The 144,179-nt window shown below is 40.1% G+C and overlaps 1 protein-coding gene across 3 annotated transcripts; it reads left to right on the top strand.

Moving 5' to 3' along the window:
• Positions 1–24,595: 24,595 nt before the first annotated feature.
• LOC124775085 (sorting nexin-6-like) lies at positions 24,596–101,056 on the top strand. Of its 3 annotated transcripts, XM_047249891.1 has the most exons (12): positions 24,597–24,778; positions 24,862–24,909; positions 25,223–25,267; positions 29,516–29,620; positions 32,054–32,164; positions 32,247–32,368; positions 49,314–49,645; positions 63,279–63,394; positions 67,950–68,132; positions 87,641–87,704; positions 98,922–99,007; positions 99,084–101,056. In XM_047249891.1, the coding sequence occupies exons 1-12, from the start codon at positions 24,773–24,775 to the stop codon at positions 99,132–99,134; spliced, it is 1,269 nt and encodes a 422-aa protein (XP_047105847.1). In that variant the 5' UTR covers positions 24,597–24,772; the 3' UTR covers positions 99,135–101,056. The 3 variants fall into 3 exon arrangements, with proteins under 3 accessions (XP_047105849.1, XP_047105847.1, XP_047105848.1); XM_047249893.1 differs by lacking the exon at positions 25,223–25,267 and having other exon boundaries at positions 24,596–24,778; XM_047249892.1 differs by lacking the exons at positions 24,597–24,778; positions 25,223–25,267 and having other exon boundaries at positions 24,853–24,909.
• The last annotated feature ends 43,123 nt before the right edge of the window (positions 101,057–144,179 follow it).

A 144,179-nucleotide genomic window follows, 5' to 3' on the forward strand; every position in this document is an offset into this window, starting at 1 on the left:
TGCTACACTTATATAATTGTATTGTATTTGGAACATTCGCCGACTAGTCTGCGTACAGCAATCGCTTCTGGATATCTGATGATGGATAAATGCCGAAACGGGTCAGCGAGCAATAGTCGTTCCTTGCGTGATGTTTGACTTTTAGTATTGTGACACAATCAGCCTGAATGCAGAACTATTGTTTTAATTTCAAGTTTGTCGTCGGATAAAAAATGACAAAAGAAATATTTTTCGGGTGATGTAATAACGAATTACCAGTTTTTAGATATTTCCTTTACTTGTATTGTGAAACCTTGCTTCTTGCCAAATTTCATGATTCTAATCCAACGAGAGATGCCCTATAGGTTTTGTTGAGTGAGTTTGCGACTATCAAAATATGTGACATAAATGGCCCTATCTTTAGGCTGCATTGACTTAGAAGCTTGTATTTATTACACCTCCAAGGGCCTATAGCCCTTTGTATAAATTTCAACTTGGTTCTTCTTCCCGTTCCTGAGAAAAAACGCTCTTAACAGACTGACGAATGGGCAGAGAGCCAGAAAAGAAATGACAAAGAAAATTATTTTTAATGTGATGTAATTACAAATTTAAAGTTTTTGGATTTTTCCCTTTGTCGTACTCAGTGCCAAATTTCATGATTCTAGGCGAACGGGAAGCACCCTATATGTTTTAGTGAGTGAGTTTGCGAGTATCAAAATATGTAACCTAAATGGCCATATCTTTTGACTTCGCTGACTTAGAAGCTTCAATTTCTTACTTCGGCAAGGGGCCGTCGGCCTTTGTAACTGTCATAAATTTCAACTTGATGCGTCAACCCGTTCCTGAGAAAAAGGATTTTCAACAGTGGACAGTCAGACAGGCGGACAGGGTTCCGTTTTTTACCGCCTGAGGTGTGGAATCGCTGCTCCACCTCATGCTTTGAAACATACAGGGTGGCGCACGAAATGTGTTACCAATTGTTTCTTTCACAATTTACGGAGCACATTAGATATCCCGCAGGGATCTCTACAGCAGTACGAGCAGAGCTTGGAAAAACAAATGAGTTACCAAATGACGTGTAATTCACGATACTGCCGCTAGGAGACTAGTAAGCAGCAATGGCTGACAATGGAAGACTGACGACACAGCAACGATCGGCAATTGTGCTACTTTTTCATGAAACGAAAAGCCTTGTTGTGACTCAGAGGCGTTTTCGACAACAGTTTAACACGCGATGGGTTCCTTGCAAGAAGACCATCCTCAGGTTGTACGATAAATCTGTACAGGAAGGGACAGTATTGGAAGCGAAGCGACCGACCTCGGCCTAAGCCTGTTTGTTCGCCGGAGAATATTGAAGCGGTACGAGTTGCTGTACAGAGCATTCCCAGGAAATCGTGTAGAAAGGCAGCAGTGTAACCGTGAATATCCAGACGCTCCATTCAATGCATTCTTAAAAGTGACCTCTATATGTAACAAAACAAGATGACCTGTGCGCAGAAACTCACTGAAGAATGCAAGCAGCAGAGACTACTGTTTGCTCAGTGGGCGGAGGCGCATTTTCATTTAGACAATGTGGTTAACAAACAAAATGTACGCTTTTGGGCCACTGAAAACCCACAAGTGCTTCATTAATGACAACATTATGCTCCGAGGATTACAGCATGGGCAGCAATTTCCAGTCATGGACTTATTGGACCCTTTTTCTTTGAAGAAACTGTAAACAGCGAGCGTTATTTGAGCATGCTTCGCAATAGCTTCATTCCACAGCTTCTTGCTACTGCCTTGCCCTTCATCACGCAGTGGTTCATGCAAGATGGAGCAAGGCCACATACTGTGAACACTGTGTTGGAGTTTTTACACGAGCATTTTGACATGCGGATCATTTCACTCAGGTTTCCAGGTCGCTTCAGTGATGGACAAAATTGGCCCCCCAATAGTCCAGACCTCAATCCATGTGACTTTTTTCTTTGGCAGTACCTGTTGTTGTTGTTGTTGTTGTTGTTGTTGCGGTCTTCAGTCCTGAGACTGGTTTGATGCAGCCCTCCATGCTACTCTATCCTGTGCAAGCTTCTTCATCTACCAGTACCTACTGCAACCTACATCCTTCTGAATTTCTTTAGTGTATTGATCTCTTGGTCTCCCTCTACGATTTTTACCCTCCACGCTGCCCTCCAATGCTAAATTTGTGATCCCTTGATGCCTCAAAACATGTCCTACCAACCGATCCCTTCTTCTAGTCAAGTTGTGCCACAAACTTCTCTTCTCCCCAATCCTATTCAATACCTCCTCATTAGTTATGTGATCTACCCACTTTATCTTCAGCATTCTTCTGTAGCACCACATTTCGAAAGCTTCTATTCTCTTCTTGTCCAAACTGGTTATCGTCCATGTTTCACTTCCATACATGGCTACACTCCATACAAATACTTTCATAAACGACTTCCTGACACTTAAATCTATACTCGATGTTAACAAATTTCTCTTCTTCAGAAACGATTTCCTTGCCATTGCCAGTCTACATTTTATATCCTCTCTACTTCGACCATCATCAGTTATTTTACTCCCTAAATAGCAAAACTCCTTTACTACTTTAAGTGTCTCATTTCCTAATCTAATCCCCTCAACATCACCCGATTTAATTTGACTACATTCCATTATCCTCGTTTTGCTTTTGTTGATGTTCATCTTATATCGTCCTTTCAAGACACTGTCCATTCCGTTCAACTGCTCTTCCAAGTCCTTTGCTGTCTCTGACAGAATTACAATGTCATCGGCGAACCTCAAAGTTTTTTTTTCTTCTCCATGGATTTTAATACCTACTCCGAATTTTTCTTTTGTTTCTTTTACTGCTTGCTCAATATATAGATTGAATAACATCGGGGGGAAGCTACAACCCTGTCTCACTCCTTTCCCAACCACTGCTTCCCTTTCATGCCCCTCGACTCTTATAACTGCCATCTGGTTTCTGTACAAATTGTAAATAGCCTTTCGCTCCCTGTATTTTACCCCTGCCACCTTCAGAATTTAAAATAGAGTATTCCAGTTAACGTTGTCAAAAGCTTTCTCTAAATCTACAAATGCTAGAAACGTAGGTTTGCCTTTTCTTAATCTTTCTTCTAAGATAAGTCGTAAGGTTAGTATTGCCTCATGTGTTCCAACATTTCTACAGAATCCAAACTGATCTTCCCCGAGGTCCGCTTCTACCAGTTTTTCCATTCGTTTGTAAAGAATTCGCGTTAGTATTTTGCAGCTGCGACTTATTAAACTGATAGTTCGGTAATTTTCACATCTGTCAACACCTGCTTTCTTTGGGATTGGAATTATTATATTCTTCTTGAAGTCTGTGGGTATTTCGCCTGTCTCATACATCTTGCTCACCAGATAGTATAGTTTTGTCATGACTGACTCTCCCAAGGCCATCAGTAGTTCTAATGGAATGTTGTCTACTCCCGGGGCCTTGTTTCGACTCAGGTCTTTCAGTGCTCTGTCAAACTCTTCACGCAGTATCTGATCTCCCATTTCATCTTCATCTACATCCTCTTCCATTTCCATAATATTGTCCTCAAGGACATCGCCCTTGTATAAACCCTCTATATACTCCTTCCACCTTTCTGCCTTCCCTTCTTTGCTTAGAACTGGGTTGCCATCTGAGCTCTTGATATTCATACAAGTGGTTCTCTTCTCTCCAAAGGTCTCTTTAATTTTCCTGTAGGCAGTATCTATCTTACCCCTAGTGAGACAAGCCTCTACATCCTTACATTTGTCCTCTAGCCATCCCTGCTTAGGCATTTTGCACTTCCTGTCGACCTCATTTTTGAGACGTTTGTATTCCTTTTTGCCTGCTTCATTTACTGCATTTTTATATTTTCTCCTTTCATCAATTAAATTCAATATTTCTTCTGTTACCCAAGGATTTCTATTAGCCCTCGTCTTTTTACCTACTTGATCCTCTGCTGCCTTCACTACTTCATCCCTCAGAGCTACCCATTCTTCTTCTGCTGTATTTCTGTCCCCCATTTCTGTCAATTGTTCCCTTACGCTCTCCCTGTAACTCTGTACAACCTCTGGTTCTTTCAGTTTATCCAGGTCCCATCTCCTTAAATTCCCGCCTTTTTGCAGTTTCTTCAGTTTCAATCTGCAGTTCATAACCAATAGATTGTGGTCAGAATCCACATCTGCCCCTGGAAATGTCTTACAATTTAAAACCTGGTTCCTAAATCTCTGTCTTACCATTATGTAATCTATCTGATACCATTTAGTATCTCCAGGATTCTTCCAGGTATACAACCTTCTTTCATGATTCTTGAACCAAGTGTTAGCTATGATTAAGTTATGCTCTGTGCAAAATTCTACAAGGCGGCTTCCTCTTTCATTTCTTCCCGCCAATCCATATTCACCTACTATGTTTCCTTCTCTCCCTTTTCCTACTGACGAATCCCAGTCACCCATGACTATTAAATTTTCCTCTCCCTTCACTACCTGAATAATTTCTTTTATCTCGTCATACATTTCATCAATTTCTTCATCATCTGCAGAGCTAGTTGGCATATAAACTTGTACTACTGTAGTAGGCATGGGCTTTGTGTCTATCTTGGCCACAATAATGCGTTCACTATGCTGTTTGTAGTAGCTAACCCGCACTCCTATATTTTTATTCATTATTAAACCTTCTCCTGCATTACCCCTATTTGATTTTGTATTTATAACCCTGTAATCACCTGACCAAAAGTCTTGTTCCTCCTGCCATCGAACTTCACTAATTCCCACTATATCTAACTTGAACCTATCCATTTCCCTTTTCAAATTTTCTAACCTACCTGCACGATTAAGGGATCTGACATTCCATGCTCCGATTCGTAGAATGCCAGTTTTCTTTCTCCTGATAACGACGTCCTCTTGAGTAGTCCCCGCCCGGAGATCCGAATGGGGGACTATTTTACCTCCGGAATATTTTACCCAAGAGGACGCCATCATCATTTAATCACACAGTAAAGCTGCATGTCCTCAGGAAAAATTAGGGCTGTAGTTTCCCCTTGCTTTCAGCCGTTCGCAGTACCAGCACAGCAAGGCCGTTTTGGTTAATGTTACAAGGCCAGATCAGTCCATAATCCAGACTGGCAGCACCTAAAGGAAAAAATTTTCCCGAAACGGCCCCGTGATTTAATGGAGCTCAGTGAAATTACGGAAGACATGTGACGTAGGGTGATCACTAACTTCAGTGTTCGTTTGAAGGAAGTTAGGAAACGAAATGGTGGACATTTTTAGCATGTGCTGAGTTAGAACAAATCTCTATGGCCAGGTCTTCATTGTAGTATATGTTCCTTTCAGATTGTATTGACAATAAAGTTTATATTCAAAAACAAAATGGTAACACATTTCATGCATCACCCTGTACTTGAGTATTCCTTGGTATGCTGTCCAGGAAGTGGTCGAAAAGTTGCTGTTCAACCCTGTCCCACTTTCCATCGGTGGCCCATCTGAGGTCATCCAGGACTCAGGGAGGGTTGCTAAATCTCGGATTGGAAGTTTCAGTTGCTCCCATGCATATGCTGAATCTGGTTCACTTCAAGAGATATCACAGGCCATTTCTTCTGGAGGAAGGTGTCCATGAGATGAGTGACGTCACTCGTGTATTATTGTCTTGAAAGACGAACCCATATTGATTCTGGGGCTAGACAACAGGTTACAGTATCCTGTACTGATGCTTAACAGCCTTTAAATTCCACATGGTAGCAACTGAAGTGTTTTTCTTGTTGGGTTAGGGTTTTATGCGGCTGCTGGCTCGCTTCTTGTAGTTGAAGCTGAGCCATAACACTTTATCAGCTCTATCAACCGATGTAATACTTGACATATTTACCTTTGTTTTTGTATGAATCCGGTTTCCGTGGTTGATTTCCTGCTAATCAGTGCCTCTGAAATCCCGTATGTAGCCGAGGAAAGGCTTGACTTCTTCACGTTCTGCAGATGTTATTGGAGCAAAGGAAGATAACTTCCACTCATATCACGAAAAAGCACATCCGCTACTTTCCGTGAATTGGTGTGCAGATCATTAGAGTGACTCGTGAATTAGAGTAAAACACAAGTTTTCATACGACATACGCCTCGAAGGCTCAACATGACAGCCAAGATTGCAATATATTTTATGGTCAGAAAGCTATCCTGTCTTTTGTTTTCATTCTTGGAGAATGTGGTTGCTCCTTGACGGTCAAGCCATCTCCAAACCGCGACGCCAAAACGTAAAAGGCCCCACCCACAGTAGGTGAAGCCGTTTACTTGTCGTCATATCTTCCCGTTTTCTCGTATTCCACACCTCCCGTATAATGCTGCACATACGAAAACAAACACACGCGCACAGTGTATGTTCCGCAACCTACTCCCCACTTAACATTGTTCTGTCACGATCATCTTTCATTGTACCACACAAGGAGTGTGAAATATCGTTTGCCTAAAAGGCATGTTACACTTCACAGTGAGGGGCATCTGACATCAGTGCATTGTACCAGCCCAAAACTCGACTGACAAATTTTCCTGCTAAACCCGATGGACCAAACACCGCCACTCTCTTCAACAGTGATTATCAGGCATCATACGGATCCTGCACTCGTCGATGAAGAAAACCTGATACCACTTATCCAGTTCCCTTGCTCAACTTCTTGATGCACCAAGATTCTGAGGAATTGGTACTGTTGTTCGTAATGGATGCCTAGAAGTAAAAATGGTAGTTTGGAGACCGGTGCATACTGTCTGGATCACGACAGCATTTCCAGTACCCTCAGACAGGCAATCCACAGTTCTGTTGCTATCTCCTTAGGCTATTTCTACGAGCAATAATTTGAAGACAGCGATAATCAGATGGTATTGCTGAATGTGGATGAGCACTTACAATTAGAGACATTTTGATGTTACTGTGAATCAACGGTGTAAAAGTCGAACAACGTCGCTGCGACGTGTACCAGTTCGGCGGGAAATCTCCATGATTGCACAGATCTTACTCTTTTTTAAAATTTTAATACATTTTTGACACTTTGTGTATTATTTTAGTTCTTCATGGAACATACACAGAATTCATCCCAGACACTTCGTAAGCTAACGGAAACTCAGGAGTCACAAATCAGAACACTTTTCGATATTGTTTCAAATCGTTCCGCCGGCCGAAGTGGCCGCGCGGTTCTGGCGCTGCAGTCTGGAACCGCGAGACCGCTACGGTCGCAGGTTCGAATCCTGCCTCGGGCATGGATGTGTGTGATGTCCTTAGGTTAGTTAGGTTTAAGTAGTTCTAAGTTCTAGGGGACTAATGACCTCAGCAGTTGAGTCCCATAGTGCTCAGAGCCATTTGAACCAATCAAATCGTTCAAATGGCTCTGAGCACTACGGGACTTAACTTCTGAGGTCATAAATCCCCTAGAACTTAGAACTACTTAAACCTAACTAACCTAAGGACATCACCCACACCCATTCCCGAGGCAGGATTCGAATCTGCGACTGTAGCGGTCGCGCGATTCCAGACTGTAGCGCCTAGAACCGCTCGGCCACCCCGGTCGTCGATATTGTTTCCAAAGTGCTCTATTGCCGAATTTAAGACAACATTTTACATCGTTTACCAATGATGGACAAACCTTCCGCAGAAGCAGCGAGAAAGTTTTGCAGACTTGAAGGAGAAGTAAATAGTTGAAGACACACATTCACATGCGTGGCTTCTCACTACGTTTCATCAGAGTAAACCACAAGAAGCGAAACTATTTTGATTGTGAATCCTGTTTTATTTTCTTCTTGCGCCATCAGTCGCCTGACTGATTTGATATAGCCCACCACGGATTGCTTCTTGTTCCAATCTTTAAACCTCACCAGGAACACCTTGAGCGAGAGATCACAAGTTCAATTTTTAGTAAGTATCAGTTTAAAGTGGTACATTAACAATTACGACGGGAAAATATTAGATGCTAATGACACACCAAGTGCATCAGGAGGGTGACAGAAAATGAGTGCCCGGAAGGTGCAGAGATCAAACTTCTATGGGATGTGCGTATTACACTTCAGAAAATGGCCATCAAACCATTAACTTGCACCATGAACACCAAATGAAAAATGGCGCACCACAGTGATCACAGAGATTTTGCACCACCAAGACTGAAGGTGAACTCCTTGGGAGTTACAAACAATGCAGGACCTTCAGCTAGGCATCCACTCTTAAAGAATGCGCATAGAATTAATTTAGTGTAACGGGGTGATGGGAACTGATGGAACATGATGGCGTGCAGCCGAATGCGAAACAGTCTGTCGTGGAGCATATCTTGAAACTGGCTATCCTTGAAGGCTTAGCTGCAGATAGTTTGATAACATATTTTCTAGGTACGAAAAAGCAAACATCCAAAGGCTGAGTTTGTCCAGTGGTTGCAGGAGGTATGAATTGCAATGTCGCACACTTTTCAGGAGGGATAGTTTGCTCTAAAGAATTAAGATTTTTATTCGCAGACCAGGAATTAATCAAAAACAAGCTATTTCGACCAGCTGTTGGCCAAAATTGTAGTTCTCTAACGCCTGGTTTCCCACTTTTGCTTGCTGAGACAGATATTCCCTACTGCCTTGCAAGATCACACATACAAGAAAGAATCACAGGGGCAGAGCACCTCCAACTTCTCGTGGCACAATAAAAGCTTTCCAGCCAATTTACCATTAACTATCGGCATAATTGTATACGAATGTGTTAAGGCATTGACGTTAGTTTATCTTGAAGCAACTCGCTTGGTACCTCTAATTTCCAGGGTTCCTTTCATATGCATTTCCTCTTCAAATACCGATTGGTCGGAGTTGAAAACAGTTTCCTTACTGAACGATGGGATGATTTTTTATTATCTCATTTACAAATTTTCAGACCGACTTCGCAGCTGGCTGTGCATTGCTTTGTTTGAAATTCCTTTATCTTACGTCTTCCAATTCTGTAGCATTGCTTCCCTTGAAATCTAATTTGATGTGCATAACGTTAGAGGTCACTATCATACGCGTCCTGTAAATTGCATCACGCATCCTCAAAACGTGCAAACTCTAATTTTTGTAGCAATTGCGACTTGTCCTTCCTTGAATATCCGTAGTTTCTCTTGTACACTGCTCGATCATATTGCCGGGGACTTATTCGAAATTTGTTCATAATTGTTTTCTTTTACTATGCCGCCGATGATCTTCCGCGTACGTAAATACGTTGAGAGGCACCCACACGCCTTGCTCATACTGTGGCATCAAGCAGTCAGGCCTGCAAGATGAGTGGTCCGCCAAGCGAGTGGATTCATTCTCACTTATCGAGTAACATGAACTCTAGTACTCACACTTAAGTTACAAGTTATCCTCCTATATGATTAATACGCAACGGAAACATGCATCTGACTATCAGTAATTTACAGAACTCTGACTGTACACTACGCACTGGCAATACCACATTTTCTTTTTGTCTTTTATTTAACGGCTTTTGTCAACACGTGGCCACCGCACTGAATATGAATGGCGCACACACTATAAATTCGGGACATTATGACAACATACACTTCGAAGAAAAAGTCCACCAATATTTTTCTTTTCACTATCTTATTTATTCCGATAAATTCTCTAACCTAAACACACAAATTCTACAACCTATAACAATAACACATGAGAAATTCCGCCCAGTGGGCATGGCTTTACAATGGTGAATCTCTATATTACGGTCTCGTAATTACTTTTAACGCTACAGTGCACTTTCTTGATAGGATGGTGGATCTTTTATTATTTCTCACACATCGACTCTCCCAATCATCATCACGAAACTTCCTTCCAGATCGAGCGATACAGAAGGAAACAAGCATGACCCACTAATCTTTTGCAACTACCTTGCTACTCTCCCATGCAAACCACACATACCCAAATTACATGACATACACCACACTACAATAGGAAATACTACACAGAGAATGGTCACAACATTATCACTTTCAGCTTTCCCACTTCAATTAATATTTATCCCAGTTTCACACGACACTGCCCCACTTCGTAATTCTACTCTCCTACTATGAACTCTGGAGGTATATGCACGTCTTCCTGTGCAATGCAAGCCAAGTGGCGTTGCTGGATAGACGGCCGACTCACCTTGCTTCTCTCTCAGAGTTTGAATCTAGCGTCACACGGAATTATATCACGCAAGGTAATATTAAGAACGTATTCATCACACACGCGAGTCCTCAACTGATACCATGGACGAGTACTTCTCTTTATCCTTTGTCTCATACACAGATTGAGACTCACACAGTACTCACCACGTTGAAGTACTCGTCTCTAATTTCAAGCCCTGCACACGCCATTTCTTAAATATTTCAACTTATGGTACACACGCTATTTCTTAAATATTTCGACTTATTGTACACACGCTAGTAATTCAGCTTAACTTAAGCACACGGAAGTATTTCAACTTATTGCTACACGTGGTTTCATTGTGACCATTGGTCACTTCCGAAGATTACTACAATCCCATTAATATTACCTGCCTGACATTTAATTCTCCCCACAAAAGTTCCTGAAATAGAGAAATTAATATTTCAAACTACTCTTAAATGTTCCACATGCATACCATGTCTCCACTCTTTCGTCATTACGGAGCACAACTAAAACAGGTCTTAACAGCACAAGATCCAGCGGCAGAGTGCTGAAACATGGCCGTTCTCTAGGTCCTCTCCCATCTCTGTCGAGGTTGGGGAAGCACCTTGCTATCATATTGGTCAGCCACATTTCAGGCGCTCAAAGCTCTGGTAAATTTCATCTCTTTGGTCCCACCAAAGGTGGCCAAAGGATCGACTCAAAGATGATCATATATTCACATTCACTATCTGCGGTTAGCAGACGACCATACATTCATTCATTTCACAGATCTCACCAAACTGGATGTAGGGATTTACTTTGTGGGAGTGCACATGTGATCAATTAAATAAATAAATTGTCATTCTTTCCCACGCTGGTATCCGGCTTCGCTGTATTAATTGAAATTGAGTTATTTTACAAAAAAAATGTGTTGTTCTGACAAAAATAATGAAGTATGTTGTACCTATTTTCAATGTCGGGCGGTACTGTACCCTTTCAAGGTTTAGTATTCAGTCCTTGGACAACGGTTGCCCTCCACTGCGCTTAGCTGGAGACAGGATTTGTGGCTCCCTGCCCGACAAGGATGACGACCTACATGGCTGGAAACCTGCTTCAGTATCACTTACACTTGTTAAGCACGTATCGCCATCATTGTACTCCTTATACACATTGCCCGCACAGTCGAACGTATACGACACTACACATTCCACTGATTTACCTTGTAGAAACGCTAATATTTCATCTGCCACTTCTTTCTCACTGCGAAATTCTTTGGTTTCATTTCTGACGAAATTTCAATGCAATGTTTGCTCTGTTTATCGTTAGCAGTGCTATGCTTTGTGTCAACACCACGAGCAGTGTACCACTGTTGCGAATTACTCGTCGACTAAGCAGTTCTACTACGCTCCGTAACCTCATACTGGATACCTCCAATACCGCCCCTGTTGCCATTAGCAGCCAATATTCTAGTTGCATGGAAGAAATATGTGGGGCATCGAATGCTGTAAACATCGCTGGCCTCTTGCACCCTCTCACTCAGGCGTTTCGTTGTTAGAGTGGCGCTTACACCGAACATCCTCAATGATTTGCGAGATGTATTCCAGCCTCCGTCTTCCTCTACAGTTTTCACCCTCTATAGCTCCCTTAAGTACCATGGAAGTTAATCTCTGATGTCTTAACAGAGGTTCTCTCTTCCTGTCCCTTCTTCTAGTTACTGTTTTCCACAATAGTGTGGCTGTGGCGACTCTGAAGCATTTTGTTTACATTGGTGATGTCACATGGCCCATGTCTTTGATCTCTCTATGACTTCTTAAACCATGCCTCATTATGTACGACGTCAAACTGATAACGTCCAAAGCCACGCCCCTTTTTCGATGACATCATCATGATGGTGGATGGCGGGAAATTTGAAAACAGGTGAGAAATTTAAATAATTATCAGTGACGGTGGGCACTAAATTTAAAAAATTAAATATAGTAGTGGGTTGAATTTAAAAAGTTAGGGATGGATGGGTAGCGATAAATTAAAAAGAAAAAAAAAGATGGCTGTAAACTGTAAACCTATATATCACAGAAGGCAGTAGGCTGCAAATTTAAAAAGCTGCAAGGCAGCTAAACATTTTTATAGCTTATGGCAGTGCAGTATTATTTTGCATTATATTTAATTATGCACCAGAAGCTTTTTTGGATGCCATATTGAGAAAAATACAGAATCTTCTTCACCTCGGTTGTGTAAACTGGACTATTAGGCATGTGCACACACACTCACACACACACACACACACACACACACACACACACACACACACACACACGCACACACACACACACATAGAATACAATCTTAGCAACAGATGTCAGATGTACTGCACTTGAAGAAAAAGTTAATAACCTAGCATGGCATCATTAGAATATAAAAAGCATGTACTTTGGATGGGTTTACGTGGTAAAAATATATAAACTCATAATCATTTACATTTTTCTTTCACTGCAGCAACGCGACGTCAATCAAATGCATTCATATCTCGCGGGATGTGAGGTGTGCATCTGTCATGACTGCCGTTTAAAAGACATCATGCACTCGCCTTGTACATTCTTCCACATATAACTCGAGTGCTGTAAATTTTTCTCGAGAGCTTGTGTCTGCAAATCGATGTCGTATCTTTTCGAAATTCAGACAATATCGTCTGCATTTGCTCCTTATAATGCGTATAGACTTAGCTAGGAGACAAGACGATTTTCTATCTTTCAGAGTAAATTTCCCTCGTTAACACGTACGAGAGCTACGAATAACAGCCTTAAATACGGAAAAATACAAAGCACATGAGAACAACATCATATACAGGTTCGTGCAATTTCTCTGGGGGACTGTTGGGACAAACTGTTAAATCCTCAGCAATGGAGCGCTGATATGTTTACTTGCAGAAGCAACAATTAATAATTTTTCTCTCAGATTAAATGTATTTTCGGGTTCAGCAGGAAAGTTTGTGAGTCAAGGCAAAATTCTCTCTGAATGACGTTTTCAGTCCTGTGATAATGCATTGGCTTTTGATTAAATATAGACATTTCGTGTGCGCTTTGACTGAAAGAACGTCTCATGTACCTACCGTAGAGATTTTAGAAATATGATAGAGCTTTTGAGGAAAAGATGAGCGGCAGAAGTACAGGTCTGAGTCGCTGGGTCTTGGTACCTCCATTTTGTTCGAGATACTTCGAGAGAACAGCAACAGCCAAGAGAGTTATACTGAATTTTCAAAACTGACTGAAAGCTCTCTCACAATTTCATGCTCCAGGGGAGTCCACCATACACGACTGATGGCGATAGCTATTTATTGCTTGAAAATGTGTGTCCTGCTATGTGTCACCACAAGCATATAACACAATTTGTGATATTTATTTCCTCTCATTATTTGGGCTGGGTGATATATTTACTTTTGTTGATGCACAGTTTCTCCCATCTCCAATATTTATTTTTTTAATTGTCCACCATATTAAGTCCATAACACTGATGTGCTTCATCCCTGCAAATCTCGTCAACAGCTCATCTGTTATGGGCAGTCTGTTTCTGGTTCTATTACCCTCTTTAATGTTCTTGTATCAAACACTAGCCCAACAGTTCCAACTTGTTTCTGAATGACAACCAGTGGGTTATTATAAAAAGTATTAGATATTTCATTTACATCCCAATCTAGTGTCCTATTAATTTCATGCCTTACCATATTCTTTAATGCTACTGGTATCTTGTATGGTCTCACATAGAATAGATCATGAGGCTTATCTTTAGTGTACAAGCGAATTGTTCCTGATTTCTACGAAAATATCTCCTTATGACTGGTAAGCAACTGAATTATGTCTACTTTCTTCTTTGTATTCCGTCTTAATTATTTATAAATATTAGCTACTATATCTTCCACTGATATCATTTCCATATATGTAGGGCTCATATGTATCTCTGTTTGATGTACCACAGTTACTATTATGAGTACTACATTTGTGCGGCTAGTTGCTGTGGATGTGATTGGTAATGATAGTAGCTGCTAATCGTTGCCATGTGGAAAAGTAATAGATCCTATACAAAAGTCTAAAATAATTTTGAAATCTAATAGCCAGTCCTTTCCCAGAAGGATAGGTATCTTTAAATCAGATACAAGGAACACCAGGTAACTAAACTTACATGTACCAATAGAAAAATTAAGTAATATTTCTGTCTGTACCGATTTACTGTTTTTTTCTCTGTAATTCTCATCAACTTCACTCTCATGGCTGGCAGTGTCAGTAATACATGGATAAAATTATAGGTAATTATAAAATTCTGGTTCGCATCCACATCTACATGGATACTCTGCAAATCACATTTAAGTGCCTGGCAGAGGGTTCATCGAACCACCTTCCGAATTATCTATTGTTCCAATCTCGTACAGTGCATGGAAAGAGTGAACACCTATATCTTTCTGTATGAGCTCTGATTTCCCTTATTTTAGCATGATGATCGTTTCTCCCTAGTTAGGTAGGTGTCAACAAGATATTTTCGCGTTTGGAGGAGAAAGTTGGTGATTGGAATTTTGTGGGAAGCAACGAAAAACACCATTGTTTTAATGATGTCCACCCCAAATCCTGTATCATTTCAGTGAAACTCTTTCCCCTATTTCGCGATAATACAAAACGTGCTGCACTTCTTTGAACTTTTTCGCTGTACTCCGTTAATCCTATCTGGTAAAGATCCCACACCGCACAGCAGTATTCTAAAGGAGGACGGACAAGCGTAGTGTAGGCAGTCTCCTCAGTAGATGTTATTTTCTAAGATTCCTGTCAATAAAACGCAGTGTTTGGTTAGCCTTCCCCACAACATTTTCTGTGTGTTCCTTCCAATTTAAGTTGTTCGTAATTGTGATTCCTATGTATTTAGTTGAATTTACGGCCTTTAGATTTGACTGATTTATCGTGTAACCGAAGTTTAACAGATTCCTTTTAGCACTCATGTGGATGACTTCACATTTTTCGTCATTTAGGGTCAACTGACAATTTTGGCGCCATTCAGATATATTTTATAAATCGTTTTGCAATTTGTTTTGATCTTCTGATGACTTTATTAGTCGACAATTGACAGCGTCATCTGCATACAACCTAAGAGGACTGCTCAGATTGTCTCCCAAATCGTTTATGTAGATAAGGAACAGCACAGGGCTTGGGGAACGCCAGAAATCACTTCTGTTTTACTCGATGACTTTCTGTCAGTTACTACTAACTGTGACCTCTCTGTCAGGAAATCACAAATCCAGTCACATAACTGAGACGAGATTCCATAAGCACGAAATAAGCTTATGTGGTACAGTATCAAAAGCCTTCCAGAAATCCAGAAATACGGAATCCGTCAGAAATCCCTTGTCAATAGCACTCAACACTTCATGCGAGTAAAGAGCTAGTTGTGTTTCACAAGAATGAAGTTTTCTAAATCCATGTTGACTGTGTGTCAATAGACCGTTTTCTTCGCGGTAATTCATAATGTTCGAACACAATATATGTTCCAGAATCCTGCTACAAATCGACGTTAATGATATGGGTCTATAATTTAGTGGATTACTCCCACTACCTTCCTTGAATATTGGTGTGACCTGTGGAACTTTCCAGTCTTTGGGTACGGATCTTTCGTCGAGCGAACGGTTGTATACGATTGTATGATTGTTAAGTATGGAGGTATTGCATCAGCATACTCTGAAAGGAACCTAACTGGTATACAATCTGGGCCAGAAGACTTTCTTTTATTCAGTGATTTAAGTTGCTTCACTACTCTGAGGATATTTACTTCTACGTTACTGATTTTGGCAGCTGTTCTCGATTAGTATTCTGGAATATTTGCTTTGTCTTCTTTTGTGAAGTTTCACTGCCTAAATCCATAATTATATCTACTGGTACCTCACCTATTGTGCCATGTAGCTTTGGTCAGATGTAATTTTTAGTTATACATTGATTCTCGTCAAATAAATCAATCATCATGTTGCCTTTATCATTTTATCAGTTTTCCCTCTGTGTGTTATTATGAAATTCTCGAGTCTACTGACCTCTGTCTGGAGTAGGTCGATTTCCACCTCTAAATCTATTTTTATATTGGTTTCTCTTTGTCCTGTAAATTGACCATTAGTTTGCATTTCTCTGCTGTCCCAAATTCTGTTTGTATGATTGTTGTTCCAATGATCTGACTGGCTTTCCATTGTATCTAACTGATACAAATACCCCAAAAAGCTGTCAACTTTTCCCCAGTCTTTCCCTAATAGCTTATCTCGCACTCTATATGATGGGTGGCTGATAATAACCTCCAATAAGTGTTCCTCATGAATCAAGATACTTGCCATTATTCACTTGCATTTAACAGGATCTCTGTGTCACATCAATTCATTTTTATTATACGGTTCCGACCCCAATAATTCCAAGTGAAGTTCCTTTTCTGCTACCTCACTCCAGTATTTAGCTCTGAATTCTCTTTTGAAACCATTAAAAGACCCAAAATCATCTACCCTCAGATACCCCACTGTGCCACATTTCCTGATAATTGGCTGACCACGAATCTAATTTTGGTCTGGTCCAACTAAGTATTGGGTAAAAATGGAAATGCCGTGTGGCTAGGGCCTCCTGTTGGGTAGACCATTCGCCCGGTGCAAGTCTTTCGAGTTGACTCACTTTGGCGACTTGCGTGTCGATGGGATGAAATGATGATGATAAGTACAACACAACATCCAGTCCCTAAGTGGAGAAAATCTCCAACCCACTGGGAATCGAACCCAGGCCTTTAGGTATGACATTCCATTTCGCTGACCACTCAGCTATCAGGGGCGGACAAGTACTGGGTACCATACCTTGAAATCCCCTGAGGAACAACACAGGATGTATATCTTTACCTGGTGTAAATTAAGAACATTTATGGTTGATTCCTTTATGAACAGCTGACACAAAATCATCACACACACTACTGTGTTATTTGCCCTGAACTAAATCCTCATCACTACTCTTTCTTTCTGGTTGCAGGCATTATTGAGTGGATGTATCATCACTAATGGGCAAGAAATATCGGAGTCTGTTGTTATTGTTACAAATTGTCGACCTAATATCTGCTGGTCTGAATACAATATCTGAATACGGTACATCTTCTGTGTTTGGGGTATTATTCGGCTGTGGATGTAATGTAGTTCCTTTGTGCTCAATATGGCGTTCTACCATTTGTAAATGAATGTCAGTTTCTTTAATTAAGAACAATATTGTTTTTATATCTCTATTTTTCAATTTTTGCACTTTCGTTTTAGTCTGTAGTAACCCTGTTTCCACTGTTTGCAGCCGTTTACCACATTACACAGGCTGTAAGACACACTTTTTTCTTAGAAAAAGTGCCTAAAAATTCAGGTGCGTCTAATACTCGATATCAATGTCAAAATATCCAGTGTTCGATTTCAAATTAAAAACTGCCATATATTCGATGTCATGGGAAACCTGTCTCTATTTGGCAACATTGTAATCAGTTAGCAGCACCAGTGGCCTGATACGATGAACATGAATTGTGGGGATTCACTAGCTCACTAACACTGTCTCTCTCCGGCCTGTCATTACGAACTCAGAACACTGTATAGCCTATGATGCATCATGGCAGTCTATAGTGTCAGTGAACTTGAGTTGAAAGTGATTCGTGTTACCAGTAATAGTATAATATTTTTGTTAGTAACTAGTTTTGTAATGGAAAAAATAAAAGGAATTCACATGATGCAGGCTATAAATTGAAAGTAACAGCATATGCATAAGAACATGAAAACAGAGCAACTGAGCAGCATTTCGACCCTCCACCAACAGAAAAAAACTTTCGCGATTTCAGACTAGTAAAGAACTGAAAAAAAATGAGGAAGGCTAAATGTGCAAATGGAGGACTGATGTAAAATGCCCAAAACTAGAAGATGACGATGTTCGGGGATTTTTAAGGTCGGTTTGGTTTTATAAACAAAGAATATTTGTTAATTTGGCTTTGCAATGTAATAATAAAAATAGTAAAAATGTTACTTTTTTAAAAGTGCATAAAAATGAAGGTAAGTCTTATAGTCGGTAGCATCTTACAGTCTGTAAAATATTGTAATTATCATGTCTTTGGTTGTCTTAATGGAATGTTATGTGTTACAACTGACCCTCTACCTTGTTGTCTAATAATTCCAACTCTATATCTATTTCTTCTATGTGTTTGAACCCTAGGTTGAGCCTAGAAGATGACGATTTCAGTTTATCTGTTCTTGCACTGACCAGTGATGTAAGAATATTGATATTTAATTCCATCCATTGTAATCTGCTATCCATTTGGTTTAACCTTTAATGTAAGTGGGTAAAATTGTTATTCATCTGAGGTGTCATTGTTTTTGTAATCTGATGAAAACGCGATTCCACTGTGAAAATCGCGATTCCATCTGTGAAAACTTGACCTGTAGTATGTTGACCTATTGCATGAATCTATGTAACAATGCTTCGGCTGTTTGGTGATCTCTTATGAAAGCCTTGGTTGTTAAATATGTCCTAACTATTTAGTATATCGTCACTAAGTTATTACTATACTGTCATATTAAACAGGTATGGCCTTGACTTTAAAATAACTTTTGAGATTGGAGGTCATCTATTAGACCCTGATTGCTATTTATGCTCCAAATTTGTTCAGTAAAAAATATTTGTCATTATACAGACAAACATTTCTTGTTTCTGACTCACCAGATAATTATAGCTGGAAAGGTAGATGTTGATGTACACTCATAAAAGACGTGTTGCGCTGCTGCGAGTTCTCAATATGGAAGGCTGGGATGCATGCCCACTACCACTATTGTGTGCTCATTATGCTGCGTGCTGAAGCGGATGACTGATGTACCCATATTCAGCGACTCTCCGTACAGTGCCCTTAAATTGGCACGCTGGAGATATACTGAAGTATGGCTTGGCTCGTGTTTAGCAATCCGTAGATGCAAACCGGCCTCAACATGTGATATTGTTGACGAATAATCTCGTTACCAGTTGTTTATATAAATGGCAACACGCCATTGATTCTTGTTATTATGGTTAAATTGTCCTTAATAATAAAAATTATAGTTTTTACAAGCAAATATTGATATTCTGCTGTATAAAAGAATAAAACACATTTAATTGCAACTTTAATGTGATACTTACTGTTTATTGTGTCGTGATTATACACATTGTATCACCTTATTGAACACCACTTTTATCACTGCAGCTGTAATTGAACTTTGCAGATTAGTATCACATATTTACACCCAGGTTTTTTGTGAATTTTCCACATACTTGTCAGTGAATATTGTTTGACTGGTTATTTCTACGTCTTTATTTCTGTGAAACGTCGTACATGTGTTTGCATTTCTTTTTTTCGCATTAGATTTTGTCTCTGTTAATGTCCATAGGCTCACAAATCGCCATATATGAGGGTTCTCCCCTTCTTGATGCGATCTTGTAACTCGTTTTGGCGGACCCTGCCTTTCACCAGACTCTGAGCCCCTTCCTGCTCTGATGTCACAAGCAGCCATCTGGCGCCCCCAAGAACATCTCCAACATAAATCACCACAACAATCGAAATAGAACGTAATATACTTTTACCTATAACTATTCTCGCAATATCAATGAAGCAGTATGGATGCGTATCACCAACTCCCAATGACCATCATGTGTGTTTGCACCCTTACAGTGATCAACAACGGATGATGACGTCATCCACCAAAACTTTGTTCCTGAAAGACCTTGATGGTGCCACTTGAAAAGCATTATGGAATTTTTTGGCGTGCTGTGACATGATGTAATGTGACATGACTGCTAGTGTGTATTGGCCTGAATCTGTCCTTCTGACAATAGTTTCTTCTTCGGTTTCTTCGCATTATTCTTGGAGCCATTGCTCCTTAGTTCCCTAAACTGCCTATTTATTTAATTCCTAAGGGACTTAAACTGCTTAATTCCTGTCTTTTCATCAGCTTTTTTGTACCATACTTTCTTCTTTCATCGATCAATTTAAGTATTTCTTCTGTTACCCAATGACTTCTCAGTTATATTTCTTGTACCCATATTTGTCTGTCCAACTCCTGTGAATGTCCATTAGATGTGCCCATTCCTCTTCATCTGAAGCACCTATCGTAGTATTCACTATCACAGTTTGTATAGTCCCAGAAAACTTCAGCTGAACATCGTCACTATACAGAGCTTTAGTATCCCATTTATTTCCACCTTAATTCTTCTAATTTTCTTTAATTTCAGCATGCTTTTCATCATTACTAAATTGTGATCTGAGGCTATATATGCTCAACATATTCCTTACAATCCATTAGCTGATTTTGAAATCTCTGTCTTATTGTCTCTCTGATGTACTCTCATGTCCACCTCCTCCTGTAATTGTTGAGTAGTGTATTCGCTATTACCAGCTGAAGTTTATTGTAAAACTCAACTAATTTTCTTCTCTCTCATTCAATACTACTGAGCACATATTCTCCTGTAGCACCATCTTCAGTTCCTTTCCCTATCACACCATTCCAATTCTTTATGACTATTAGATTATCACCTCCACTTAAACACTGAGTTGCCTGTCCAATGTGCTCTTATATTATGTTTTTGGCCTATGTTAGAATCTTAGTTCATAGAAAGTGGCGAGAGAAATAAAATGGTTGTTGATAATGATGTGAAAGACCAGTTTGTGAAATTTTCAGGTGACGCTTATGTCGCTAATCACTAGTTGTTCAGTGATAGCATGATAATGTGTACACTGTCGAGTTTTGGTGAAGACAAAGCTCACATATTCATGCTTACATCGGATTATGAAATATTACCTGTAATACCAATTCTACATGATTCACCAACCTCGGCTGGACAGACAGCATCACGTTTACATTAATACATCATATATAAAATGAATGCAACATTATGGTTTGAACTACCATACTAAAATAGGTACTGTAAAACAAAAATAATAAGGCAGTCAATACTACAACATATTACTACTACTATTACTAAGTCAACATTGTTCACTGGCAACAGCCAGACAGATTGCGTCACATCTTAGCAATTACATACTAAACTAAGATAACAGACAAGAATCATTACATAACACTGATGTTATAAACAATGGTTATAAACAACAATTTTTGGCTCTTAAATGTTTCCATTTTGTGCCTTCCCATGTGATATTATCACATCGACCAGTCTACAGTTTCACTTGCAGAGAAAAATTCATTTACAGAATGTAGGAGCTGTTGCTTGAGCACATGCATCAGTCTATCTCTGAACATCCTCAGTGGCAAGTTCGAACACCTGGTGGTAGGTGGTTGAACATCTTCAGGGCTGCTGTTGGAAAACTGTGCAGTGTCTTAGTTAGATTACCGCCTGGAATATCAATGTTGTCTTTATTTCTTGTGTTGTAGTTGTGTATCTGTTGTCTCTTGCACAAATATAATTGATTTTCTTTTATATAGATAAGAGAGCTGAAAACAAGCTGACTAAACATTATCATTATTGCCAACCGCTTGGAAATGGGTCTATAGTGATCAAATTTCTTGCTGGAAGATATTATTCTTACGGCCTTCTTTTGTAGGAGCAATATGTTTTTACTTCCAGTAGAGTGACACCACAGAAGCTATCCATATGTGACTGTGCCTTTGGAACAGTGCAAAATATATTGTGATTAAGTACTGATCTGTTATCATGCATTTGAGCTTCCTCGGGAGGTAAATTACTCTTCTTCTAAGAAGTCACATTAAATTACTCTTGATAGCTAAGAACGCACATGTGCAATGTGTTCAGTCGTCAGCTTATTGTTAATTGTGATTGCCAGGCATCTGACGTCATCAACATTTACTTAGGGTCCACAGTCACCAAGGATGCATAATGTTTTCTGGTTTTATCTTGTTTTAATTTTTTTTGTTCCCTTTGAACCAATTTTTGGCTGCTTCAAACAAAATATCAGCATCCTTTAGCGTCTCTGCGGAATTTTTATCTTTAGTTATTAATGTTGTATCATCAGCAAAGAGCAGGCTATCACCATCACAACTTAAATCAATGACAAATATTAAAAAGAGTCGAGGACCAAGTGCTTTTTTCACAAGATATTGCTTCCTAGAAACAAACACTCTGCCATCTGTCGCTTAGGTAAGATGACAGAGCCTCAAAAAGACACCCATAAGTTTTTAATCTTTCCAATAGTTTTTTCTAAGAAATGCAGTCGAATGAATTGGTTAGAATACAAAGAATTAAGGCCATGGAGTTCTCTTCTTCAAATGCTTCCATCTTCTCTGTTATTATATCAAGCATGCAGAAAATGTATATATCCCTCTTCTAAACCCATAATGGTTATCCAGGAAGAGGTTGTGGTGTTCAGAATAAGATAATAGTTGATTCTTCATTGAAATTTCAATCACAATTTCTAGTACAGGTATTATAGAAGGTGGTCTGTAGCTGGATGGAATGTTAAGATCACCTTTTTTATACACTGGCATTGTCTTTGCCAGTTTTAAGAAGTCTGGAAAAGTACCAACCTGAAGGCATTGGTTAATGGCAGGAGTTAAATATTCAGCACTATCAGGTACAGTATCCTTCAGAACTGCACATTATCTGCGCTAACAGAGTGTTTAAAACCTATCACACCTGGAAGCACTTTCTTCCACCTGGTCAAGGTTCAACTATTGCTAATGCTCATATTGTTTATAACACCAGTTTCTAAATACGGTTCTTCAGCTACAGTATACCCAACAACATCAATAAAATATTGGTTAGAATCATCAGGGCAATAGGTCTTTTTCTGTGTTCATACACCAGTTCCCAGACCGCTTTGCCTGGATTCGGGGATTCAGAAATGAAGCTAATATCATATGCCTTTTTGGCTGCTTCTACTCCTTTGCCGTAGATTCTTTTAGCCTACAGGTAATAACAATGAAACATATCTTTGGCTCTGTCATCTTTTGCTGCTTTAACTCAGTCATTTAGCATCAAAACAACATACTTTATGTTTTCCAGCTTTTGACAGTGCTATTCCTTGTCTCTGACTATTTTTCTTCTATTTTTTAGTTTATATAAGGGATTCTCTATGGTTACTGATGAGAAACAGCTGCTAAAATTTATTCTGAGAAGCTGGAAAATACATTTAAAAGCATCACTTGGTCCCAGTCCTACAACTTCAGGTTGCCAATCAATCCTGGCGATCACATTTTTGAAGATGTTTATTCCTTCCACCGTTATGTTTTTTTTACTAAAGGCATAGTCACAATACCACATACTCGCTTGGCTATTTAGATAGACACTTACTTTGTAGTCTTAGGCGTTTAGGTTGCAGACGATGTACAAAGGCAAGTGTCTCCTCTTATTGGTTCATGAGTAGACACATCCAATCAATAGCTACTCATAAGTACTTTGATGTTTTCTTTTTACTGATACCTTCTCCAAAATGGATGCTGAAGTCACCACACAACATAATTTTTTAATTAATACGCATTACACAGCACAAACTGCTGCCAATCTTGATGAGAAAATTATCGAATTCTCCACGAGGTGTATTATATGCAGTTGTGACAACAATATTTACATCACATAGTTGTAATGCAGGCAATTCTAAATCCAGGTCAACACAAAACTTTTTAGGTCAGCTTCCGAGACACTAGGACTATTTGTATAGACAGATACCCCTATGTATGTAGTTGTTTAACGATTCCCTCCACTTATCATTTCAGGATATTCCATATGTCTATAATAATCCTCTTCCTGCTACGCTAGACAGTACTCACTGATTCACAAAACATCTGGTTTGACTAGGTCCACAAAGATGGTTAAATTATGCAGTTTTGTTCTGATACACTGGATATTTACACTTGCTACAAAAACAGGCACATTCCCATCTGACATAAATATTAAACTGGAGAGCGGTACTTGCTCCTGAATAAAAAACGCTTTGTAACTACATATTTAAGGCTCACAGAAGGATCCATAATTCATACTTTAGGTAATGATCAACACCTAGTTTAAAAGTGCCATTATATCTCGTCGTCGTTTTCTCAACTATAAAATAGTAGCAAACTGAGGGTTAATAAGGTGTATCCAACAGATTTTTGATAATTTAGTTATATGTCGCGAAAGGGCTGTAGTACGTGCTACCGAGAATGTGATTTTAGAGAGCATTACGGCTAAAATATGAGAATAGCGACATTGTGAAACTCGAAGCGATTCCGGCAGTTTTTTGTTGTTGCAATTATCTGTCGAAACCTAAAAATTTACGTAGCAGTATCTTCCCACAGAGGAGGTAATTCTACAGTGTATCTTCTGCGACGCTTGTATTAGATTATCGCTACAATTTTCACACTAAATTACAAGTTTGGACTAAAGTGTACTTTTAATGTGGAAAAACAATTACATTATGTGAAGTCTTGTCGCGTACGACTTTCTGAATGTATTTAAAAACTTATCAACGACGTAGTTGGTCTCACGTCTTTCTTTTACGCTGTTGTTTATTGGCAACTATGTTGGCATTACATTTCGATGCTCAATTGTCATCTGAGGTGGAAGGCGTACAACTGTCATGTGAAGTTTCTGCGAGTTGTGGAGGTTGCTTTTCGTAAATTGTGTGTGTAGTTCACGTACCGTAGTATTAGGAGAGCGTTTCTGTGGTGAAGATCATTCTCTTCTGTACCGTTTTCGTCTGACTGATAAACATGATGGTAAACTTCTTTTAAAAAATTGAGAGCCGGTGCTCCTGAAGTTTCAGCAGATTCATTAAGACTGTATTTTGTTTATGTTTCAGGAAGGGTTGGAAGATAACGCAGATTTAATTAACGACGATAATAGGAAGGTGAGGAACTGTAAAAGTGGAAGATAACCTTTCATCTCCTCACCAACGCGATCAGTTTTTTTTCTTTTTTTTGTGAACCCTATTTTCTAAATTCAGAACGTGATATTATTAGTATGTTGTTTCTGTAATATAAACATTAACGTGCAAGGTTGGGTGAGGACGGTATGTAGACTCGTCGATAACAATGTGTTTATAAGTTTTACTTAAAACGTTTTACATCGCATCCGTTTTTAAGTTGCACCAGTAGTTTTTAGTGTACTTCTTCATTGCATCCTGGTTGTCTGTGACTACTAGTGTTTACTCTGTGTTCCAGGACGGTTTAGACGATAGAGACATTTTAAGTGGTGATAATAGAAAGGTGAGGGAGCATCTTTACTCATTAAAATAGTGTTGTGTAGTGCATGTTTTTGTTGAAATGCTGCCTTTTACAGTTGCATGCCCAGTTTTGGCAGTATTAGCTTATTCAATTTATAGCTTGTGTTATGACATCTTAATTTCTATAGGGCACTTCTATATAGAATATACAAAAAATGTTTTTGCAACTGCTTCTTTGTGTAAATCTTTCTTTCCACGTCCTTACACATGTTTTAGTGTCAGAGTTATTTGGCTGCTTCCTTTTTCCCCCATTCTTGCTATAACTGTATAGGCCTACAGTAAATATGTGAACCCCCAGTCCCTTTCATATTAACTATTTTAGAACTTAGATATTGTAAATTAACACTGGTGATTAGATAGAGCCTGCTTCTCAAAAGTTCTTACATTCATTTCCTGTATTTTTGTCAAGAGTGGCATTGATTGTACAGATTTTTTGGTATAAATTCTCACAGTTCGTCCTTTGGAGCTTCATATGGTTCTAGCATGCAATACTTTGAAAATGGGTGGTGATTAATATTCTATAGTTCTATGTTTGGATGTGTATGAATAGGTTGTTGACACCTAGGAGTCTTTCCCCTAGAACCCCTAGCTGATGTTTCATCTACTTTCTGTAGGCTTGCATTAAATTATAATCCTTAGACCAGATTATTTTATTGTTCAATATTAGTCCTAAATGCCTCTTCATTTATTCAGTTGTAGAAAAGCAGTTATTTTGATCTTCCTCTACTCAGTTGGTGTTTTTATTTGTTACTTAATACTAAGTGTTTAAGTAACCACTGATTTCAGAGAACCCCCACTTTTCTACGTATTTCGTAAACTGAAATCTTCTGCAGTGTAAATGCTAGCGTTAACTGAAATTTTTAGCCCTGCGTCAGGAGGGTTTGTTTTAGAGTATCTGATGGTTACAAATTCTGTCAAATGCCTGTTGGCAACGAGTTAGCCTCTTGCCCCCAGGACATTAAATTCCATGTCTGTATGGAAATGTTTAACTGTAGTATTGTACATTTTACAGTGGTTATGAATGTGAACCATTGTAGTGCATGGCAAAGGCTTTAAGCCTTTGTGCACACTGTAATTATTCTCATTGTCTTTACAGACTTTATAGGAGGAATAAGTAGAAGATTCCTCATGTGAAGCTGATTCTTGAAAATTTTTGGGATAGTTTGCACCTGTCTTAATTTCTTCCAGTTCAGTTTCTTCAGCGTCTGTTATACTATCCCCTAGCTCAAACGTATGGCCATTTGTGCTGCTCTTCTTTGTATGTATTTAATAACCCCTGTTAGTTTTACTTGGTGCAAGTTCGACATACTTGAGCAAAATTGTACAATAGGTTGCACTAGTATTTTGTAAGTGATCTCCTTTGTATGCTCACTGCATTTTCCCAGTCCCAATGAACCGGCATGTGTTATCTGCTTCACATTTGACTGACTGCATGTGTTCATTATATTTCATAAGCCTTCAAATGTTTAGGCTGTACCTGGGTATTAGTTGCAGTCATAAGAGACTGTGGTTCGTTGTTTGTTTGTTTTTAAACTAAGTTGACAGTTTTTCTGCACTTTGAAATCTTAATAAGATCTGACTGAATATTTGTGCAGATTTTTTTATATGATTTAATTCTATGTAGTTGTATCATCTGCAGTGTCAGATTGTTGATATTGTCTGCCAAGTCATAAACATAAAAAAATGAACAATTATGTTCCAGATTTCCCTGGGCACAATGAAACTTACTCCTACAACTTTCGGGGTTCCTCCATCTGAGCTAACAGTTGTCCCTGCAAAAAAATCTCAACCCAGTCGGATGAGTTTTACCATATTCCAACGAAATCCTGAATGATATTTCACCACACTATACCACATCTGGTGAAGGAAAAGAAACTGACCCGGCTGTTCTGCAGCATTATTGACACATTCTGCTGAAGACTACTACAGTCTATAGCCATGTGACCCCTCTGCCCAGAGTCATGACACATTTCTCCTATGTTACTTTGTTTTTAAAATTCCTTAAAAGCCCCTTTGGAAACAATTTTCATTCATGGACAATAGTGCACATTCCTCTTCCAATGTTATTTCTAATGCTGTATAGTTGTTTGAATCCGTACAATTGAAGACACTGAAATAATTGCATGAAATTTTCTGTTAGTTCTTCTACAGCTGCTGGGACTGCCTCTTCAAGCACAATCTTTAATCTGCATGAAAATTTTGTTGTGCATGCTAAGTTTATTTCAGTTATAAGAAATTTTGTGACCGTATTGTAATCCCATAACTAGAAAATTAAAGAATTCCATAATAGTATAACATCTGAAATCTGAAGTACAAGGTGTGTTTTTTAAGTAAGTACCATTTTGAAAGTAAAAAAAGACATGCTAAGATCTCAATAATACATAATTTCCGTCAATATTGAGGAGGCACTTGTCATAGCGTTGTACCAGTTTTTTTGAATACCCTCCTCATAGAAGTCTGCCGCTTGACTTGTTAACCACTGCATCACCACTGTTTTGACTTTGTCATCATCTTGAAGACTCTTACCGTCCAGGTATTTCTTAAAGTGCAGCAGCTTACTGTAAAAAATTGCACAATCTGCGCCATTCAATTCAGAACAAAAAACGTGGAAAGTTGAGCAAGGGCATTATTTTGCTGCAAGACAATGCCTGTCCGCATGTGGCGAATCAGACTAAAGATCTCATCACATCTTTTCGATGGGAAACTCTAGATCATCCTCCGTACAGCCCCAGTCTTGTGGTCAGTGACTACCATCTGTTCCTGCACTTGACGAAACACCTGGGCGGTCAGCGTCTTCCAGACGATGACGAAGTCAAAACAGTGGTGATGCAGTGGTTAACAAGTCAGGCGGCAGACTTCTATGAGGAGGGTATTCAAAAACTGGTACGTTATGACAAGTGCCTTAATATTGACGGAAATTATGTAGAAATGTAGATTAAGGTACAAGCTTCCATGTAAAAATAAAATTGAGATATCTTAGCACGTCTTTTTTTAAATTTCAAAACTTTATTTATTTAAAAAACACTCCTCGTATTTTAGGTGAGCTTTGCCATGTACAATTGTCAATTATGAACCAAAAAAAAGAAAAAGGGAAAATTAATAGAAGTAGTTGGTTTTGGGAAGTTGGGAAACAGTATTCTACAAAGATAAGACTGGCCGAGTTTGAAATCAATAACCTATCTTGCTAAAATACACCCTTAAGAAATTTATAAAAATCTGAGTTCATAAAAACTGATTTGAGTGTGGGAAAAGCCAAGAAATTGTAGACTTTGAAATTTTTGGTGTGTCAGATGTTTTATTTTCAATTTGCATAGAATGAATGCATCATAAAGTGCAGACAGTGTATACTATTTGTTTATTTCATAACTTTTCAGTTAAAGCAATGATGTGATGACAATTTACTTTTTCGTACATCACTGAAGTGTCATTCAGCAGCACTGTTTAATGGAAGTAATTGTTTTGAATAACATATTTGCATTTTTCTTTAAGGTGATTTGAAAGTTATTTCAAAGAATTTACACTTGGGGTGTACTGTTTTGGTATGGCATGTAGGATATATAAGTGCTAAAGTTAGTGAAGAAATTCCTCAGTTCAGTACTATAGTCAAGTGTTCAGAGACAGATATACAGTAGACATGTTGGAATTGTAGGTTGCTGTAATCATAAGAGACGAAGATACTTGGACATGATAGACTAGCATGGAGAACTCCACCTGAACCAATTTTCAGACTGATAACAACTGTTTGTCTGGACTTTAATAATTAATGTTGATTGGCAGTGATTTAATGAGGCCAGTCTATGTAATTTATGATATTAATATAATAGTGGGAAACATTCCACGTGGGAAAAATATATCTAAAAACAAAGATGATGTGACTTACCGAAAGAAAGTGCTGGCATGTTGATAGACACACAAACAAACACACACACAAAATTCAAGCTTTCGCAACCAACGGTTGCTTCATCAGGAAAAAGGGAAGGAGAGGGAAAGACGAAAGGATGTGGGTTTGTCCATGCTGTTAACTCATTGTTGCTGATGTTTCATTTGAGGACATGTTAAAATGCTTCATAATAAAAAGATGCAGAACATAAGAGGCAAACTGCCTTTGAGTTTATCCTCAATCAGCATGGTAATATTAAATTATGCCAAGTCTGCATGCAAATTGTAACATGTTTTTGTGTGTTATATCCTGTTTGTAGGAAAGCTTGATGTAGCTCACTCTTTGTTTCAGCCTGGAAGATCGGAGACAGTGGATTTAACGGATCATTCATTACTTGTTGATATATCTGATGCTTTGAGTGAAAAAGATAAAGTTAAATTCACAGTTCACACTAAGGTAAATGCTATTAGTATTATTAGATTAGTGAATGCTTTGGTGAATGAGTGTCACACAGTAAAAAGGTTCTGGGTTTTTGCAAACTCCTTACCTTTTTATTCTTCTTCTTCCTCCTCCTCCTCCTCCTCCTCCTCCTTGTCCTCCTCCAATTTTTTTTAGTGTTTCTAAAAGTGTCCCAGGTTGCTGCACTACTCAGTGGGAGTACATATTTTAGGATGGAGCAGTTCTTTGGTGTCTTTGTAATAAAACTAAATTTCGTGGCATTTCTTGGTATGTAGATTCTAGATCCCTGTGTGGTATAAGAATTCTACGAGTGGCTTCTTCGTTTAACATAATAGGCTTAGTAAAGCCACAGTCCTGGAATTGTGTTGAGATTGAGTCGTTCATTCTGCAGTACAGTATGCATCATTTTTTAAATTTGGATTAAAACTGTGTGCTGTCTCAGGACTCACTCCTTTGCAAGCAGTGTTCCGAGTGAGTCGTCATGGAACAGCTCATGGTCCACTTCCATAGCGTCAGTCGTACTCGGGTTATGGCTAAGCCATATCTTCATAATGTCTTCTCTTCCAGGTTTCCTAGTACAGCATATGCCAGAGTTTGGCATTGGGATGTAGGAGAGGGGTACTGGCAAAACTGAAGCTGTGAGCTTGATTAGCTATCATACTAGGATAGCTTAGTTGATAAAGTTGCTTGCTAAATCTTAGTTTCTGAGTTTGATATCCATTCAGGCACAGCTACTTAGAACACAGAACTCACTCTCCCTCGTTGGGTGAAAGAGACTTTCATTTATCACTATAGTCTGATGAAAATTACTTTTTAGTTCATGCCTTGCATGTTGGAGCTGGTTTCCTCCAACTGGAACATTGTCACAGCTGAACTGTTTGCTGTTGCCAAATTGCCACAACAGATGATCAATTCACTTCGAATTCCTTATTGTGCTTTCCTTTTGGATGTTTTTGGGTCCTGGTTCTTGTCCTAACATTTCATTGGACATGACCCCCTCCCTCCCACACACACACACACACACACACACACACACACACACACAACAAAGGTAATGAAATACATACATTTCATATACAGCACTAGCTCAACACTATTGGATCCTCCTGCACAAGATGCGATTTTACATCGCATCCTATCAGCACAGAGTTCGCCCTTCAGTTGATAAGATTCATATGACATTGCATGATGCCTAACTATTGTTAAGGGAGCAAATTGTTCCAACTGGTTCTATAGAGGAATAAATATAACACTGTATCAAAAAGTGGTGGTGTTGCATAGAAATTAAGATACAGTCCTGAAGTATGGAAGGTTGTGGGTTCAAATCTTATCAGGTGGTATAATGCTTTTATTTTTTAATCTTGATCAGAATGACTGTTGGATTTTTATTCAATTAATTGATTTAAATGTAGAATTTTATTTTTTGTCGTGGTATTGACATCATTTGCTCATATTTTTTCATGTCATTTGTTTTTTGTTTGGAATCTGGCAGTGTTGCCTAGATTACCTGTAACATTGTCAACCCGGTTTACAATGTGTCTGCTCGTGTAGCCTGTGTGAGGATAGTTTCAGGCAGACAATGAAAGTGAAAAGGTACAGCTTGTTGCTAGTTTTGAAACTAAAATTTTTCTGCCTTCAGTTTGCTCACAGAGGTCAGCTTTATTCACCCTGAACAAAACCAGTGTGGTTAACGGTTCTCCCACAGGTTGTTGATTGCAGTTTTCTCAGGTACATTTCCACATAAAGAGGTTGTGGTTAAGGTAGAAAATGAGTGTAAATTCTGGGCTACGAAACTTGTCAGCTGCAGTTGAGTCATTGGTCATTTGAAATCGGCTGTGGGCAGAGCCTCTCACATCCTGTCATTCCTGATGTCAGTTGCTCTCAGCATCTCTGCTTTACATCTAACAGAACTTCAGCACTAGTGAAGTGACACGCTGTGTTTGCATGTTGTCTTTAACAGATTGGCAGCCGATGTGGCAACGCAGTAGTGTCAAGTGACAGATGTCAAGAAACAAGTAATTTCAGTTGGGCTTCAGTTGATATTTGTCTGTTGATTATACTTAATGGAGTTTAACATATAATAGGCTAAAAAAATCCTCATTTTAGAAGAAGCAATGGACAAAAACAGTTGGCTGTGTTGCTGGTAGTGCTAGACATCTGTGCCCAAGGGTGTACTGGGTTCTTCTGTAACATTAAGGTAAAACTGGGTTGACAACTAAGCTAGAATGTTGCATTTCCTGTCAACGTGTTTACCCACTGCTTACTGGTTCCTCTACATTGCTCATTACGTATTCCTCTCATAACTTTGCATTAGTGTAGTAATTATGGTTAATATTTTGGTATGTAAATTCTTCTGAGACTGAAGATAATTTTAATTTGATAAACTTGCCAGTGTGTTTCCATTGGGACATACAGTTATTTTGTTTTCAGACAACTCTACCAGAATTTCGTAAATCAGAGTTCTATGTTGTTAGACAGCATGAAGAATTTATATGGTTACATGACAGATTTGAAGAAAATGAAGATTATGCAGGCTACATTGTAAGTTAAATGCTTAAAATGCTTATTGTTTGAATTTGAATTCAATTTTTATTTTATTAAAAATACTAATTTTCCAAAATAGATTCCTCCAGCTCCACCTCGACCAGATTTTGATGCATCCAGAGAAAAGTTACAGAAACTTGGTGAAGGAGAGGGTACTATGACGAAAGAAGAGTTCACAAAAATGAAACAAGAGTTGGAGGCGTAAGTTTGTTTCGGAATTTTCACTCAGTGTTTACTGGATTTCTTTATGGCTGTTGTCTTACAAGAAAGAAATGATTACATACTTGTATAAATCGTCCCTGATAACACACACACACACACACACACACACACACACACACACTGAATACACATGGTGCACCCAAATCTCATTTTTCTAAACATATTATGCAATATAGCTTCTGATTGATTGTGTAAACACTTAAAATTTGTTCCAGTAATTTGATTCTAACTGTCGAGGTTTTCTATTTGGTAATAGATCTTCCCTCCCACAAAAATGTTTCACTATTTTTGAAAAATGCTTAGTTTGTGGCAGGTTTCTGCTTGCATTTGTAACTGCAATAATGTAGGCAAAGTGATTATATGTGGAGCCAAGGACAAGATTACTGGTATATGATTGAAAAAGAAGTTCTCACTTCCTTTATTTAACTGAAAAGTAGCACATTTTATTTTCATGAAATGGAAGCAGATACAAAAACATTACTATGACCATTGCATTAGAAAATGTAACTGATTGGCAGCAACCCTGTATTCTGCATTGTTGACTACTTGAATTGCTATACCCATCTGTCTGGTAGCAGCAAAGGGCCTCGTTCACTTACAATGGTGTCTCAAAACATTCATTAATTCTGTGCCCAGGAATGTGAATATCTTTGCTTAATAAGAAGTTTTCTAAACATTCAAAGTCTCCAAAACATTGCAGCTCAATACTAATTTTCCAGCACGAGCCATGTAGCTCTTTTCTCCCCAACATATTTAATTTGTAGTAGATGGGCTAGTAACAGTTTTGAACTCATTAATGTGAGGGATAAGATTTTTGAACATACCTTGTTCTCCTGAGGCTGCTGACATCCATAGGCAAACTGTACTCTCTTTATGAGAAATCTGCAAAAGTACTGGTAACAACATTTCATTTTACAAACTAAATTGAAAGTTTGTGTATTGGCAAGATTTCTGTAAAACAACTGATGCATGGAAAATAGATATTTTATCAGATTAATAAAATAATTACAGCCCAACACACAAACATGGCAGTGGAAAATGATACCTGAAATTCAGTTTCCTGGAAGATGTCACATGTAAATGTGATGACAGTAATTTATGTTAATACCCTTTTTTTTCCACTTGTGTTCTTCAGCCATGCCTTCACTTTAAATTGCATTTCACTTTTTGATTAATTTTTCTCCATCTTGTCTTGATATTCAGTCATACCTCATTTGTTCTGTTATAAACTGCAATTTCAACCTAAGTAAGGGCAATTGCTGACGGTCCGCCACATTTTAATGTCCTGTCCGGATTTTAACACACTGCGTCTAGATCTTAACCTGCCATGTACTTTCGATGCCATTTTAGCGGATGACCCACGAGCAGCTGCTCGTGTTCTTCGTTTTATCAATTTGACAAACCTCTCTAAGGACATTTGATGATGCTGTTTTTTAATCCTATGCCTGTCAGTCTGTCTTTTATCGTGTTTTCCCTTTTAGTTGTTGTTTTAAACTTGTGCCTCGCGGTGCATTCTTAACGTAGTCAGTGCGCTAATGACCATTGAAGTTGTGCGCCCTAAAACCACAAACAAAAAAAAAAAAACCCCTAAGTAAATATTCTTACAATAACCACTTCTTATTAACATCTGTGTAAGCTTTTTCTTCTTACATAAAATTTTGTTTATTTCTTTAAAATGGCCGGCCGGGGTGGCTGAGTGGTTCTAGGCACTACAGTCTGGAACTGCGCGGCCACTACGGTTGCAGGTTCGAATCCTGCCTCGGGCATGGATGTGTTTGATGTCCTTAGGTTAGTTAGGTTTAAGTAGTGCTTAGTTCTAGGGGACTGACTACCTTAGAAGTTAAGTCCCATAGTGCTCAGAGCCATTTGAACCATCTTTAAAATGATGCTATAACAGGCCGGTATCAGACTTAACTAATTCAGGTCTCTAGAGATGTGAACTAGGTAAAGGTTTCTCATGGATGATATTCATGAACAATGAAATTGACAGTAATGTGTAATACTTACTATACATATCTAAATATTTTGAATCTCTTTTTCCTTTAATGGCCTTCAGTTGCATCCATACATGTAGTCCAAACATAGTGTCTTAAAAAGTTAAAACTTCTTGGTAAATAATACGGAAAACCAGACAGACATCATGGGCACCTAAAACAAAATGATGCTGTCAGAATTCAAACAGGTAAGAGTGTGTGTGTGTGTGTGTGTGTGTGTGTGTGTGTGTGTGTGTGTGTGTGTGTGGTGCACATTCCTTTAGTAAATTTTTAAATGCCAAAACTCACCATGAAGAAGAAGATTAACACACGAGGACGTGCTCGGTGCACACAATTATCTCTGTAATCAGCCAGTCAGTTTCCCAACTATATTATGGACAGCTGAAGATATGATAAATATTCTAAAGCTGCCCCCCCCCCCCCCCCCCCAACACAATATGGTGATGGTACCAGTTGGAAGCAATGAAGGTGGTGTCAGTGTCAGCGGTGGCTGAATTTCCACCTGGCAATGGTCTTCGTCTTCGCGAAATGTGTCTTGTTACCTTTGTGAGTAAAGTTGCATTTCAGAATGTCTTAAGTTTGTTTTATTTATCATATTTTCTGACAAGAAATACAGAATTTGTGATCAGTTACGTAGAACAATAAAGAAGTGTCAAAAATAAGAATATGCTACAATGAAATTTGTTACATAATTTTTTGTCTCAATGTTTTTACAAGGATGCATCACCAATTTGACATAAAATTTTAAGAAAAGAGAGGAAAAACATTTAAAATATATCAGCCCTAGCAGTCAACCCCATGTTAGTTTGGTCTGTAATTCTGATAGTAGGTTGTTTTATGGAAGTATAGTTTTTAAATTTGTTCACTGGTTATTTCTCACTCTATATCATTGCAGCTGCCTAAACCCCAGGCACAAAGTATTGGTCAGCAGAATGACAAACATAGCCCTCCCATTCGCAGATGTTCAAGGGGAGAAGAGAGGATGGGGGGCACTCTGCCGAACGTGTTTTGGATTAGAGTGCCCATGTTTTTATACGCAACAGAATTTTAAGTAAGGAGTACAAAATATGTAAACCTAGTGCACAAGACTGTTCAGTATTGTTTTAACAAGAGTCTTGTATTGCTATTATGCAGCCATATATATGCCTCAAAAACAAAAGGACTTGATCCAAGCAACTGAACTATTAAGAAATGAATGTAATGATTTTCAGTCAGCAGGGCAATCATGTGAATGACATTCAGCAACATGAGTGTTCAGATGTACTTAACTTTAACAATGCCAGCTTTAAAACCTAAAGAAAAACTCTAAACAGTTTGTTAATAATTAAGTAGTGCTATGTTACTGCTTTAATGACACTCTCATTCATTTGCACTGCATTTTTGAATCGCAACGTAAAAAAAATATTCAAAGCAGTAAGATCTCGGGCACCAGCTGCAGTTCAGAAGCCATGTGCTTCGATGCAGTCACAAAACATGTTACCAAAGTCAAGAAACAGTATTTCACGAACACCATTCGGACTCCACTATAGTTTTTCGCTTGAGCATTAAACAGCTGCAGTGGGACAAAGCAGGTGAAAAACCAGTGCACATACAAATTTAAAAGCTGTACTTCCAGGTCATAACTGTGTAGCTTTCAGAATTACAGTCCTGTGTGCGATATTTTGCTGGAGTTCATACCTTGAAAGTGTGCTGCTTTTTCTCGTTGTTGAGGTCAAGTTGGTAATATTTCCTTGTTACTCCTGCATATTGTGACCTGCATTAATGACTACTCAGTTTTGTAATTCGGTTGTCTGTTCATTCACCTTTATGGTGCATTTTTACATCTTTATTCCCTACAGTTTTGTTGTTCTTTTTCACATGAAAATTTGTTCAGAGTAGTTGCATGTCTACTTTCTTTGTTAAACAGTAGAAAAAAATTTGCCCTAGCTGTGTTAAGAAGCAGTACTTCATAATTTATTTTATTGGCCAGTTGTGAATGTCATTCCAAAAGGATATTGCATTTTATAGCCTGATCATATAAATAGAAAAGTGTAGTAAGAAATAAATCATGATAGTTCCGTGTATATAGTGAATTTCTTTATATAGTGGAGATGCTGAGTCACAGCAAGGCATGACAAGACTATTGGAAAGTTTCCGGCCAACAAGGCCTTCATCAAAATTAAACATAAGCACACGCACACACTCGTGCAAATGCAACTCGCACACACCTGACCAGTCTCTGGCAGCTGAAGCCAGACTATGAGCAGCTTGGCATTATGGGAGAGGCAATCTGGTTGGGGTAAGGAGGAGGCTGGGGTGATGAAGGGGAGGTATAGCAGGGGTGGGTGGAGACTGTTAAGTGCTGCTGGGAGTTTGCAGGGACGCGGTGGAGTGTGGGGCAGCTAGGTGCAGTGTGGAGAGGTTACAGTGGGTGGGGTATGAGTGGGGGTAGTGGAAATGGAAAGAAGTAAAAAGACAGATAGGTGTGTTGTTGGAATAAAGTGCAGTGTAGTGCTGGAATGGGAACAGGGAAGGGGCAAGATGGATGACAATGAATAATGAAGGTTGAGGCCAGACTGCACAGTACTCCAAAAGGAGCGGAGAATCAGAGAGTACAAGACCCTGGACCAGTTGACTTACCAGGAGGCTAAATGTAATTTTGAATGATTACACCCCATTTGGCTGACGTCCACGTATGCTGCAGCTACATCACCATTGCCATCCCAAGTGCCAGTGGTTCCTCATGCCACGAACAGTGGGCCCTCAGGGTCAGCAGAATACATCTGCCCCCTTGGTGGTAGGGGGCAAATCTTCCTCTGTTACTCCCAAAGCACATACCTCGGTAGCAAGGCCCTCTACTCCCTGCCAGAGAAGCAACAGCCTCCTCCGGCTCCTCTCATGTGGAAGGGATCCCTTGGGGCCCTCTCTCCAAAGGTCTCCACTAATGCCATGGCATACACTCGCCAGTGGCTCAAGGAGCCAAAAGCTGCTGGACGAAGAGCTTCATGGTCTTCCTCCATGCCTGAAGCTATTTCAGAGAAGTCTTTCCAGCAAGCCCCTAACGAGAAGCGTGAGGGGAAGCAAAAAAAAGAAGTCTGCTGAGAAAAAGGACCCTCGGGTGGCCCCAATAGCACCACTCACTACAAACTCTGCATCTGAGGATGTGGTGGAGATCTTACCGTCCCCTGCGGACCTGGATCTCACTGATGCCTCGTCCACTGCAGGAATGGCTACAAATACTCATTCAGTGGCAGCAGGTGACCCTGCCTCCTTGCGTGCTTAATGCCTTCCCGACCTCAACATAACGTCATCCTCCAGCGGAATTGTGGCGTTTTTTTTTTTTCCACCACCTGGCTGAGCTACAGCAACTCTTTAAGTGGACCCCTGCTCTCCACAGGTATAGGGGATATCACAAGAACCATAGTGACTATAATAGTGTGTCAGGTGGAGTTTCTCTGTCCTGAACTCGGTATGCAGCGAACCTGTGCCTCTTCAAACCCCTCTTGAAGCTATGGCTGTCAGGATAAGGACAATGCAAGAAATAACTGTCTGCAACGCATATCTTCCTCCAGATGGTGCAGTACCCCTGAACGTATTGGCTGCACTGATCCATCAACTCCCTAAACCTTTCCTTCTTCGGGGAGATTCTAACACTCGTAACCCCTTGTGGGGTGGCATCGTTCTTACTGGCTGAGACAGAGATGTAAAAAATTTGCTGTCACAGCTCAACCTCTGCCTCTTAAATACAGGTGCCACCACACATTTCAGTGTGGCATATGGCACATATTTGGCTATTCATCTCTTGGTTTGCAGGCCTGGACTTTTCCCAATTGTCAACTGGAGAGCACATGACGACCTGTGTGGTAGTGACCACTTCCCCATCTTCCTGTCACTGCCCCGGTGTCAGGCCCACAGTCGGTTGTCCATATGGGCTTGAAACAAGGCAGACTGGGAAACTTTCATCTCTGTGGTCTCCGTTGACTCTCCCCCAAGCATAACATTGATGTGATGGTTGAGTAGGTGACTAAAACAATCGTTACTGCGGCAGAAAACAATCCCTCGCTCTTTTGTGTACCCCTGGCGAAAGGCGGTCTCGTGGTGGCCGCCGAAAGTTGCTGAGGCAATTAAGGAGCACCAGCGAGCTCTTCAGTGGCATAAGCAGCACCCTTCCTTGGCCCCCATATCTTTAAATGGCTCCGTGCCTGCATTTGCCAGTTTATCAGAAGATGTAAAAAGGAGTTTTGGGAGTGGTACGTGTCAACCATTGGGTACCATACATCACCGTCCCGAGTCTGGGTAATGAGTTTTTGGATACTAGACCCCAACTGGTGTTTCTGGTATTAACATAAGTGACGTGTTATGTACCGATACAAACAAGATTACCGAGCACTTGGCTGAGCACTATGCTCGTGCCTTGTCGGAGAATTACCCCCAGCCTTTTGCACTCTCAAGGCGGATGGAAGGGAAAGTCCTGTTGTTCACTACACGCCATAGTGAATCCTACAATGCCCCATTTACAGAGTGGGAGCTCCTCAGTGCCCTTGCACATTGTCCCAACACAGCTCCTGGGCCATCTCGGATCCACAGTCAGATGATTAAACATCTCTTGTCTGACTACAAGTGACATCTCCTCATGATCTTCAACCGGATCTGGTGCGATGGCATCTTTCCACCGCATTGGCGAGAGTGCACCATCATACCAGTGCTCAAATCCGGCAAAAATTTGCTTGATGTTGATAGCTATCGGTCCATCAGCCTCACCAACATTCTTTGTAAGCCGCTGTGTTGGTGGTCTGTGTTGGTGGTTGGGTTGGGTCCTGGAGACATGTGTCCTACTGGCTCCATGTGTCTGGGTGGTTTCTGCCTGGGTTGCTCTACCACTGATAATCGTGTATCCCTCAAGTCTGCCATCCGAAGAGCCTTTTCCAGATGCCAACACTTTTGCCATCTTTTTTATTTACAAAAAGCCTATGACACCATCTGGTGACACCATATCCTTGCCACATCATACGAGTGGGGTCTCAGAGACCCACTCCAGATTTTTATCCAGAATTTCCTGTCTCTTCGTATTTTGTGTCAAAGTTGGTGCCTCCCATAGTCCTCCCCCCCCCCCCCCCCCCCTGCTACCCCCCCCCATATCCAGGAGAATGGGGTCCTGCAGGGCTCTGCTGGTGTTTTATTGAGCGTCTCTCTATTTTTAGTGGCCTTTAATGGTCTAGCAATAGCTGTAGGGCCGTCTATCTCACCCTCTCTGTATGCATATGACTTCTGCATTTCATACTGCTCCACCAGTACTGGTGTTGCTGAGCGCCACCTACAGGGAGCTGTCTACAGGGCGCAGTCATGCTGCAAAGTCGTGTGTCATGCACTTCTGTTGGCATTGTACCATTCGTCCAGAACCAGAACTTTACCTTACGTATGATCCCTTCACTGTAGTGGCGACATATCGATTCTTACAACTTGTGTTAGACGCCCAATTAACTTGGCTTCCTCACCTTCGTCAATGTAAATGGAAGTGCTGGCAGCACCTCAGTGCCCTGTGATGCCTGAGCAACACCAACTGATGTGCAGATAGCTGTACGCTGCTGCAGCTCTACGAAGCCCTTGTTCAATCTCACCTTGACTACGGGAGTCGGGTTTATGGTTCGGCTGCACCCTCAGTGTAGTGTTTACTTGACCCAGTGCACCAATGTGGCGTTTGATTAGCAGCGGGAGCTTTTAGGTCTTGTCCAGTGACCAGTGTCTTGGTGGAGGCTGGAATCCCTCCATTGCAGGTCAGGCATGTGCAGCTGTTCGCCAGTTACAGTGCACACTTTCATAGTTCTCCTGCGCAACCGAATTACACTCGCCTTTTCCCACCCATGGTGTTTCATTTCCTGCATTGGCGTCCCAGGTCAGGGCTTAAAATTGCCGTTTGCGTCCGCTCCCATCTATCTGAACTGGAGTCCTTGCCTTTACCAACCTTATTCGAGGTCCATTCGCATACACCTCCATGGTAAACACCTAGGCTGTGGCTTTGCCTGGACCTTTCACATAGGCCAAAGAACTCAGTTCACCCTGTGGCTCTCCATTGTCACTTCCTCTTGATTTTTAACATGTACCATGAACTGGTTTACACCGATGGCATGATGGCTGATGGTCATGTCAGCTTCGTGTATGTCCATGGAGGGCGTATTGAACAGCATTTCTTGCCCAGTGGCTGCAGTGTTTTCACTACAGAGATGGTGGCTATATCTCATGCTCTTGAGCACAGCCATTCATGCCCTGGGCAGTCAGTTTCTTCTGTGTGCTGACTCTTGAGCAGCCTACAAGCTATCGACCGGTGCTATCCTCGTCAGGCTTTGGTAGCGACCGTCCAGGAGTCCATCTTTGCCCGGGGAATGGCCCGGTCATTCAGTGGTGTTTGTGTGGACCCCAGGACACGTTGGAATCCCAGGCAATGAACTTGCTGACAGGCTGGCCAAACATGCTACATGGAAACCGCTTATGGAGATCGGCATTCCAATAACTGCCCTGCGTTCGTTTTTAACCCGCCAGGTTTCTTGGCTTTGAGAGATGGAATGGCATAGTCAGTACGCACAACAGACTGTGTGCCATTAAGGAGAAGATGAGTGTGTGGCAGTCGTCCATCCGGGCCTCTCACAGGGGTTCTGTGTTTCTCTGCCAGCTCCGCATTGGCCACACTTGGGCAGCCCACGGCTGCCTCCTGCATTGTGAAGACCCGCCTCAGTGTCGGTGTGGTGCCCGTTTGACAGTGGCCCATATTCTGGTGCACTGTCCCACTTTGACTGCCCTATGATGATATCTTCGGTTACCGGACTCGTTGCTCCTAATTTTATCTGACAGTGCCTTATCGGCTGATTTAGTTTTACATTTTGTTAATGAGGGTGGGTTTTCTTATTTGATCTAAGTTTTAGGACATGTCCTTTGTCCCTCTCTCTCTTCCACCCTAGTGCTTTCAGGATGGAGGTTTTAATGTGTTGCAGAGTGGCTGGCTTCTCCTTTTTTATTCTCATGGTCAGCCAGCCATGGTAATCTGTTTTGTTGTTTTAATCTCTTCTACCTGTTTTTTTGCGTTTCTGTGGTTTTCTTGTCCCCTTTTGTCCATTTAAGTGTTCGTTGCCCTTCCGTCGTTCTTGTCATTTTTTCCTTTCTCTCTGTTTTGTGTTCTCCGTCACGCTTGTTTTATTCTCACCCTTGTGGCATTGTTTTATTCGGAACAAGGGACTGATGACCTAGCAGTTAGGTCCCTTCCCCCCCTCTCTTAAACCAACAAACCAACCAACCAACCTAGCCACCTGTGGCTGTCACATCTGTAGTGATGTGCAGTCCCTCTTGAAATACACAGAGGGTCTCACTGAGGCCTTAGAGGTCTATAAAAACCCTTCTAACCTTGTACAAAAACAGAAATCCCATGAGTTCTCTCCAATTACCCACCACCTTCCAAAGTCCCACTGTCTGGCCACAGACGAGTGTTCTCTTTGGGACTCAGTTCCACACAGAACAGTGCCAACTTGGATATTATTGTAGTTAATTTTACAAGGGGTGTACAAGCATACTTGATGGTGGAGCTCTAGCAGATCATGAACCACTAACTTAAAAATTCTGCTGTGAATAATTGCTATTTATTCTTTTGTTCCCAGAATGAGATTTTCACTCTGTAGCGGAGTGTGCGCTGATATGAAACTTCCTGGCAGATTAAAACTGTGTGCCCGACCGAGACTCGAACTTGTTGTTTTATTTATTCATTGTCAGATTAACAGGTGTTACCTGGAACTTTAAATACAACACACATCCTGAGAAGAGAGCTGTTAGAACAGTTTTTGGTAGTTTTCTGAAAAAAAAAACAAACTAAAAACTGAGTTATGGTCCACCTCTTGCCCATTAATGAATTGAATTTCAACACAAATTTTGTGCTAAGCAGGTTAGCTGTTCTGTAAATCAATTGTCTGAGAAAAAGCACTGGTGTTCTATTGTAGCTCAATTTTTAATATTGTGATTGTCATTCCACATTACACTGTCACACTTTCTGTGATTCATTTTATCCAACCTTTGCTTACTCGAGGCCAGAGCTGTATTTCTGGCACCTTTTAAGTTCTTGAAGCCAAACCTGACTTCGTATAGTAGCTATCTGATTTTTATTTGGTAAATTGTATGTTATTCTAATCGGTAATTTTAAACTAATAGTAAAGTAATCGTTAAGTTGAAGTGCTTTAATCTTCTTTAGTAGTGTGACTGATATTGTGAAGCAACACTGAAGATAACTCTGCAAGTTAATTTATGTTAAGCACCAAGTAAAACCTGTCTTGTATTTCTTAAAGTTCTTTTGGTAAATTGAATATTGAATGAATTAAAAATATTCTGTATGCATGCCCAAAAAATGATAGAATAAAAAATGTCTCACTCAGAACTGGAGCTGTTTTGTAGGAGAAATAGTACATGCCAAATGCCCACAGTTATCATTAGTGTGAGGGCTGTATTCCACTGAGAGAGCCAGGACATGCCTTTCCAGTTCAGGCTGTGGCCCATTCGTTAAGGTCTCCACAGCCGCAGTGGGCATGATGTTGATTGTCATAAACTTCCAATATTAAGTTCATGAGGGCATTATGATATTGTCTTTGAGGGAGAGGGGAAGGGGAGGAGGAAGAGGAAGAGGAAGAGGACGAGGACGAGGAACTGTACCGACTGCAGGCAGATATAAATCATAGCTCACATTGGTACTTATAGTCTGCAATTTGGTGTAGTTATTCTAGGGTCTTTCTGGAGTTGGAAATAAGTGGTGCATGCCCCTTTCATATTGTTGCACAGTTGTCAGTTTGCATAATTGTGATACTGTAATCTTAAACAGAATGGCTTTTGCCAGTTTTATGAGCGATTTGGATGCAGATATCTCAAACTGTGCGGTAGGGTGTGGACTTGAGTTATGTAGTAAATTTGGTGTGCTGCACACAACAGCAGTGGCTGCTTGTGTGGAAATGTGTATCTCGAATGCATGTAGTGATTTTACAGGCTAGATTTGCCATATGTCCCTATCTAAGAGACCTATTGCTGAAATGAATTTCAGGTGAAATATGGTAGTAGGAATATTAAAATGCTAGTAACTAACAGTTGAATGTTTGTGTTAAAGTCCCACAATTGACATTTCCTAAGAAAGCAACCACCTCCACATAATTCTATGAACAAAGTTGATTCAAACCTGAAGCAGACTGTAGAATTTTTAATTAACATAATGTATAGGGTGGTTATTATTCAACTTCCACTACTTGAGCCAATGTAGACAGAAAACCATTTACTGTATGAATACCCAACTTTATAGGAATGACGTTAAGACTGTGAGCTGCAGGATTTGTGTTAGTGTGATGACTTGATTTTAGACGTCAATACTGTTACGGTGGCAGTGGGTTGAAACAAAAGCATGTGAGAGTGTATTACAGCTGGAGACAGTCATCATGGGTCTGGACAAAGTGAGCAGGGCTTTACTTGTGAAGCTGTTTCGTCAAAGTAGCGATAGTGCTGCTGCTTTTCATATTGATGCATGAAAGGAATACGGAGATGTCCTCTTTCTGCACTGTGAGTGAAGAACATGAATTGGAAATTCAAGTTAACTGGTAATTTAATAATTGCTCCTTGGAGAGGCTGATGGCCAATTGCACTGCAGTTTTTGGAGTTACTGTGGACACAGCTGATAGTGGTGGATACAATGTGGGATCTCCAAGCAGTGCTTGAGCTGTGCCACAACAGCTGAATACTCCATCGTCCATCATTGGGAAAGTGCTGCAAAAAATTTTGTAATGGTATCCATACAAACTTCACATTACTCACAAACTTTTTCAACATGACACGGACTTTAGACTTTGCTTTGAAGTTTCATGTAAGGGTGGAAAGGTGATGACATGTGACATTGGAACATTTTGTGTAGGGGTGAAGAACGTTTTATGCTCACTGGGGCAGTGAAAACTCAAAATTGTCACATCTGGGGATAGTCTCACCATCATCAAACTTTAATGAAGACATCACTGTGTGGTGTGGCTTCACGGCACAGTTCATGATGAGTCTATTTTATTGAGGAACTCGAGGCCAGGGACCAAACACATGCAGTGGGAATAGCACATGTTACTGTGATTTGCTTTGCCAACATGTGATCCCTGCTCTGTGAGAGAGAAATGCTTTGGGTGAGGCTATTTTGATGCACAGTGGAACTACACCCCACAATGCTAGTGAGGTCACTAGGTTCCTCTGTAACTCATTTGGAGAAAGTCGCATTAATCGCCAATCATTTCAAACTGCATGGCCACAAAGATCGCCAGTTATGAACCCATGTGATCTGTGCTGTGGGGTTATCAGAAGGACAGGGTTTATCAACGGGACACTAACATGTGTTGGGGGTTGAAGGTGAGCATAGAGAGGGGGGTAGCAAACATTCCTCTTGATGTTTCAGGCAGCAGTAGAGCAATCTGTAGTATGGTTCCACGGTGTTGCAGATGCAGATTGTCACATTGAGCAACATTTGTAACCTGGAGCATAAACGTAGTCAACAGTTAACAAATGTCACCCTCTCAGGTGAAAATTAAAATGTTTCTTTCAGTGATATGTTGTCACGAAGTTTCGTTGTCTCACAATCCCTCGTTCAAGGGGCCCCTCTCGTGTAAGGGAAGTTAAATTATAACCACTTTGTTCATCAAAGTGAATAAATAAATATCTTTCCTGATTGATATTGGTTGCAGGTTTCAGAGTATCTTAGACAACCTTATTTCATTAGTGTAGATATACAACAATTAAATTGTGTTAGTAAGGTGTAACTAGTTTAGTGTGTATTGGCAAAAGTATTGTGCGTTACTGACAGTGGAGGATGGAGGGAAATAATAATGAATGCAGTATCATATTGTCACTCCTGACAACAAAACGAGCTCTTTTTGACAGTCATCAAGGAGGTACTAGTAGCCCCAGTCACAAAATCTGAAATGTGTTTTCAGAAAATTGAACATTTGTATTTAATGAAAGTGAGACACTCCATGATTCTGTGTAAATTAAGAATTGTTCATATCCAATAAAACTATGAGACGTGAACTGTTAAAAAGATCATCACTTTTCTAGGGAGTAAAAAAATGAAAAGTGAGGTCCAACTTTATTTTAGTAGAACCATTTAAATCTACATCTACATCCATACTCCGCAAGCCACCTGACGGTGTGTGGCGGAGGGTACCTCGAGTACCTCTATTGGTTCTCCCTTCTATACAGTCTCGTATTATTTGTGGAAAGAAAGATTGTCGGTATGCCTCTGATTTTATCCTCGTGGTCTCTTCACAAGTTATGTGTGGGAGGGAGCAATATACTGCTTGACTCCTCGGTGAAGGTATGTTCTTGAAACTTCAAAAGCCCGTGCCGAGCTACTGAGCATCTCTCTTGCAGAGCCTTCCACTGGAGTTTATCTATCATCTCCGTAACACTTTCGCAATTACTAAATGATCCTGTAACGAAGTGTGCTGCTCTCTCTCTCTCTCTCTCTCTCTCTCTCTCTCTCTCTCTCTCTCTCTCTCTCTCTCTCTCTCTCTCTCTCTCTCTCTCTCTCTCTCCCCCCCCCCCTCCCCCCATCCCCCCCCCCTCCCCCTCCTATCAACCCTATCTGGTACGGATCCCATGCCGGTGAGTAGTATTCAAGCAGTGGGTAAACAAGTGTACTGTAACCTACTTCCTTTGTTTTCAGACTGCATTTCCTTTGGATTCTTCCAATGCATCTGCTTTACTGATGATAAATTTTGTATGGTCATTCCATTTTAAATCTCATACTGCTCAATGAGAGTATAAAGTTGATGAGTGGATCAAAACCTCCCATCCTTTCCCTGTTGGAGCAGAATGGTGTTGCAGTAAAGGAGACAAAGGTAGAACATTACATTCTACATTTAAAACTGTATTCGTATATGAAAATTATACTGAAGACAGTTACCAAGATTGGTGCTCAGCAAGGCAAACTGGAAACTGTTTAGACAGATGGTTGTATTTAAATGACACATCATCAACAAATGAATGGAACATCTCACCAGCATGATCCACTATGGTGTCAATGCATTTTTCACCATTGTAGATACAGTATTTCTGTAACCCTGATGCAGTCACATGTGTTTCCAATACGTTAAGTCATGCGGGGTGTTCCTAACACCCCAAACAGAAGTGGCTGTAATGATATACTTGTGCAGCATATCATTAATATAAATATATTTGTTGAATAAATGGCTCTTCAGAAAGTTAAATTATCGTATTTGAGTGACCATTTTTAGATTAATAAAGTATCAGATTACTGCATTTCAAACACAAATATTATCCATTTTCTGAAGAGTTTTTGGGAAATTATTGATTTCTGATTTGTTAGTTCTGCACTACAGATTTGCGATTACACATATCGCTAAACATTTATTCTCTCAACTCACACAAAAGTTACATGAATTTAGTCACTGTCACTGGCTACAACACTTTTCACAGACATTCTTTATGTGGTTTAGACACCTAGCTTTCAGACATTGGGTACAGTGTGATTTGACTTTAAAGTCATTACTCCAAGGACAAACTGCACAGTGCCTGGGCTTAGATATCCTTTGTTCACAAGGTGCTACATTCTTGTTGTTTTTGATTTCTGCCATTTTTGCAGTTTCTCTCTAACTTGTTTAGACAAGGAGTGAGTGGCTGCTCTCTTGCACAGTATCTGGTTTACTAATACTTTTCCCACTTCATGTAAAAACATTATTCAGAAAATCCTCTCATTGTTGTTACAGGCATCTATGATGAAGGCATTAATGATAACAATGTCAATCATCCAGAAAAACAGGGTAAGTGGCCACTGCTTGGTTTTCCTTGAGGCTGAATAAGTATCACACATTTCATCAATTATGTCTACACCTGATTTTTGTCTTATTGTACATTGTTAAAATTTCTGGTTACTTCTCATCTGCAGTGTTAGTGACATCATCATGATGCAAAGATGAGAGGGGTGTCATTATTTTCCTTCCTTTGGCACGTAGGAAACTGTGGTACCATATGAATCCAAAAAGGATGCTTTTTAAATCTCAACCTCTCGTCCAAACTAACTCTGGTAGTAGCTCTCTCTTATTGTTTCCAAGAATTCATGCTACTGTCTTTCTTCTTCAGCTAGAGGGATGGAACAAAACCAGCTGTCAAGTGTCACATTTCTCCCTGCCCCTTAGACGGCCATTGGTATCTCCTTAGGTGAGTTTGACAATGAAAATGGACCCGCAGGTTGTTTCCCAGTAGAGATTTCAAACCCCAAAGTATACCATGTTCTTGCATCGCACAAGATGATGATCTTCAATCTGTATTTTGCTGACTTGCGTGGTATGTACTGATGGAAAGAGAACTTACCTCTAAATGCAAGCAGTTGTTCATCCACTGACGTTTTTCAGACACAGTATTATTGTCACAGTTATACAGAAATAATTGGAACATTTCTGTAACTGCAGTTAGGCAGTCAAACCCTTTGCTGTGGCCTGTCTCGAATGTCATTGAATCTGAAACAGCTTGACAAGAAGTGAAAATGCCACAAACTCTTTGTTGCACGAAATATTTCTATTCAAAAGCCATTACCATCCCATAAGTCTTCCAGATTTTGGTGTCCTGCTTGGTAATACGCTGCCAATATCAATAGACCAAGAAGAGACTTGATTTTCTTGTCTTCAGTTGTATCTGACATAAGTGTTTCTTGTGAAATTTAATGCAGTGTGCTGTATGTAAATGTTGGTGCATGCTGTAATTGGTCTAATGGTTATGTTATTCATAAGTAGTGAGAGAGAGGTCCATAGAAGTTTTTGCAGCTTTTGTGGCAGCTTTCACACCAGGGTGGTCAATCACAAGACCTAAATACCAAGTTCTGATGTTGCGAGTAGGACAGTTTTTCATCCATTTCATAACCCTTTTCATTCCAACAAAGACATCATTTGTGCTTTATCTGCTGTTCTTATTTGTGGTTTGAGGTTGTTCTCATCCTCAGTTTCCTTGTGGCTGTGGTGAGAGAGAACTTCACAGTAGTTTCTTGTTTTACTTTGTAAGGATCCACTTCTGTATTAACCACAGTGACAACAGACAAGCAACTGCGGAGGAATAAAATGTTGCTTTCTCAGTGCACAATGTCATAGTCATGTGGGGTGTTAACACCCCAGGGCTTATTGTTGCATATTTTATTTTAAGTCTGGCTTCTATTGTTGATTCTATTTTTACCCATAGCTTGCATGTAACTTTCTACATAGATACCAAAGAACTTGAAGGTACACTCCTATCCATTATGTGGTATACCTTCGATAAGAATGACTGAGGTGTTGTGAACACTCCATGTGACCACTAAAGGATTAATTTACATACATACTGCTGAACCCTAAGTATTTCGTTTCTTTCTTAGGTTAGATTTGTATGTACTCTACAATTTCATAGGATTGTTTGTCATTCTCAGTCTTCTAAAGAAAATAGCAGGACAGCTATTATTGTTTCACAATTATTTTTATAATTTTGATACATTAATAGGCTAATAAATCACTTTGCATGCAAAATGCTGTCTTCCTTTGTAAAGACAGTGTAAAAACAATTTGTCTATCCTCCAAATAGAACTTGGAAACTGTAAACATACTGTCAATTAAAACAATTTTCCTTTTGTAATTGTATTTAAAAATTCAATGTAATGCCACACTTAATAGGTACACAATAAAAAGAAATGTTGTCACACTTATTTTGGTGTGCTCGTTATTTGTGATAGTTTCTCATGTCTAGCATCTGTAAAATCTTGTTATATAGATGAACATCACTTGTTTTCTACCATTTCATGCAATGTCTGTACTTGAGATAGCTATGTCAATAGGATGTATATTCAGAGATCTGTTAAACTTTTAAGCTTGAACGTGTGTTACTGACACTGTTAATGTGTTTTCATCTACCATTAACTTTTTTCTCTACAGAGAATATCTGGCAACTTTCAAGAAGACTGTAGCAATGCACGAAGTATTTTTGTGTAGACTCGCCAATCATCCAGTCTTTCGTAATGACCACAATTTCCGCGTGTTTCTGGAATATGATCAAGATTTGTGTGTAAGAGGGAAGAACAAAATGGAAGTGCTTGGTGGATTTATGAAATCTTTTTCAAAGACAACAGATGAGTTGTTACTTACTGCAACTGGGGTAAAGGACGCAAGTGAATTCTTTGAGCAAGAGAAAAACTTTCTGATAGATTACTACACCCATCTAAAAGATGCCACAGCAAAAGCTGATAGGATGACAAAACGTCACAAAGGTTTGTATATAGTAAAACTATTTGCCATGTTTTTACACAACCTTGTTTTACTACTTTTTGCTTCTAATTTAAGAAAATAGTGCCAGAATGTACACAATAGACTGACTGCTTGAAGTGTATGGTTCATTTTGTTTCCACTAACAAAGACAACCATCAACAAATTAACTAATTATGTGAAGTACTTGTCGGGTTAGGGTTCATATTTTTGTGTTAAAAGCTGGTTTGACTTTCCTCGCTTCATATGAATTGCTATGTAAAATTTGACTACTATTGTGTCCCGGTAGTTCCTTTAAAAAGGAAAGCTATATTTTGTGTAGCTTCTATACTTGTAACTGTCTGGTGTGTTGCCCTGGGTTCTGAGGCTGTGTAGTTCCATATACTCTTCACACTTTCTTTGCTTTCAAGGCAATATGTTGAACTGTCACTTGTAAATAATCTAAAAATAACTTACCTATCCTCAAGAAATAAGAATTGTTTCACCCATAATGGTCTTTCAAAAACTTTTCAACAGTGTCACATCCAGTGAGTGGTCTAGACACTTAATGACATGGGAATCTGAGTATTGTCCATAGTCAGGTAACATGGAGAAAGCGAACTGAATATTTTAAATGAGATATGGAATTGATCAAGAAACGTAGAAGAAATAGGGAAGATTTTAACAACTGCAATTTAACGTTTGTCTGAGCAAAATTGAATAAGTGACCTGAATGAAAGTACACTTACTGATTGTCCAAAAATCCCCTGTAGGGAGGTATGTGGATAAGTGTGAATGCAAGCAGAGCCAGAGTGAATACTAAAAGTATATGCCCTGGGCCTGACCTGCAGATGTTCTCCTGGATGATATCTAAACTGAACACACTTCTTGATATCGCTGCCTTGCCTTTATACTGTGGGGTAGGCCACATTCTCTTCCACAGTGGTGCTTCCAGCAACTGCCCTGTGAGACCTTGTGTGTGACCATATATGGTCACTGCCAACACACTGCCACCACTCATGGGTTCTCCACATGAGTGCATGTGACTCCTTGTGGGTCCATGCAACATTTCCTGCTAACACCCAAACCAATACCCTTCTTGTGAAGTCTAGTTTGTACTTTACAGAAAACTTGTTTGTTCTGTTGCCTTTCAGGCATTGCATTTTTAAAGATTTGACAGTAGTATATAACACATGAATATTTATTCCTTATAACCATCACAAAAATAATGGTTGTTGGTAGTGTTCCAGGCATATCTCCTGCGTAATAATATTAAACTGCAGATTGAATCAGACGGAATGCGTTTCAGCTGCATGGGTCTATTTAACAGTGATTCCCAATGTGAGGGTGTTCAGTCCTTGCGGTAATAAAAATTATTTAGGTTCAGTGGTCACTCTACATTATTAGAAAAAAGCTACTACCACTATTTTAGTTGACCAATACTTAATCATCAGCCGTTTGACATAAATTGGTGGGTAAAGACCTCATCTAAACTTTTCAGTGAATTGCTGTTTTCAGTGATGAACATCCATGCTACTTTTGCATGTTTTGTGACATGATTTATCCACCTAACATTAGGTTGGTGACTCTCACACATTTTGGAATCCAGCAAAGAACTTAATGTGACCATATGTCATCGATCTCCATGGCTACATGTATCGCCCTCTTACATTTTATTTTTGTTAGTCATAATTATGCTTTTCAATCTAGTCTGTTCCCTGTCTGCTTTCTGTCCTAGTGATTCTCAATGTGCATCTTTCTATTAGTCGTTGATCAAACCTAAATTTTATAATGGGTATCACATTTAAAGTCAATGTCTCACTGGTCTGTTGAAACTGGTAACACACGCTGTCATTAGTTTCAATTTGACGTACAGAAAGCTTCATTTGAAACCTCTGTTTAGTTCATTAAGAGCACATTGTTATTTTTACCCCTTTGTTTTGCTGTCCATTGAGTGCTGGTCATCACTTGTCATCCGTTATAAAGTTCTGACATCAATTATCATGATTTGGGTGGCCAACAAGCAAGTCTTGGGTTTTAAGAAAAATGCATACCTTAACAATTCTGAGCACTTGTTCATCTTTGCTCTTGTGGAACACATCTCTTCTATCTAACAAATAGTCATAGCTCTTACGGTCTGCATTTTGGAGCCCATGTTTACTGGACTTTTTGCTTAGAATGACCATTCCTGTTATTCTTGAACATTGCCCTTCCCTCCCGAGACACCCTGTATACTCTGATCACAATTTAATAATGATGAAGAGTAGGCTGAAAAGAATAGCTGGGAAGGATCAATGTGGATAGAAGTGGGATACTGAAGTATTGAGAAATGACGTTTGTTTGAAATCCTCTGACTCGTATACAAAAGTACCTGGCTATAACAACATTAAAAATGTCATAAATGAGTATCATTGCAATAGAGATTCCTATTTTCAGTCTTTTGTGATGGCAAATGGAAAAAAACAAATACATTTAGCCTTGTTTTATATTATATATAAAAAAATAGTCACTTTGCAGCTTACATGAATACAGTATAACAGCAGTATGTTGAGTACTCACTTAGCAGTGGGGTAATCAGTCATTTTACTTGGCTATCTATTTTGCCAATACAAACTTTCTAAATTATGTTTTGTGTTCATTATTTCATTTGCAATTTCACTGCTCCCTTCCCTAGCTTCGTAGAACATGTTCACAATTCTAATGGCTTCTGAAGCATCACTCAAAGTAGGGATAGGCACTTTTTCTTTCTTTTTTCTTTCCTCCTCCTCCTCCTCCTCCTCCTCCTCCTCCTCCTCTTCATCTTCATCTTCCTCGCTCACATCATGGTCACTGTGGGCCTGATTCTTCACTTCATTTGCTATTTCATCTTCAGTTTACACTTTGGTTGTAATGAGGTCATCTGTTGTTGCATACATTTCATAGTCACACTGATCGATAATCACAGTTAATTTCTGGCAGTGATGCAGATAGCAGCAGATAATCAGTCTCATTGAACATGTCTTAAGTTTCAGCAGCATTTATTCCTTAAGTTGTGATTTGTGCGTAACAAAAACAATTCTTGACACTTTGAGAATAATTCTGCTTTTTCTCACTGGGTTGTATTATTTTCAATAGTATGAGCTTACAGTAGTGGCATTTCAGGCTCCTAATTATTCCTTATTCCATGGGCTGCAATAAACTTGTTGTATTTACAGGAAGAAAACAAGCTTAATATTCTTCATACAAGAGAATGTAGGATGTGATGGACAGATCTCAGCATGAACCAGTGTCTTCTGACTCCAAAGCTCAGCTCCTGATACCATTGTCTTATATCAGTTTCAAAGAGTTTGAACATCATCCAGGACATTTTATTAGCATTGTAGTGCACTGGAAGATTTTTACATGCTTAAAACACCTAGAATTTTTTAATTTGCCAATAATGAGCAATTTTTTCTTCTCAGTTCCGTCTGTGTTAGGACAAACCAGAACTGTTGTTCGTTCTGTATATAACTTCCCTCCATGTCTCACCCTTGAATTTATGAGTTCTGTTAGGTGTCAATTTAAAGAAAATGCCAGTCTCATTGGAATTAAAGATGTCAAAATTGTGTATCCTTCACGAATTGTAGGCCACTTTGTAATGAGTCATTGTTGCATTGTTTCAGTATTCAGTGTTAGCTTCACTGAAAACTTTGCCACAAGTAATGCAATGATGTTGCTTGAATCTGTCAGTCCAGCTAGTGCTGCATACAAATTGCTCATTTTTTATTTTCTTGGCAAATTCTTCTGCTTTCACCATAAGGAGAGGTCTGCTAATAAGTGCATTAATGCTTCTGTTGCTTCAGCCACTTACGTCATACGTGTCACTCCATGCAGCTTTTTGTAACTGCTTAATTTTAGATTCAGTTTTTTCAAATGAAGTAAGTTTTAACCTTGTTCTCCAAATTGTTTGGACTGTGGCATTTACAAGGCCAAATCCATGAGACACGTCAACCTTTTTAGCTCCATTCTCGATTCCATGAATCACTTCCAATTTTTCTTCCACCATTAAAACTTTTCTTTCACTGTCCTTGTGGTTCTAGAGCATGTGCACTTCATAACAGATTGTTATGGAAACAGACATCATGTGTACTGTTTGACGAGTTCTGTGATTTCTACCACTACTGTAGTATGAATGTGATACGGCAACAGTGAGAGGAGAATTCCATGCTACACCTGCTGTTGACAGAAGGGCATAGAGAAGAAAATGCCAAGGTACCATAGTATAACAGATTTCTTTCTACAGCACACTGATTCTTGGAAAATCTTGTGCCAACCAAGGCTGAAAATGTTACATCCATTTGTCATATTAAGGGAGAATGAGAAGTGTGTTTCTTCAGAGTAACATGGCCATACTACAGAAATCTTGACATTAAAGCTGACCTGTCATAGTAGTTGATGTCATTATAAGAAAATTAAACTATATATTGTGATAGTTAATACCACAGAAAGCAGTTCAGTTGATGACGAATACACACCTGTGAAAAGGCAAGCACAGAAGTCGGACAGACAAATATAGGTGCAAGCAAGGTAAAAGCAAAGAAACCTTTGGTAATGGAAAAAATGATTCAGTTGATAGATGAACAAAGGATACGAAAATTTTCAGGAAAGGACAGGAATACATCTGTTTAAATTCCTTAGGAATGAAAGAAATAGTAAGTGGTGGCAAATGAAAGCAAAATGGCTGCAAATGAGATGTGGAGAAAATGGAAAAGAAATAATCAGTAGGACGAATTAAGCGTATTGAAAAGTTGAAAACAACTTTCATTGAAATTAAAAGCTAAGGTGTCAACATTAAGAATGCAAGAGGAATTCCACAGTTACATGTGGAGGATGTAGCAGATGAGGAAAGACTACATTGAAGCCTCTACAAGGGGAGCAATGGTCTGCTGTAATAGAAGAAATGGGAGATAACATGGAAGACATGGGTGTTATCCAGTATTAGTCGGTGAACAGGGCTTGAGAAGACTTGTCATCAAATAAGGTATAAGGAATAGATAGATAATATTCCTTTAGAAGTTCTTAAATCATTGGGGGAAATGACAAAGGAAATAATATTAAAGTTGATATGTAGGCTCTGAGTTCGGAGGTGTACTATCAGACTGTAGGAAAAATATCATCCAAACAATACTGAAGACAGCAAGAGCAGATAGTGTGAACACTACCATAAATCCAGCTCAACAATTTGTGCATCGAAATTGGTAGGTAGAGTAATTGAAGAATTGAAAAGACAATAGAGAATCTGTTAGGTGGGTATCAGTTTGGCACTCAAAGGCACCAGAGAGGCAGTTCTCGTGTGCTTGATAAAGGAAGCAAGTCTTGGAAAAACGGACACATCTGTAGGATTTGTCAACTTAGAGAAAGTGTTTGACAACATAAAATTGTGCAAGATATTCCAAATTCTCTGGAAAATAGTTGTAACCTGCAGGGAAAGATCGATACTCCAGTGTATGTACAAGAGTGAGCAATGAGAGTGGAGACAAGGAACTAAGTGCTCAGCTTAAAAAAGTGTGTAGGACAGAAATGCAGTCTTTTGACCCTACTGTTCAATGTATGCACCCAAGAAGCAATGACTGAAATAAATGAAAGGTTCAAGAGTGGGATTAAAATTCAGGATGAAGGAATATTTATATTTACTGGGGGGGGGGGGGGATTGCAGAATCTGTTGAATGTATTGAACTTTCTAATGAGCACACACTAGGGATTGAAAATAAACTGAAGACAGACGAAGCTAATAAGGAGTAGCAGAGACAAGACAAGTGACAAGTTAGCATAAAAACTGACAACCACGCAGTTGATGAAATGAAGGAAATTTGCTACCTGGGAAACAAAATAACAAGAGATGGAGTAAGGAGGACACTGAAAGCTATCTAGCGTAGGCAAAAAAGGAATTGTTGACAACAGAAATCTGCTAACATCAAACACTAGCTGTCTTTGAGGAAGAAATTTCCAAAATGTGTGTTTAAAGCACATAATTATACGGAAGTTAATTGACTGTGGGAAAATTGGAAAAGAAGAAAATTGGAGCATTTGAGATTCAATGCTGCTGTAGGATGTGGAAAATTGGATGAACTGATCAGAAATGAAGAGTTTCTGTGCACAACTGGCAAGGAAAGGAACATCAGGAGAACACTGAAAAAAGGGATTCATGTCTAAGTACATCAGGGAATAGCCTCTGTTCTACTGCAGGGTGCTATAGAGGGTAAAAATTGTAGGGGAAAACAGGGATAGGAATATAACAAATAATTGCAAGTGCTACTCAGATATAGTTTTGTACAGAAGAGGGAGTTGTCATAGGCTTCATCAAGCCAGTCGAAAGATTATCCACTCAAACAAAATGAATTTCCCATTTGAGGGTAGTGGTCCCAGGAAGGCTGGGGACCATCTGCTTAAAAGATCTCGTGGTCCTTGTATATTAGTATATCATCTGCATTCTATATTGGTGCAGCTTTACCCAACTAATGTAAAATAGAGTATTGAGAGAAATAGGATGAATATAATTCACTTTGGCTATTCATTCAATTGTCTCAATTTGAAATAGTAGTATTGATTTTACAACAACAAACCTGCATAACTGGTTACTCCTGTATAGAAATTGCCAAATGTTTGTCTTACCCTCGATGAGCTGAAAAACTCTAAAAACTGAGTAACCTAGTTCGTTGTAAGAAATTTGTTCCAGTTAATAACAAAGAAACTGAAACTGGGCTGAAGGATATGGCTTAACTCATTCTGAAATGGCCACCATCCATTGACATTAGAAGAAGGAAGTGCAGCTGTAACCCAGAGTATATAGTACATACATATTGCACTAGCTGTCAAATTTATTGGAAATTCCAAGTAGGACCACATCTCAGAACCATCACATCTCTTGAGAGAACTGTAGTTAAAGTGGACCTGTTGCTGTTGTTGTTGTTGTTGTGGTCTTCAGTCGTGAGACTGGTTTGATGCAGCTCTCCATGCTACCCTATCCTGTGCAAGTTTCATCATCTCCCAGTACCTACTGCAACCTACATCCTTCTGGATCTGCTTAGTGTATTCATCTCTTGGTCTCCCTCTAAGATTTTTACCCTCCACGCTGCCCTCCAATGCTAAATTGGTGATCCCTTGATGCCTCAGAAAATGTCCTACCAACCGGTCCCTTCTTCTCTTCAAGTTGTGCCACAAACTCCTCTTCTCCCCAATTCTATTGAAAAATACCTCCTCATTAGTTATGTGATCTACCCATCTAATCTTCAGCATTCGTCTGGAGCACCACATTTCGAAAGCTTCTCTTCTCTTCCTGTCCAAACTATTTATTGTCCATGTTTCACTTCCATACATGGCTACACTCCAAACAAATACTTTCAGAAACGACTTCCTGACACATCTATACTTGATGTAAACAAATTTCTTTTCTTCAGAAACGCTTTCCTTGCCATTGCCAGTCCACAGTTTATATCTTCTCTACTTCGACCATCATCAGTTATTTTGCTCCCTAAATAGCAAAACTCCTTTACTACTTCAAGCATCTCATTTCCTAATCTAATTCCCTCAGCATCACCCTACTTAATTAGACTACATTCCATTATCCTCGTTTTGCTTTTGTTGTTGATCATCTTATATCCTCCTTTCAAGACACTGTCCATTCCGTTCAACTGCTCTTCCAAGTCCTTTGCTGTTTCTGACAGAATTACAATGTCATCGGCGAACCTCAAAGTTTTTATTTCTTCTCCATGGATTTTAATACCTACTCAGAGTTTTTCTTTTGTTTCCTTTACTGCTTGCTCAATATACAGATTGAATAACATTGGGGAGAGGCTACAACCCTGTCTCACTCTCGTCACAACCACTGCTTTCCTTTCATGCCCCTCAACTCTCATAACTGCCATCTGGTTTCTGTACAAATTGTAAATAGCCTTTCGCTCCCTGTATTTTACCCCTGCCACCTTTAGAATTTGAAAGAGAGTATTCCAGTCAACATTGTCAAAAGCTTTCACTAAGTCTACAAATGCTAGAAATGTAGGTTTGCCTTTCCTTAATCTTTCTTCTAAGGTAAGTCGTATGGTCAGTATTGCCTCACGTGTGCCAGTATTTCTACGGAATCCAAACTGATCTTCCCCGAGGTCGGCTTCTATCAGTTTTTCCATTCGTCTGTAAAGAATTCGTGTTAGTATTCTGCAGCTGTGACTTATTAAACTGATAGTTTGGTAATTTTCACATCTGTCAACACCTGCTTTCTTTGGGATTGGAATTATTATATTCTTCCTTAAGTCTGAGGGTACTTCGCCTGTCTCATACATCTTGCTCACCAGATGGTAGAGTTTTGTCAGGACTTGCTCTCCCCAGGCCGTCGGTAGTTCTAATGGAATGTTGTCTACTCCCGGGGCCTTTTTTTCGGCTCAGGTCTTTCAGTGCTCTGTCACTCTCTTCACGCAGTATCGTATCTCTCATTTCATCTTCATGTACATTCTCTTCCATTTCTATAATATTATCCTCAAGTACATCGCCCTTGTATAGACCCTCTATATTACTCCTTCCACCTTCCTGCTTTCCCCTCTTTGGTTAGGACTGGGTTTCCATCTGAGCTCTTAATATTCATACAAGTGGTTCTCTTTTCTCCAAAGGTCTCTTTAATTTTCCTGTAGGCAGTATCTATCTTACCCCTAGTGAGATAAGCCTCTACATTCTTACATTTGTCCTCTAGTCATCCCAGCTTAGCCATTTTGCACTTCCTGTCGATACCATTTTTGAGACGTTTGTATCCCTTTTTGCCTGCTTCATTTACTGTGTTTTTATATTTTCTCCTTTCATCAATTAAATTCAATATTTCTTCTGTTACCCAAGGATTTCTACTAGCCCTCATCTTTTTACCTTCTTGATCCTCTGCTGCTTCACTACTTCATCCCACAGAGCTACCCATTCTTCTTCGACTGTACTTCTTTCCCCCACTGCTGTCAATTGTTCCCTTATGCTGTCCCTGAAACTCTGCACAACCTCTGGTTTAGTCAGTTTATCCAGGTCCTATCTCCTTAAATTCCCACCTTTTTGCAGTTTCTTCAATTTTAATCTGCAGTTCATAACCAATAGATTGTGGTCAGAGTCCACATTTGCCCCTGGAAATGTCTTACAATTTAAAACCTGGTTCCTAAATCTCTGTCTTACCATTATATAATCTATCTGATACCTTTTAGTATCTCCAGGATTCTTCCATGTATACAACCTTCTTTTATGATTCTTGAACCAAGTGTTAGCTATGATTAAGTTATGCTCTGTGCAAAATTCTACCAGGCAGCTTCCTCTTTCATTTCTTAGCCCCAATCCATATTCACCTACTATGTTTCCTTCTCTCCCTTTTACTACTGTCGAATTCCAGTCACCCATGACTATTAAATTTTCGTCTCCCTTCACTACCTGAATAATTTCTTTTATCTCATCATACATTTCTTCAATTTAATCATCATCTGCAGAGCTAGTTGGCAATAAACTTGTACTACTGTAGTAGGTGTGGGCTGCGTGTCTATTTTGGCCACAATAATGCGTTCACTATGCTGTTTGTAGTAGCTTACCCTCACTCCTATTTTCCTATTCATTATTAAACCTACTCCTGCATTACCCCTATTTGATTTTGTGTTTATAACCCTGTAGTCACCTGACCAGAAGTCTTGTTCCTCCTGCCACCGAACTGCACTAATTCCCACTATATCTAACTTCAACCTATCCATTTCCATTTTTAAATTTTCTAACCTACCTGCCCGATTAAGGGATTTGACATTCCACGCTTCGATTCGTAGAACGCCAGTTTTCTTTCTCCTGATAACGTGCTCTTGAGTAGTCCCCACCCGGAGATCCGAATGGGGGACTATTTTACCTCCGGAATATTTTACCCAAGAGGACGCCATCATCGTTTAACCATACAGTAAAGCTGCATGCCCTCGGGAAAAATTACGGCTGTAGTTTCCCCTTGCTTTCAGCTGTTCGCAGTACAAGCACAGCAAGACCGTTTTGGTTATTGTTACAAGGCCAGGTCAGTCAATCATCCAGACTGTTGCCCCTGCAACTACTGAAAAGGCTGCTGCCACTCTTCAGGAACCACACGTTTGTCTGGCCTCTCAACAGATATCCCTCCGTTGTGGTTGCACCTACGGTACGACCATCTGTATCACTGAGGCACGCAAGCCTCCCCACCAGCGGCAAGGTCCATGGTTCATGGGGGGAAGTGGACCTAGTACATCTGGAAGCTCACTTCAACTTCCTTCAACTACAAGGTTACAAACTTAGATCATTTCTAACTTGTCTTGGGCAGGAAAATTGACAGTCCACATGCTGAAGTGAATTCATACGAAATGTTTATAAAACTGATTGAGTTAATATCTTTGAAAATGGTGCACAAGTTTTTCAAAGACACCAGCAGATGTTTGAAAATGGAGTATTTAAGGAACATAAAAGTAAAGCAAGTAAAGAATTCCTTAATACTTCAGCTACTTAGAGAAGACAGGTGGAGAAATTTGCTCTAAATGAAATGAGTTGATATGTGGAAGGTGCTAAAGAGCATCAGTTATGATTACACTACTATTCAGTCCAATGCCAACAAAATTGCTCACCAACTGCCACTTGACAGGAAGTAACTCCACTGTATCTTGAGAATGAGGATCAATTGCACGGTGCTCAGTTTTTATTGGTTTAACTCCAGAAAACCATTCACATGATGAAAAATTAGTAGGATACATACAAGCATTTAATGAGGTAAAGGCGAGGTAAGTGGTAGACTTTTTCTTTGTTGAAAGAACCATCCCAACATTCTGACACTTTCTTGAATGACAAGACACAGTGTGGTGTTGGGTAGCACGACTTACGCGAGTTCTTCTCTGAAGACTGTATCAGGTTGAAGGGGAATAATGTTAACCAGCTCTATGTTCTTGAAATAAACCACGTACTCTTAGAAGCTTATCAGTTCAACAAAGATACATTTTCAACTCTCATCCCAAAGTAACAATAATTCTGTACAAACTCCAGCAAGCCAACTGGTTCCAAGATAAATGTCAGAATCGACTAAACACTCGTACAATTACATACGTTCTGCATCATGCAGAGCCAAGACATAAAGTTAGTGTGTCTATACAATACAAGCTTCATCTGTCTTTGTAACAATCCTCATGACACCACAAACCTCGGAACACTATACAAACACTCTTTGACTTTTTGATATAATTTCAAAGTCACTGCTAGTAACCACTTCTCAGGGCTGCTTGTCTGATGCAGCTCCTCGCTTCTTGTAACAGCTGTCCCTCCTGCACACAGATGCGTGTGGCACAGTAAAAAGGCTCTCTCACCCTTGTAATTAAAATATTGGGCGTTCGAGACGGTGTAGAGCCAAGTGTTTCTAGAATTTATCCCAAAATTCTCGAAGCACTACATATCCTTCCTCTTAGCTCAAACGTGCAATTTTTTTACACACATTCATCATATACATTAATACTACATAAGATGATAATTCTTCATCTTTTAACAGTACTGTGCATATTTTACCACAATTACAAACTGTGAACCTTTCAATCCATGTAGCAAGTTACCTCTGTTTTCTACTCCTCTTCCAATTCCTGAGGGTTCGATTTTTCTTCTCATCAGTGAATTCTGATATTTTGTCAGTGACTGTTAATGGTGTGCTCCTTGGTGTTAGCTGAGATGTTTCCATTTTATGCACAATATTTTGACAACTGACCCAGTTACCTTTATTGCTGGAAGTTGTGCTATTAGATGTACTTGCTGATGGATTTCATCCGTACTGATGTTAGTCCAGGCCGTAAGTACACATAACAACCCAACTCACAGCACCTGAAGATACGTGGGTTGGTTGTTGAAATATTGTGCATAAAATGGAAACAGCAACTTGGCTGAATATTTGGAAGCCCAACATTAATCAACCTGAGAAAACCTGGAGAGATAAGTGACAATGTTGCTGTCATCAGCAATGATAATTTTTCTCCATGTCGTAAAGTGTCTGGGGTGTATGATTTAAGGATTGGTTATATTGTTCAATTTGTACCAGAGACAGTGAAATGGATCTTAAAATTTATGAGCATCTGCATCACCTACTTCCAAAGTCTTAAGTTAAGGAGGAAAACTGCTCTTGGCCCTTCTGAAATGTAACACAGCCCATTAAAGTCAAAAACTCTGGAAGGAATTGTACTTGACATGGCTAAAATGATCAATTAATATGGGAGTCAAACAATTCTCCTTAGCTGATGACACTGTGAAGGCATCACATGGCTACATACCTGATTATGTGAAAGACATGTTGGTTGTAACAACTCATCCTTCTGAAGAACAACATTACAAAAGCTTAAAGAAAACTGCAGATAAAGTGGAGGAAACAATACTATACTCCAAAGTATACTGGTGTAAAACTAGATAAAAATTTCTTTGAGACCAAGACTTTAAACGAGAAGTGAGTACAAGAAAGTTGTCAAGTATTCCAAATAAGGCAATCCCTGTTGCTGCACCAAGCCAGAGGAGAATGGAGCAAGCTGACAGGAAGTAAATTGGGAATGCAGCTTCACTTCTTTCAGACATCAGCCGCTGCACTCAGCTTATCAACTGCAGAATACAAAACACCTATGTGAAGAAATTCCACCCGTGCCAAACAAGTGGATGTTGCTGCATGTGAGACAGTACTTTCTGTGTGGAATTCTTTAGAGACCACTGCCTACAGAAATAAGTTTACTCCCATTAGAGGAATTACTTCACTTCATATAAGGTGGTTTTCCATAGCAGAAGTTTAACAGGAAAAGCAAACCACTTGCTTAGGTTGTCTGCTGCATGGTTATCAGATGCCATCATCCAAACTTGGATCCATAACTAATGGGCCACTCTGTGTTACTGCAGAAACTTGGTGAACAGATTGTCGGCAAGAACATATACCAAACTCATTACTGGAATGTAATAAGGCCCCTGATTTTCACTTTCGAATCTATCTGAAACACCATTAATCAACTTCGGATAGCAGTTTAAAGATTTTTTTTTAATAGGAGTACCTGAATGGAGATCACTGAGCACTGCCAAAAGCTGTAGGCCGCCTTCTAGTCTATGAGAAATTAAATAAAATCTGGGTAAATATGCAGTGAAAAAAATCTTTGTATCAACATGCTCTGCCAAAATCATATATTTATTATCATTATTCTTTCTTTCTTTCTTTTCTCAGACGTTATGTCTGGTCAAAAATGGAAAGTGACGCGGGCCTTGATCAAGAGTGACTTCCTTTTAACTGTACGGTATATGTTATATTGCATTTAGGAAGTTTCGGGTAATTGAACATGTATCAATAATTACGGATTTCTGTAATTGTATACATAAGATTGGATGTAGCTCTAGTGCATTGATGTACTGGTGGATATTGTGTGGTATGACTCCTGTAAGTATAATTGGTACGATGTCAACTTTATCCTGATGCCACATGTCCTTGACTTATTATTATTATTATTATTATTATTATTATTATTATTATTATTACCATAATTTATTTCTGGATGTATATGTGAACGCAGAAAATAATTTGGTGGTAGTTTGCTTGTAGCTATCTCGGTTAACATTTCTTAAGTGCCAAGTTTCGGCTGCTATAAAAAAATATTTTGCATAATGTACTCCAGTGCTGATTTTCTAAAATTTCAGATGTTGCTGATAGTTACATAAAAATATCAACTGGATTTGTGCAGCTTTCAACAATTGATAATACTGATTTGGAAAAGTTTTTGACAAAAGTGGCAGAGACTTTTGAGAAAGCAAGGGTGAGTAATAGTTGAAGTAGTAACAAAAGATTTTATCATTAAAAGATTCATACTGGATTTGAATTTTACTATGAATCATTTCTTTTACCTCATACAGATCTCTTGTAGCTGCTGTTGCTCTAAAGGTCGCTTGAAATTTGAAAAAGTGTCTTTATGGTTAAGGCATTCGAAATTTTTCTGGGTTAGAAAATTTTAGTAAAGTAGTGAAAATGTTTCCAACTAAGTGATACGTCTTATGTTTTATTTGAAGCTGGAGTTGCATGATATAATATGCATGTATGTGACAGAATAATATGCCCACAGATGTGAAGTTCTGACAAAGATTTAAAGGCTTCAGTTCTGCTGTGGCATGTATTGGACAGAGATGCCACTACTTAGGCACATTAAAGCTCCCAATATGTTGACATATTTTTATTGTTTAACAATGTACATTATTGTTTCTGTTTAAGATTACAGTAAAATGTTAAAATACCAGAGAGTTAATTTTCTGCACTTGTGAGAAGTATTGTGAGAACAATGGAGATAGTAAGTTTCCAATTGTGGTTTAGGAGTGATGGGGCACTTTTTGATAACAAATAGTGCCACTTTAGACATCAATAATATTTGTCTTTTTATTGATCAATGTTTTAATGATGACAGTATGTACACCATTTTAGTGCCATCTGGATTCTCCCCCGACACCAGCTTCTCAGAACTCTGTAGGTGGGAACTGTTGTTAGATGTCCTTGGTTCCTACCACCCACCTGGCCTTAGTTCATGTGAAGTCATTGATCTCAATCGTTCCATTCAGTAACTATTCCTTTCTTCACTCCCTTTTAGTTTCCTAAATCTTTCATTTTCTGAGCAGTCTGTTTCCCCCTCCTCACATTTGTCACGTATAATGCACTTGCCTTTATGCTCTTAACTCTTGCATGATGTTTTGTCAGTAAGCTGTTGTCCTTATTACCCTATCTTCCACATTTAAATTCTCAGTGTTTCAAATCTCATCCAATGCAGTCTCCAACAATTAGTGTTTTCTTCTTGTCCCATCGAGCAAGACTCCCCCAATTCGGGGTTCGGGGGCAAACTTTCTGCAACTCTCCCCATTTCCTGGACGTCACCAGTCCTTCATCACCCTTCCTTCCCTTTCAGTGCTCCTGCCAGCAGGAACCACTGGCTGAGAGCCAAGAATGTAATTTCAGTACTGTAGGTAGAGGGAGAGGAGGGGAGGGGAAGTGGTGTAACCTATAAACAGGGAAGACTCCAAAGGATTAATTGCTAAGCTTTTTGTAAGAGGAAAAATGTACAGGGTGCTTCAAAACAGCTTTTTGTAATTCTCAAGAATGTCTTCCTCATGAGAGAGGATAGAGCTTTAGGTAAATTTTATCTTACACTTAGGACTGAAATAATTTATTTTCAAAAGAACCATCCAATATTACAGTATTAAAATTATCTTTCACTACACCTTGTTGGACTCGTGGAACAAATTTCCACTGACTTGAAGACAAACAAAAACTGTGGGGATGATGAGACTGTTTCAAACTTGAAACCTGAGCTATATTTTGTTATAAATAGGGATCAAACAGGATGTTATCATGTCTCTTGTAAGGTAACTTTGTTCTGAGGTGCTAGTTACAGAATCAGCTGTCAGCCAATTGAATCACCTGATGCACTGGCCAATACAGAAACACTCTGGAGAAAAAAGTTATCGGCAATTACAGAACCCATCACACAACAAAGGGAAATCACAAGTAGAAGCAGAGGAATTAAATTACATGCCTTGATCAGTAATCATTATAGGCTCACGTTTCTGAGAAAATGCTTAAATATCAGTGGTTTACACTGATACTATTTGCCAGATTGTGAGGTATTTAGCAATGTTAGCGATGTCGCTTTTCCTAATTATAGCCACACCAAAAAAATGTGACACATACACGTATGTGCCGTAATGTGTCACTTACGGTGTTCCGAATTTTTATGCTTGTATTTTTTTATACATAGGTTGGAACTTAAATGGTGGCAACACTGCTGTGGAGACACTGTGCAATGAAATCTACTATTGTCACTGATAACACACATTGTTGACATACCTACCTTACCTCAGAGCAAATGGACTTGCCCATCTCACGTCACCGGCGTGTGCACAATTGAGGGAAACGGTCACTTGTGAGCGAGCAGTCTAACGTAACAGTGTCACTATGTTTTCCAAACAGGAGCAGTGGAGTTGGATCAAATTGTCATCGAGGTCTTAGAGGCGTGTGGGGAATTGGCATTGCCGTACAGAACAGTGGCACGTTGGGTAAAAGGCTTCAGAGAAGGTCGGCAAACTGTGGCAGACATGCATCGGGCAGGTCGTCCTAGCATCTCTGAAGTAGTGCATGCCGTTGCCACGTTAGTGGACAGTGATCGACGCCATACAATTAGTGAGCTCGCCCGCATAACCAGATTAGCGCATACGACTGTGCTTCGCACCCTGAAGGAACGCCTGGGCATACGAAAAATTGCATCATGATAGTTTCCACATGATTTGACGGAATGCAGAAATTGATGCATTAAGATGCTGCTCAGACACACTTGGAGCCTTATGAGCACGAAGGAGAGGCTTTCTTACACCATATCGTAACACTGGATGAGACATAGGCCACATTGTATGAGCCAAAACTGAAACGCCAATCCAACGAATGGTGTCGTTATGGGTTGCCACGAAAGTGGAAAGTGCGTCAGAGCCCCAGTATGGTGAAAGTTATGGTGATTCTTGTGTAAGACTGTGATGGTGTTACCCTAACACATTACATTCCTTCATGGCAGACTGTCAGTGCACAGTATTACTGTTCATTTTTGGAGCATCGCCTGCGACCAGATTTGCAAAAGAAGCAGCGACACTTTCTGCGCAACCCTCCCATCACTTTGCACGGCAATGCGCGGGCACATACAGCACAAGCTGTGGCTGCTCTGTTTTGTCAATGGGACTGGGAAGTACTGTACCATCCACCATACTCCCCAGACTTAAGTCCCTGTGACTTTGATTTGATTCCAAAGATGAAGGAACCACTTCGTTGCATTCGCTTCAAACTGTTCCAGAGATTCACAGGCAGTAAACTGCTCCTTTCCACCATCAACAGAACAGACGCTGCTAATGGTATACTAAGCCTTCCACATAACTGGCAATGGGTTCTACACAATGCTGGTGACTACTTTGAAGGATGTAACAGGTGCAGACGTGCAACTCTTCTGTATTGGTTGTGAATAAATAGTTGCCACTATTTAAGTTCCAACCCTCATATATACATGGCACCCAGGAGAATGTAGTGATTCTGGTCATAAATCTTTCCTTGGGGAAACTGCCAAAAACATTAAGCTTTTGATTCTCGTGACAGATTATGGTATGTGGTGGTTCCACATATTCTTGCATTGTGGCACTTCACTTTCCTGTTTAAAGGGAGTATAGCTACGTTACTTAATGCCAGATTTGAAAGGAAATTGTCTTCCATCTCCACACCCAGAATAAATTAACAAAATTCACAAGGGACTTGCAGTAATTGGATCCTGTATGGTTTGAGATCTAACTGCCTCTGTAGAGCACTCTACGCAAGAGACTTGGCTAACTCTCAGCTGGCCCAAGGACTACATTCAGAACTCTGTTGAATATGCTCTGTGTTAGAGTACATGAGCTGACATGTGGGTTTAACTGTATGTAAATCACCAGTGTCTTCAATCTGCTGTTGCCATTGATAATTAGTTCCAGCTGTTGGAGGTGCAATGCCACAATTTTGATTAAAATTACATCACACTATTGTAACTTAATTTCCTTTGTTCAGACAATCAACACACAACCCAAAAAGCTTTTTGTTGGTGTGTTATCATAGACTCGACTCAAGAGTTATGAAACAGGAAAACCTCTCCTGGCAACCACATGTTCCAGCAACAGAAAACATTTAACAGAAGTGAAATTAAATTTCAGTACTCCATATAAAATTTGCACATGGTTCCTATCTTAATTGTTGTAGAAGATAGTCTTGAGAGTTGGAATAAATGCTTTTAAAATGTCCTGTATATCAGCTAAATGGAATAAACAGCAAATTATAAGCAGATTTGTTACTGTCATTGTTGGATGTTACTGGAAGATACTAAAATTTAAAGCTTAATACCCCTGCTCTGAAATTCCAGCTTTGAGTAGTTTGGTATAATCAAATGGAAAAATTAAATTGTTCAGTGACAAATAACTGGTTTGAGGGGAGCAGTGCAGCCTTATAGAAATAAAAGTACAAGGAAGCATTTTGATCATTGGCAGCACTTTTTTGAGTCAGTGAAAGTGATAGAAAGTTATTAGGCATAACCTTACTTTTAAATCCTAAATGGACCAGTTCCCACAAAGTTGACATGGTTAGTGCAGTACTTAAAACATGATACACACTCGGTTAACAAGTCACACTTCTAATGTATGTAATGCATATTTCATTTTATTTCAAGCGTCATGGATGTGAATAAAGTAAAGCAAGTCTCCCAAATATATCATGACAATTTGGTGTTGGTCAAATTCATAAACTTGAAACATAGTATGTTCATTGCTTTGCAGAAAATAGAAGGAAGAGTTGCTTCTGATGAGGATCTGAAACTATCTGATACCTTAAGGTATTATATGAGAGACACATTTGCTGCCAAACAGCTTTTATATAGACGTTTACGTTGTTTAACGGATTATGAGAATGCCAACCGAAACCTGGAGAAAGCTCGGACAAAGAACAAGGATATTCATGCGGTGAGAATTTGTTTAAATTTTAATTGTTCTCTCTCTCTCTCTCTCTCTCTCTCTCTGTGTGTGTGTGTGTGTGTGTGTGTGTGTGTGTGTGTGTGTGTGTGTAATGCTGATAAAATGGAGCTGTGCTAAATTGAGAGAAATTCAATAGAATGCTTCCACCATTTGTACATCATATATGATGTGAAGAAAACATGAAGTGAATTTCTTACTGTTGGTTTTGAAATTCTGTGAACTAAATAAAATGTTCATATGTTTTAATAAAAAACTGTCATATGAAGTAACTGTTTTTAATGTTGATATACTAGTCAGTGTAATCTTGTTGTAGTAAAAGTGGAACACTATTAGCTATGAATTGTGGAAAACTTACTAACATTTAATAATGTTAGTCAGTACTGGAGTAATTATCTGAAGTACTAAGTTTTTTAAATAACATGCATATGAGCACAGGTAGAGCGATTCATTTACCGTGCATCATGCATTTGGTTGCATAAATACGTACAACCATTTTTTTATTTAGTTTTTTTTACAAGATGTTTGTATTTCAGACTAGGCAGAAATGTTGCCACTTCAGTGATTGCTAATTATAAAATTGTGAAGACTTGTTGGAATTCATGAGACAAAATTTGGATATAAACGGGGGTGAAATGCAATTTGTATACTGTGTGTCTTTTTTTTTCCCTTTTTGTAAGTGGGATTAAAATAGGTAGTTCATGTACGGGAAAGCTCCACAGTGTGATAACACCAATTACATGAAGGTACAAAGAATACAACAATGTTTGACATGATTGTGCCATTAAAGGTGGATGGAAAGAGAAGAATGAAAAGTCTGTTCAGTGCACACTTATGCTATTATCGTATCTTGAAATGTTATCTGGACAGCAGTAGACAGAGATAAAGATTTTACTTATTAATGCATAGAATACTATTGTCCCAAATGTACAAAAACACAATTCTTAGTCATACTTTCAAAACAGAAAATTCTAAAATATTGAGGAAATAGCCTGACATGCAAAGCATTGAGTGTTCTTTCTTTACTGCTGTAATTCTTTAACTTTATTATTAATACCTGGGTATTATTATTTTTGCTATCTCAGGCTCTGGAAGTAGCAGATGTAAGTACTTCTCCACTTAAACACAACTCATCAATATTCATGCATGTGTCTCCAGAAATTCAGTTCACTGTGTTTCCTTCCTACAAATGTCAGAATACTTAGCACTTAAGTCTTTATAAGGTGTTAAATTTAAGTAAAATGTTGCTGAAAAACTAATGTAAAAGGCAGTGTCATTGGTATATTGGCAGTGTGTTGAACAAATTTTAGGCGATTATGAAGTAATTTGCAAGTGAGAACTACTTTAAAGATCAATGTAGTAGTAGTAGTAGTAGTAGTAGTAGTAGTAGTACATTGCTTATGCCAAAACTAAGAACAATAATCAGCACTAATAGGCTAATAGGTATTGCACTAATAAGTCTGTTGACTCTGAAAATAGTTTAACCTAAGCTGCTTCTTTAAAATCATTCATTCACATGGTTGTCACCTTCTACCCGATGAAATAAAAATTTCTAACTTTTGTAAATTACAGCAGTGTTTTAAGTAGTCATTCAACTATAGTGTTTGTCTTGAAAGTAATCCATCCTTGATGATGGCTCAAGAAAAAATTAATTATATCAAATCTTTAGGAATGCATAACATTAAAAAAATAAATTGGGTAGGTTCAACAACTGAAAATTCTTAAAAGTACCACCTTCCTACATGAATACATTTTTGCTAGTGTGATTTCTGTGTGTCATAAGCTTTCTGGAATTCCTCAGTTGGCCTGCTCTTTAGGGAAGCCACCACACTAGCTTCAGAGTTGTTGACAAACTTTAGATGCTGTCCTTCAAGGTCCCCTTTTAGTTGAGGAAACAAGAATGTCCGCCAGAATCACGTCTCGACTTTAGGGCAACTGCAGCACTATTGTGAAACAGATTTGAGTCGGGAAGGCTGTGACATTCAAAGGCAGTGTGAGCCGAGGTGTTTTCCCGGTACAGTTTCCACCAAGTGCGGTATTCCTTTTGGAGGTAGATAACCCTGAGATTAAGTTTCTGGAGCACTTCCTTGTAAAATTGAGCATTGATGGTCTGGCCAGAGAGCACAGTCTCATGGTGCACTATCCACTTTGCATAAAGTGTGACAGCAACATAGTGTGCCATTCCACATTCTGCCTCTTAGACTTGGGATCATACTGCAAGACCCATGACTGATTTACAGTGATCACGTTGTCCAGGAAATGTGATCATCCTCAGAGTAGCTTGAGTTTTCACACACTTCCATTTGGTGTTGATTTTGCGTGTCGATCAAAGCTCTGGGCAAAAGTATTGCACAAATCTTCTGTGTGGTAATCTTGTGAAAAACTATTTTTAGCAAGTCCAGTAATCCGGACTTCAATCTCACTTATTTGAAGGTCTAAATTCAGTAACTGGCACACAAGACTCAGATGGTCAACTATTCGTGGTGTTGATGGGCATCTTGCATGGGCGTTGTCAGTGACCTACTTGCAACCTTCTATAAACGTCTTATGCCCCATGTTCATCTGTGATCTGGAAAGGCAATCAGCCTCAAAGGCTTCCTTACGCATTCCAAAAGTCTCCAGCAGAATCTCATTAAGCTTTATGCAATTTTTTTTTTGCATAGTGTTGCTCTACCTCTGTCGTAAGTTTGATGTGACCACTGTGTGGAGAATCGTGGAAGAATCGATCCTAACGCTCCAAAAAGAGAGCCACTTAGCAATCTACTCCTGGAATGCTAGTAGCCCCATCCTCCACAACTGGTCTGACCCCTCTGTGACATGTAGTCGTCACAAAAAAAATGATGCATTACTTTTCTGACACAACCTGTATGTATAAATTATAGTTTCAGGTAGTAAGTGCTTACATTATGGACACTACAGTGAAACCATGCTTTTCCACTTCTCAAAAACAAAAAAAAAGGTATAAAATGTGGGAAAATCTAGGAAATAACATTTTTATGTGTAGGATTCCCCCCCTTCCCCCCGTGCATTTTTGTACTTCATATATGATAAAACGGCTGAAAGCAAGGGGAAACTACAGCCGTAATTTTTCCCGAGGGCATGCAGCTTTACTGTATGATTAAATGATGATGGCGTCCTCTTGGGTAAAATATTCCGGAGGTAAAATAGTCCCCCATTCGGATCTCCGGGTGGGGACTACTCAAGAGCACGTTATCAGGAGAAAGAAAACTGGCGTTCTACGGATCGGAGCGTGGAATGTCAGATCCCTTAATCGTGCAGGTAGGTTAGAAAATTTAAAAATGGAAATGGATAGGTTGAAGTTAGATATAGTGGGAATTAGTGTAGTTCGGTGGCAGGAGGAACAAGACTTCTGGTCAGGTGACTACAGGGTTATAAACACAAAATCAAATAGGGGTAATGCAGGAGTAGGTTTAATAATGAATAGGAAAATAGGAATGCGGGTAATCTACTACAAACAGCATAGTGAACGCATTATTGTGGCCAAGATAGATACGAAGCCCACACCTACTACAGAAGTAAAAGTTTATATGCCAACTAGCTCTGCAGATGACGAAGAAATTGAAGAAATGTATGATGAAATAAAAGAAATTATTCAGATTGTGAAGGGAGACGAAAATTTAATAGTCATGGGTGACTGGAATTCGAGTGTAGGAAAAGGGAGAGAAGGAAACATAGTAGGTGAATATGGATTGGGGCTAAGAAATGAAAGAGGAAGCCGCCTGGTAGAATTTTGCACAGAGCACAACATAATCATAGCTAACACTTGGTTTAAGAACCATGAAAGAAGGTTGTGTACATGGAAGAACCCTGGAGATACTAAAAGGTATCAGATAGATTATATAATGGTAAGACAGATTTAGGAACCAGGTTTTAAATTGTAAGACATTTCCAGGGGCAGATGTGGACTCTGACCACAATCTATTGGTTATGACCTGTAGATTAAAACTGAAGAAACTGCAAACAGGTGGGAATTTCAGGAGGTGGGACCTGGATAAACTGAAAGAACCAGAGGTTGTGCAGAGTTTCAGGGAGAGCATAAGGGAACAATTGACAGGAATGGGGGAAAGAAATACAGTAGAAGAAGAATGGGCAGCTTTGAGGGATGAAGTAGCGAAGGCAGCAGAGGATCAAGTAGGTAAAAAGACGAGGGCTAGTAGAAATCCTTGGGTAACAGAAGAAATATTGAATTTAATTGATGAAAGGAGAAAATATAAAAATGCAGTAAATGAAGCAGGCAAAAAGGAATACAAACGTCTCAAAAATGAGATCGACAGGAAGTGCAAAATGGCTAAGCAGGGATGGCTAGAGGACAAATGTAAGGATGTAGAGGCCTATCTCACTGGGGGTAAGATAGATACTGCCTACAGGAAAATTAGAGACCTTTGGAGATAACAGAACGACTTGTATGAATATCAAGAGCTCAGATGGAAACCCAGTTCTAAGCAAAGAAGGGAAAGCAGAAAGGTGGAAGGAGTAATATAGAGGGTCTATACAAGGGCGATGTACTTGAGGACAATATTATGGAAATTGAAGAGGACGTAGATGAGGATGAAATGGGAGATATGATACTGCGTGAAGAGTTTGGCAGAGCACTGAAAGACCTGAGTCGAAACAAGGCCCCCGGAGTAGACAACATTCCATTGGAACTACTGACGGCCTTGGGAGAGCCAGTCCTGACAAAACTCTACCATCTGGTGAGCAAGATGTATGAAACAGGCGAAATCCCCTCAGACTTCAAGAAGAATATAATAATTCCAATCCCAAAGAAAGCAGGTGTTGACAGATGTGAAAATTACCCAACTATCAGTTTAATAAGTCACAGCTTCAAAATACTAACGCGAATTCTTTACAGACGAATGGAAAAACTAATAGAAGCCAGTTTGGATTCCGTAGAAACACTGGAACACGTGTGGCAATACTGACCTTACGACTTATCTTAGAAGGAAGATTAAGGAAAGGCAAACCTACGTTTCTAGCATTTGTAGACTTAGAGAAAGCTTTTGACAATGTTGACTGGAATACTCTCTTTCAAATTCTAAAGGTGGCAGGGGTAAAATACAGGGAGCGAAAGGCCATTTACAATTTGTACAGAAACCAGATGGTAGTTATGAGAGTCGAGGGCCATGAAAGGGAAGCGTTGGTTGGGAAGGGAGTAAGACAGGGTTGTAGCCTCTCCCCGATGTTGTTCAATCTGTATATTGAGCAAGCAGTAAAGGACACAAAAGACAAATTCGGAGTAGGTATTAAAATTCATGGAGAAGAAATAAACACTTTGAGGTTTGCCGATGACATTGTAATTCTGTCAGAGACAGCAAAGGACTTGGAAGAGCAGTTGAATGGAATGGACAGTGTCTTGAAAGGAGGATATAAGATGAACATCAACAAAAGCAGAACAAGGATAATGGAATGTAGTCTAATTAAGTAGGGTGATGCTGAGGGAATTAGATTAGGAAATGAGACTCTTAAAGTAGTAAAGGAGTTTTGCTATTTGGGGAGCAAAATAACTGATGATGGTCGAAGTAGAGAGGATATAAAATGTAGACTGGCAATGGCAAGGAAAGTGTTTCTGAAGAAGAGAAATTTATTAACATCGAGTATAGATTTAAGTGTCAGGAAGTCGTTTCTGAAAGTATTTGTTTGGAGTGTAGCCATGTATGGAAGTGAAACATGGACGATAAATAGTTTGGACAAGAAGAGAATAGAAGCTTTCGAAATGTGGTGCTACAGAGGAATGCTGAAGATTAGATGGGTAGATCACATAACTAATGAGGAAGTATTGAATAGGATTGGGGAGAAGAGAAGTTTGTGGCACAACTTGACCAGAAGAAGGGATCGGTTGGTAGGACATCTTCTGAGGCATCAAGGATCACCAATTTAGTATTGGAGGGCAGCGTGGAGGGTAAAAATCGTAGAGGGAGACCAAGAGATCAATACACTAAGCAGATGCAGAAGGATGTAGGTTGCAGTAGGTACTGGGAGATGAAAAAGCTTCCACAGGATAGAGTAGCATGGAGAGCTGCATCAAACCAGTCTCAGGACTGAAGACAACAACAACAACAACAACAACAACAACTAAACAAAAGGCATCAAAATACTTATCAGGAATTTTTTCATTATGTCATAAAGGTTTATTATTTAAGAAAGACTGCTGATGTAATTGCACTGGTAACTGCCTGGGAAGTAGAAATGTTTGACTTGATTCCGTACATCATAATTGATGTTTTTGAAAAGTGTTTAACTGTCATTCATTATTTCAGTAATGAAACACTGCTCAAGTTAGGTATTTTTTCATGCTTTACACAATGCGTTTTGTGATTGTCTCATTGTCAAGTGTAAATATTTACATAAATATTTTGTATGGTGTTTGCATATGTGGTGTTCTGTGTCTCTTGCACTTCAGTCATCTGAGGTTAGGTACTATGCCTTCTCAATTATGGATGCTGCGTTTAAACCAAAAACATTACCAGAAAAAGGGAACAAAGGTGTCAACTATTTCAAGTGGCCAAAAAATGAAACACATTAAATATGGTTCCACCAAGGAGTCATGACGATCACAACAATCATGGAGCTGCACTTGCACAATACAGTTTGGAAATGTTTGTGATTGGTCATGATATCTTCATTCTAATTAACCTAGTTACTCCCATCAGTCACCACGCCGAGTAGAACTTGACCGTGACAGGAGATGTGGCACGAATTGTTCAGACTTTCACCCGTTCACCATTTCAGGTCCATTGAGCATAGCTCCAAGGTGTTGAGAAACTTAACCATGTAACTTTTATAAACACTACTTGATGGCCAATGCTGTGCCAGCATCATTTTACGTCAATTGTTTGTTTTTTCTCCACGAATATTTTTTCTTAAAGCATAAAGTGTGGGAAAATTGTAAATCTATTAGTGCAAAATTGGGTGCGAATTAACAATGTGGATATAAGAAATTTGACAAAGCAATAAAAAATGTAAACAGTGGGAAAATGTTAATTCAGGGAATGTAAAAGTGTTACTGTATTTAATAATGTAATCTCCTTCATTGATTTCAAAAAAGCATATGATTCGATTGATAGAGAATCTCTGTTATCAGTCCTGGAAGAAATGGGTTTGGATAAGAAAACAACTAATATTATAAAAGCGACTCTTACGAATACATTTTCGAAAGTTAAATTTATGGGCGAACTATCGGAACCCTTTGAAATAAAAACGGGAGTGCGACAGGGCGATGGGCTCTCACCGTTGCTGTTCAATTGTGCTCTTGAGAAAGTAGTCAGAGAATGGAACACAAATATTAAGAGTGGTATAAGACTGGGTTGCAAAAAGAAGAACCTTAAAGTAAATTGCATTGCTTTTGCAGATGGTAAGGCCCTGTTTGCTGAAACAATGGAAGCAGCACGGGAGCAAGTTCTTGAACTATAGAAACAAGCAGCTAAAATTGGTCTTCACATCTCCTCTGAAAAAACTAAGATATTGACAAACATCAAGCACTCATGTAAATACCTCAGAGTTCAAGAACAGAAGATTGAAATAGTAAAAGAATTCAAATATCTCGGAGAATGGATTACTTGGAATGCTGGGGAAAGCAAAGCAATGGAATCCAGAAAAAATAAACTTGAATTGGCCTTCCAACTAACAAAAAATACATACAACAAAAAATCCCTTTCATGGGGGTCCAAAATTACACATTACAAGACAGTGATTAAGCCAGAAGCACTGTATGCAGCAGAAACACTTAACATGAATTTCAAAGGCCAAATGGAGAAACTTGAGATAAAGGAAAGAAAAATTTTAAGAAAAATCATTGGGCCAAAATTTCAAGACAATAAGATTATATACATTAAAAATGAAACTCTCTACAAGAAAATTGAAAAACTTTCAGATTCTATGCGAAAAAGGAGAATAAATTTTTATGGTCATCTTCTCAGAATGAATTCCAACAGATTAACTAAACAAATCTTTGACTCTTTCCGTAACCGAAAAACGAAGCCCAACTGGTTTAAAGAAACTGAGAAACACCTAGTGGAATTAAATATTTCAGAAAATTCACTTATTGATCGAACTGCTAAATTAATTACTAAAGATGAAAACATAAGGTTCCAAGACAAATCCACACAAAAGTCCAAATCCTTCATCTCGGAAGAAGAGAGGAGAAGAAGATCAGAAAGAATGAAGAAATACTGGGCCCTAAGAAAAGAACAACGCACAAAGAAATGATTGATCCAGCGGACCCCAAAGAGGGTGAAACGAAAGAAGAAGAATGTAATGTGGTCAGTATGAAAATACAGAATAATCAGGGCTCATATAAAATTATCACTTAATATTTGTGGGTAACCAGTTTTAATTTTGGTATACATGTAAATGATAAATTGAGAACTTTATCCTGAAACTATTATTAGCCAATGTGGGAACCTATGGTGGAAGTATTATGCTGAAGTTGTAGGTGAAAATATCAATGACAGTATTTGAAGCAGGCCAGAAAGTGTGCTCAGATAGCCTTATGGTTAAAGTGACTGCTTGTAATAAGCAGGGAACTTGAATCAGAGTCCCAGCCTAGCAGAAATTTTCAGTTGTCCCCTTTGACTATTTATTTAATGAAGAGTGAATGGTCAACTGAGTTTTATTATGAGACTTCAGTTAGTTAGAATACTTGAAGAACAGATGTATGAGAAAATTAAATTTGGTAAATGCCTTGTTTATTATGTACATGAGTAGCATTGACTGGACATGGGGAGCTGGACAAGAGAGGAAATAGCTAAATGGTGTTAAAAATACTTCTTCTTTCATCATAGTCTAGACCATATCCTGGCCATGTTGGCTGTCTCGCTGTGAGGAAGTAATGTTAGCTCGGTTGCGAATAGGGCACTGCCGCTTTAGTCACCGCTACTTGAGTGGCGACCCTGCACCCAGCTGTCCTTTCTATACCCAGCCATTAACAGTCGGACATTTCCTGATCCTCTGTCCCTATTTTAGCCACTTCCGTCTCAGGATTGGGCTGCCTCCTGCTTTGCCGGACATTCTAGCAAATGACGTATGAGCTGTGGCTCGCGTTTTAAGTTAAAAAAAAAAGCAGTAATAAGGTGAAAGAGATTTGATTTCTACCTGGTGACTCTGGTTTCGTGTCTACATCTTTTAGTTACTCTTCCGTAACATCTTCATGTTTTAGATTTGTTTTTTCTTCCCTCTTGTATTGGGCCTCGTAACAGATTTTCCCCTCGTGGTCCTAGCATCTCTGGTTCTTTACTAGGTGCTTATGACCTCAGATATTTTGCGCCCTAACCCCCCCCCCCCCCCCAAAAAAAAAGTGTAGACCATAAGCCTGTTCTGTCTTCTAACAGGCGAAACCCCCTCAGATTTAGTGGTAAGGTGGCAGAGTGGATAGCTCATCAAAAACTGAACACAGATCAAGCATGAAACCAGGAAAGAGGTGTACTGAACTGTGGAAAAAAAAGCAAAATAGAAAAAATGGTCCAAGCTTAACAAGTGCAAAATTGAGAGAAATTGAACAGCTGTGGCGTTGTGCTTATGTGGTCATAGTGTTGGATTCAAAACTCCCTTGTCCCATTAATTTTTATTATTTTTTTCATAACATTATGAAGTGTCTGTCTGGTCATTGAAATGTTTATCTTTCTGTAGTTTCGGCAGTTGTCATACTATACATTGGTTATAGAATGTGAGTCATGTGGTAAGAGTATGTTACTGTCACAAGTAAATGTTATGAATAGTGAGAGCAGGTGAGATACCACGTAGACATCTCACAGAAATGAAAACAGCAAGTAAATGGGTATGAACTGTGTTACAACAAAGGAATTAAAGTGTATCTTTCAAAATAGAGTGAAACTTCAGAGACGTTAAAAATATAAGTTTTGATGGAGCACAGAGAAACTGTTTGTGAAACTGTTTCATTCATTTAGTGCAGATTATGTGACAAATTTGTTTTCATCACTTCCTTGGGAGTCATAACATTCACATTCGTACGAATACTGAAATCGGGCAAGGAGGCATATATCACTCACTTAGCAGCTTTCGAAACTAATTGCATTGATAAGAGATTCCTATCAAATGATGGAAGTGCTGTGACTAATGCCATGTATGACACCAGACATGTTTTCCAGTGGAGGATTCCGATGATTTTTTGCCTTGTCGTAAACATATGCAGTTCCCATTTGAAAGTCACTTCCTTTTGGCTCCTAACAGAGTAATTGCACAGAATAGTGTCATTATAGATCCCTACCTTACAGCTCACTGCTACAGACGGATGTTAAATAACACCACACACAAATTTGAATACAGTGAACAGTGAAGAAGGAGAAAACAAAGAAGATTGGCACGAGAGAGATTTGAACATGGCCTGCTCGCTTGACACAGTCCAACACTGTGACCACTTAACGACACTGCCGTTGCTCTTTCATGCTGCTCTGTATTGGACTCGTTGTCCTTGCACGGTTCACGGTTTTTGTTACACTTCTTTTTTTTTTTCCACAGTTCAATACACTTTCTGTTCTCATGCTTAATCTGTGTTCAGTTTCTGATGGGCTGTCCTCTGGCCCCTCTTAAGACTAAGTCTGAGGGAGGTGCGGTGCAGAGTTTCCCCTTTAAATACCCAGCCATCTTTTCCTTGGTCTTCCTATGGATCTTGTACCTGTAGGTCTGAAATTTAAGGCTTGTTCTGGTAGTCTTGATTCTGGCATTTTTTGTAAATGGTCTAGCCAGCATAGTTGATTAAATTTGATCTTCACATTTGTAGTGTATATCCCAAGGTCTGCTTTTACGCCTTCGTTTCTTAGTGTATCTAATATTCTACAGTCCATAACTGCTCTTAGAAATTTCGTCTCTGATGCCTGGATTCTACTTTCTTGCTTTTTAGTACTCGTCCAAGTTTCACTTCCAAATAGCAATGTGGGGGGCATCCATTACCTTGTGATACTTGATTTGTGTCTTCTCTCACTTTTTCTCAATGTTCTATTGATTGTTCCACGTATCATTTGATATTTCTGTAGTTTGTTCTCAGTGTCGAGTTCATTCTGGTAGCTTATAATATTGCATAGTTAGTGTTTTCTTATTTTTGTACCTCTGTATAGGATTTCTGTCACCTTTATTTGCTGAGAATATCCATTCTTGTCATATGTTCCATAAGATTCTAGCTACATGGTCAAAAGCTTTCTCTGTCTGTAAGTGTGAAGTGTTTTTCCCTACTGGAATCCTTTTTCTATAATTGAACAGTGAAAACAAAAACATTAGTATAGGGGCTTGCTTTTCTTAAACCATTTCGTTCGTCTGATCATAAATTTTTAGCAGTAATTCCTAGGCAATGATTTATGATCTTGGCATAAATCTAATATGCTGTGTCCGCTAATACTTACCATATATTTTTTAAAATTTGTTGAAAATAGATATTACATAGTAAGTTGGATGTTGTCCAGTCTCGTACTTCATACAAAATTTGGTTTTTCCTAAATTAATATTTGTGCTTTCTTTGAATGAATACCACAGTTATAATGTGCTGGTTTAAGTGATTGTGCATACAAGAAATACAGTATAATCTCAGTTGACCATTTTATACCACTTTCAAAGCTGAAACAAGTCTAGTTTACAGTTGGAACATTAAAATTAGTGAGTGTTACCATTAAACTGCAATTATTTAAGTATGACAGTTAATAATAGGGAAAATCATTATTGGTGATGAATGAGATTCATTTGTGGCATCTGCATGATAACAAGGCAACTAGATTGCAGTATGAATTTTAAAAAAGTTACAAATTTTGTTACTCTAATTCTTTAATTTACCTATATCTCATTTGCTATCAATTCCACCACGGAGAACCTTAAAGGATGTGGGATGAGTCGAAGTACAGAGACAAACTGTAACCTTTACTAACAACTATCATTAATCTTCTATGTCCCAATCCTTTTTTGACAAATTGTTAGTAAATGACCATCAAGCAAGTATCGTTCAGAGAAAGTAACCAAACAAGAGACTTATGGCTATGAATGTTTAATAACTACTCAAGTTTATGGTGTAAACAGTGACTCCAGGGGTAAAATCAAGGCTGTTATCTTCCTCAGGCATGGACTTGGTGCTGGAGCAGACAAAAATGACCATCTATTCAATCTGTTCTTGCAGCAACACTGCTTAGTAAGACCGTAACTGAAGTCCAGTTGTTATGGAGTAACATTTGCAGTAAGTGATTGTCAGCTTGACAGTCTCGCTGAGTAGAAACGTTTTATTGTTTCCTAATATCTTACTTTCCACCTTGACTCATATTTCCATTTAGATAGTGAAATGGGTGTGCACTCAGATCGAAATGAATGTAATTTGGGGGAGTACATTATGACTGCTTACTGTGGCAAGTTCGTGGACCTGATAACATGGGATTTTTTACTTGTTATGCCAAATTTGATTTGTTCTGTTGGAAATTTTGTCCTTCGTACAAAATATCTACTTTCCTCCTCTGTGTAGTGCTGTAGCTTTATTTAATGCAATGGAGTGATATGTGTATTGTCCATTGCTATTGTTGACTCCTGAGGAACATCTTAGAGCAGAAAATTAGAAAATGTCTTGTCGAAGTTTTGCATTCATTTAATAATAATTAACTGGCTTTTTGGTATGAAACGGCAAATCAGGTTGGAAATCTACACATGCTGAACCATTGTGGTAACAGAGTGCACTATTATACCTGTTGATGTGTGGTGGTCTCAAAACAAAAGTTGGCTCATCATTGGTGTTGCCTGGGAAAGTGCATTGTGTTGGCTCAAATGGGCTGAACTGTCAAAAGTGACAAGCTGTTTCGATTGCACTGTACTGATCATTTGCTTTTTTCAGCTGATTTACTTTATAATCAATTTTCTATTAGCTTCAAAAATAGTTAAGTGGTAACTTTTATATATAAAAATTTAGTATATGTCAGATAAGAAAAGTTATATTTAATAAGGAAGGCAGATTATTTGGTTGGGTATATTCTATATAAATCAGTCTAATTTTGGTGATTTTTGTCACAAAACATTGCTGACATCTTATTAATCAAACTACGTGAAAGGGGCACTGAAAATCATCTTACAATCTAATATCTTGCAAATATTTTTACCAACTGAGTTAATAGCTGCAGATAATGCTGACCTGACCCTTTCCTGTAATGTTTCTCAATGTTGATTGTATCTCACTGATGGAGAACCAATCAGTTCAACCTCACAGGAGGCTCATGACTCTGTTGTGAGTACATGCATGGCAAACATAGGACTGCAGGCCATTGCAAACCTACTTCCTTTCCTGTGCTTCAACTTTGTCTGACTATTGTTCCTTCTCTTACTCTTTCTTATGGTAGTAGCCCTTTGATATTGACCTTGCTGTTTCTTAGACTCTTCTTTCCTTTCTTGGAATATTCATTCATTTACTTCACATCACCTTTTGGTTGAAGCAAGTTTTGGTTCCCTTCTTGGTTCGAACTACTTTCCAAATTTTTCTCTAGTGTGGACTAACTGGGGAAGAACATTTTAAGTAACACCTATAGTGTGCATATGTGTGTTTCAAAGCCAAGGTGGTAGCTAATTGGATGTGGTTGGGTTGTTTTATACCCTGTCATTTGACCCTTGTCAATGAAGGGATCACACTGCTGATGTCTGAGCTGCTAGCTCCCCATGCATGTCAAGGAGTAGATGAGTCTTCATGGGACATGAAGACCACAAGCAACAGATCATGCCAGATGGCCTCCACTGTCCCTGTGTGCTGCCCATAGGGAGAGCCCTTGATTGGAGCAAGTGGCATCATGATGGACATTTCACACATCAGACATGTGAAATTACACCAAAACAGTTCTAATCTGGCTCTCATATCAGACAGGTCTAGACATCTAAATGCTGATATTTTTAACCTTACTGCTTTCTGTACTCGGGCTACCCCATGAGAAGACGGACAAGCCAGATGTCTGGGAGTGAAACAATTTATGCAGTACTTAGTGTGTAATTGAACCGAATGGGATACTTTCACTGTGACAAAGCCATTATTTTTTGTGGAACTTATTGAAAATTACAGTGAAGTTGAGTCTTTTGGTAAAATGTGCAAGGAACTGCTATTAACCAAAGCTGCCTCTGCTGCACAATCTTCTTCAGGGATGTGATAGTCTGGGTGGCATACCAGTGACCATTGTTGTAAATGAAAATTTGAATACACTTCAAGAAATGATCTTGCACAGAGACCCTACACTCCAAACGAATGAAAAACTATGGGCTAATCTCAAGTAGTGAGACATATTGGTGTTCATTGTGTCTGAAAAGGTCACAAAGATAATCAAACAGATACAGGCTCCTTCATTTTATCTTTTAAAGGGAATGTCTTCTTGGAAAAAGTCACAGTGCATATATGTGATGTGAAACCTTAAGTCCTAACTCCCATGATGCCCTGTGATGCCTGTACTTCGGTCATATTGTCCCATTGCGCAGCAAACCCAAAATGGTGCAACTGCAGAAGATCCTTCATGGAACAGAGTCCTTGAGAACAACTAAAAGAGTTACATGGAACACTATTCTCCATGTTAACTGGTTTACCCAGTTTTGAAGAAAGAAAAGATGATGCAGGAATATAAATATAATGACTGCCTATTGTATACTGAGGCACAAAAAAATAAGAGTGACTACATATATCCTGTTGATATGGTGACCAGTTATGCACAGCCATAACCCCCACAATGTTAGTTTTTCCCAAACCAGTTCTCCCAACATCCCAGAAGCAAGTACTTCCTCTGGCACTTATCGATAACAGAGCTCCCCTTCGGGACCTCTCTCCCTGGAAACCCACAGATCAGAGGCCCGATGTCAGCCCTCTCTTCCTGTCCCTATGCTCATTGCGGATAGTCCCTTGCAAGACTCTTGTCCACCTAAGGCTGCAAGGGAGACGAAGGCTACCTCAGTGACCCCAGAGTTACCAGTTCTCATTAATGTGGCTCCATTGCCATTGGTGACAGGCAGAGATCTTTGGGTGTGACCAATCCTCCTGGCCTCCTGGATCCTTCAAGCTGAACCTGGACATCTGTAAGGTGAACATTCAGTGGAACTGTAATGGGTATTAGTCACCTGTCAGAACAGTAGTACCTTATTTCCTCCTCTTCCACAGTTTTCTTTTTCCTACAAGAAATGTTCTTCACTGATGATAAGTTCCCAGCTCCCTCTGGTTATTGTGCACTTTTCAGAACCACACTGGCCCCGAGAGAGCATCTGGAGGGACCTGTACATTTGTTGACACAGATGACATCAGAGAGTTTATTTATTGGAAGCTGTAACAGTGTTGGTGCAGGGTACCTCGGTGATAACCATTTGTAACATTTCTTTACCTCCAGGCAAGCCACTTAGTTACACTGAATTGACTTCCTTAATTCAACAACTCACCTTTGTCCCCTACTTGAGGGGAGTACCACTTCATCTTGTAGGTCTACCCCCAGTCTGGAATACCAATTCATCTGGCAGAGACTTCTAATTGACCAGCTTCTTATTGACTGTGTTCTTTGTCTTCTCAGTGGCTGTACTCTTGCCCACTTCAGTGCCACCTGAGCCACCTTTTCAGCTATTGATCTAACAACTTATTCCCCAGACTTGTGGCTTTACTTACATTGTTCGCTACAGAATGATCTTTGTGCCCATGACCTCTTTCTGTTGAGCCTGTTGCTCTACATTGGGTGCTGTAAAGAGACAACTAGCAGTTGTATGCCTCTGCTGTTGCATTTGCTGCTATATCAGATAACATCAATGAGGTTGTGCAGGATCTCTGACATTGCCCACATTGTTGGGCTACTATTCCCCTTTAATGCAGGTCTCATCATTTGCCAGCTGATGCCATGGTGGACCAAAGACATTGCAGTAGGTGTGTAGCATCACTGAAGAGATCTACAGCATTTCAAGTGACATGATGTGCAGACTAATCTTATAACTTTTAAGCGACTTCATGCTAAGGCACATTATCCAATTAAATGCAATAATAAGGAATGCTGTGAAAGCTGTCGCCTTGTTGGGAATGTATGCCTCTTCATCCCTCATATGGGCTGAGTTATGTAGTCTTCTGGGCTGCCAAAGATCCACAACTGTACTTGGCCTCTTTCCTTGGGATGGTCTATGTGCTGAATGCCTTGTGACCCACTTTGCTATAGTGTTGGCATCTACATACACAGCTGCAATTAACTGAAGGCCTCCCCATCTCCTTCACTCCCACCCCACCCCCCTGGTATGCTGACTGAATTTCTTAAGGCTCTTATCTCGTGGCCCAATTAGATTCACAGTTACATTATATAACACCTGACTGTTACTTAACGGCTCCATTTCCTCAGTCAACTGTATTTGCTTCAACTGTGCCCTTCCTTCACAGTGGTGAGATGATAAAATAGTTCTAATCCTTAGGTCTGGCAAAAAGTCAACATCCATGGACAGTTTCCAGCCAGTTAGCCTCACCAGTACTCTGAAAACTACTGGAAAGAATGTTTACCGCCAGTTACGCTGGATTCTTGAATCATGGGTGGCCTTTTTTCTTTTAGGTGTGTAGTTTCTGGGAGGGACGGTCCAGAAGTGACAATCTGCTTTGGTTGGAAACTAGTCAAAATGACTTTAAATGTAAACCTCATTGCAATCTCTTTTGCCCTGCATAAAGCATATGACTCTGCCTGGCACCACCACATCCTACTTACCCTCCATTATTGGGGCTTTTGAGGCTCCCTGCCAATTTTTGTAAATTTTTATCCTATGGTTCATTTCAGAATGAAGTTAGTGCTTTACACAGTTCTCAACAGGCCCAAGAGAATGGCATTCCACAGGGATCCAGGCTGAGCTTACACTTCCTCACAGCTGTCAATGGACTAGTGACCTCTATCAGACCATATGTCATCCCCATGCTGTTATGTCAATGCTTTTTGCCTTTAGACAGCTCCCACTGTGTAGCCTTGATTGAGTGCCAACTCCAAGGTGCCATCAGACAGGTCTCTGCTTGAAAAATTTCCCATGCTTTCCAGTTCTCTGTTGCAAAAATGTGGGTGGTGCATTTTTATCGTACCATGGTCCACTTGGGTACGCAAAACTTGGGTGTTGTTGAGGTCATGATTTTTCTGAGACTCATCATTGATAAGAAACTGACTGGGGGGGGCCTCATATTTGTTAAGTATAAACTAATAGCAGGAGAAACCTTAACGCTCTGTGCTTCCTTGCCCACACATCTTGGGGTGCAGATCATGCTTCTTGCTGTCGTATCTGCTGTGCTCTGGTTCTGTCCCCCTTGGACTATGGTTACTAGGAGCATGGCTTTGAGGTGCCTTAAATTGTTACACCAAGCCATTGTGGGGTTGGCCACTGCCTCCTCCTGGAGAAGTACTGCAAACAGTCACCTTGCTGAAGTGAGGATCTTCCTGCTTCAGATCTGATGGTACCAACTCTTCACCTATGCAGTCACTGTTAAACAGTTTACTGATCATCCAAGCTATCCTATTCTTTTTGCATGGTTGGGACAACACCACGACTCCTGCCCTCGGGTGAGATTACCAGCTGAAATGCGCCTTTCAGCCCTCTGCCGGGACCTCGCCTGTCCTCCTCAGAATGTAATCTCCGTGTGTTCTCTTCAAGTCCTCCCCTTTCCCACTTTGCTTGGTACCTAGGCCACAAATTAGGACCCTTCTATTTCAAGAATATAATCTGTTGTCCCATTGTCCTTTGGTGTCTGTTCCTTTCAGTTCTTCAAGAATATCAGGGTGCAATGGTCTTTCCAACTAATTGCTCTAAAGCCATGGATACAAAGGATCTCCTACTGGTCAGGAGCACCATTCTTCACAGAGACGTGACATTTTTAAGACAAGCTGACGGCCATTAACAGAGCCCTCTGTTTTTATCAAACGAGCCTGCCTTGACTGCATTTTAAAATGTAGCGACTCATTGAGCCGTCTCCAGGCCAGGAATGAACTGTCTGGCTGTCTGGCTAGAGACACAATTACTCGCTCCATTTCCTTTGACGTTCCAGCTGCAAGTAAGGGCTCTGTAAACCCTGAGTTGGCGCATTGGGTGGACTGCTGCCACCTGTAATAAACTCCATACTGTAAAGGAGATTGCTGCTGTATAGCAATCTTCCTTCTGTTCCTCCTGGAAGGAATTCATTGCGTTTCACCTCTGAATCAGTCATATTGGTCACTATTTTATGTGACAAGTCAATTCTGCATTGTGGTTATGGAGTTTTGCCGACAATTGATCGTGGCCCCCTCTTCCTGCCTGTCCATGATAAGCTCTATCTTCTGAATTCTTTGTCTCATGTTGATGGATGACTGACGGACAATTGAACGAGTTCTCCATTTTTCTCCACGACTCGTTTTTACTCTCAGATATGTTGTAAACTACCTTTGGAGGAGTAGGGGTCGTTGGGGATGATTGTGTCTACTCCCACAAGCCGGACCACAGGGATCTTCGCCCTTACATCCTTGCCTGCTGCTTCTGTCAGTCCTCTTTGTTTTCATTGCTTTAAGGCAGTCAGCTCTGTCTCTGCTGCTCAATGTTTCTAATTTTATGATTACCACTATTGATTAGTGGAGGTTGCCTCCTCTTTAATGCTTTGCCAATGATGGACTGGGGATGGAACAGCTGTGGGATGGCCTGCCTCCTTTGCACGCAGAGTTCCAGGGGACATCCATGTGCACCCTTAACTATTTCATCTTGTTTTATTATGAACGTTCAAAATTGATGTTCATTACATTTTTAGCATTTTCCTTTTTACTTTTCTGGATCTTTTGACTAGAAGGCATTGTTTACTCTGTAGCTGTCTTTGCTCTTAACTGAGTTCGCGGGGTTAGACACGGTTGGGGTTTCTCTCACCATGACTGAGCTTAAGTGACCACTCTGTTGTATGTATCGTCCAATCTGTATACTTTTACTTCCACAAAAATAATGATTTCAGGTCTGGCATCATTATTGCCTTCAGTTCCCCATTTACACTGCCCCTACCTATTTCTTTCAACATTCCTGGTGGACATCACTACTTCCAGATGAACGAGCCCTTGTCTGAGGGACTGATGACCTCACTGTTTCATTCCTTACCCCAATCAACCAACCAACAGTTGAGTGTGTTGTATACACTAATAAATTGTAAATAAGTATTGACTGTTTATGTTCATGTGGAATAGTACCTTCCTATAGTCTCTGCTTTTATGCCGAGGTGCCCATCCAGGGGCAGTGTATGCTTTGCCTTCTTTTCTGTTAACCTACCAGGTCAGTTCACACTGATTATTTGTACCCTTTAAGTAATAAAAGACTTACTGCCAAGCTAGAAAACTAGTAATGGGATTACAAATGTTAAATTAATTGTAAAGTGACTAGTTGTGATTTCAAAGTGCCAAATGATGAAATCCTTGGTTTGAAGTAATGTTTCACCATTAATTTGCTGGTGTTTCATGAACTCTGGCAATGAGTAATGTTTTTTCTTTGTATTTGTTAAAATAAATTTTAGAATTGTAAGTTATTCAAGAAAAAAAATTTGTTTTTAGGCAGAACTGGTGCAACAGCGTGCATGTGAAAAATTTGAGCAGATGTCTGAGAAGGCTAAAGAAGGTAATTCTTAATTTTCACTCTCATGTTACATAAAATAACATTACATTTGTACTTTCATGTTACAGAAAATAACATTACACCTACCTATGTAGGTTGCCATTTTTAAATTTTTTGTGTTCAGCCTTTTTTCCTGTTCTTATTTACTTGTATCTTTGTCTTTAGCAGTAGAGTGAAATTTTATCTTTTGAGGCTCGTGGGCCTTAAATTTCAGTGTGCATTACTAAATTAGTCATTTGTTGTGCCTTTCATTTACTTTTAAAACACTTGATCATCTGTGATGAATTGACAACTTATCTACTCGCGGTATACAAATATCTGCAATTTAGGCAAACTAAAACAACAAAGCATCTATGAAATGGAGTTGTTAACTTCAGTCTTTGTAACTTCAAAGTTTTTATGGGGATTTCATCTTCTGGATGCTTTTGTCTAGCTTTAGCGCACAGTTTCCTTTCTGAATTTGTGTTGACATGCATAATTAATATCCATTTCTTGGTGATTTTTCTCTGGGTTTGAGCTCCCAGAATTGTGAAAATGTCTATTTTTTATTGATTGTTTCACAAACTTAACTGATAACCATGACAGTTATCCAAGTGCTATGTGATGTGAGTAAAAGAAGCTCAAACTATACATCTGTTTTCTCGTCTGCAATAGCTATGATGATATGCTCAGTTGCACAATCTTGCATTTGACATTATTGGGATGAAACAAACAGCTAGAAAACTCTGAAAAACCACCTGAGAATGGTTTTCTATTTAAACCATAAAAAGAACTGTTTAATTACTACAGTACGACTTTTGTGGCTCTTGAAAGTGGACACTTGTCAGAAAATGGTTGAAAAAGTACACTGTCTTAAATATATGTTGGATGTTGCCCCTTTTACAGTCAAAATATAGTATTCACATACAAAATAAAAGTAGACTTTCCAAAGTATATTCATGTTGGAGTAGCATTTTACAAGAAAATGTTTCCATAGCAAAATAGTGACTGAGTATTGTATGCTCACATCACTGTTCAAATTTTGTAGATTTTAATATCGGGGAAAAGTCATTGCTATAGATTACACAGGCCAAAGATGGAAAAACTTTTTTGCTAAAAATACCTTATTCTTATGTTTTTCTGGATGGGAAGTCCTAATATGATACTTAAAAAAACTGTATAACCCACCATTTCTTAACATTTTACAGTTAAATTTATTATATTAAACAATTTTTAAAAGAATTTATCAGCTTTTATATAGTTAAAATAATTTAGAAAGGAGTTGTAATGAATGTGATGACATTGGTAGCACTGCTGGAAAAAATGGTGGATTCTGTTTTTGTGTTAACAGATTGTGTTTTGTTTACTGTCAACATAACCTCACTGTCCTGTTTCCTGTACACTTGCTCAGTACAATGTCTAATTGTGGTTGTAAAAACTCTGCTGACAGTTTGTTATATTTGTGGTGAGTTTGTGATTAAACAAACACCAAAGAAACATTACAGACTTTGAAAAAAGTTTATCCATCATACTTTGGATCTAAACTTGGTGACCAAGATAAATTTTGAGTGCCGTATAAGGTGTGTGTGTGTGTGTGTGTGTGTGTGTGTGTGTGTGTGTGTGTGTGTGTGTGTGTGTGTGTGTGTGTGTGTGTTGAAGATATGAGAAAATGGTCCAAAAAGGAGAAAAAAGCCTTCGGATTTGCTGTAACTATGATATGGAGGAAGCCAAGAAATCATTCCAATGATTGCTACTTTTGCAGTGTTGGTATTACTGGTCATAATTCGAAAAAAAAGGTAATAAGCTACCCTAACCTTCCATCTGCCATCTGACCAGTAGGGCATGATGTAGATTTGCCAGTTTCTGAACCACCAGATGATTTAAATTCTATTCCAAAAGAAGTATTTTCTGATGTATAATCTGATTTAGATGAATGTTGTGGTGGTGGTGGTGGTGGTGGTGGTGGTGGTGGTGGTGGTGGTCCAGGTCCATTATAATACAGAAAGTCTAAAGCCCAAATTGTTTACTCAGATGGAGCTTAACGATTTGGTTAGGGATCTGGGCTTAACGAAAGAATGAGTTGAATTGCTTGGCACTGGAAAAAAAAATCACAGTTGGAACCAGCATATACATGTATATAAAGAGAGAGCAGCAAGTTTCCAAGTTTTTTTAACAAGGTGTTTTAATGTATTGCTCAGATATTCCTGGTCTGATGAATGAGTTTGGTATTGAATACAAAATGAAGACTGGAGGCCGTTTATTGATTCATCCACAGCTATTTAAAGGCCGTTTTATTACACAATGGTAACATGTATGCATCTGTACCTGTTAGAAATTCTATAAATATAAAAGACAGCTATGAAAACCTAAAAATAGTGCTAAATAAAATAGGCTATTCTGCTCATGGTTGGATGATATGTGGCAATCTAAAAGTAAAATGCATGCTCCTTGGTCAGCAAGGTGGCTTTACCAAATTTCCATGTTTCGTGTGGGCTAGAGATCAGCACTGGTGCAGAAGGAACTAGCCTGTCAGGGAGTCTTTAAAACCTGGTGAGAAGCACATTCTTGGCAAAAACCTTGTAGATCAAAAAGCGTACTCCTGCAACCTCTTCATATAAAGTTTGGCCTAATGAAACAATTTGTAAAGGATTTGCCAAAAGATGTACCATGTTTTAAGTATCTTGTGCCAAACGTTTCCATACCTTTCAGAAGCTAAACTAAAAGAAGGCATCTTTGTCGGACATGAAATTAGAAAAATTGATGTTTGATGTTAACTTTGAATCCACAACGACATTAAATGAGAAAGAAGCATGGGTATCATTCAAGCAAGTTGTTACAAAGTTCTTAGGATATGAAAAAGACCCAGAATATGTTTCTATTATAGCTACAATGTTAAAGAAGTTTAAAACTTCAGGATGTTTAATGAGCCTTACAGTTGACTTTAATAGTCTCCTTGATTACTTCCCAGACAATATGGGAGATGTTAGTGAGGAGCAAGGAGAGCATTATCACCAGGACATTAAAGTGATGGAAAAATGCTACAAAGGCTGCTGGAACACCAACATGATGGGTGACTGGTCACTTCACAGAGTTCAGTGAGTGACTCATCTTCGAAAAAGCTTCACAGAAGCTTCAAAGAAAAAAGAGAGAGAGAAAATACAAACCAATTCCAGCTAACAAGTGAAACCTCTATTAACACATCATTGTTTTAAGTAGCTTACTGTAAATACAAACGATGCTTGTGTTGTAACAAAGCATTTCATTAATTTCCCCATTTGCCATATAGCATAGGGCTTTTATACTTTATAATAAAAAGCATATTGCTCAAAAACTTTGGGTGATACAAAAAAACGAAGGCTAGATTTGGATTCAGCTCATAAAAATCTATAAAGATCAGCTATCAAAGTAAAAGCATTTTAAAAAATTTTTGTAGGCCTGTGTTATGGATACATTCTGTTTTAAAGTCGTGCTGAATCTGTAGTCCAGGTTTAAAACATGTAAATTTCCTAAAGTTTTGCTTTGTAATCTTGCAGGACAAATAGTAAATGGAAGAAATAGTTGACGCTTAGTTTTTTGGCTTTACTATTTATTTGGTTCAAAAACAAAACTGAAAATTTTGACAAAGGATTTGGCTGTTGACTTTAAACTTTCCCAGCTAGTTTAAACTAGTCCTAAATGATCAACAGCAAATAGGGCAAATATGTTGGGACTTGTGTGCCTAGTGATGTCATAAACATGAATTTAAAAAATTAAAAAGATCGGATTAAAGTCCAGAGGAATGACAGATATAGTGATTCACTTGTATGGAAAATGCTGCTCGTTTTAATTTGGAATGCCAAACTTGTGCTGGAGTGATATGGTGTGTGGCTCCTACTTTATAGATATGAACATAACCAGCTTATTTGCTGTCATTCTTACATGGTCTAATTTTTCAAGCTGGATATGAGACTCTGGACTGGTCTAAGAGAGTAGTTGACAGACCGAGGCTCATGAGCCACATATAGCTCTTCGGCTCCTCTGGTTTGAACACAACTGCATTGTTCATGTGTGAAAGACTAGAATTTGTAGTTAAAAATCCAGATCCCTGCAGTTGGAAATTTTGCCTGCCTCTATGAAGTGATCTGCCTTGCCTGCAAGATTCCCCAACCAGTGACATTTTCCTGTCCATTTGTTGCCATTCTGTATGTTCAGTGGCCACAAAGTTTGTCAGTGAGTATGTGCGGGATAGGTGTGATTGATTCATGTAAGTGTCAGTTGGTCAACAACCTCATTGTGCTTCTCACCCACATTTTACAGTTGAGCAATAAAAGTACCTGCTTGAAGCATAAAGTTACCTATATTTTTCCATCCAGCAACAAATGCTACAGCTATATTTGCAATGGTTTTGTGTTGGTGGCCTGATTACTATAGAATGAAACATTTTCCTAGGTACCCTGTTAGACATGGCAACAAAGAACAAGCAAAGAAAAATGGAAGAAAAAAAACTGAACAAACATTCACATTTATGTATTAAAGACTCAAATGGCTCTGTGACCTGCCTTATTTAAAAGGAAATCTGGCTAATAACAAGAAATCAAATTTTGATTGTCACTTCATATTCTCATGTATCATTTAGTACTAGATATCACATCAGTAACGCAGTGGAAAAAAGAGGAAGGAGAAAAACATCAGAAGAGTTAAAGAAAATAGTTATGCATTTAATTACTAGACACAATCTTCCAAAAAGTCAATATTAAAAGTTTCATGGTTTAAGAGGCTGCCAAGAGAGGAAAACCACACACACACACACACACACACACACACACACACACACACAAAATACATTAGAAGTTACTTTATTGATGCATCTGAAGAGAAACGTCGGTTTTTTTAAGAGCAAATGAGACATTCTAAAAAAGGAAGTTACCATTGTCTGCTAAAACATTGATAGGACAGTCAAAATGTCATCGAATATAACCAGCCAACAAGTTGAAGATCAAATGATTTCAGCTTTATCAGTAACAGTTGCTGACCCTTGTGACATAAATTATACAATGCAAGTTTCATTTTTTGTAAGGTTTATGTTGTCTGCTGGTATTGCAGAACAACTTTCAGGATTATTTCCACTCAAAGGTCAAACACATGGAGAGGAAGTAGGACAACCTGTGACTGAGTACATTTCATTCTATGAAATTCTCATTGTCAGTTTCAATGGAGAAGGCATAAAAGTATGACCACCTTAAGAAACGGGTTTGTTACAATTTTGAAGGAAAAAAATTAACCATGATACTCTTAGCTTTACATCATTCATCAAGAAGCACTTTGCAGGCAGACATTTCTGGAAGAAACTTGTGAAATCATGGAATTGGAGATTAAGTTTATGAACTCCATTATAGCTAAAGCTCTTTATGATTAACAGTTAAAAAATTGATTAAAATAGTGAGTGGCTATGCATGTCTTCTGCTTGGTTTGTTGGTTTTTGGGAGAAAGAATTTTGGAAAATTTTGCCTTCCTCATTAATAGAAATCAAAGTTTTTCTCCTTTGAAAGTGTCTTCACTATCCAGAATAAGTGGGTGAAAAAATTTTATTTCATGGTGGAAGGTAAGTTTCATCTAAATTGGCTTAATCGTAAACTACTGGGGAAAGAAAACACGTTTTTTTTTTTACATTTGAAAGCAAATTCTCTCTTCTTGTTAAAGATCATGAAAGCAAAACACTGATAAACTTTCAAAGCATTTTTGAAACAATGCTATGGCATAACTCTGATATTGACTTTTGATATTCAAAGACAGCGCTTTTAAATATAAGGGAAGCATTTCTCAACATTTTCAGAATTTCAGAAACAGCAAAGGGACATAAGCCTTCAATAAAAAATTGTCTGAATTAAATTTTGCAGCTGTAATATCGGCAACTTTGAAATGCAGTTCCTGAATTTAAAAAAGAATTGCTTGTTTTTTAAATGTCATTGTGCTGATAAATATTGGGGAAAAAGGAATGTGAACTTGGTTCATAGCACAAATGGCTTGCTTTGAAATACTTGAGGAAAAAAGACATGTTGATCTTTAACACCTGAAATTGTATTCCTGACCCATATAATTATCCAAAAAACTTATTTTTTATTTGTTAAATACATTACAAAGTTGTATTCAACATACCAATTGTTACACTAAGACTTACAACTTCATGTAGATTTCAAGTTAATATTAGGGATTATAGTGTAGAAGAGAGCTATGTCAAAGATTGGATGTACTGTATAGAGGATGCATGATGGAAGGTAGATGAAACATGTATACAAGATGAGTTTGGAAGGGAGATTTGGAGGGGTTCGACCTCGGTGAATGCACCTCATATTGTGGACATTCTTTTAGCAAAGGCCAGCTTAGGAGTGTCCTAATTGTTAGGAAGTGTACCTACCCATTCATTTTAAGTATAAAAAATTTGTCTCTGGAGAAATTTCAATTGTTATATTGTTATTAGGCTCGTTTGACTAATAAGTTAGCTAACTACTAGTCTTATAATACCTGCAAATTTTTTGGTCATTGAAGAATTTTAAAATTCATTTTAAGAACTCAAAAATTACTCAGTTTGGTGTCATGCTGATGAAATGAATATTTGTTTATGAGCCAGTCATAAGTTTTCCTATCACTTGAGGAAAAGAACCTTATTATGATGTCATGTTGATCAGTAGTTGTGTAGTTACCATTTTTACTTTCTGCATTTCCATGAATGTATTGTTGTTTCACCCTTACACCTGACAATAAATTAGTGGGATAAATACACTAACATCATATAAATCAATCCTATTCCATTTGAAGCATGTCAGTTTATCACTGAAAGGCCTGTCTCTTATCTACATATTGTACAAAGTCCACAATGTAAAAAACAATTCTGTGTTGCCCTTCCCCCTTTTTGGTGATATTTAGAGGTAGGAGTGTAACTTAATGCAATAGAATAATTCTTGGGTTCAAACTCCAGTATGAACTTTTCATTAGGGGATGTTCCTCGTATAAACTGTCTTTGTATTCTTTGTCAAAATTGTGCATATAGTTCAGTCCCCATGAACTTAATTCTGCAGGGTAAGAGATAAAAAAATTAGTTGAAAACTGAAAGTCGTATGAGGAGATTTTTTCCTCGGACAGAAATGATCCGTCGCACCTAAAGTGACTGATATTTAGCTTTGATTTGTTCTCTGCAGAACTCCTCACATCAGTGGCAGCATTTCCATAGTATGTAATGGTGAAATGTTAACACTGCAATTTGAACCCAGAAATTTTTATACTGTTTAGCTGAACTGCTGGTGAACAGAATTTTAGTTAGTGGAATCTGTCAGATATGTAGCATAGATATAGGGATGAATTTCCACATAAAATTGTACTTCCAACAGAAAGATTGATTTTTAATATTTTTTAGTTGGGTTATCCTAATTTGTTTAATGAAATGGAGCAATTGCATCTGTTACATAACCCTGTTATGAAAGTGCTCTGGACCAGTATGCCTAAGATCACCCAGTGTCACCCTCTGTTGGGGCCTATATTGTCTCTTGCTATGCCCTGAGATAAGGAAAGTCAAACCCAAAATCCTACCTTCATTATCTAAGGTAATACACTGTCACCTCCACCATTCTTAGTCGTCTCTTTCAACCCCGTTCCCAATTTGCCATCACATGGCTTGTTTCCCTCTGTGGACAACCAGGTGCAAGACCTCCCCTTCACCCATCCACAACCTTCTGTTGCAGTCCTGTTACAGAATTTCCTGTCCCATAAAAGGCAGGACCATGTCCACCATCCCCTCTCTCCCCCATCTCCCCCCGTCTTGTCCTGTGCACTGCGAAAGAACACTGGCTTTGAAGCTAATGAAGCCTGTATTTTCTCATGTTTGTTTTAATCATCTCACAGAAATAAACTCATTACACATGTGACAACATTCACTATCTAATATGGTCCAAAATGCCACATATAGAAATGGGGTTCTGCCGGTTCTCATACCCCGGGTTCTATTGGTAATAGAAAGGTAAGATTGTTTCAGATAGCCATTAGGCTAGGGCCCATTGGTATACGCAACAGAAGGATCTTGGTGTCACTATGTTACAATGAAGGATCAATGTATGAATATTACAGACCACCTCCTGCTAGACCAATGGAGCAAATCAGTTAGTTCTTTTGCATTGGTTGTGATCTACAGCTGGCTTCATGGGACATACAGAGGCACCATTTGTTCATGGATGGTTCCTTAGAAATCCCCAAAGAAGTTTTTTCCATTTCTTTTGTACCAAAACTGAGCATTGGTTCAAAGACAGCAATGCACAGAAAATTGTTGTAATTTTTACGGGACATTTGTAAGATCTCTGTCTTGAACTACCATGAAAAGTTTCTTTATCCGTTTCCAAGATACAGAGGTCTAAAGTTACCCTACCTGTGCACATAGAATATGCAAGTAAAATGCAGTATGAGGTGAAAATATAGCTCCCTAAGTTATGTAATGTGGAGAAATTTACAGAAAAGTGTCTTCATTATCAGAAGGATTCTGGGGACCTCACGTTGTAGTACTGAAGTACATGTAAAATTTTTGTGCACATGAAATTTGATCTGAGATGTAAAATGGGTTTTTCTTTATTTCAATTTTGTAAACTATCAAAATTTTACTGTCTCACGAAGTTCATTCCATATGAGAGACATACTCTTGCTGTGTCAGATAAGGGAACCAGTGGAAAAATGCTGCTGTCAGAGCACAACAATGAAAATGCTCATGTTTAAAAGAGTGAAAAGTGGGATACCAGCTGCCACATTCTACCTTCCTTGGCACCTTTAAAAAACTTTCTCAAAAATTTTGGCATTGAACATATTCATGCTCATTTTAACATGAAACTCACTTCACTCCCACAAGCTCTCCTAACTGTAACTCATTCACACCCATTAGTCCATTGCTGCAAGTCACTCATATCCATCCATTCTCACTTTCCTGTTCTCATGCTCTCATTCAGCCCAACTCATTTTCATTATCTCGGTGTCTATCTGTCGCTGTCTCGTGTCTCTCAGCCACAGTTACCTTACACTGTCCTCCTCCTCCTCCTCCTCCTCCTCCCTAATGGTACTTTCTCATTTTTCCTTCCCACTGGTGCTGTTTGTTCTCACTGTCATTATCTCTCTGTTCCTTGTTGTAATTGATAAGACACTCTCATTATCACTGGCTCTAACCTGCTTCCATTCTAGCCTTCTCTTTATTCCTCTCCTTCATTCTTTTCCAAGCACTCTATTGCCACTGTCAATTACATTCCATTGCTAATGTGTCCCTCTTTTTACCTCACGCTGTAGTTCTGCTTCCACTCTTCCTAAACCACAACCATTGTCTACTATTTTTCAGTTGTTGTTGTTGTTGTGGTCTTCAGTCCTGAGACTGGTTTGATGCAGCTCTCCATGCTGCTCTATCCTGTGCAAGCTTCTTCATCTCCCAGTACCTACTGCAGCGTACATCCTTCTGAATCTGCTTAGTGTATTCATCTCTTGGTCTCCCTCTAAGATTTTTACCCTCCACGCTGCCCTCCAATGCTAAATTGGTGATCCCTTGATGCCTCAGAAAATGTCCTACCAACTGGTCCCTTCTTATCTTCAAGTTGTGCCACAAACTCCTCTTCTCCCCAATTCTGTTCAATACCTCCTCATTAGTTATGTGATCTACCCATCTAATCTTCAGCATTCTTCTGTAGCACCACATTTCGAAAGCTTCTATTCTCTTCTTGTCTAAACTATTTATTGTCCATGTTTCACTTCCATACATGGCTACACTCCATACAAATACTTTCAGAAACGACTTCCTGATACTTAAATCTATACTTAATGTTAACAAATTCCGCTTCTTCAGAAATGCTTTCCTTGCCATTGCCAGTCGACATTTCATATCCTCTCTACTTCGACCATCATCAGTTATTTCGCTTGCCAAATAGCAGAACTCCTTTGCTAGTTTAAGTGTCTCATTTCCTAATCTAATTCCCTCAGCATCACCCAACTTAATTCGACTACATTCCATTATCCTTGTTTTGCTTTTATTGATGTTCATCTTATACCCTCCTTTCAAGACACTGTCCATTCCGTTCAACTGCTCTTCCAAGTCCTTTGCTGTCTCTGACAGTATTTATTACTTTTCTGTCCTTTCCCACTGGCAGTGTCTCCTCTCAGCACAAAAAAAAATATGAATATGTTTGCATGACAACATTTTTGAGAAAATTTTTAAAGGTGCTGAGGAAAGTAGAATGAGTCATCTGTTACCCTTCTTTTCAATCCATCTTTCAAACAATAGCTTATTTGTTTTTTTTTTTCTTCTCCAATAAGAGCATTTTCCTGTTAATTTATGTACTGTAAGAGAATTAGTTTCATCATGGTGCCAATTTTTTAAAGTGGTGTTTTGAAGTGTAGGTATGGAAGGGTTGTGTTTGCAGTGATCCCCAGTATGCAACCATTTGTTTTGCAGAAACTTTTGTTTTAATCAAACACTAAGATTACACAGAGTGCTTCCAGAAGTTTCTACAAGGAATTTGACAGTGTGTAGATTTATTGTTAAACTTCAGTATGGTTGGAAGAAGGTGTATCATAGGCAATTCTGTTGGATGTCTACAGTTCTTCACCCATTGTGTGGGGGGGGATGGTGTACTAAAAGTGATTAATACCATATCATTTTTTGTGGTTTCTTACCAGTGCTGCAAGTGTTCAACTTTTTTTTACTGTTAAAGTATCTTTATGAATATTACATTAGTTGCTGCAGCTGTTAGTGTAGACAATAATGCAGAAAATTTCTTTTTGATACCGTATTGGCTAATTGCAGTTGTTAAATATGCTTCCACACATTTCCCATTGTTTTAATCTTTTACACTATATTTAATATTTGTTTCTGCTGCTCTGTTTCTCAGTGGCAACTTTGTCAAGCAGAAGTTTCACAAGATGTTAGTTTGTTTCATGATGTTTAACCTTTATCATTCTGAGACCCATGAGTTGGAGAACAATGTTTAACCATTAGATACTTTATATGTAGCACTATCAATGCTTGATCTTCTCAAATGAGTTCTTAAATTGGACTTTCTTTTCACTAGTTAGTAAATGCCAGCCAATTCAAAATTAGTATTACTGTAAAGTCAAAATAATCACACTTCTGTTATCACTAGTCTATATTGTCTCGTAAGTAAACTGTTCAAAATGAGATGTAGATCCTATAATATAACCCTATAAGAAGACTGTTACATATTCAAATATGTATTCCTCATATGTTCCCAGAACTACTAGATTTTAAAACGAGAAGAGTTGTTGCATTCCGGAAGAATCTAATGGAACTGGCAGAGCTCGAATTGAAACATGCCAAGGTAAAATGAATTAAAATTATGAAGTATTATCAAAGTGTAACTAGACAGTCTTCAATGATATAGTGCTTGTTTTCAGGCCCAGGTTCAGCTTTTCAAGAACTGTTTAGCAGCACTGAAGGAAGAGTGACCAAGGGCAGATTTCATTCCTGTTTCGTCAGAGGAAATATCTTCTTTTGTTCTTTAGTGGGGAAATTGAATACATGAGCTTAATGGTGCAAAGAATGTGAAATATTTTCCGAATTTGGTTGTTGTGAAAAGGTTATTCAGAGAAAGCATTATGATGTAAAGCAATACCAGTGCTTTACATGTACTAAACCTTATGACTGTCTTTGGAAGATGGTATTAGCAAAGTGTTGGTATTGTATGTATATAAATGGACTGGTAGCTCAGCTTTGTTTTTCAATGACAGGTTATTACTTCAAACTTTGATGGAAGAGGTCACTTTGGGCTTTCAGTGTTCATGAAAGTAAGTGTTTAGTTTGAATGTCAAATGTGTATAGCTTGATTAAGAAACTGCATGATCTTCTGTTTATCTGACATGTCAAAGATAACTGTGTTTGTAACAGCTGTAATTTGGTAGTATTAGCTGGTATGCAAGAGTGAATGTTTCGCCTCCTTTCATATACGCAGCTTGTGAGGGTGATAAAATGTGAATGGGTGACAGGAAATATGTCTGTACAAGATTATTTTGTTCATTTGTTCGTGTGAAAAGCAGGAATTATTGTTCACAGCAGAGCCAGCTATATAATGGAACCTACGCTTCGGATTTTTCTTCCTCGTTCACTTTCATAGCTGCGTTACTCATATTACTGTTATGAGTATGAAAAAGGCATTTTATGCAAGTGCATGGAGTTAATTTCTGTTGTAGTAAATTATAAAAAAAGATGACAACTGAATGTATTCTATGCTGAAGCTACAGTGCTTTCATTGTGACACGTTAGCTCAAATCCTGTTATAATGACTGATTTATGAATTGGTAGAAAATTTTTGTGTGTAGTTTCTGGAATTCTTTTGCTCAATGATACATTCTTAAAATGATCAGTACAATTTATTAATTTCCAGGTTTTAGGCAGATTATATATTATGGTAAAAATATACAGTAAACATCTAAATTTGGGCTAAATGAGAAGTTAATTGTAGAAATCGGCATAATATTTTGCATGCAGATGGACAGTGCTACTAAGGAAAAAGATTAAGAGATGCTGTTCCATTGTGGAGAAAATTGCACATTAAATTCTGTGGTTGCCTCCCATGTTCACATACTAAGTATGTATTAATGTGGTAATTAATTTTTTATTGTTTTGATATATCAGATATACAAGTTGAATGGATAATTTCAAGAAAATATTGTCTCAGATTGAACAAGTTATTTTGCATATAATATATATAATAAAATGTATATTTAATGTGTCCTGTGTAGGAAAAGATCTCAGTTGTACTGGTTTTGTATTTCACAGAATATGTATTTCCATTTAGTGTAGAGCAGGCTAGAAATAGTGTGGTCTTCTGTTTTTCAGAGTGAAAGAAATTTGATATCATGTTTCCTTGTAAAAGTACTCTGACAACATATTGACAATTTAACTGCATGAAAGTATATTACGTGTAAATTGTTAAATATTTTATGTATGCAACCTATCCAAGTATACTTTCCAGAAATGTATATATTGTTCACAGTGTGTCTTTACATTATAAGAGAAGATATGTATTACATGTAGCATGGCATTTTGCATTTTATTGGAAAAAATCTCATCCACTTGTGAAGGCTGTTGATTCTGTTCATAATATGTATAAAGTAATACGGTCACAGAGTAATTATTCTAATGTTGTGCATTTATGTTAAAGTTTTCATAATAATGTCCTGAAAGATTATCAAGATCATTGTCAGTATAATTGTGAAGCTTTCCATTGTTTAGCTGTTAGTATTGCCTTGATACTGTACTGAAGTTGAGAGCATATATTGTTTTGTACCATGAAATATAGTCTTTTGTTACTTCATTCTTCTCATAAATGATTGTAAATATATTTTCAATACAAATACATGTCAAATAATTGTTTCTCTTTGAATCTTGAAACCCATTATCAAAACCAGTTGTCACATAGTCTTACTTCAGATTAAAAGCTTGAGGCATCCTGAAGTAGAATAGCTTTGTGACTGAAGCAGTGTTGCTGGCATGCAGTCAGCCATCCTTAAAAAGGTTCTGCCAAACAAGTAAAACGGCAAGCACATGGCACTCTTGAAAACACTAAGATTATTTGGCAGCTGGCTGTTCTGTTACCACTTGATTTGCTGGAATGTCAATCACAAAGTTAAGTTAATAAAAAAAAAGGCATAGGCCCATGTACTCTAATCAGTCAGTGGTCAGGTATTACTGCTGACATTTGTCCATTTACTTTTACTCATAATATTGTGTTATTACCTAGAGTATTTTATCAAAATTGTTAGGAAGATGAAATCTTGGTACAACTATAGCTTCTAGCATGATCAGCTCATGATATCAATGTTTTACTAATGAATTTTTAAGATTTAACTTCATCCAACATGCCACCAATTTTCATGTGGTGTATTTTTAATGCTTCATCACGAGATCTGTCTCAACTAGATGCTTGTTGCCACGCTAATGACCCCTGTGCCTGACCATATGTCACTCTGGAGCATGTTATCTCCATCCCCTTGCGAAGCATACTTACATCAGTCATTGTGACATGGTGCTAAAATTAAAAAGGTAAAAATTGTAAATGCTTTGAGACACTGAAAATTTTGTCTTCTTAGTAAGTTCATACAGCTCGGCAACCAATGAAGTTATCAGCTTGAGAACTGAATGGTGATCTACTGTACTATTTAAAAATATATAAATTGGCGTACTGAAGCAGACAAGATATAGCAACCTGATACTTTCTCATTCAGTGGTATGTCAGAGGTAATCTGTGTGTGTGGTGCATCTCGTCTCTGCCCCTTAGTCAGTGATTAATAGTGCTATGCCACAGAGAGGTGATGTTTATATTCTAGTTGTAGCTAAATGTTTGCTAGATTAGATGCATGTTTAGACAAGGGTAAAGTCCATGGTGCAAGCCTGTCACAGAGCTGTTGGCCTGACTCCGAGGTAGAGTTGCAGCCCTTCTTCACCGTGGCATGAGGGAAAGTGTGATGGGCTCATCTTCCCAGCCACCTTTCACCTCTGAGAAAGATCCCTGGTGCTCATTTAGTGGTTGGCTGAGAGGACTGTAGGCCATCCTGAAAGACTAGAATGAGGAAAAATGCCTGGTCCTGACTAGTTGATCCTGGGACATCCAGTGCTGGAGTCTTGTGCTCTGATTGCTAGACCACGACGGACACGGTTGGCAATGGAAGTTGTTACATACTCTGTTAAAGGCATATTTACAGTATAAGTTGTCATGCAGTTTTACAGTGGACACTGCCACTTAGCCAGTAGGTAGCAGGAATTTTCAGTCATTGAATCTACAGCATCAGGTAATTTGTAGAAATGGTTAATTGTGATTTTTGTTTTTGTTTCACATTTTGGGGTCACCAGTGTGTTGCTTAATGTTGGTCGAGAGGTTGTTGAATGCTTTTCTCTGTGGTACACAGCTCCACTCTGAACCCTTGACAAGGAGGCAAAGGTCGAGTGAAAATTATTTATCTTCTACTGTGATTTTCTAAATTGCAATTAAGCTGAAACTTATTTTTATTATTGGCCATTAAGCTGTAAGTGTACTGGGAAGTGAGTGAAAGACTTCCAGGATCTTTAAGGGGGACATACCAGAAAATACAAGATTACATGCAAGCTAATGCAACTTTGATTGTTTGAGAGATAATTGAACCAAATTTTGCACTTATTGTCATTATGTTGTTGGTTATAATTGGGTTTTTTAGTTTTTTTTCAAATAATTTGATCGGGGTGTAGCTAGATACAAACACTATCACATGAACATTTTCTCAAAGGTTACTGTACCTATTACTTTCAAAATGTGATAGGTTATTCTTAGTAATTAAATAAATGTGTACCACGTTGGAACACTTGCAACAATTTTTCAAAAGTGTTTGTACGATACACAGCAATTTTTTTTGTTTCATACAAATTTTAATTTGATGATAATACACTTTCTAAAATTTTGTACCATAGGAAGTTGTGTTATACAATGTGTGATTGGAAAGTTTTAAGAATGGATCTTCTACTGCTTACTGGTTTGGCGGGCAGGTACACGGAGGTTCTTGAACGCCCTCTGACAGGAGACTGCGTTTCCTTTGGTCAGTTTGTTGTGGCAACTGGTTGAGTGTGGGTCAGTTAGGGCTTGTTGCCGGATTCTGTCTGCGTGAAAATGGACATAAAAATGGAGAAACGAGTATGTGTGAATTTTGTTTTAAAACTGGGAAATCAGCTCTGAGACTTAAACTATTAAAAACAGCTTTTGGAGGTAATTGTATGAGCCAGTTAAATGGTTTTTGTCTGGTTCAACAGATTTAAAAATGGCCACAAATCATTTGAAGATGAACCACTGTCCTGTCTTCCTTCCACCTAGAAAATGAATGAAAATGTTGTGAAAGTTCGCGACCTAGTGCACTCTGATCATAGACTTACAATTAGGGAGATGGCTGATGAACTTAAGTTTCTATGCAGTTCAGTCAATTTCAATTGAGGATCAGATCGTGTGTCGAGTGTCAGCAGAATTCATTTCAAAAGTGTTGTCAAGTGACCAGAGACAATACCGACTTGAAGTGTGCCAAGAACTGATTAATCTGACTAAAAATGACCCAGATTTGTTAAATAGGGTAAATACAGGTGACGAATCATAGGTATATGGATATGATCCTAAAACCAAAGTGCAGTCTTCGCAGTGGAAGACATCAGGTTCACTATGTCTGAAAAAAGCACGGCAAAGCTGGTCCAAGGTGAAGACAATGTTGATTTGTTTTGATTCTGCTGGTGTTGTGCATCATGAATTTATCCCTGGGGACAGACTATTAACCAGGAATACTAAAAATGTGTCCTTGAACGTTTATGTGAAAAGGTGTGGAAGAAAAGGCGTGCATTGTGGAAAAACGGGAGTTGTGTGCTGCGTTGTGACAATGCTCCAGGTCATCGTGCCTTCTCTATCGTTGAATTTTCAACCAGACTCAACATTCCTGTGCTTCCAAAATCGCCATATTCTGCTGATTTGGCCCCTGCAGACTTCCAGATGTTTCCTAAGCTGAAATTTTCACTGAAAGGGAAGCGATTTGACTTGATTGAAGACATCCAGGCAAATACAGTCTGTGTCCTTAACACACTTCAGGAAAAAAATTTCTAGGAATGTTTCCAAAAGTGGAAACACCGTTTGAGTTGGTGTGTTCAGTCAGAAGGGGACTATTTTGAAGGAGATGCATCACACTAGCACGTAAGTACCACCATTGTACAATTACAAGCCCATCCTTAAAAACTTTCCAATCACACCTCATAGTATTTTCAAAGTCTGTAGCGAATTTCACCTTATGTGCAAAGATTCAATAGAAAATGCCCCATATACAATGAAAAATGAAAGTTGCAAGAAATATATTTTATTAGCATTTATGGCAGAAACAAGCATGCTAATGCTGGCTTAACCTCACATTTGGTCTTTTTGGTTTTCATGTAGCTCTTTCCTTCTAGTCTGATCCTTCTGGCACTATACTTCAGAGATCTCAGAACTAGGAATATGCACATCGTCAATCTTAAATTGGTTTTCAATGAAGCAGTATTGTGAGAAGGAAAGTTGCTACTCATCATATATCAGAGATGCAACTCAGCATCTCCGCTATATGGTAAGTAGCAACTTCCCTTCTCATAATATTGTACGTTCCATCCTGGATTCTCCATTGTTTGATTTGCAATGAAGCAATCTGCATCAAATCATAGTCCTATAAGGATCCTGATTATTCCAGTGTTACCATGACTGAACACCAGACAGGCATCACATGAGGAAATTTTAACAATAGTACATGATAAAAATGTGTCTTTGGGCCCCCAGGGGCTCAGCATTTGGTTGTTAGAGCTGGGGCCTGATTATTGCCACCAGTCCTCTGTTACTGTAAGCTCTGGGCATGCTTCAGCGACAACCATGCAGCGTGGCTGTGGAATGTTGTGTGTTTTGGAGAATGGGGCCCTTGGCTTCACTGCCTGGACTACAAGGAAAGTATACACTTGACCCTCAGCATCAGTGTGCTGAGTGCTGATAAAGTGAATGACTGAGCTAAGACAGTCTCTAGCAGGCAACCTCGGGGTCATATGCCCCCCCCCCCCTCCAAGTTGTATAGGGCTCTGTCTGGATCATTATGTGTTACCCTAGCATCTCTTGGGATCCCTATGGAATGGTCTCATCAAACTATTACTCTTGGCAGGACGGGTGTACCATCAGATAGTACCTACACACACTCATCAGAGAGAGCTCAGTTGGTCGGTCCTCCTGAGTAGTAGTCTCAGAATCATAGAACAGGGCATTAGTGTGCTATAAAACTTTCATTGTAATCAAGAAAGCAGGTGGTACCTTTGAGAAGGTCTCCCCTTTCTGGGTTCACAAGACAAGGGAGGGTGTTGCTGGGCCGCTAAAAAGTGTCAAACGACTTTGCAATGGTACACTTCTAGTTGAAACTGCTAATTTGAACCAAGTATGTAAGCTTCTGGGATGTAAGGCCGTAAGTGACTACCCACTCAAGACTAAGTTGCATAACACTCTTAACTTTAGTAAAGGCATCGTTACCTGCTCCGATATAATGGAGACGGGCCCTGTGGAGTTACATGAAGAATGGATGAATATGGGGGTCATGGAAGTGCAGATCTATATGAGGAGGACCAATGACACACTGTAAAAATCTGCAACGTTTAGTCTAATGTTTAGTACTCCATGCAGTCTATATCCATCTTAGGGTTGTCCGTTTGCTTCTAACTCAATGTGATGCTTGAGATGTCAAAAGATTTGGCCATACCACTTTGGGATGTAAAGGGAGGGCTATGCGTGGAAATTTTGAAGGCCCAGTTCATGAATTGGATAATTCTTGTATAGTTCTTCTGAAATGTATAAACTCCTCCAGGGATCACCCCGTGTGCAACAGAAAGTGTGAAGTTTACAATGAGGAAAGTAAAATTCAGGAGTTGAAAGTCACGAGATGCATATGCTGTGGTAAAGTTAAAAAGGCTTTCAAAACTATGCAATCTACAATTTTTGCTACTTCTTTTGCATCAGCCCTTAAGAAGCCAGTCACCAAGTGTGGAGCCTTCACACAAACTCGGACCACAGACTCGAGTATGGGAACATGCATTTGTTGGTGTATCTGGGGGGGAAATGCTACACTTGAACCAGAAATCTTTCAGAAGCCATCGTCAATGGGTTTGCCATCTAAGCCACATACCACTGCCCGCCATCAGAAGCCTACTAAGCCATCCCCTCAACCCAAACAACCAAATCCTCCCACAAGTAAGAAAAAAGTCCTTCAAAAAGTAGTTCAAAGTAGAAGAAAGTGGCAGTTACATCTTCGGATGAGCGAGCTCTCTCCCTCTCAGATGAGGGCTATGCTCTAGAGGGTATGGACTTCGAATTTGACTTCCCCTGCTCTCCCCAGCAAATCACAGTCTCAAGGGAGAAAGGCAGGACCAACCATCTCTAATCAGTGGCTTCCACGGGGACTTCAGTGTTGCGATGAAGTTTAAATTGACACCAGTCACATTTGGAAGAATTTCAGCTCCTGGTCAAGGAGAAACTGTCCTGCATCTGCTTAACAAGAACTCATTTGAAGGTCATTGACACACCAGCATTACGGGGTTACTGCCTGTTACAGGAGACAGAGCTAAAGGTGGAGTGGCTGTTTTTATTGACGACAGGTGCCACTCCTTTCCTGTCCCTCTTACCATGGCCTACAAGCAGTTTCCATGGAAGTTCTTGCACCATTTAATACCACAGTGTGTTCTGTATATCTTCCACCTCATGATGCTTTGGATTCAGATGCACTGACAGAACTCTTCTGGGGACTCCCATACCATTTCCTCCTTGTGGGGGACTCCAATGCACACTATGTGCTGTGGGGCTCGGCTACCACTTGCTCCAGGGTTCAAATGATAGAGCAACTCATCCATTCTGAGAATATCTGCCTTCTGAACTCAGGTCAGATGACACACGTTTCCACAGGGTGATTTTCAGCCATTGACCTTAGTTTTTGTTCCTAACTATTGCCAACTCATTCCACTGGGAAGTCACTACAGTTTACATTCTAGTGACCACTTCCCAGTGTGGATCCGTCTGCCAGCTTGGACAGTGGCAGACAGGATACCATGAAAATGGATAATTCAAAAGGCAAAGTGGTTGCAATACAGTCAACAGGCTATTTTTTAACAAAAGGACTATGCACAGGAGATGGTGGCCCATATCACTTGTGACATCCAACAGGCTGATGCAGAGTCCATCCCCCAGTCTAGTAACCACCTCAGACGACAGCCTATACCTAGGTTGAGTGACAACTGTTGCTTGATGACTAGAGCCGGACGAACTGTGGAACTTGGAACACCATCCAACTACAGAAACCCTTCATGCCTTCAGCTCTGTGAGAGCTCATATGAGATGAGCGATAAAAGAACGGAAGAGTGATTCCTGGAAGGAATTCACAACTTCCTTTCATTGGCCTACTTCCACTGCACAAGGTTGAGGATTAATAAGGCGGATTTCAGGCAAGGGCAGTACACATTCCCTTATGGCCTTTTCAAGAAATGGGGTCTTGGTGGATGCGTCAGAAGACATGGCTCAGGTTTTAGCTGAACACTTTTTTACTGTCACTGCATCATCCAGGCAAGCTCCTGCTTTTCAGGTGTTCTGGAGGACTGCACAGATGAGGAAGCTTCATTTCTTGCATAATGTCGATGTCTACAACCTTCCTTTCCCCATATGGGAACTGGAATCAGCTCTGTCTGCAGCCAGTTACACTGCTGCAGGACCTGATGATATCCATTATGCCATACTTCATCATCTGTGCCTGGAGTGAAAGGACAGCTCTCCTCTTGTATCAATCAGATGTGGTTTTATGGACAGTACCCCACAACTTGGAAGGAGGCAATATTAATTCCATTCTGGAAACCAGGCAAGGACTGTAGCGCTCCTAACAGTTACTGGAGTGTAGCCCTTACCAGTTGTATGGGTAAGACTGTTGTTGTTGTTGTTGTTGTTGTTGTTGTGGTCTTCAGTCCTGAGACTGGTTTGATGCAGCTCTCCATGCTGCTCTATCCTGTGCAAGCTTCTTCATCTCCCAGTACCTACTGCAGCCTACATCCTTCTCAATCTGTTTAGTGTATTCATCTCTCGGTCTCCCTCTACGATTTTTACCCTCCACGCTGCCCTCCAATACTAAATTGGTGATCCCCTGATGCCTCAGAACATGTCCTACCAACCGATCCCTTCTTCTAGTCAAGTTGTGCCACAAACTTCTCTTCTCCCCAATCCTATTCAAAACCTTCTCATTAGTTACGTGATCTACCCACCTTATCTTCAGCATTCTTCTGTAGCACCACATTTCGAAAGCTTCTATTCTCTTCTTGTCCAAACTAGTTATCGTCCATGTTTCACTTCCATACATGGCTACACTCCAAACAAATACTTTCAGAAACGACTTCCTGACACTTAAATCTATACTCGATGTTAACAAATTTCTCTTCTTCAGAAACAATTTCCTTGCCATTGCCAGTCTACATTTTATATCCTCTCTACTTCGACCATCATCGGTTATTTTACTCCCTAAATAGCAAAACTCCTTTACTACTTTAAGTGTCGCATTTCCTAATCTAATTCCCTCAGCATCACCCGATTTAATTTGACTACATTCCATTATCCTCGTTTTGCTTTTGTTGATGTTCATCTTATATCCTCCTTTCAAGACACTGTCCATTCCGTTCAACTGCTCTTCCAAGTCCTTTGCTGTCTCTGACAGAATTACAATGTCATCAGCGAACCTCAAAGTTTTTACTTCTTCTCCATGAATTTTAATACCTACTCCGAATTTTTCTTTTGTTTCCTTTACTGCTTGCTCAATATACAGATTGAATAACATCGGGGAGAGGCTACAACCCTGTCTCACTCCCTTCCCAACCACTGCTTCCCTTTCATGCCCCTCAACTCTTATAACTGCCTTCTGGTTTCTGTACAAATTGTAAATAGCCTTTCGATCCCTGTATTTCATACCTGCCACCTTCAGAATTTGAAAGAGAATATTCCAGTTAACATTGTCAAAAGCTTTCTCTAAGTCTACAAATGCTAGAAACGTAGGTTTGCCTTTTCTTAATCTTTCTTCTAAGATAAGTCGTAAGGTCAGTATTGCCTCACGTGTTCCAATATTTCTACGGAATCCAAACTTATCTTCCCCGAGTTCGGCTTCTATCAGTTTTTCCATTCGTCTGTAAAGAATTCGTGTTAGTATTTTGCAACTGTGACTTACTAAACTGATAGTTTGGTAATTTTCACATCTGTCAACACCTGCTTTCTTTGGGATTGGAATTATTATATTCTTCTTGAAGTCTGAGGGTACTTCGCCTTTCTCATACATCTTGCTCACCAGATGGTAGAGTTTTGTCAGGACTGGCTCTCCCCAGGCTGTCAGTAGTTCTAATGGAATGTTGTCTACTCCCAGGGCCTTTTTTCGACTCAGGTCTTTCAGTGCTCTGTCAAACTCTTCACGCAGTATTGTATCTCCCATTTCGTCTTCATCTACATCCTCTTCCATTTCCATAATATTGTCCTCAAGTACATTGCCCTTGTATAAACCCTCTATATGCTCCTTCCACCTTTCTGCCTTCCCTTCTTTGCTTAGAACTGGGTTGCCATCTGAGCTCTTAATATTCATACAAGTGGTTCTCTTCTCTCCAAAGGTCTCTTTAATTTTCCTGTAGTTAGTATCTATCTTACCCCTAGTGAGACAAGCCTCTACATCCTTACATTTGTCCTCTAGCCATCCCTGCTTAGCCATTTTGCACTTCCTGTCGATCTCATTTTTGAGATGTTTGTATTCCTTTTTGCCTGCTTCATTTACTGCATTTTTATATTTTCTCCTTTCATCAATTAAATTCAATATTTCTTCTGTTAGCCAAGGATTTCTATTAGCTCTCACCTTTTTACCTACTTGATCGTCTGCCGCCTTCACTACTTCATCTCTCAGAGCTACCCATTCTTCTACTGTATTTCTTTCCCCCATTCCTGTCAATTGTTCCCTTATGCTCTCCCTGAAACTCTCTACAACCTCTGGTTCTTTCAGTTTATCCAGGTCCCATCTCCTTAGATTCCCACCTGTTTGCAGTTTCTTCAGTTTCAATCTGCAGTTCATAACCAATAGATTGTGGTCAGAATCCACATCTGCCCCTGAAAATGTCTTACAATTTAAAACCTGGTTCCTAAATCTCTGTCTTACCATTATATAATGTATCTGATACCTTTTAGTATCTCCAGGATTCTTCCAGGTATACAACCTTCTTTTATGATTCTTGAACCAAGTGTTAGCTATTATTAAGTTATGCTCTGTGCAAAATTCTACAAGGCGGCTTCCTCTTTCATTTCTTCCCCCCAATCCATATTCACCTACTATGTTTCCTTCTCACCCTTTTCCTACTGACGAATTCCAGTCACCCATGACTATTAAATTTTCGTCTCCCTTCACTACCTGAATAATTTCTTTTATCTCATCATACATTTCATCTATTTTTTCATCATCTGTAGAGCTAGTTGGCATATAAACTTGTACTACTGTAGTAGGCATGGGCTTTGTGTCTATCTTGGCCACAATAATGCGTTCACTATGCTGTTTGTAGTAGCTAACCCGCACTCCTATTTTTTATTCATTAAGACTATTGAATGCAAAGTTAACCGCTGCCTCATGTGCTGCTTGAATCCCGAGGTCATCTGAACTGCACTGAGCGAGGTTTGAGGTGCTACTGTTCCACCCTCGACAGCTTAATTCTACTGGAGACAGTGATACAGGAGTCCGTCTTATGCTGAAACCATTTGGTTTGTCTATTTTTTGACCTCAAAAAAACATACAGTGTGACACTACTTGGAGGTACATCATCCTTCGCCAACCTCATGAATGGGGACTATGTGGACCTCTGCCACTTCTTATCCAATTCTTTCTCAAGCACCGATGTTTTCGATATTGCATTAGCCATGCCGAGACTGACTGCTATGTTCAAGAGAATGGGCCCCACAAAGACAGTGTACTTAGAGGTGTACTGTTTGCCATTGCTACCAATGACATTTGCTCCGCAGTCAGGAGCCCTGTCAAATGCTGTTTGTTTATTGGTGACTTTGCAATCTTTTACTCTTTCTTCAGTCTTACAGTGACAACAAGGCAACACAGCTGACTATTAGGAGGCTCAAAACCTGGGTCAGGACAACTGGTTTTTGGTTCTCCCCAGAGAAGACCACATGTGACAAATTTAACCATGCTCGTTGAAGTTATAACTAACCAGTGCTCAGAATGTGGGATAATATTTTACATTTTCAAGAACTGTGTGCTTTCTGGGATTATTATTTGACTTGAAATTAACTTGACTCCCACACCTGAATGACGTATGAAAAAAAAGGCTTCCAGTCATGGAATATTTTGAAATGCCTTAGTGGAAAGTATGGGAAGCTGACAGGTCCTGCCTCCTGCAGTTTTATAGGGCGTTTGTTTTTGATCACATTTATATTATGGCAGCTTGTTCTATGGATCAGCCCATATTTCCTACATCAAGATTTTAGGTGCTGTCCACCATGAGGACATTCGGGTGTCAACTGTAGCCTTTCAGATCAGACCTGTTAAGAGTCTGTGTGCAGAGGCTGGTGAACCACCACTCTGGATTCAGTGATGTATCCTTCTGGTTCTGTGTCACCTCAGTCATTGGCATTTAGTGCAGTGGTCCAACCCAACTTTGAACAGCTGTTCAGGAAATGGCCCTATATGATCAAGCCATTCTGTATACGTGGTACTGACTGCCTCCAGGATCAGGAGCTATCATACCTCCAAATACACAGCCAGGGTGGAATGCGTTACTGCCTTGGGTGTCTTCAGAGGCCCAAAGTGATTTTAAGCTTGACACAGTACAAGAAAACTTATACTCAAGATTACATTTTTACAGTTTTGTTTTCTTTCATTTTAAGTACATATTACAATTTTATTGATGTTTATACAAATGGATCCCAACAAGAGAATATCGTTGGTTGTTCCACTGTTTTCTCCAATAGGAGTTTCAAAGTGCGTCTTCCAGAGCAATTTACAAATTATGATGTGGAGTTATACAGTATCATGATGGAACTGGCGAAGATTAACAGACATCACTGTACAAGGATTCTTGTCTGTTCCAACTTGCTTAGTGTGCTACAAGCACTTCACCAAATGTATCCAGTAGGCAAGTTGATTCAGTTCATCTGTGATTCCTTACAGCAGCTCCAACACCATGGCAAGGAGGTACTCTTTTGCTGCGTACCTGGCCACATTGGGATACAAGGAAACTACATGGCCAACAAAGCAGCCAAGGAAGCATGTCAGGATGATGATGTTCATCAATGTCCCATTGCATGCCATCATCTCATTTTGTGATAGGTGCATCATGCCTCGATGGGAGACTGAATGGCTGCAGGAGGCAGGTTATTTTACACTGTAACCTGTCTGAGGATATTTAGGAAACAGTGAATTACTGAAGTGTCTCTAACGGCTCTGACATGTAAGTTATTTGAGAAAGAAACAGAATAATTTAAATAATTATTGATGAATTTCTCTGCTTTCAATCCCATTTAATTGCTTACACATCTATTTTCACAAGGATCTGTCCTTGGGTGCTTCTTTTTTATAATTGCAGTCAATGGTTTACCCCATTGTATCCCCAATACTGTTAATTGTTATGCTGATGACACAACTTTGCTTGCTCAGTATGAGAACATATCAGTTCTGCAAGATATGATGCAAGATGGCCTGGAAGCAGCACTAAATTGGTTCTCATCAAATACACTGCTTTGCAATCCTGATAAAAACCAACAGATTATACTAGGATTGTCAAAAGAGATAGAGGTGAAAGCAGTTAAAATTCTAGGAATTCATGTAGACTCTAAGTTAACGTGGGAGACATACATCAACCATACCTGCACAAAATTGTCTCGAGTTACTTATGTAATGCGGAAACTGAGAAGCCTGGTGACAAAAGAATATTTAAGAGTTATTTATTTTGGACTCTTTCAGTCACATATGGAGTGTGGAGAGGCAAAACAAAATTAGACATACCTAGGCACAGGCTGACAAGAACAGGGAATTCCCATCTAATCAATAGTCTAAAAATATTTAATAAACTTCCATTTTCTTCTCAGTTGGCTCACATAAATAGCTTCAGGAGCAAGCTACTAAACTGGTTACTAATCAATCCTTTTTACAATATAACAGAATTTATGAATATAAAATCAATTGGCGTTAATTTTTAAGGATTTCATTATGTGATGTCACTGAATGTATTTATCTGATGTTATGGTGTATGTTATCATCTATGGGCACTATTTTCAATGCTTATTTAGCTTTAATGTACTATTCAAGGAAAATGTTATATGATATCCATGTAAATTGCCTATTCCACCTCAGGTGGTCAATGGTGAACAAAGAATCTGAATTTTCTTTTTCTCTCTCTATCCCCTCCTCTCCCTCCTCTGACCTCCTGCATCCCTCCATCACTCGTCCTTAGAGGAGGTGGGTCTCTTTCACCTTGGGGTCTTCCCCAAGGAAGGAATTAATAGTTCTAAAAGCTAGGACAATGTTGTGTACTGTTTAATATGCCTACTGCCATTACTAAGTACAGTGTCTCCTAAGGTAATTAATGGCCAGAAACTCTATCTCTCAGTGTTTTCCTCTCTTTCTCTCTCTCTCTCTCTCTCTCTCACTTCTCACTTGATTACTTTCACTTGACATCTGGAACATGACAATACCCCTTTTCGTCACATTTTCACCGTTTGTCTGAAAACCTGAGTCAGCATCATTCCATAATGAAAGAGATATTGAGCATAAGAAAATCAAAGGTGGTTAGTAATATGCATCACACACTGTGTATGGGCTTTGATTTTCCAGTGACTTGCATTATACTATGAAGATATATTTTATTGTGACAGATGTCTTTTAGTATTCATTTGCTACATTTTTACCATTTATTATTGTTCAACAACTAAACAAATCTTTATTGTATACTATGCGCCTTCTTAAATAAGGTGGGTTTCTTTATCTCTTCAATGCCCTTTGACAGTTTGTTGATAGTTCAATTTCCTGGTAGGAAATATTGAGTTTTTTTTTATTTTTCTTGGATAAATAGTAAGTTAAGTGTAGCTCTTGTTCTGTGATTGTGTATAAAACTGTTCATGTAACAATTATTAATGATTTTCGTGGTGAGCTTAATGGACTTGTAGATGTACTCAAATGGTGCAATTAGAATACTAAACTCATAAATAGATTTATTTACTGGTCATAGTTCTGATGTAAGACTAACATCAAAAGCTGCCCCAAGGAATTTGGATGTAGGAAAAGGGAAAGTTAAGAAAGATAAGGACATAAGAGAATAACACAAGATTATATATCAAAGAAGATTGCAAGTGAAGAGCAAGTCAAGAAAATTGAATTGCTTATCAGTTAACAAGACATTTGTGTAACAGGTCTAGTTTAAAACATTCGATTATGGTTGCCAAACATGAGTCCATACACACTGCAGAAAATGAGACATGACCAGAAAGAGAGACATGGGGAAAAAAAAGAGGTCATAATGTTTTGAAAAATCTTGAGCCTGAAGATGAAAGGTGTAGAGAATAGGCTTGGACCTAACAAAGAACTTTACCAGAAGTCTGAAGTAGTAGTAACAATGTTGAAAAAAAAGCATTTATTAAGAATATCAGATGAAAGAAAAAAAGTATCAGATTCTTAAACTGTGGGAAAATGAAAATAAGAACAGAATAACAGAATGAAACATATGAAAGTAAACTGAAATGAGATAAATGATTTTTTGAAGTTTTCATTCCAATAGAGAAGAACTAGTAAAGAAGAAATAATTGTAAATGAAAGATCAGAAGAGTGAACTTGGTGACAGATACAGAAATACTGGCATATTGTGATGGTGGGAATGTTGAAAATAATATAAAGACTGTGAAATGTGGGCCACTGATGACCTAAATGAAACCCAAGTGCAATTAATGATTTCATCTCTATATTAGTTATTAAAAATTATTACTGTGCATCGCACAGGTTTCATTGTTTCAATTATAATAACCAATGGGAACCACTGAGTAAAGTTTTTAAAATTAATCTCTCGTTCATGTGCAGAATACTATCAAAGTAACATACTAAAATTTGATAACTTCTTATATCAAAGCAGGAAATTAAAAAATCTAGAAGCATTTCAACATGTGTGTTACACATAACAGAACATTTAACAGTCACAAAAATTGAACAGATGCATTTAGACGGCCACATGTTACTTCACATTACTGTAGGTATGATATGAGTTAAGGGGGTGTGGCAATATTCACAAAAAGTGGAATTAAGTTCCAGACCATAGAGACAAATTAGTAGCATTTATCACCTCTTTGAAAGCTGCACTTCAGTGATAGACTAGGAAATATACAAGATAGCAGTTCTGACATTGTACAGGCCTCAAATAGCAGATGTTTTAAACTTCATTAAGCAATAGGAGAGGGTACTAACAAAAAATAATATAAATAACTGGTAAATTATTCTACACCATTATTGAGATATCAATATTGATCTCAGCTCTTGATAGTTTTGTGTGCTACTTCACACAATGTTAAGGAAAGGTAGGCTACAGAGTGGTGTGGCAACTCTCATCATAGGAAGGCTGGACAGGAGCAGAAATTATTACTGAACATGTTAACACAGTAAACAGAAGATTTACTGAACTTGTATTTCTTCAAGTGTATGAAGACTCATTACAAGCTGTGGAGCAAGAAATAAAGTCCAGCCCCCAGTGTCAATAAGGATGAAGCCACCAGCCAGCCTCTATGGCAGCGGCAGAGGGCACTTGTAAGCCAGAGCTGCTGGAATGCTCCATTGGGTCCAATGGATCACACAAGACCACTATTGGCATCTGATGGAAACTTGCAATTCCATTGCCAACTATGGTACCCATAGTGCGGTATTGATTTGTTATAGCATAGATAGTACTGATCAAAGGCAGAGAGTTACTGATATTCAGCTTCAGTTCATATCCCATAGTAACATTTACAACTGGAATGGAAGGGCACTTCAAGTAATAATTTATTTATAGATCAATTGTATTGTATAAAATAGATACTATATAATAAAAGGTTTATCTTACTTCAGTGATCAAATGGTAATAATAAAGCATCCCCATCAACCAGTTGAAGCTAATGTAACAATGTGGGTCTGGATGGAAGCCCAGTGCCATATTCAGGAACTGAGCTGCAGCCAGGTGATACAGCATTTCACCATACCAGCAGCTTTCTCAGTGGTGACTCAGTTCTCCAGGCAATGATCAGCCTGACCGGGAGATTTCAACAGCACAGAAGTATGTAATAGTACTTGTCTTCTGCATTAACAAGCCCCCGTCTTGTCATATGTATACCCTCTGGGCCAGCTAAGCAAGTCATCAACACGGCTGGGGTATGCACTGACACCCACTGAGTGTTGGATCTGTGCCAGGGTATCACCGACATTCTTCTGATGGAGCTATCATCATCACAGCCAGATGGTGTATAAACGACCTCTGCCTGATGTCATAGTCATCACATTGTCATCACTCTGCTGCTGTCTCCTGAGATTGCCTGCCGAGGATCCTACCACTGCCTAATGGTCCGAGGTATGAAGTGAGGTCCACTCACCTCCACAACACTGGGGTCTGACGCTGCCAGTTTTAGCACCCCAAATTAATCCAGTGTTTGGTACCCAGACGTCACTACTGTCTTGCACTTTAGGTGCCAGTGGCCTGCTTTACTGTTGTCAGCCAAGACAATATGTTCTCATTCCATCCTGAAATAGCAACAGCTGGTTATTGGAATGTGATGAGAGCCAAAGCTGCTTCTGTCTCTGAGAAGTGCTTACAGTGGCATGTCCACACCGGTGCACTTTGGTCCACGGTTCAACAGCACCTGTCACCTGTCATCTGCTTACTGTAGGCATGCTGCACTATGTCTGTTTACAGTTGACAATAAAGGACTTCGACAACATCTGGCTGCCTTCATTGTTTACAACTCCACCCACCTCCACCAGGCAACATTCACCTACTCCATTCTCCCAGACACCTATACAATAAGAAGGGAGAAGAACAAGTTCACAGAATCATAAATTCTAAGTCAAATGTTTTTATCAAAAAAGGAAGAACAAATGGTAAAGGAGGCAATCAGACACTATGGAAAATTTATTTTGTGTTTGTGACCTACAATATTATCAAAGTTTCTGATGTCCTCTGGGAATGCTTTACCAACTATCATTCAAACACTTTTAGCTACAGAAGACAAAAAATGTGTAAACACCTATATGTCTTTATGGTGGAATAGGAAAGGAATTTTTAAAATTTAATCAGTGGAAAGTACAGACTGGAATATCAGCAACATTATGAAAAGAAGAAGCTGTTACGCAATATAGACATGGCACATTCAGTTGCAGATATGCACAATGAAAGGACTGTTAACCCTTACATGACCACTATCTCCAATTGCTGCAGTCAGAAGCAAATCTTGCGTTGAATGAGAAAGCAGCTGTCTGGAATTGGGCAAGGATGGGGCAGGGACAGTAGGGTACTGGTGGGGGAAGAGAAGAGCACTGTCTGGGGGAGCTCGCAGGGACTGGATGCTTCATAAACCAGGCCACATGGATCCTTCCCTCCACCACCAGCTTTCTCAAACTGCTCAGATGGGAGTTATCCTTAACACACATTCTCTGCTTCAGTAACTATCCCAGCCTCAAACTATGGTAACTTACTATCCCCACACCCTCCACCCAACAGTCCTATTACCTCCTCCCATTTCATGTCTCCTCATTGTCATTGTGCGCCGTTTTCTACTAACACATCCACTGATCTTTTCCCCTTCTCTGCTCCTCTCCTTTTCTGGTCAAACATTCCGCAGATTGTTAAAGACGTATCAGTGCTAAATCTGTTCAACACTGGCAGTGATCACCGTCTTGTGAGAGCAAGGGTCAAACTCAATGTAAGAAATGAAAGGAATAAACTTATGAAAGGGAAGAGAAGGGTAATCAACCTCAAAAACCTGGAAGAACATTCCTCAAAATTCCAAGAAGTCCTCCAAAGCAAGTTCCAAGTAACTAAAGATGGTGATTTGGTGGAAATGATTGTTTCAAGTGCACAAGAAGTCAGTGGCCTATGCCAAACAAATAAACAACCAAAGAAATTCAGTGCCAAAACTGAAACCCTTTTACAACAGAGGAGAGAAATGAAAATCCAAACCGATCGTGAAATGGTAGCGTATTCCGAACTATGTAAGGCAGTGTGAAGAGAAATGAAAACTAACATACAGAAATTCACTGAAGACACCTTATGAGCAAGCTTGGAGAACAAGACAAGTTTAGAGTCAGCAAAAACACACAATCAGTAAAAAACAGATTATTGCACTCGATGGAAATGAAAGTCGAATCACTGAAAAGGAGGAGGTTTTGAAGTTCATCAGAGACTTTTATAGCAATTCGTATAGCAATCCAAGGGAATATTTGAGTGTATCTAAATTAAATGATGTACCTAGCGTCCCAGATATACTCCCATCGGAAGTCAAGTGTGCTCTAGATAGCATGAAGAAGGGAACAGTGCTGGGTGATGATGAGCTCAGTGTTGACATCCTCAAACTGGCAGGAGAGGTAACAATAAATCACTTGGCAAAAGTATTTACTTCCTGCCTGCACTATGCTTCAAACCCACTATCGTGGAACAAGGCTAAGATTATTTTGATACACAAGAAAGGAAGTATTCACAATATTAAAAACTACCGTACTATCAGCTTGCTCTCAATTTTGTACAAAATTTTCTCAAAGATCTTGTTAAACCAAATTAGTTCCACCCTAGACTCAGCCCAACCTATAGAACAAGCAGGATTCTGAAGCAATTTTAGCACTATTGACCACATTCTGACCGTTAGTGAAGTGATAAGCAGAGCTAATGAATACCGTACCAACTGTCTCTCTGCATTGCCTCTGTTGACTTTGAAAAGGCATTTGACTCCGTTAGCCATGTAGCTGTCCTCTAAGCTTTGAGTCAGCAAGGAGTGGGAGCAGCATACATTGAAGTGCTCAGGAAAATCTACGAGAATTCTTCAGCTTATGTTAACATCGGCGAATTAACTCAAGAATTCCGCATCATGAGGGGTGTCAAGCAAGGCGATCCCATCTCCCCAAAACTGTTCTCTGCTGTATTGGAAATGGCTCTGTCAAAGCTGAGCTGGGAAATTAATGGAAGAAGGCTTACCAACTTGAGATTTGCTGATGATATTGCCTTACTGGCCAAAGGCTTCGCAGAGCTCCAAAACTTAGTTACAGATCTTGCATCGGAGTGTCAGCTGGTTGGCTTGAACATGAACCTTTCCAAAACAAAAGTAATGTCCAACAAATGGGTCCCAGCTGGAGATGTGAATGTCAAAGACAGTCTATTAGAAGAGGTCAGTGAATATGTCTACCTTGGCCAGATTATAAATATGAAGGGAGACATAAGGCCAGAAATCTATCGATGCATCAAGCTTGGCTGGCAAGCATTTGGGAAGAATTAAACAGTATTCAGATCAAAAATGCCAGTAAATCCGAAGAAAGCAGTATTTGATCAATGCATTCTTCCTGTGATGACGTATGGCTGTGAGACATGGACACTGAACTCATTTACAAAAGGGAAACTTAGGACAGCACAGAGAGCCATAGAGAGATCAATGCTGGGCTATACAAGAAAGGATAGGAAAAGATTAGATGACATCCGGTCTGTGACGAAGGTTAACGACATCTTAGAGACAGTAAGTTCCTTGAAATGGCAGTGGGCTGGCCACGTCGCAAGAAGAAATGACAACAAATGGACGAAGCTAGTACTGGAGTGGAGTCCGAGAGAGCACCGGAGGCCTAGAGGAAGACCACCAGACATATGGGACAAAGACATCAAGAAGATCGCTGGTAACACCTGTCAGAGAACTGCCCAAGACCATCCCACTGGAGAAGACTGCTGAAAGCCTACCTGAATCCATGACTGGAAGAGGCCACATCATTTAATGATTGAATTGGCTGCTGCTGCTGATGATGATGTTCTCAATTACATGTCTGTCTCCTGGCACTGCCGAACCAGCTCTGATCTTACACACTGGATATTGCTAAGTAAGTTTCAACCGATACTGTGGCAGACAACATGTTCATACTCCGAGACTGCCGAACGAACTCTGGTCTTAAAGCCGAACCATTTCGCCTGCCATCCATGTTAGGCGCTATCCAAAGATCACTGAAGTGCTTCGTCTGCCTTTTCATTCTGCAGTTGTTTATTATTATTCTGCGTTTATAAATATTTGTGAAACAATGGAATGGCAGTATGCTATTGAGAGTTGCTTTAATTTGAAATTCAAGTAAATATGCTGTTTAGTTTGTCTAATATTAATAAAAGAAGATTGTCATTTTGGTGCGTAACTACAATCTCTGTGTAACTTGTGCAACATACATGCACTTGAACTTGCTTACGCTCTCTATCCTCAGTCTCTCTCTTCAGTTTTTACCCCACACAGTTCTGTTCATAACTAAATTGATGCTCTAGTATGTGTGCTGTTAATCGATCCTCTCCTTTAGTCAAGTTGTGATAAATGTCCTTTATTCCCAGTTTGATTCAGTACCTCCACATTGGTTATTTGATCTACCCATCTAATCTTCAGCATTTTTCCTGTAGTGTCACATCTCAAAAGCTTCTACTCTTGTCTTGTCTGAACTATTTGTTACCCACATTTCACTTCTGAGTGACATAGTGAGGTGGATTCTTTCCACACTGTATGTTGTTTCCACTCCAGAAAGTAACTAATTTATTTTCTGTTCTCCAATTTTCTGTTATATTTTGAATATTATTATGTAACTAATATGTGACATATGTATGCCCTGTTGAGGGCTCTTCCTCCATTTAAATTCAGTTTGGATATATTTGGCATGCAGCTTTACTGTATGGTTAAATGATGATGGCGTCCTCTTGGGTAAAATATTCCGGAGGTAAAATAGTCCCCCATTAGGATCTCCGGGCGGGGACTACTCAAGAGGACGTCGTTATCAGGAGAAAGAAAACTGGCATTCTACGGATCGGAGCGTGGAATGTCAGATCCCTTAATCGGGCAGGTAGGTTAGAAAATTTAAAAAGGGAAATGGATAGGTTAAAGTTAGATATAGTGGGAATCAGTGAAGTTCGGTGGCAGGAGGAACAAGAATTCTGGTCAGGTGAATACAGGGTTATAAAAACAAAATCAAATAGAGGTAATGCAGGAGTAGGTTTAATAATGAATAAAAAAATAGGAGTGCAGGTAAGCTACTACAAACAGCATAGTGAACGTATTAAAGTGGCCAAATAGACACAAAGCCCATGCTTACTACAGTAGTACAAGTTTATATGCCAACTAGCTCTGCAGATGATGAAGAGATTGAAGAAATGTATGATGAGATAAAAGAAATTATTCAGGTAGTGATGGGAGATGACAATTTAATAGTCATGGGTGACTGGAATTCAACAGTAGTAAAAGGGAGAGAAGGAAACACAGTAGGTGAATATGGATTGGAGCTAAGAAATGAAAGAGGAAGCTGCCTGGTAGAATTTTGCACAGAGCATAACTTAATCATAGCTAACACTTGGTTCAAGAATCATAAAAGAAGGTTGTATACATGGAAGAATCCTGGAGATACTAAAAGGTATCAGATAGATTATATAATGGTAAGACAGAGATTTAGGAACCAGGTTTTAAATTGTAAGACATTTCCAGGGGCAGATGTGGACTCTGACCACAATCTATTGGTTATGAACTTAGACTAAAACTGATGAAATTGCAAAAAGGTGGGAATTTAAGGAGATGGGACCTAGATAAACTGAAAGAACCAGAGGTTGTATAGAGTTTCAGGGACAGCATAAGGGAACAATTGACAGGAATGGGGGAAAGAAATACAGTAGAAGACGAATGGGTAGCTCTGAGGGATGAAGTAGTGAAGCAGCAGAGGATCAAGTAGGTAAAAAGATGAGGGCTAGTAGAAATCCTTGGGTAACCAAAGAGATACTGAATTTAATTGATGAAAGGAGAAAATACAAAAATTCAGTAAGTGAAGCAGGCAAAAAGGAATACAAACGTCTCAAAAATGAGATCGACAGGAAGTGCAAAATCGCTAAGCAGGCATGGCTAGAGGACAAATGTAAGGATGTAGAGGCTTATCTCACTAGGGGTAAGATAGATACAGCCTACAGGAAAATTTAAGAGACCTTTGGAGAAAAGAGAGCCACTTGTATGAATATCAAGAGCTCAGATGGAAACCCAGTTCTAAGCAAAGAGGGGAAAGCAGAAAGGTGGAAGGAGTATATAGAGGGTCTATACAAGGGCGATGTACTTGAGGACAATATTGTGGAAATGGAAGAGGATGTAGATGAAGATGAAATGGGAGATACAATACTGCGTGAAGAGTATGACAGAGCACTGAAAGACCTGAGTCGAAACAAGGCCCTGCGAGTAGACAACATTCCATTAGAACTACTGACAGCCTGGGGAGAGCCAGTCCTGACAAAACTCTACCATCTGGTGAGCAAGATGTATGAGACAGGCGAAGTACCCTCAGACTTCAAGAAGAATATAATAATTCCAATCCCAAAGAAAGCAGGTGTTGACAGATGTGAAAATTACCAAACTATCAGTTTAGTAAGTCACAGCTGCAAAATACTAACGCGAATTCTTTACAGACGAATGGAAAAACTGGTAGAAGCCGACCTCGGGGAAGATCAGTTTGGATTCCGTAGAAATGTTGGAACACGTGAGGCAATACTGACCTTATGACTTATCTTAGAAGAAAGATTGAGGAAAGGCAAACCTACGTTTCTAGTATTTGTAGACTTAGAGAAAGCTTTTGACAATGTTGACTGGAATACTCTCTTTCAAATTCTAAAGGTGGCAGGGATAAAATACAGGGAGCGAAAGGCTATTTACAATTTGTACAGAAACCAGATGGCAGTTATAAGAGTTGAGGGGCATGAAAGGGAAGCAGTGGTTGGGAAGGGAGTGAGACAGGGTTGTAGCCTCTCCCCGATGTTATTCAATCTGTATATTGAGCAAGCAGTAAAGGAAACAAAAGAAAAACTCTGAGTAGGTATTAAAATCCATGGAGAAGAAATAAAAATTTTGAGGTTTGCAGATGACATTGTAATTCTGTCAGAGACAGCAAAGGACTTGGAAGAGCAGTTGAACGGAATGGACACTGTCTTGAAAGGAGGATATAAGATGAATATCAACAAAAGCAAAACAAGGATAATGGAATGTAGTCGAATTAAGTCTGGTGATGCTGAGGGTATTAGATTAGGAAATGAGACACTTAAAGTAGCAAAGGAGTTTTGCTATTTGGGGAGCAAAATAACTGATGATGGTCGAAGTAGAGAGGATATAAAATATAGACTGGCAATGGCAAGGAAAGCGTTTCTGAAGAAGAGAAATTTGTTAACATCGAGTATGGGTTTAAGTGTCAGGAAGTCATTTCAGAAAGTATTTGTATGGAGTGTAGCCATGTATGGAAGTGAAACATGGACAATAACTAGTTTGGACAAGAAGGGAATAGAAGCTTTCGAAATGTGGTGCTACAGAAGAATGTTGAAGATTAGGTGGGGAGATCACTTAACTAATGAGGAGGTATTGAATAGGATTGGGGAGAAAAGAAGTTTGTGGCACAACTTGACTAGAAGAAGGGATCGGTTGGTAGGATATGTCCTGAGGCATCAATGGATCACAAATTTAGCATTGGAGGGCAGCATGGAGGGTAAAAATCGTAGAGGGAGACCAAGAGATGAATACACTAAGCAGATTCAGAAGGATGTAGGTTGCAGTAGGTACTGGGAGATCAAGGAGCTTGCACACGATAGATTAGCATGGAGAGCTGCATCAAACCAGTCTCAGGACTGAAGACCACAACAACAACATATATTCCTTTTGACTAGGCTGATTCTAGGAATAATGTTAGTTTGGATATGGGGCATGCCAATTAAAAGTTACAATTAATTAAAGCTAACACTATAGTTTGATACATCTACTACTCTGCAATCAATATAATGCCATATATTTCCCTACACCATTTGAAAGACAGACTTTCCACTTTCCAGTACTGGTAATGTATTTTAAATCACCTAAAACTATTTAGCTTCCAAAATAATCAAACTTGAAGTTCAGAGCCACTACCATTTTCTGTTGTTGTTGTTGTGGTCTTCAGTCCTGAGACTGGTTCGATGCAGCTCTCCATGCTAACCTATCCTGTGCAAGCTTCTTCATCTCCCAGTACTTACTGCATCCTACGTCCTTCTGAATCTGCTTAGTGTATTTGTCTCTTGGTCTTCCTCTACGATTTTTACCCTCCACGCTGCCCTCCAATGCTGAATTTGTGATCCCTTGATGCCTCAGAACATGTCCTACCAACCGGTCACTTCCTCTTGTCAATTTGTGCCACAAACTCCTCTTTCCCCAATTCTATTCAATACCTCCTCATTAGTTATGTGATCTGCCCATCTAATCTTCAGCATTCTTCTGTAGCACCACATTTCGAAAGCTTCTATTCTTTTCTTGTCCAAACTATTTATCGTCCATGTTTCACTTCCATACTTGGCTACACCCCATACAAATACTTTCAGAAACGACTTCCTGACACTTAAATTTATACTCGATGTTAACAAATTTCTCTTCTTCAGAAACGCTTTCCTTGCCATTGCCAGTTTACATTTTATATCTTCTCTACTTCGACCATCATAAATTATTTTGCTCCCAAAATAGCAAAACTCCTTTACTACTCTAAGTGTCTCATTTGTTAATCTAATTCCCTCAGCATCACCCGACTTAATTCAACTACATTCCATTCTCCTCATTTTGCTTTTGTTGATGTTCGTCTTATATCCTCCTTTCAAGACACTGTCCATTCCGTTCAACTGCTCTTCCAAGTCCGTTGCTGTCTCTGACAGAATTACAATGTCATCGGCAAACCTCAAAGTTTTTATTTCTTCTCCATGGATTTTAATACCTACTCCGAATTTTTCTTTTGTTTCCTTTACTGCTTGCTCAATATACACAATGAATAACATCGGAGAGAGGCTACAACCCTGTCTCACTCCTTTCCCAACCACTGCTTCCCTTTCATGCCCCTCGACTCTTATAACTGCCATCTGGTTTCTGTACAAATTGTAAATAGCCTTTCGCCCCCTGTATTTTACCCCTGCCTCCTTTAGAATTTGAATGAGAGTGTTCCAGTCAACATTGTCAAAAGCTTTCCCTAAGTCTACAAATGGTAGAAACGTAGGTTTGCCTTTCCTTAATATTTCTTCTAAGATAAGTCGTAAGGTCAGTATTGCCTCACGTGTTCCAATATTTCTACGGAATCCAAACTTATCTTCCCCGAGTTCGGCTTCTATCAGTTTTTCCATTCGTCTGTAAAGAATTCGTGTTAGTATTTTGCAACTGTGACTTATTAAACTGATAGTTCGGTAATTTTCACATCTGTCAACACCTGCTTTCTTTGGGATTGGAATTATTATATTCTTCTTGAAGTCTGAGGGTATTTCGCCTGTCTCTTACATCTTGCTCACCAGATGGTTTAGTTTTGTCAGGACTGGCTCTCCCAAGGCCGTCAGTAGTTCCAATGGAATGTTGTCTACTCCCGAGGCCTCGCACATCCCCTACTACTATGTATAATACGACGTCAACAACTGATTGCTGACGATACTAAATAATACTGACCGAAAATCAACGATTGGTGGGCATGTCTCATAAGTTTTCTTGTGAGTCTGTGTCTTAGAAACAGAGGTGTCTTACAAACTGTCAGATGTTAAAAAAGACAACTATATTACCATCACAAGCAGTCTTGGTTCTACAGTGCATGGAAGTATCCATGTTAAAAGCTATACTGGTTTTATAAATCGAGGTACGACAATACCTCTGAATGAGGTAATAAATAAACTTCGTGAAATCGGTCGCTAAATAAATTGTTGCAAAATCAAATAAAGTACACTCCTTCCTCTCTCCAGCAGCCCAGAACAGGCTGATTCCTTTTCCCACCAATTTTCCCCTCTAGACCGCCTGGGGGGGGGGGGGGGGGGGGGATTAGGAGGCTGGGGCACATGTGCAGCTGAGAAAAACACATGATGTAATGATGATGTGCTCCTATGGTCTTAACTGAACGAACACATGATGTATCGCAATGCCCTCTAGTGGTGAACTCGCGAACTAGATCAGTTCTTTGGTCTGGTGGATCGGAGACAGTTGTGTCTTTTGTGGTGGGAGCTTATACGTAGGTTTTAGAAACGACAAACAATTCCAGTAGAGACAGATGTTTCATGCATTGTGTAATGCATCTTTAATGCAAAGCATTTATTAGCAGGACCGTATTTTTTCTCTTCATATGTTCAAGCATTAATGCTCGCTTCCATTCTTCACACAGTGATCTGTGGATGCACTCCTCAGCTGAATGAGTGCATGTAATACAGCTATTAAAACTCCGCTTGTCTGGCACCAACATATCGCTAACTGAACACCGAAAACTCAACAAGCACATCACATCTCAGCCTCTTGTCGTGGTAACACCGAACTAAGCCGCTACTGCTGTAGGTAGATAATAAATTTAAAGAAATTTTTAAAAAATTAAATAAATTTATACAAATTTAAGCAAATTTAAAGAAATTCAAACAGATTTAAACAAATTATATTCGAACTGAATGACATCATGAGCAGCCTCTAGTGGGGGCAACACCATACTAACTCCTCTCAGCTGCAGGAGTAAGCACTTAGAGCAAAATTCCCTCCAAAATGAGAAATTCTGCCCATTTCCAGAGAGGATGATGCGCCAGGACCCCATGGCGAACATACGTTATGGTGGTACTGCCTCTAATTGTTTAAATAAAGACTGAAAATAAAGACTTATACCCAGCACAGGCCGAGTCCTTTCCCGCCAGTTCATGGGAAGAGGTGGCGGTCTGGTGACTTAGGTTAGTGGAGGTAGCCCAAGTTCTCTTTTTTTCCTGCCATTTTCGTAGGTTAGTAGAGGTAGCCCAATTGACCTATCTTGCCTCCAAAATTCGAAATTCCCGCCAGAGGGACGTGGCACTTTCCGGCCAAAAGCCGGATAACTGTATTCACGTTATCAGCTGACATCACGGCCCCCATCTTGGATGACGTCAATCGCGTCATCAGCTGACGCCACGTGACGTCACATACTGGCGTTTTTAGTGACGTTACGGCCACCATCTTGGATGACGCCAGTGGGGTGACACGAAGGTTGTTCCACCACTTGTCTTGCAACGTGCTATTCAGAAGAGATCTTCACCCTCTCGTACTCTTAAGGATTTATGGACAGCCTTGCAGTATTCATAGTGTCAATTCCCTCCAGCACTACCTCAGAAATTAGTCGAGTCCATGGCACGTCGTGCTTCGGCAGTTCTGCTTTCTCGTGTGGGCCCTACACGATATTAGTCAGGTGTACCAGTTTCTTTGACTCTTGAATGTATATTACACACTATGACAAAAAGAAAAAAAGAGAAGGAACAGATTACTTTGTTGCGGCATGCAACATAGACCAATGAATACAAAACAACATCAGGTGTAGATAGACTTGTCAGCATGTAAACATGTTGGAGGTTTAGTTGCTCATATTCAGGCTATGTAAACAGTACTGGGCATACGAACATACAGAAGCGTCAGTTAGCTATGAGTAACGAACTATTATTTCATTGACAAATATAGGCATTGGTTAAATAGCAAAACATGGCAGTTATTTCAAGTCATGTATACAGCTGATGTGAAATTAATCGTATTTTTATGCATCGCACATCGGTAGTGTTTTAGGCCTCGAGTACTTAATGCTCCAATTTTATTTCAGCTTTAACCTTTTTAATTTTTATATATCCTTGCATGTGTACCACTAATTACCTCTTGCATCCATCTTTGACCATTGCTATTACCAGCTAAGAGTCCCGTATTTTTAACACATATATTTTCGTATCAACTCCTATCAGAACTACAGCATCCGTGGTGGAGGAATGTACGGAGATGAAAGACACTCTTTTCCGAGACGCCGCCCCTACAAAGTACGCCTGAAAAGACCCCTTTTTGAGAGTAAATTCTTTTTATGTTCATCCGATCTTGAGATGTCTACATTTATTTTGGCGTCGAATTTCTTCCGCGGGCTGGATTGAAGCCAGCCGTGGGCCGATTCCAGCCCGGACGCTGCCTGTTGTCCACCTATAGTCTACAGGACCAATGACTGCTGCGTAAGTAAGTAAGTAACTAGTCCGCCTGGTTAGCCGTGTGGTCTAATGCACTGCTCTCTGGGCTGGAAGGTAAGCCGGTCCCCGGCACGAATCCGCCCGGTGGATTAGTGTCGAGGTCCGGTGTGCCTGCCAGTCTGTGGATGGTTTTTGAGGCGCTTTTACATCTGCCTCGGCGAATAGGGGCTGGTTCCACCTCAGTTACAGATTGTCGACGATTGATGCGCAAACACTTTCTCCAAGTACGTGTACACCATAATTACTCCACCAAGCAAACAATTGGGATTACACTCATGTGGTGTGAGACGTTCCACGGGTGTGAGGGGGGGGGGGGCGTGTTCACTGGTGGCCAGACCGCACAATAACCCTGGGTTCGATGTGGGGCGACAGGTCCATACAGCACAATACAAGTAAATACACTGAGATGACAAAAGTTATGGGATACCTCCTAATATCGCGTTAGATCTCCTTTTGCCCAGCGTAGTGTAGCAATTCGATGTGGCATTGAGACAAGAATTTGTCTGAAGTTCTCTGGAGAAATATCGAGCCATGCTGCCTCTACAGCCGTCCATAACTGCGAAAGTGTTGCTGGTGCAGCAGGATGTTGCGCAAGAACTGACCTATCGACGATGTCCCATAAATGTTCGATGGAATTCATGTCGTGCGATCAGGGCGGCCAAATCGTTAGCTCGAATTGTCCAGAAGGTCCTTCAAACCACTCACAAACAATTGACCTGGTGACATGGTGCATTGTCATTCATCAAAATTCCATCTTCGTTTCGGAACAAGTAGCCGAACATACTCATTTCCAGTCAATGATCGTTTCAGTTGGACCAGAGGACCAAGTCCGTTCCATTTGAACATAGCCCGCGCCATTGTGGAACCACCACCAGCTTACACAGCGCCTTGTTGGCTTCTGGGGTACATGGCATTGAGGGAAAAATGGAAAAGAGCGTATCGTGTCGTTGGCCGGGAGACCCCATCCGGGCAAGTTCGGCCGCCAGGTGCAAGTCTTATTTCAGTCGATTCCACACTGGGCGACTTGCGCGCCGGTAATTATGATGAAAACAACACCGAGTCTCCGTGCGGAGAAAATCTCCAACCTGACCGGGAATGGAAACTGGGCCTGGTTGGATGGGAGGTGAGCACGTTACCACTCAGCTAAGCAGCCGTACGGCATCAAGGGCTCTGCTCCCCACTCTAACGTTGCCATGAGCTCTTACCAACTGAAGACTCATCTGACCAGACCACGGTCTTCCGGTCGTGTATGGTCCAAACGATGCGGTCACACGCCCACGAGGGGTGATGCAGGCGGTGTCGTGCTGTTGGCAAAGGCACTCGCGTCAGCCATCTGCTGCCATAAACCATTAACACCACATTTCGGCGCACTGTCCTAACGGATACGTTCGTCGTATGCCCCACGTTGATTTCTGTGGTTATTTCACGCAGTGTTGATTGTCTTTTAGCACTGACAACTATACGCAGACAGTGCTACTCTCGATCGTTAAGCGAATGCCGTCGACCACTGCGGTGTCCACAGTGAGAGGCAATGCCTGAAATGTGGTATTCTTTGCAGATGGGTCTCGGAATATTGAATTCCCTAACGATTTCGAAATGGAATGTCCCATGCGTCTAGCTCCAACTACCATTCTGCGATCAAAGTCTGTTAATTCCCGTTGTGCGGCCTTCATCATTCGAGTCACACGAGCAGAAATAACAGCTCCTACAATGCACTGTGCTTTTATAAAATGGTTCAAATGGCTCTGAGCACTATAGGACTTAACATCTGAGGTCATCAGTCCCCTAGAACTTAGAACTACTTAAACCTAACTAACCTAAGGACATCACACACATCCATGCTCGAGGCAGGATTTGAACCTGCGACTGTAGCAGTTGTGCGGTTCCGGACTGAAGCACCTAGAGCCGCTCGGCTACAGCGGGCGGCTGCGCTCTTATACCTTGTGTACGCGATAGTACTGCCATCTGCATGTGTGCAAATCGCTATCCCATGACTTTTGTCACGTCAGTGTAAATAGCCCTATAAGATTCCATTGACTTACAGTCACAATTAGTTTCTAGTCTGTTTTGTCGCCATTATCAGTGACATCGTCTGGTGTATTTTATAGGAACTCGCAAAATCAGACACACAGCAGGTCTGATATTCTGTATGCTCGTATTCTGTTCATTAGTCATTTTTCCGTCGCTCGATACAAGGGAATGAAATGTGACAGAAAATCGGTAACTTGGTACGAAGTACCCTCCGCCACGCACTGTTTTTTTGGCGGGTTGCGGAGTATACATGCACACGTAGATGCGAGTTGCTGAAATTTTTAACAACCTCCCCCCCCCCCCACACACACACACACACACACACACAGACATTGCCCGAGGCGCCGCGACTGCTGCTGCTGCTGCGCGTAATACCGCGCTGCCTATCAGACACACACTGTGCTGCAGGAACGACGTATACTCACACTAAAGTGCGCGTCATTTATGTTGCGGCCGAGTTTAGGTTCGTTCTGCGCATCTGATGTCACAAAACACAGTCAGCCAATGAACAGAGAACGACGTTGCCAGATCTCGACTGCAGTGCAGAGCATGGACGAGTGTCTTCAGTTTTAGAAACGTTCAGTCATAATTAAGTAATAGAACAAAAGCAATGTCTTGATAGCAGACATTCTTTTATAGAAAGTTTGGAAAAAGCATTCTTTATACCAATTGCTTCATATTCTATTAATTAATTAAACCAAACAAGCAATAAGACTCCTAATTCAGGTGATAGCAAGGAAAGGTGTTTGTATGACTCTCACGAACCGCTTTTTCGCAATAAAGAACAGCAGTAATTGTTTCTTTCCTATTGTACTTCGATGAAGCGTGAGTAATTCGTAGTCATACCAACAGTGTTTGTCAATATTTTGCGTGGCGTATTGTAGTCCTCATTGCGTTATGTACTCACTCATGGCATTATGTAGCTAGACGAGGTGCGTTAGTGTAACGGTTAAGGTGTTGGGCTGCTAAGTGAAAGGTTATGAGTTCAACCTTGGGTGGTGCTTAATATTTTCATTATTTAAAAACAATATCGAAGTGCCTTACTTCACGAATTATATTCGTTTGAATGCAATTTTTTGAAATTTCTAGTGCTTTGTCTTTTATTAACCCTTTCGCTGCTGCAGACACGTGCTCGCCACATTCCGCGCTGGGCGCGATTTTGTCATCCCTGCACTGCTCGCCTGTGCAGACACATGGTGTTCCCACTGCTTTGATACACTTATCATTCGATTTCACAAAAACTATTTGGCCCAAAAATTTGATTTTTACACGTCTTCTTGACTGATACCTTCCCCCCATAAATGACTTAATTTTGTTTCGATGTTCAACGCAGTTATTATGCAGCATTAAATATAGTAAACCATTGCACGAAATTTTGAAGAGTTTGCAGAGGTAGAAGTCCATAGCGTATACTTTCTGTATGGTCGATTTTAGTTGCCACAATGTTGAGAATGAAATGTGGACAAGATACCTAAATTTCATATAAAATTTACTGTATACTCTATGGACTTTTACCTCTGCAAACTCTTCAAAATTTCGTGCAATGGTTCACTATATTTAATGCTGCATAATAACTGCGTTGAACATCGAAACAAAATTACGTCATTTATGGGGGGAAGGTACCAGTCAAGATGATGTGTAAAAATCTAATTTTTGGGCCAAATTGTTTTTGTGGAATCGATTGATAAGAGTGTCAAAGCAGTCGGAACACGATGTGTCTGCACAGGCGAGCAGTGCAGTGACAAAATCGCGCACAGCGCGGAATGCAGGGAGCACTTCTTTGTAGCAGCGAAAGGGTTAATGCGGCCGTGGTAGCTTTACTTCGTGAACTGCGCGCTCCCCCCTAAACGTAAGCTTGCGAACTATGCTATACTATGGCGCTGCTTCTATTGGCGCGTGCGTCGTGTGCAACTGGCAACGCAGCAATCTCCCGCGTCTGGGCGGGCATGCGCGAGCCGCCAAGATAAAAGAATTGAACTATAGGGATCTCTGTGGCTTGGCTGCTGGGGCGCGGCATCCGCAAGAACAGCGTTGCAAAGAATAAATACTCTCTGTCGTCTCTCGCTTTCGTGTGAATATCACCTTTCAGGTCCACCAGATCTCAATATTATTGACCTTTCTGCTGTACTTTGGAGAGAAGGGTGCGCGATCCGTATCCAACTCTACATCTACATCTACATACATACTCTGCAATCCACCATACGGTGCGTGGCGGAGGGTACCTCGTACCACAACTAGCATCTTCTCTCCCTGTGCCACTCCCAAACAGAACGAGGGAAAAATGACTGCCTATATGCCTCTGTACGAGCCCTAATCTCTCTCATCTTATCTTTGTGGTCCCTCCGCGAAATGTAAGTTGGCGGCAGTAAAATTGTACTGCAGTCAGCCTCAAATGCTGGTTCTCTAAATTTCCTCAGTAGCGATTCACGAAAAGAACGCCTCCTTTCCTCTAGAGACTCCCACCCGAGTTCCTGAAGCATTTCCATAACACTCGCGTGATGATCAAACCTACCAGTAACAAATCTAGCAGCCCGCCTCTGAATTGCTTCTATGCCCTCCCTCAATCCGACCTGATGGGGATCCCAAACGCTCGAGCAGTACTCAAGAATAGGTCGCCCCAGCGTTCTATAAGCGGTCTCCTTTACAGATGAACATCTTCCAAAATTCTACCAATGAACCGGAGACGACCATCGGCCTTCCCCAAACTGCCATTACGTGCTTGTCCCACTTCATATCGCTCTGCAGTGTTACACCCAAATATTTAATCGACGTGACTGTGTCAAGCGCTACACTACTAATAAAATATTCAAACATTACGGGATTCTTTTTCCTATTCATCTGCATTAATTTACATTTATCTATATTTAGATTTAGCTGCCATTCTTTACACCAATCACAAATCCCGTCCAAGTCATCTTGTATCCTTCTACAGTCACTCAACGACGACACCTTCCCATACACCACAGCATCATCAGCAAACAGCCGCACACTGCTATCCAACCTTTCCAAAAGATCATTTATGTAGATAGAAAACAACAGCGGACCTATCACACTTCCCTGGGGCACTCCAGATGATACCCTCATCTCCGATGAACACTCACCATCAAGGACAACGTACTGGGTTCAATTACTTATCATTACTATTACTTATCATTATCCGAACGTGCCACTATTTTGCAGGAAGAATGGAATAACTGTTGGGAACTATAAAGGACCTGTAATTATCCATGCCGAGACGAGTGGAAGCAGTTCTGAACGCCAACGCTTTACCTGCACTGTGTCCGTCCCCGGTACTCAGTGCTCAGCGCGACAGCATGTCAATTCTGAGGGCCCGGGTTCGATCCCCGGCTGGGTCGGAGATTTTCTCCGCTCAGGGACTAGGTGTTGTGGTGTTATAATTATAACATCTTCATCCCCATCGACCCGCAAGTCGCCGCAGTGGCGTCAAATCGCAAGACTTGCACCCGGCGAACGGTCTACCTGACGGGAGGCCCTAGTCACAAGACATTTACATTTTTACGTGCACTGTGTTAGGCATGGTAGTGTGCTGTGTTTGCGGTGTTTCTACAGGGTGTTACAAAAAGGTACGGCCAAACTTTCAGGAAACATTCCTCACACACAAATAAAGAAAATATATTATGTGGACATGTGTGCGGAAACGCTTAATTTCCATGTTAGAGCTCATTTTAGTTTCGTCAGTATGTACTGTACTTCCTCGATTCACCGCCAGTTGGCCCAATTGAAGGCAGGTAATGTTGACTTCGGTGCTTGTGTTGACATGCGACTCATTGCTCTACAGATTTTCTGTGAACGTTTGGGCAGGCATTATTGGTGATGTCTTGATTGGGCCCCATGTTCTTCCGCCTACGCTCAATGGAGCACGTTATCATGATTTTATACGGGATACTCTACCTGTGCTGCTAGAACATGTGCCTTTACAAGTACGACACAACATGTGGTTCATGCACGATGGAGCTCCTGCACATTTCAGTCGAAGTGTTCGTACGCTTCTCAACAACAGATTCGGTGACCGATGGATTGGTAGAGGCGGACCAATTCCATGGCCTCCACGCTCTCCTGACCTCAACCCTCTTGACTTTCATTTATGGGGGCATTTGAAAGCTGTTGTCTACGCAACCCCGGTACCAAATGTAGAGACTCCTCGTGCTCGTATTGTGGACGGCTGTGATACAATACGCCATTCTCCAGGGCTGCATCAGCGCATCAGGGATTCCATGCGACGGAGGGTGGATGCACGTAACCTCGCTAACGGAGGACATTTTGAACATTTCCTGTAACAAAGTGTTTGAAGTGACGCTGGTACGTTCTGTTGCTGTGTGTTTCCATTCCATGATTAATGTGATTTGAAGAGAAGTAATAAAATGAGCTGTAACATGGAAAGTAATCGTTTCTGGACACCTGTTCACATAACATATTTTCTTTCTTTGTGTGTGAGGAATGTTTCCTGAAAGTTTGGCCGTACCTTTTTGTAATACCCTGCATATCCTTGACCATCTCCTCTAACTTAGCTTATCGTGCTGGATGGTATAAATAAACCTATCACCATATAAATTAGCTTGCCTTAGTTGTCTGTAAAGAAGCATCGCTCCCAGGTATGGTATGTAAACGAGAAGGAAAGTTGTGTCAGGTGAGTGACCCTCGATAACTCCACTTTCGGCTTGTTCGGAGGCGGTGTCGGTGTGGAGGCAGCAAAACCTGTGCTGGACGCGTCGCGGCCGCAGCTGGGCGGACGGCGGCCACGGCCGGGGCGGCGCGGCGCGCTGGTAAGCCCGTTATCTGGCGGCACGAGCGCCACACAGGTTTACCGGGATTAGGCGCCGAGTTGGCGGCAGTTACACGTTATCAGTCGCGGCGCCGCCCACACACGCCGCCACGAGCCGGCGGGCCGGGCAGCTCGGGGGCGCCGGCTGCGCTCTCGCCTTCAGCCCTCATCACGCCCTGCTCGTCACCCTCCGTGCCCCTTAACACTAACGCAGCTGCACGGTCCTGTTACACATAATTAGAAAGTAGCGTGCGGGAGAGAACTACCGAGGTAACGCTGCGTCTCTAGCAGAACTGTCAAGTACTGCGCAAATCTCACCCGCCCCCCTCGTCCTACAAGCCACTGAAAAATCACCTTTCAGAATGCCGGCTAAGCAAAAGCAAACCAGTGACTGGCCCAGGGTTTTATGTACACATCATTCACCACTTAACAAACTTTACTACCATTAAAAAAACACTATATATACTAAGAGAAACAATTTTTGAGATCAGCAACAATTACATTAAACAGCAATTAAAATGGGAGAAACAGTTTGGATACAAACAATAATCTTAAAAGGAAACACGGCGTCTGATGAAATTCTAACTCCATATCGACAAGCCCATTAACTGGAAACGTTTCATGTCAAATTAGGACCAAATGTTATTATCATTTAAAAATGGTTCAAATGGCTCTGGGCACTATAGGACTTAACATCTGTGGTCATCAGTCCCCTAGAACTGAAAATTACTTAAACCTAACTAACCTAAGGACATCACACACATCCATATCCGAGGCAGGATTCGAACCTGCGACCGTAGCGCTCACGCGGTTCCAGACTGAAGCTCCTAGAACCGCAGGGCGGCTGTTATCATTTAAACCAAAGACTAGATATATTTTAACAAAAGGGCACAGCTTGGAAGAGCAGTAACGGGCGCAAAATCTTATATACAATTTTCTATTATCTTTGACAAGAACGTTACAAATTTGCCCCACTGCCTTGACCCAACATTTAAACAACTGTGAAACTAAGACGCAATGGCCTGAATTTTAGAATTTTTCCAAAGCTGTTTCACGGAGGAAGACCGCACTGCAGTTCCTTCTCTAAATCCTCGCACGAACGAAAAAATGACGCTGACATCGAAATAAGTGTTCAAGGAATAGAAAAGCAACTGAAATCACTCAACAGAGGAAAGTCCACTGGACCTGACGGGATACCAATTCGATTCTACACAGAGTACCCGAAAGAACTTGCCCCCCTTCTAACAGCCGTGTACCGCAAGTCTCTAGAGGAACGGAAGGTTCCAAATGATTGGAAAAGAGCACAGGTAGTCCCAGTTTTCAAGAAGGGTCGTCGAGCAGATGCTCAAAACTATAGGAGATCACGAATGTAAAATTAGAGAGATTCGAGCGCGCACGGAGGCTTTCCGGCAGTCGTTCTTCCCGCGAACCATACGCGACGGAAAGGGAGGTAATGACAGTGGCACGTGAAGTGCCCTCCGCCACACACCGTTGGATGGCTTGCGGAGTATAAATGTAGATGTAGAATATCAAATACGAAATTTCAGGACTAGGCGCTGCCTCTGTTTATATCCAACATTTAAACAACTGTGAAACTAAGACGCAATGGACTGAATTTTAGAATTAAACAGAATATCAAATACGAAACGTCAGGACTAGGTGCTGCCTCTATTTATCTCCAGCGAGAAACAAATTCCGGCGCCATAGCTAACCTTAGAACTCAATGAATGAAGAACTAAATATTTGGCGCTGCGGGTTTTGTTTTCCCCTGTATTTTTTTTTTTCCGCGACACCGGTCACAGTTAACAATGCGCGGAGAGAGTGTTCGGCATAGATAAATCACTTAAGCACGAGGGATTTAGGCCACACAATGCATCCTCGTTTTCAAGAACGGACGTCGAACAGATGTGCAGAACTATAGACCTGTATATCTAACGTCGATCAGTTGTAGAATTTTGGAACACGTATTATGTTCGAGTATAATGACTTTTCTGGAGACTAGAAATCTACTCTGTAGGAATCAGCATGGATTTCGAAAAAGACGGTCGTGTGAAACGCAGCTCGCGGTATTCGTCCACGAGACTCAGAGGGCCATAGACACGGGTTCACAGGTAGATGCCGAGTTTCTTGACTTCCGCAAGGCGTTCGATACAGTTCCCCACAGTCGTTTAATGAACAAAGTAAGAGCATATGGACTATCAGACCAATTGTGTGATTGGATTGAAGAGTTCCTAGATAACAGAACGCAGCATGTCATTCTCAATGGAGAGAAGTCTTCCGAAGTAAGAGTGATTTCAGGTGTGCCGCAGGGGAGTGTCATAGGACCATTGCTATTCACAATATACATAAATGACCTGGTGGATGACATCGGAAGTTCACTAAGGCTTTTTGAAGATGATGCTGTGGTGTATCGAGAGGTTGTAACAATGGAAAATTGTACTGAAATGCAGGAGGATCTGCAGCGAATTGACGCATGGTGCAGGGAATGGCAATTGAATATCAATGTAGAAAAGTGTAATGTGCTGCGAATACATAGAAAGAAAGATCTTTTATCATTTGGCTACAATATAGCGGGTCAGCAGCTGGAAGCAGTTAATTCCATAAATTATCTGGGAGTAGGCATTAGGAGCTCAAAATGTGTGTGAAATCTTATGGGGCTTAACGGCTAAGGTCATCAGTCCCTAAGCTTACACACTACTTAACCTAAATCATCCTAAGGACAAACACACACACCCATGCCCGAGGGAGGACTCGAACCTCCACCGCAACCAGCCGCACAGTCCATGACTGCAGCGCCTTAGACCGCTCGGCTAATCCCGCGCGGCGGCATTAGGAGTGATTTAAAATAGAATGATCATATAAAGTTGATCGGTGGTAAAACAGATGCCAGACTGAGATTCATTGGAAGAATCCTAAGGAAATGTAATCCGAAAACAAAGGAAGCAGGTTACAGTACACTTGTTCGCCCGCTGCTTGAATATTGCTCACCAGTGTGGGATCCGTACCAGATAGGGTTGATAGGAGAGATAGAGAAGATCCAACGGAGAGCAGCGCGGTTCGTTACAGGATAATTTAGTAATCGCGAAAGCGTTACGGAGATGATAGATAAACTCCAGTGGAAGACTCTCCAGGAGAGACGCTCAGTAGCTCCGTAGGGGCTTTTCTTGAAGTTTCGAGAACATACCTTCACCGAGGAGTCAAGCAGTATATTGCTCCCTTCTACGTCTATCTCGCGAAGAGACCATGAGGATAAAATTAGAGAGATTAGAGCCCACACAGAGGCATACCGACAATCTTTCTTTCCACGAACAATACGAGGTTGGAATAGAAGGGAGTACCGATAGAGGTATTAAAAGTAACCTCCGCCACACACCGTCAGGTGGCTTGCGGAGTATGGATGTAGATGTAGATGAATGCATATTATGTGCCATAGATAGAATCCAATAGCGCGATAACCTGACAAAATAAGGAACAACTGTAAACAATCTGTTTGCACCAGGGCACAGGGCCTACGAAATGCAGTCAACTGTGGTCAAACAAAGAGCGAGGTCCCCAAAGCAAGTGCCGTTACAGCCCTGACATTAAAAAAAGGCAGCTGCCACATTAAACACACTAAAACCAAAAGAATGAGCAGTTTACAGCAGGAGTAGCTTCCCGTAGTAATTAAACAAAATTTGGTCAAGTTTAAAAACACATTACACAGTTAAAACAAGGCGTACCAAACTGGCGTAGAATAACTAGCCACTTAGGCCCTTAGAATGAGGAAAAAGTCGTTACATAAAAGAATTGCAGCGCGGGATTAGCCAAGCGGTCTAAGGCGCTGCGTCATAGACTGTGCGGCTGGTCCCGGCGGGGGTTCGAGCCCTCCCTCGGGCATGGCTGTGTGTGTTTGTCCTTAGGATAATTTAGGTTAAGTAGTGTGTAAGCTTAGGGACTGATGACCTTAGCAGTTAAGTACCGTAAGATTTCACACACCTTTATAAAGACGTTAGCGATCAGTGGAGGTGGCCACTCGCTAGATTATAATTCTAGTAATTGTTTTATGTTCAAAGGTGTGTGAAATCTTATGGGACTTAACTGCTAAGGTCATCAGTCCCTAAGCTGACACACTACTTAACCTAAATTATTCTAAGGACAAACACACACACCCATGCCCGAGGGAGGACTCGAACCCCAGCCGGACCAGCCGCGGCCACGAATTAGCTACCATACACAATGGAGTACCAGACGGCAAATTAATCAGTTCCGGAAGACTTGCGTGAGCTCTACACTAAGATAGCCGTTGTGCACACACAAACTTCTCAATGCCCAAAGTAAGTATGCCTCGCCGCAAATTCGATCCACGTGACCCCCTTGGCATCGAGAGAGGAGGATGTCGCTGCCCAAGCACCCCTGGTCGCAGCTCACTACTACCCGCGGCAACGCCTCGCTTCCTGATCGCGACGCCACTACGACCACGCCCCTAGATAAACAGCGCTCTCTATTCTGCGGCTACGAACTCATGCGCACGAGACAGGCAATTTGTGAAGGGAAAGGGAGCCAACACGGTTCAACCTTCCCCTACCAAAACTAGAAAAGAGGGGGTCGAAATTGCTGCACGATCTCACAGGGACCGAGGAACCACGGAGCCAGTTTACTAGCGTAACATGTCTCTGCTTTAAAGAGAACGTTAGGGTTCTGTTCAAAAACTCAGTCCCTACTTAATCTTTGAACTCCTTACGACCACGACTGTAATGCTGTGCCAGCTTATGATTGGCGTGTTGTATGTTGCGTCTCGCTCTCATCCAGTTCCACTGAACAATTTCTGGACTACCTGCTCTCGAAGAAGGTCATTAATAGACCTTAAGTTAGCTAAAGAGAAATTCGCATGGTAAGCAGATTTAAATGACGTTGGTGAGGCCTTAAGATACTCTTGTTGAGACGTATTCAACCCGAAATTGAGCCAGTCAATCGAAAGATCTCATTGCCTTTGAGAACTGCCATGAAAAATTACGATTGACTCCCTCTGCAGAGGAGGTTTACAAGGAGTTCGGAATGGTGGTGGTGAGGAAAAGGAATTCATAAAACAAATAGTTTAAACTTTTTGGAAGTGGAAGCTGGAGCATTATCACTTACAAGAGACCCAGGTGATCCAAAGGTGAAAAAACTACTTAGAAGGTGGAGAATGGTCAAAGGAGGCGTAACCGCGCTGCTCAGAATGAACCAGCGGAAACGGGAAAAGGGTCAACAAACACCAGGACATACCTATTGCCAGCACAAGTATGAGGGAAGGGTACTATGTAATCAATAAAAAGTTTCTCCATAGGATTATCCTCCCTAGTCGACTGCAAAAGCCCCTTACTCGAGTTACACTGAAGAGCCAAAAAACTGGTACACCTACCTAATATAGTGTAGGGCCCCACGAGAAAGCAGAAGTGCCGCAACACGACGTGGCATGGGCTCCACTACTGTCTGAAGTAGTGCTGGAGGGAATCGACACCATGAATCCTGCAGGGCTGTCCATAAATCCGTAAGAGTGCGAGCGGTTGGATATCTCTTCTGAACAGCACATTCCAAGGCATCCCAGATATGCACAATAATGTTCATTTTCAGGGAGTCTGGGAGTCTGGTGGCCAGCGGAAGTATTTAAACTTAGAAGAGTGTTCCTGGAGCCACTCTGAAGCAATTCTGGAAGTGTGGGGAATCGCATTGTCCTGCTGGAATTGCCCAAGTCCGTCGGAATGCACAATGGACATGAAATGGATGCAGGCGATCAGACAGGATGCTTACGTACGTGTCACCTGTCAGAGGCGTATCTAGACGTATCACTCCAACTGCAGACGACCCACGCCATTACAGATCCTCCACCAGCTCGAACAGTCCCCTGTTAACCTTTCTCCATCGCGGTGGTCTCGCGGTTCTAGGCGCGCAGTCCGGAACCGCGCGACTGCTACGGTCGCAGGTTCGAATCCTGCCTCGGGCATGGATGTGTGTGATGTCCTTAGGTTAGTTAGGTTTAAGTAGTTCTAAGATCTAGGGGACTGATGACCACAGCTGTTAAGTCCCATAGTGCTCAGAGCCATTTGAACCATTTGAACCTTTCTCCATACACGTACACGACCATCTGCTCGATACAATGTGAAACGAGATTCGTCCGACCAGGCAACATATTTCCAGTTATCAACAGTCCAATGTCGGTGTTGACGGGCCCAGGCGAGGCGTAAAGCTTTGTGTCGTGCAGTCATCGAGGGTACACGAGTGGGTTTCGGATCCGAAAGCGCAAATCGATGATGTTTCGTTAAATGGTTCGCACGCTGACACTTGTTGATGGCCCAGCATTGAAATCTGCAGCAATTTACGGAAGGATTGCACTTTTGTCATGCTCAACGATTCTCTTCAGCGGTCGTTGGTCCCGTTCTTGCAGGATCTTTTACCGGCGGCAGCGATGTCGGAGATTTTACCTTTTACCGGATTCCTGATATTCACGGTACACTCGTGAAAGGTTCGTACGGGAAAATACCCACTTCATCGCTACCTCGGAGATGTTGTGTCCCACCGCTCGTGTGCCGTCTATAACACCACGTTCAAACTCACTTAAATCTTGATAACCTGCGCGAGACACTTGTTGTCTGATATAGGCGTCGCCGACAGCAACGCCGTATTCTGCCTGTTTACATATCTCTGTATTTGAATAAGCATGCCTATACCAGTTTTTTTGCGCTTAAGTGTAGAATTAGGTTTAAAACTCTTGTAGTTTTCACACTCCCCCACCAATCTTCAAAAATCCTAAGAAAGGGTAGGCCGTGTAACTGTCCCTCTCCCCCTTGCTCCTGTTGATCCCGGACCTCCCTTCGAACATGTTGTTTAAGGCATCTGCCACCTGATTGTCGGGGCCCCTAATATGCCTGATCTTAAAACGAAAGGCGGGAATTCGAATGTTTCTGTTTTGGATGGCGTCAGCTACTCGGTCTCTTCATCCGGTGAACATGACAATCACGTATCAAAGACCCCATTTCACGACACCGAAAACGTACCCTAGCCCCGTCCCTTTTCAAAGAATCACCTTTGCATTCTTTAGGATCCACATGGACGTTCTGACAATGACGCTCCATATCGCCACGCTGCTGGTCTGCGGAACCTAACTCTTCAATCGCGGAAACCAACGCATCCGATTCAAAGAAGGTGAAAGGTCTTATCGCGAAGGTAATACCCGAGAGCTCGTATTCTCCAATATACACTACTGCCCATTAAAATTGCTACACCACAAAGATGACGTGCTACAGACGCGAAATTTAACCGACAGGAAGAAGATGCTGTGATATGCAAATGATTAGCTTTCAGAGCATTCACATAAGGTTGGCGCCGGTGGTGACACCTACAACGTGCTGACATGAGGAAAGTTTCCAACCAATTTCTCATACACAAACACCAGTTGACCGGCGTTGCCTGGTGAAACGTTGTTGTGATGCGTCGTGTAAGATGGAGAATTGCGTACCATCACGTTTCCGGCTTTGATAAAGGGCGGATTGTAGCCTATCGTGATTGCGGTTTATCGTATCGCGACATTGCTGCTCGCGTTGGTCGAGATCCAATGACTGTTAGCGGAATATGGAATCGGTGGGTTCAGGAGAGTGATACGGAACACCGTGCTGGATCCCAACGGCCTCGTATCACTAGCAGTCGAGATGACAGGCATCTTATCCGCAAGGCTGTAACGGATCGTGCAGCCCCGTCTCGATCCCTGAGTCAACAGATGCGAACGTTTGCAAGACAACAACCATCTGCACGAACAGTTCGACGACGTTTGCAGCAGCATGGACTATCAGCTCGGGGGCCATGGTTGCGGTTACCCTCGACGCTGCATCACAGACAGGAGCGCCTGCGATGATGTACTCAACGACGAACCTGGGTGCACGAATGGCAAAACGTAGTTTTTTCGGATGAATCCGGGTTCTGTTTACAGCACCATATGGTCGCATCCGTGTTTGGCGACATCGCGGTGAACACACATTGGAATCGTGTATTCGTCATCGCCATACTGGCGTATCACCAGGCGTGATAGTATTTGGTGCCATTGGTTACACGTCTCGGTCACCTCTTGTTCGCATTGACGGCACTTTGAACAGTGAACGTACATTTCAGATGTGTTATGATCCATGGCTCTACCCTTCATTCGATCCCTGTGATACCCTACATTTCAGCAGGATAATACTCGACCGCATGTTGCAGGTCCCGTACGAGCCTTTCTGGATACAGAAAATGTTCGACTGCTGCCCTGGCCAGCACATTCTCCAGATCTCTCACCAACTGAAAACGTCTGGTCAATGGTGACCAAGCAACTGGCTCGTCACAATACGCCAGTTACTACTCTTGATGAACTGTGGTATCGTGTTGAAGCTGCATGGGCAGCTGTACCTGTATACGCCATCCAAGCTGTGTTTGAGTCAGTGCTCAGGCGTATCAAGGCCGTTATTACGGCCAGAGATGGTTGTTCTGGGTACTGATTCCTCAGGATCTATGCATCCAAATTCCTCAGGATCTATGCACCCAAATTGCGTGAAAATGTAATCACATGTCAGTTCCAGTATAATATATTTGTCCAATGAATACCCGTTTATGATCTGCATTTGTTCTTGGTGTAGCAAGTTTCAGTAGTGTATTATCAGCTATTTGGGGTTCAGTAACCTTCAACTCTAAGACAGATTGCAGTCCGAATTTGCTGAGTACCATAGCCAAAGTTGTTGGTGGCCTGAACCCGTGGAAGTGCTTTCGCTCGAGTTCATTTGTAAAAGAGGCAATAACTTAAAGTCAAAAATACGCTTTGAGGACCGTTCAGCCCCTTTCTATGTGGCAAAATTTCGAAAAATTTGTTTTAAAACCCCACACGTCAAAGGATACGTTAACTGAAGTACAATATCATGTGACA

The sequence above is a fragment of the Schistocerca piceifrons genome, chromosome 2 (assembly GCF_021461385.2).
Source record: "Schistocerca piceifrons isolate TAMUIC-IGC-003096 chromosome 2, iqSchPice1.1, whole genome shotgun sequence".
Lineage (NCBI taxonomy): Eukaryota > Metazoa > Arthropoda > Insecta > Orthoptera > Acrididae > Schistocerca > Schistocerca piceifrons.

Coding starts and splice junctions, on each gene's coding strand:
- LOC124775085 (XM_047249891.1), top strand. Junction 29,621..32,053: donor AATTCACAGTTCACACTAAG/GTAAATGCTATT, acceptor TTTTGTTTTCAG/ACAACTCTACCAGAATTTCG. Junction 68,133..87,640: donor AGAACAAGGATATTCATGCG/GTGAGAATTTGT, acceptor ATTTGTTTTTAG/GCAGAACTGGTGCAACAGCG.